The following is a 144,179-nucleotide window of genomic DNA, read 5'->3' on the forward strand; positions in this document are numbered from 1 at the left end:
CAACTCTGTTTTTAACATGTTTTTGGTTAAATCCCTGAAATAAGATCTCAAAAGTAGAATCAGAAATCCTTTATTATATCCGCAGCAAGGACATTTACAGCGTTACAGCAAAAGTGACATTGCAGATAAAAGGCAAAAAAAAAGAGGAAGCCAACATATCAGATATGAAGACAAGCAGATGTTAGTAAAATATAAAAACAAAACCAAATAAGTACACATCCATGATTAATCTGTGGTTAACACAAGCTGAAGAGATGTTACACGTTTGTTTCGTTACAACATAAAATACGTCAGTAAATACCCCACTGGAGAATTTAAAAACGGTGGTTGCTAATAAGGGACTTAATGAGACGACTAAACGCCATCACGCCCAACATTATCCGCCTTTAGCTTAGCAATGGTGATGTCATGAGATTGGGAAGCTGCTTGTTTATAGCCTTACGTTAGGAATTTACTTCTGCAGTTTCATTATCGCTTCAAAAATCATAGAGTGGTCTTTAAATGTGCAGATTATCAAGTATCATAGTTGTGTGTTTGCCAAAGATCTTATTTGTTTAACATATAACGAAGTCTAATGGAAAACTCCCATTGACTTTTGTCGAGGGAGCCCTTGCAATGCTAACTTCCAAGTTGGCTAACAAAAAGAAACCTCACAATCAATGCACACACAACAGCATTATTTCACTCCTGGAAATAAATGACTAAAACTTAAAGTCGTCACACCCAACATTAGCCGCCTTTAGCTTAGCGGTGGTGACGTCATGAGATTGGGAAGTCGCTTGTTTATAGCCTTACGTTAGGAATTTACTTCTGCACTTTCATTAACGCTTCAAAAATCATAGAGTGGTCTTTAAATGTGGAGATTATCAAGTATCATAGTTGTGTGTTTGCCAAAGATCCTTATTTTACAATACAAGAAAATCTAATGTAGCACTCCTGTTAACTTTTTTTCGAAGGAGCCCTTGCAATGCTAACTAAAAACCAACCTCAGGAATGCACACACAACAGCATTTCTTCACTCACTGATATATCCTTGGATTTACCCGCTGACCATGCAACACTTCCTGTTTGCAAAATGAGAATCCATCAAAAGCAAAGTCTAGACATGAAGCAAGTGATTTAATAATCTTCATGGAGAGGTTGAAACTGGGTGTCAGGACACAACCAGAGACGAAGACCCCTCGAGGTTAATCTGAACTTTCAAAGAAATCCAATTAAAACGGCAGCACTAAAGACACAGTGGTGGGGCCTCTTTTGTGTAACTCTGCTCCTGTACAAGACACAATAATGTATTTTCTCACTGTGACACCTTGGGAAATAGGCCCGGTTGCTTCTGTAGAGTGAAAGAAAGAATCTTTGAGGTCACATTGTTTTCTTTCTTTTCAGGTGGAATAAAGACAAGACCACAGTAGTATTCTAACACAATACCTTGGGTGTGCTAATAAATCCCAAATACCAATTCTCTTGTTATCGCCTCCCATTGTGAAAAGAGGAACCTTCTAATGATTTTCTTTCATGCATCGTGCAGACATCTTCTGCTTATTGAACAGCATGTGAAGAGCTTTGTTGAAAATTGACACATTTGACAAAAATAGCTCACTAGTTGTTGAAATGGTTTCGAAGGTGTATGAATTATTATCACCTGAGCTGTTTTTCAGATGCATTTCTGAAAGGGGAAATACAAATGTGTTGATAATGGTTTCTCTATATTTCTTTAAGAATTTAAATATTAAAGCATGTAAACGTGTCACAGTAGAGGGACAACATACAAATACAATATGTTGTCCCTCTAAAATACTGTGCTACAAGTTGAAGTACTGGATTCAAATGTTAAAATACAAAAGTATCAGCATAGAAAGACAAGTACTTGTTATGCAGTTAAGGCCCATATCAGAGTCATATATTAAATGACTGAATTATAATTGTTGTTGTATTAATGTCTTCATCACAGCTGGTGAATATGGAGCTATTTTTAATATGTCCTCTCTAAAGTATGTTCTCCAAGATTGTAGATTACATCTCAGGCAGATTGAACTCTGCATGAGGTAAAAGAGGCAGAATTAACTCCTGGCTGGAAGTGAATGTGTGTTTAATTTCAAAAGAGAAATGTATTCGGAGCAAAATTCATTTAAAGTGGGAGAAAAAAAGAAGAGAAGAATTAGGTTGATGTCGATCAAGCAAAGCCTGGACATCCTCAGTCCTCTGAAGAAAAGGTCTGATCAGCACCTGGAACATCGCTGAGTAAAGTCTTCTAAACATAATCCATCTATAATCTAATATTGTCCACACAATCCATTCAGTCAAACTAATAATATAAATCTAATACACCACCTCCTTCTACTAGTAAAGGAACAAGTGATTATGAAATGCAGTCAGATGTTTGCTGTTCTGAAGCAGCTGTGCATCCTTCAACCAGACTGAAGGCGGCATGCTGTTACATGAACATGCCTACTATTCGTGATTTGTGGGGAGTTTAACAGACCCTGATTGTAGTACGTTGCTGGTATTGGTTGGTTGGTCAAATGTTTTTGGTTTGGATTTGTACAGGACTGAAACTACTAGAAGGCATTCTTCTATACATTTTGTTTTTGTAAAAATATTGCAAGGATTCTGCCCCCCTTCTGACCTCTGACCCCCCTGTGGCCCCCCTAAAAATGAAAAGTGAAAAAAATGAAAAATGTAGGATTTATTACACGATTTATTGAATGATGGAATAGACGGAACTACCGTTATTCGTCATTCTAGTCAGACCCATTAGAGCGGTGCACTCACTTTCACTGTCCGGCTGAAGTGCGCGAAAAACAAACACTTTTCATCTCGGATCATCAGAGGCTGTTGCATCCAAGAAAGACTGATTGAAACCTACGTTTCGAGAGACTACCACGATAATTGAAGGTGATTTAAACTATTGTATCCGTGTAATTGTAGATGTAAAGTAGAGATGTAACTGTTCATTGCCTTTATTTTTATATAAATATGATATGGTGTTAGTGCAAACATTGCACTATAATTTAAGCTGAAGCTAACAGTAATAACTATAAGATATATCTGAAATAAATAAGTGTACTGAAACAAATACCAATAACTGTATTGCATTGTTTTCTTATGCGCAATTACTTCATACTGTCTAGTTCTCTTTTTCGTCCTGCATTTATTGGGCCCCCCTCAGAAAATAACTGGCCCCCCAGTCAAATTGGTCTAGAACCGCCACTGCACTTAGCCCTTACTTACTCCAGGGAGAATGTCCCTGTAATTGGTCATTGTAAGTCGCTTTGGATAAAAGCGTCGTTTTCTTTAATGTAATATTGACTCAACCAGATCGCTGGTACTATGTCAGGTCAAGCAAGTGAGCAGTTTGATATGTTTCTAACTCGGCTGGTGTAAAACCGGAAGAAGATAAAACATCTGCATTTAACGAAAAAGCATTATTTCCACAAAGACGGCAAATCAAGATTCGTTTGAGTCTCGTTATTTATTAGAATTACAATTGGAGGATGAAACCCTCTTAAATGGTCACACATAGTTATTGAACAAATTACGAGCTCACTACTTGATGATTGTCAAGGCACTGCCGATGCCTGAACCAAACAAAGTAAGTGAGAGTGTAAGAATGCTTCATGTGTGAAATGGAAACTGCAAAAGTTGGTGAAAATAATATTCTGACAATATTGTCCAGGGATAATTAAAAAAAAAGGCTTACAAGTGACACGATATATCTGTACGCTCTTTGATATTCCCTGTAGTTTTATGCAAAATTAAATAATTTAATGCCATTATCCTACCTTTACCCATATCCAAATTACAACCCCTCCTAGCACATTTTTTAGACAGTTTACTCAGTGGACCATGGCTCTTCTTACCTCCCCTCCCCTCTCATGCTCAGCTCACACGTTGCCTTGCAGTTCAGTCAACTTCATCCTCTCTGTTTCTATTTTTAGGTCCAAATTAAAATGTGAAGATGTCCACTGTTTTACTCTCTGCTGAGAATATTGCATGTGTTTCAGGTGCAGTGCCCTTAATTGAATGCATTCAAGCAATCTCATGCCGTTTCTGACTCGCTGGCTTAATGAGAAGCCTTTTCGGCACCTCATAAAAATACTTTTCAATGTGTTTAATGAAAGAGCTTGTTCCCACTATGCCACCGCTCCAAGTGTGTTTTTAATTAAAGAGTTATTGGGGACTAATAAGGCACCGACCTGAGGACTGATGTAAGGTTCACTGGCATGGTGGAGCTCTGTGAACAGTGACTGTCGAGACCTAACACCAATATTATCTCCATTTCATCTGCTCAATCATTTCTGGGTCAGGAAATCCACTCCAATCCCCAGAAAATCCTCCGAAATATCCGCACATCCATTTTCCCACCTTTGCCAGTGGAGTCTCGCCAGAGCTAAACACCCGCATGGTGTCACAGATAAGGAGGACAAAAAAACAAATCCTGCTGTCCCATTTTCATCCCCAGTTGGAATCGTGTTCGCTAATTGTGAGTGGGACTGTCCTAGTTTTTAATGATAGCTTTCTTTTACACACTTGAAAAAGAAGCACCTTAGTAAAATCAGGTAACTTTAGATTTAAGATAGAAAGAAACTCACTTTTTAATGATTACGGTACTTTCAATGGAGCTTTCTGTAGATGTGCTATGCATCAAAAGCTAGACTGTGGACTTTGAAAATGTTCATTACCAGAGATGTTCACAAGTCTTTTTTTGCAAGTCCAAGTCAAGTCTCAAGTCTTTGGTCACGAGTCCAAGTCAAGTCTCAAGTCTCTAAAAAATAAAAGTCTCATGTCTCTTCTGGTTGTAATAAGCCTTCTATTGTCTGCTGCTATCCAGTCTGTTAAGAATACTGCACAGCTATATCTAAGAAATTCAAAGCATTTACTGTATTATTATCACTCCTATATCTATTAGCATACAGTATCAGTACTGATTAGTTGTTTGTTATATGATCACTTTAAACAGGCTATTGCAATGCAATATGAGGAAAAACATCACACTTTAGCTAAATGCAAACAACTTATAAGCAAAACACTTCAGAATCAGAATCACAAATACTTTATTAATCCCCCGCAGGGAAACTGTGTTAAAAGTACTTAAAAGAAAACATTTGTTCTTTGCAACTAAAAAACTATTGCTGCAATATGATCTGAAATATACTGAACTGGTGATATTAAAACATGACCTGTTCCAAAAGAGATATCTACCATTAACACAATTTACCAGCCAAATGCTGGTAAATCATGCAAGTGGCTGGTTCTGTATGTTGCACGCACCAGCCAAAAATAACAATGGCAATCTATTGAGTGGCTGGTAACATTTCAACATTCACTAGGCTAGCCATTTGGCCAGTGGACAAAAATGTTAAAATGTGACCTCTGCAACCGTATTGTTTAATTACACTGGGTCTCTAATTACATCTTTTAAGTCTACTATAAATAAACATATTCCTCTATCCTCTCACTCAAACCCAGTGTAATGGTAACCCGATAAACCTGTAACATTAACGTTACGTGGTCAACAATAAACCTGTAACCTGCCTATAAACCGACAGATGTATTTATGTATGTAACTATGTATTTTTCTACGTTTAACGTTAGCCAGTGGCAGCGGAACGTAATGATTAACGTTACCGACCTTTTTTATGTCATGTCAAGAGTTGGATGTCAACGCCACTCAACGCAAACAAGTGTGACAAGCAAACATTCACTCATCTTTTCAAATATTCAGTTACAAAGCTAGTAGCAAGCTAAGTTAACATTACATAGCTGATGCTGAGCTAAACATGTTTGCTAACCGTCCATATGCGTTAATGTGACTGACCTCTCCGGGTGAGTTTTCAAGTGCCTGATGAAATTTGACGTTGTTGCACCAGCATCCTTGATTTTAATATTGCAGACTTTGCAGTGTTCGCTCCTTTTGTTGGTGCCGCCGGCGTTTTTGTTCGAAGTTTTTATAGTTGAACCTGCAAGCGGTACAGCTGCAGTTGTGCCGCCGGTCGCCATGGTGTTACCATGATGTTAATGTTAAAGGTGGGGTAGGTACGTTTGAGAAACCGGCTCGAGATACACTTTTTGTTATATTCCATGGAATGCTCTTAACATCCCGATAGCCGGCCCAGCTAAAGTAACTGGATGGCCTACCTGCCTGTCAGCCTCCCATCGGGGCACAAACTTATCTCGTGCCCTCATTGGTCATGTGCTCGTTCGTGTGTGTTGGAGGAGGAGCTCTGTGAGGAAGTGGCAGATTTTCTCCGGTTGTGTATTTTCAGATTCTAGCGATCTCGAGCCGGTTTCTCAAACGTACCTACCCCACCTTTAATACGCCAAAAATAGAAAACACAATGATTGTTCACGAGTCCCAAAACACGAGTCCAAGTCGAGTCCGAAGTCTTTTGAGCAGGAGTCCAAGTCAAGTCTGAAGTCTCTGTGTGTGCGACTTAAGTGCGACTCGAGTCCGAGTCTCAGACTCGAGTCCCCATCTCTGTTCATTACTACTGAGATGCCCAGCAGCATACGATTTAAACGCCCTGCAGCATTAATTTGAATATTTGAATGTTGAAATCCAGAGTAGTTAACCTTTTAAAAAGGCACATTTAAGGCACATTAGGCTTAAACTAATGGGGAAATCTGCATTTTTGTTACACATACATCTCTTAGAATACCATGCATTGACAGGGATTTTTCTAAAATAAATGACCTTCTCTTTATGCCACTGACTTCTGATTAAACATCATTAGTTGCCATGTGCTCCTCACACCAAAGCCAGCATTTCAATTTCAAAGCTGCCCATTTGCTTAAAGCAGCTCAGGGTCCCTCTGCATACATCTGGCCCATCTCTTGACTGTGGAACAAATGAGTGTCTTACATTTAATTTGAGACAATTAGGCAGCCTGCTTTATGTAATTGGTTTTCTGGATGGATCAAACGGTCACAACTCAGGCCTGGATGAGAGAAACATGTGGGCGAATTAGAAGATGCAACAAGGGGACTCGGGCCGAGGTGGCCCAGATGTTTCATCAAACAGTTTGGTAATAAGATATCACAGCGTTTCCATTGGGACGGCCTCAGACTTGTATTTCCTCCTTTTCACAACATGGCCAATGCCTTGATATTCAAAGAGAACATGATTTATTTTGAACAACTCTCTGCCACGGTAACAATTCAGATGTCAGGCTCAGAGCATTACCCTCCGTTATCACGTTTCCATACACGACTGGCAGTTCAATTTTACGGCTCAACAGAGCTTAATACAAAGCAGCACTCTCCGGGAAGTAAGGCGGCATTTTTCAGCCCAGCGAAATGTGCTTTAATATTTAGTGCGTTATGTTGGAATGTAATAACACAACGCTGAGGAAAAGACCCAGAACTAAGCCTGTGATGCCATCCTGTTTATGAACATATCATGTAAAGTACAGTTTTCGGAAGGGGAGTAACCAAGAACTGAGATAGAAACAAGTAGTGAACAACCCAAGAAAATGTTCTGTTTTCTCTGAAGGTCTGTGTTGGGAAAATCCTGAATGTTCTCTTCCAATATCAGAGTACACATGATAACAAAGGTATCCCAACTGTAGCTGTGTTCATGACAGGATGTGTGATTACCTAGAAGAGCATCAGGACTGTTTTAGGCGTATGATAGCTATGTGATTAACATGATGATTCAGCCTCTATGGAGATAGACATATGACAAGCATGCTCATTTCTGACGTGGAGCTAATCTGAAGTAAACATTGAAGACTGCTTTCTATTCCTCCATCTTGTGACTGTGTAACTCCCTCTCTTGGATATCAGCATGTGAAGGACACTGCTCAGGAACTAGTTGATGCTCTGTATGTGATGCTACTTCAGTCTGCAACTATTTGTCAAAACACTGAGCATCAAAGTGTCACATCACAGCTCTCTATGTAATAGATTAACATCCTGTTAGTAACCAGGTGGCTTTGTGCAGGGCTGCAGAGCATTGTTTTCATTTGGCCCTCAAATTGAGTCGATGTCCTGTATTTCATTCACAGTCGCCTCGTTACATCCAATAGCTTTTTAGAAAGCATGAGAGGGCTATCACCCATGTGAGATGGGAGGAAGGAAGGAAGTAGTCTGAATTAGGAGGACTGGAAAAGGTCTTTCGAAACCTTGGACCGCAGCAACCATGTGCTCTTAATCAATGCTACTTTCAGGGTCAAAGGGAGAGTCGTTACATAAAACACATACTGAGGTGGGGGTCGTCACAAGTACAACTGTAAGTAGGAAAGGGGTAGAAATAGCGGTAGAGATTCAGCAACGGCCTATAAGTGAGATTTATAACCGCTGCTGCAACCCTAACATCTTAAGGTTCTCAGTGGAAATCACCTACAATGAATGAATGATTATATATGATTACAATGCATACTGTTAATATTGTCCTCTTCTTCAATAAAGCTTAAATCACAATCTTAATACTAAGCAGCCCCATTATTTTTTGTTCAACCAATCACATTTTGCCACAAAGTTAGCGAACCACTCTTATTTTCTCTGCTGTCGTTTGGTGTCATTTCAGTGTCCAATCATTTCCGAAAGAAAAGCAAACACCACTCAGCAATGGCACCAGGAGACAGGAACTATAAAAAGAGCAATGAAGTGGTGGCCGCTCTGAATTGGATCCCCACAAACAACTGAGGCGCATTCCTTGAATCTGCATCCCACCTGGTTTGATGAAATGTAAGATGATGTCTTTATTTATTTCTTGCAGACAGGAGAGGCAGTGTGGTGGTGACAGCCTCCCGGATGGAGAAGTTATTGAAGCACAGCAGTATTTATAGACGGAGCAAAACATCCTGTTTATTCCCGTCAAGTCCTTGAGGAGGAACATGCAGTATTCATACTTCTTTTCATGGAGGAAGTTCTATATATAATGCAAGGTCTCTGCACAGGATTAAACGGTTGAAAGGTTGGGTGGCAAAGACTTAACATCCTTATATGCCAGCTAGCACTTTAGACCCAGAGGAGAACTGCTCACTAATTGAGGTCAGGAGTGCTCTTTAACGGGTATTTAAAAAAAAAATCCTTTTCATCCCATTTGTCCGCTTCTTTTAACATGGTGAAATTGAGGAACGTCCCCTCTGAGTCCTTGCTGAAATGAAATGCCTTATTATACGTTAGACCTCTTGTCACCCGATGGGATGGAAAAGCAGCTCCCAGGTCTGTCACTGATACGGGGGGGGTCTCTGGGCTACTTCATTCATTAAACGGACCTATTATAGCTTAATCTGCTGCACTCTCATGTCAATGGACTTGTCAATCAGAGTGTCCCCAGGACGCTGGGATACTTATCGAGGTCCCCGTGGACTAAGAGCTGAAAGGGAGGAAGACAGAATCCCAGCAGTCAAATACCAGTCTGATGGATTTAAAAAAGGATCACGTTTCTCAATAGTTAATTTGCATGATCAAAATATTGCAAAAGAGAAGCGAACGTTCATAAAAATGGTGTCACGATCCTGGTTTCTGGTTTTATTCCAAAGTTCTCTTAATGTGTCACGTCTGTTTTTACTTCCTATCTTTTAAAAAAATAAAAAATTCTGTCATGGCTTTTTGAGTGTAACACCGTGCCATGTTTATGTTTTAAAACTTAAAAATGTAAACCAACGTTACATTTAGGATGCATGTTTAATATGTTTAGATTTAGTCATGTATTTATAGTCATGTCTCGTTGTTTACCAGTCACTTATGTTAGTCTCGTCATGCACTTCCTGTTTTATTTTTTACCGAGCTTTCCGTCTCTTCACTTCCTGCCATTGTGTGTTTTCCCGATACTGAGATTATCAGCACCACGATTGATTGTTCCCACCTGTGACCCACTAACTCTCCTATATGTGACTTTTGATTTCAAATCATTGAATTTAAGTTCAGGTCTTAGCACTGTAACCACATATCTTCCTTTACACCTGAACGTTATCCCCTCATTATTACATGGCTTAGTTGAATACTCGATTCTGATTGGTCAATTCAGAACACGTGACACGTTGTTAATACCGAACAGACAGACCGCTGTCAAGCACTTATTGACCGTTGTTAAGGACGCTCACATCTGCACAAACAAGTCCGTTCGATTTAACTGTATACAGTTTGGCCGAAAAGCAAACTGCATGCATTCTAACTGACAAGACAAGAGCGACAAGAAAACAGCGGAGAAGTAACGGGCGGAAACCCTCCTTTTTACGCAGTGGTCCAGACATAGACATCAGACGGCGATACATATTCAGTTACTTTTGCATTAGGGCAGGGATATCTAGATACTTTCCAAGGTTTGACATCATGAATTGTGCTACTTTTAAAGCAAGCAGCGATGTTTTCAAATCTGTATTCTATAACACATAGGTGTGAGCAAGCTCTCTGATTGGTCAATAGGCGTGTTTGATTCCACGATCAAACAACGATAAAATAGAACGTGCCTTTTCACAACAAGTCAGTATCCCTCCGCGTCTGAGAAAAACAGTATACCGTTGGGCCGAAAAGCAAACTGCTTGCTTTTCGAACTGGAACAAGAAAGCAGCGGAGAAGTAGTGGTTTCCATAGCGACACACAGCCGTTACACTGTTACATTGTCTCTCGTTGGAAAATCGTTAGCTACAAAATGTCAGATTTTAAAGTTAATTTTGATTTGTTGGGGGGCCTCAGTATTGTTGGACACAGACCACAAAACCAACGAAAGATTTGAGGCTGTTTCAACTGACGAGCTGAGTGCGTTGGAAAAAAGTCGCAACGAAAAGAGTACATTGGCGTCAACTACCTGGGCTGTCAAATGTCTCAAAGCGTTCTTAAAAACCCAGGAGAAAATGGTGGATTTCGGAACAGTGTCCAAACCGGAGCTAAACAGCTTACTTCGCCAGTTTTATAGAAGTGTTAGAAACACTCATAAAAATGAGTCATCGCTTCGCAGCTACTGGGCTCCATCTCTGGACAACAGAAAGATGTGGAGCAACGCGCTTTTTGCCGGTCCGGGACACGCCATGAAACGGCCACTGGAGGAAAGCTCTTCCGATAACCTACCCGTGAACACCACAGCACCACCTGCAAAAAAGTCTGGCATGGAGTTCATGGAGAGCTGTTTCAAAAATTGCACTTTTAATGGCAGCATGCCCTCGGTCCTGCCGCAGTACTGTCGTTCCAATAATGACGTTCAAGAACGGCCTCTCGTGTATGATTGCTTAAATCAAAAAGCTCCTCAAAAACGCTATCGAAGCAGTTCCTGCCGTTGCTACGTTAGTTCAAACGGTAACAACGGACTATTTTTCTTAGCGGATGCATGTCAATTTAAATCAATATAATCATTTTCTAAATCCATAAAAGCATTTCAATTAATATTGGGAGTCATAACGTTACTTTGTTGAGAATGTGGCCTTGTAATAAGCGGGATAATGTGCAGCGACTTGGTCATTATGGGGAAAATAACACCTTCATGCCGAATCCGATCTAGATCCCTCCGCTTCGCGTCGGGCTCCTGATCAGCCTGTCGGTGTTATTTTCCCCATAATGACCGCGTCACTGCACATTATCCCTTACATAGTTCAGTTCTGCTTTGCCTCATCTGGACAAAGGCTGAATTAAAGGATTTCTCTGTTAAAGTTTCCTGTCTCAGTCATGTGAGTGGACCCTGCGCCCCTTCTGTGACATATATGATTTATAAATTGAACCTAACTTGATGGGAAAATAAAAGCTCTTTCAGGGTGGTTGCCTGTCTCTTAGTATTAGTCTTGCTATATGGAAATTCAGCGCTGCCGGTCATGCACTGTTGGTCACGCTTTACATTTCCATCTACAGCTGAGACCCTTTTGTGTTTCACATTGCTCTCACACACAAAGCCTGTCATATCTAAACACACTGTATGTGGTGTTCTGGTTGTATTGTCTTTATGTGCAGTCTGTTGTCCACGGACTCAAAGGCGTGTGTTTCTAAGACAGAGAGTCTCTTTGAATACACAATTATCCCAGTGATGAAGTCAGATATCAATGAGTTGGCCAGGTGTTCAGACCGCAAGTGAGAGAAATGATGAAGAACAATATAAAAACACCAATTAAATCTATTCATTAGCCAATCCACATATCATTAAGAATTGATTGTTAATTTGTTTGGAACATTTTATCTTAAAATGCCAATTAGTTTGGTGCAAGTTTGGGATTATTCCTGCCCTGTTTCATACCAAACTATTCACATACTGGCACTTTGTTGTACTGCTTCATTATGTTAAGGAAACAATTGTCATTTGGGGTAAAACAAGTAAGACTTCTGTTCTGTTTCATTTCTCCACGATCCCAACTCGTCTATTACCAACGTTCAGGGAGCTCTATGCAAGTCAATGGGACAATGGACAATGGGATAGTTGACAATTGACGCTAAAGGGCCCCCACTGCGTTTGACAGTGACGCCAAAGGATCCTGACATAATGTTATAGGACGAGTTGGGAAAATTCTAAATTGTAGGATAGTTTGGCCATTAAAATGCTTTTTGATTACATTTCTAGCAAGAAGTATATATTGTACTTTTAGAATCGACGTCCAGTGGACGTGTAGGATCCATAGTTTGATAGATATTACGAAGATTATTTGAGCTCTTCTCTGTGCCAGTATGAGAGTCTGACACAGTGGACCTGGGCAAATCACCATACAGTCAAAACAGCCAGATGGTCACTGACAACAGATTCTGTTCACGTTTCCTCATGAAGGAAAATATCTCCATTCAGCCACAAGAAAGAAAAAAATCCTTTGGCCAGATTTGAGGTCCAGTCGGTGCACACTGGCTGTTTCATGTGTCCGGCGCTCAGTGGAGAGCAGTTAATTGACATTGACTGTGGCATGTCTACAGGAGACCAATATAAGTATATAACTGCTCCGAGAGCACAAAGCCTCAAAGGGCTACCTCAGAGCATGACTGCTAATGGGAATGGATTTATACCTCCATTTCCTGCAGGGAGAATTGAGGACTTTTATTGCAAAGAAGGAGCCAAGACCCTTGTGTGTGCTCAACAGCCTAAAGTGGTGGAAAATCTGCGGCATACTGCAGTTCTGTAACCTCCTGAAAACTTGGTTTGGTGCAATTACTGAGCTGCACTGGAGAAATGGCTATGTGGATACAATGGCACACAAGAAGATTGAAAGAAAACAAACCTAAGGAAGGTATTGGTGTGGGTAATACATTTTTTTTTTTAAATTGTAGTTTAAGCCATCCTGTCTGGCAGGGGTGCAGTTCTGACGGAGAGCACCAGAACGCCGCTCCAGCACTTCAGAAATTGCAGTACCCATAAGTAGCCGTACACATGCTGCAGTTTTTTGACTGCAGTTTTTTTCATGCTGTGTCTTTAGTTGAAAGCCCAGTGGCGATCTGTTCATCTGTCATACTGATCATACAGATAGAGATCATACTGATAGAGATCATGCAATGTTATTATTTGTTTATTGATTGTTATGAACCTGTCTGAGGACCACAGATGGAAATTAGCTATTAGCTATAATCTGGCATATTGCATCTCTTCTCTTTGCTGAGATTAATGTTTTTGTATGCATGGTCCTTCTATAAATAAATACAAAAATACAGTCAATAGCTTTGTTGTTATTAGCATCTGGTTAGCTAGCTATGCTAACGAATATAAGAACCTTTTCTACAACCAGTGAGGTAAAGGCACATCTTTATATGATCATTATAGTTATAACAAAAATAAGAGAATAAAGTAAACAGGTATAAAATACTATATGACGGTAAAAAAAAGTTGTTATTAATAAACAAGAATACAGTTTGAAAGGGGAGTGATTTGTAAAATATCCATAAAGAAAAAATAAATCTGTTTACAGGTCTGTTTCATATGGGTGTTGAGAGATGTATCCATAGATATCTTAATGTTGCTCTCAAAGTGCACCAGATTGATGCTTTTAACTTCCATATTTAAAAAAAAATCTTCACCTTCAATCTTCATATTCACATGGATAGGAAACTAAATACATTTGCACACATCTTGTGTCCATATCTTTCTGTTATGGTGGTCATGCCACAACCGTGCACGTGCATGCATGCGCGAGTCATGGTAAAATATCTGGATTAAGAGGTTTCTTTGCACAGCATGAAAGAAAGAAGAAATACATGGGCTGTGATTTTAGTTGTTTTCAGCAGAGGTCAATCATTTGTACGGCCCTCGGAGGATGTTGAAAAAATTGAAATGGCCCTTGAGAGGAAAAAGGTTCCCCACCCCTGATGTATGGTATATTAATAATCAACAGTCTCACTCCCTGATAGTCCAATAGCGACGCTTGGCCAGGGTCCCGTGGCGTGCAGTTGGGAGGCACCGAGTCCCCTTCAGCTTCATAAACGGACGCAAAAGTGATTGCAGTGTATTCCCATCGGCGGCGGTATTTCACGCTCAGGGAAGCACTGTCGGCGGCAGTTAAAGGCAATGTGAGCGTCCATTCCCATTGGATAACGGATCATTTTACACCCGGAAGTAAGTATTCTCCTACTGTCGATTGATTTGACAATGATATCTCCACTACTCATCAACTCAAAGACACCAGATTATCCTTGTTGATTTCACAACATTGATTGGTTTAAATTGTGTGCAATGCTTTTGTGTTTTCCCCCTTCGATCCGGAGAAACACATATTTTTTCGGAGTTTAGGATGGCAGAAGACACTACACTACCCAGAATCCTCAGCTATCGTTTGGGACTACACCAGCCCAGAGCCGTATAATAGAAGAGTTATGACATCTCCGTTCACTCCAATGGACCACTTTTTTACAGCAATGGCGGATCGTGGAGCCTCTCATTCGTTCCCCGGAAGTTAGCGCCAAGGCTAGCAGAGCTGTAGAGTTGCAGCATAATAACCGTTCGTGACGGACTTTTAAAGGTAAGAAGAAGTTTAAAGATTTATATTGCGGATATTATCAGTACATCTGATTCAAATTAACATGTGTATTAAAGGATGTCAGTGGATTATCCCTAAATTAGTAGATTTAGGGAACGTTTACAGATAACAGATCAAGCTAGGATACCGAAGCAAGTTAGCAACAGACGTTGAACAACCTTTTAATTGTAAATTCCGTTCTCTTAATGTCATTTGGTCCAACGTTGTTGAATTAGAGAAGAGGGGCTTCTAAACGGGATTGTATGCGGGGGTGGAGGGAGTTAAATATTAGATAAATATAACTTTGGTGCGTGTAAGAGTGAGTGTTTTTAGCAGAGCCATATTGTGTCCTTGTGATTATGTTGATTATTACCTACCTGTATAATGTTGCAGCTCAGCTGATTTTGGATTGATGGCAAAGGGAGAGGGACTTAAGTGAGTGTGAAAACACAAGGTAAGTTTAATACTACTGTTTTATATAAGTAAGCATACTAAACATGTATTCTATCACTGTATTATATAAGTAATCTTGTTAGTAACCTACTGTATGGCAGGTGGAGGGGCAGTGATGTTACAGGTGGAGGAGCAAGACTGCAAACTCACAAGACAGAGAAATCAAAGTTTGTTCTCCAGAGAAGAGGTTGATTTCACTTCAATTTTCTATTTCATATTTTCTAAAGATGTGGAAATGGCAACAAAAAAACACGTGAGAGCTGTAACCAAGACAACTGTAACAATAGGAGTAGAGAGCCACCAAGGTTTTTCAAGTCCCTCTCTTACTCCATTTTGCCAACCCAAACTTCCAGGTACATGACGGGACACCTTGCTTGTTTTTGTTGTTTGCTCTCCTCTGGCTGGGTGCTGGCAGGTGGAGGGCAGTGATGTTGGCAGGTGGAGGGGCAGTGATGTTACGGGTGGAGGGGCAGTGATGTTAGCTGGGTGCTGGCAGGTGGAAGAGCAATGTTTAGTCCAAATATTTCCATTGCAACGGCTAATGGAAATGATTGCAGCTGTGGATCTGTTTGGGGGTTGCTGGATGTGGTAGCTTGGCTGCTGTTGTTCCTTTTCACCTTTTTGGATTGGCTCTTGCTTCCAAAATGGCCATCTTTTAATTTTATTTTTTTTCTGTCATTTCTGATTTGTTTTGCCTCAATTCTCAGCCTCAGCCGTATAAATCTTTTTACGAGTTTTTGTTGTACTCCACAGCATGACGGAAGCCTGCTGGAGAGGGCCTGAGCTTCTTTCTCCAAGACACCCACTGCGTTGGGGAGCTGCATGAGGGAGGAACCAGTCTTGGTCCTAAATAGTTCCTCAATTTGGTGAATGAAGTCAAAGGCTTCTTGGGAGGGACGACAAAGAGCACCTGCCTTGAAGTCTTTCAAGTCCACTAACAAGCTGTTGTCACCAGAAGGACTCTCATCATGGTGCTCTGTTGCAATTTTGCATTTTTCACAGATGCTGGCAAACTTGATGATTTTGTGGACGATGTAGCCTGCAAGATGGAAGAGAATACATTTCTCAGTTTTTGTGAGGTCAGGTGCTGCTGCTCTGTTCACCGCCATCAGCTGTTCCACTCTGACTGATGGAGTGATTTTTGGCTCCCCTGTGTCCAGGAAGTCTGCCAAAAAGCTACTGTGGTCTTCCTGGTAGCTCCCAGAGCTGATGGTGGTGAGGAACTGCCCCACAGATATGATTCTCAGTGCATGATGAAATTCCACTGGGGTTGGGACAGGATTTTTAGACCTCACACAGCTGAATGTATTTTCAAGGCAGTCTTGTGTGAACCTTGACGTTAACACAAACCTGTGTCCTTGTGTAAGCATCTCCTCTTGTATGGCCAAAATTGATGTTGTTGCCATTATCACCCCTGTTTGAACAGGCTTCCAACCTCCCTTTTGACCTATCTTTATCCCACGAAACAGATGGACGATGTTCTGGAGGAAGGTGATGGCCTTTTGGTACTCCTCCATCTTGAGCCTGCTCAGGGCTGTAATTGGATGGCGAGATGACATCAGATCAAACCAACGATCAACCTGCTCCAGGAACCACGCCGTCGTCAGGTATGACAGAGGGCGGTTTTCTTGCTGCACCATGTATTTCAGCCCAGCACTTGTAGCCTTACTGAACACATTTAGAGCAAGACCAACCTTCATCTTATCAAAGTGACTTGGCTCGATGGCTGCAGCTGAAAGATGGGGAGCTATTTTTAAGGCCATCCCTTCCTGAAAGGTCAATAAGTCCTTAATGGGGACCACAGAAACCTCGTTAGAGGGGAGGTTCTCTCTGTTAACAACATCCTCAGGAATTATGAAGACCTGCCCACGGACAAGGGCACTTTTTAAAAATGTTACCAGATGTGGGACATCGGGCATGAAATAGAGCTGCCTGTCTGGTTTTGCTGGATGTGGCACCGATGTTTTATTTTGGTCCACCCCAAAGGATTTCCACATGGCTCGGTTAGGGCTACCCATGTCGGTGGTGACATCAAGCACATGTAGCCCTATGGATGCTGCCCTCTGTATTATCTCAATAATGATTGGCCTGTACTCTGCTCCATTGGTAGAATTGCCAGTGTAATGATATGCCACTACTTGCTTCCACCGTGTTGTGTTTCCAGCCAACATAAACACACAAGCATGTGTTGCCACCCCTGTGTGACCTGGTAAAGTCACATCACCGTACAGTTTGCCTGTAATCATGTCTAACTCCACACTTGGTGTGATTGCCATTTCATCCAAGGTCAACAAACACTCCCTTTCAAGGTCTGTCAATTTATCTGCCTTCAATTTTAGGAAATCAAAGACCTCTGTCAACACACCAGGCTCAAACTTAACACATTGCATCCTTCTTTGCAGTGTCCTTATTCCTGGAAGGGGAATCTTCAATTCCTGCAGAGTTTTGTAACCCGTTGGTCCGCTCGCAAAGCGAATTTGTAAAGCCTTCTTAATTGTCTCATTGCTCCATTTCATTCCCTTTGTGGTGAGTCTGCCTAATGCCTTCAGTTGGTCTTTTGAAAACGTTTTCTTATATTTCTTGTCCCTAATTTTCATTGTTTTCTTGAGAGCTGCATTTTCCTTCCTGATTTTTCTTAGTGCAGCCTTTGCTTTTTTGGTGATTCATTCTTGGCTCTTTAATTTTCTCTTTAATTGTTGTAATAGATCTGTTTGAATGGCTGCTGGTTCCCTCGTATGCTGACTGGCTGCTGGTTCCCTCGTATGCTGACTGGCTGCTGGTTCCCTCGTATGCTGACTGGCTGCTGGCTGAGTGGGTGGTGTCCGCCCTCCCTGTCTCTCCTCACTAGCCATGTCCTCTCTTTCTTCACCCTCACTTTCCTTTCTCTCAGTCTCCTCATCCCTTCTTCCCTCAATCTTTGAGACTAATGTAAGTAGAAGACATGGCACTGTAAATGTTCGAACATTTAAAATATTATACCACTTAAAAATAAGAAATATTACTTTTGTTACTAAGAGTTCATACTTATTATACCTGTGTCACCTTTCACACTATAGCTGTGATCATGAGCTATGGGCTTTGTAGATACAGGTCCCGGGGTGAATCGTGGTGCAGGGGCCCTTCTCTTTTTGACCACAGGGCGATGCACGAAGATGGTGGGTATAGCCTCTGCTCTCAGCCTAGTCTTGCCCTTTTTTGTCTTGACAAACTGGTCTGCATCAAAATGTGCCTGCGGAGTGACTTGAGGTTACTTCACACACAGAACAACTGTGTCTGAATCTTGTCTGCCCACATACATATTCCATAGTGGTTGAATACACAGTATTAGGAAACACTTTATACTTACTGGACATGTTATACTCATTACATACTGTATATAAAATATGACCAAGAATGTGAGACAACTTTATAGAAATTCATATCACATCTGTTACTGATGCCATTTGTCATACTTTGTTAAACTCACAAATAATAAAGTTCCATAACTTCAGTTGGGAACAAAGACCACACCTTATCTCCCCAAGGCAATTTCCCATCCAATAGGTGTGCTGTGTGTGTATAACCCTTTCTCCTGTCTGTTTATCCCTCTTTCAGCACAAGAACCAGAGGGGGATTCAATGGAGCCTGAATACCTGCACTGAGACCCTCACCCTGCACCCTGAGTCTCAACTCTGTGTTTTTCAAACCTTTCCCTGTTTTTTTGTATTAAACAAAACATTAAGCTTTCCCAATGGTGTGGTTTTCGTTTTGTGAAAAAGTGCAAATGCAGTGTTTGTATATAATTACCTCACATATGTTTTTGCTGTTGGTCGTGAAATTGCTCCTGCTGACTTGAGCCAGCCATTTTTTCCTCCGCTCTGTCAGTGGGGAAGCTGTACATTCGTACTCCTTTCTCTGAGCGATTTGAGCATCCCCAGGCAGCACAGCAAACCATGGTGGCGACTAGGAGGCAGCACAGCACACCAGGACAACACGGAGGAAAAGGCACAGACAAACTGCATGATATGCTATTCAATGTTTATTGAATTCCATGTATTTGCAATGGATGTTCCTAAAACAACACATTTAACATCATCATCATCATGCTGCTGCTAGTCCTTTGATAGTCACCTGTCGGTCTCCTGTCCTTTCTGAAAGCCATAAAGATGACATTAGTCATTTAGATAACTTGTGTCCTCAATTACCATGGGATTACTGAAACTACCATGAATTTAAGAAAATGGTAGACATTAATCTAATCTGAATTTTAAAGCATTACTTTAGATCCCCTCCCTCTAAATATATCAATAAACATTAGAAAGTGATGCTCCTGACTACCATACAAGTTTAAGAAGATAATATTGGTTTTAAAGAATTCAAAGCTATAAATAAACAGCAACAGGCTCTTTAACCAAGGCACTGTTAGCCTACCATGTAAACTAGTTGTTCACACTAATCCTAATATTATCACTTAATATTAGCAAATTCTATTTTATTTTTTAAAACATATTGATGTAAATACATACACATATCGATTTGTTGTATAAATATTGCAAATCAAAACCTTTATTCACTAATAATTACCAAAAATCGTAGTTCTATCTCCTGTTATCAGTGCATTCACATTGCCCGCCATGAACTTCCGGGGAACGATCCTCGTCTACATGAACCACGTGACGATAACCGTTTTTGGACTTCCGTTGTCGTAACTCTTCTATTATACGGCTCTGCACCAGCCGCTTTGTTTCACAAACCCCGTGATTAGTCCTCCCTGAGCATACATTGTAATCAGTTGAAAGCTCTTTGCGTCTGTTTATGATAACCCATGAAGCTAAAGAAAGGTGTGATCGTTTATTGTGATATTTAAAAGTATCTGTCTTGCTAATTAACATGGCATTAGCATTATAATTTACAGCCAAGTGTCATGTATATGTTTTTTAGCCCTGAGCCCAGGATTAGCTGAAACGAGTCCAGGAAGCTTATTTACAAGTTAACAGCGTTTAATTAAACAATGATACAATGAAATTGAAAAATGGTGAATAGCTGCTGCTCTTCCGTCCACCGCATGGGATGAGAAAGAGACCGACTTCCTGAGATTCGACGGGCGGGTCCAAGGCACGTCCTGTTGTTTTGATTGATTGATTGATTGAAAAGTTTATTAACAGCTTGTATATTGGGTACAGTACAGTACAGTACAGCTCAAAACATACAATTGTTACGGGGATGCAGACCAGAGAAAGACTTTCGTCTTGTTTACATCAGGGTCCCCCATTTCCAATTCATCATGTCATGGCGAGACACCCCAGGTGAATAGGGTAAAATGTTTAACTTACAGGTATCAGCTAGACATTTCTCCAGTTAATTACTTACAATAAGGCAATTGTCTTTTGTATTACAAGTTTTCTGAAATAGCATGTTTAAATATGCAAATTATCCATTATCTCATTAAATATGCACATATTTTAACACATTTCAGGAATCGAAATCTGGATATAGCCAGATTCAAAATTCTTGTTTAATTTTGTAGTCATATTAGTATCTAAGGCTTTTACAGAAGGGATATTGGATATCTCTTTTTATCACTCCATAAATCAGAAAATACTGTCAACAGCCCTAAAATATCCATTTTCGCCATGTTTTTAGGTATACAATGTTGTATAATTCAGGCTATGAATTATATATGAACAAACCCTTTTGTAAAAGCCTTCATAATATTGATAGGAATATAACTGGAAGGTTTGGTGTATGTACGTGCTACTGAAGTTGAAATTTCGAACTCAGAGTAGGAGAAAAAACTCATTTTGAGAAAACGACCTTTAAAGATTGCAGTGAGGCGCTAGCTAAACCCTCTGTTCTTTGGATGACAGCTTGCGCATCGACGCACTCCGTGAAGGTATTTCATGTTCAGGGTCATTTTTTTTTTTTATAACCTTGCTTCGTGCAAGTGACAATTGTTGTCGTCTTCTCTGTGAACGTTTTTTTCGCCGTTCTTTTGGCATTTTGAGATTTCAATTTCTAGCTGAAAGCTAACCAGGAAGTGTTTTAGCACACCACGTGACTCATCTGAACGAATCACGTTGTCAGAAATTGACACCAGCCAATGTGATTTCGTTTCTTGGTTTAAGACCCCTTTGTGCTTTCACGATTGGTTGCTGATACAAAGGAAATGACCATATTTGGATCCGATGAGATTTAGTGATGTGTCGGTCGCGAACGAGCCGGCTCAAAGAGCCGGCTCTTTTAAGTGAACGACGGGAGCCGGCTCTCGCCAGCGAACGAGCCATTTTTGCGGAGGGATCTAGATCGGCATGAAGGCACATTATGCAATGTGCAATGTGCACATTATCCCGCTTATGACATGGCCAAATTCTCAACAAAGTAACGACATGACTCCCAATATTAATGGAAATGCTTTTATGGATTTAGAAAATGATTTTATTGATTTAAAAAATAGTTTTATGTATTGATTTAAATTGACATGCATCCGCTAAGAAAAATAGTCCGTTGTTACTGTTTGAACTACGTAGCAACGGCAGGAACTGCTTCGATAGTGTTTTTGAGGAGCTTTTTGATTACATATTTGAAAACATCGTTGCTTGCTTTAAAAGTAGCACAATTCATTATGGCAAACCTTGGAAAGTATCTAGATATCCCTGCCCTAATGCCAAAGTAACTGGCAACTGAATATGTGTCGCCGTTTGATGTCTATGTCTGGACCGCTGCGTAAAAAGGAGGGTTTCTGCCCCACTACTTCTCTTCTTACTTCTATAAGAATAAAACACGGAGGACGGAGATCTCTTTTTCTCCCCGTCTTCTGACAGCCCAGCAGCTGATCTCAGAGCACGCTCCCCTCTCCTGCAGGGGGGCGTGGTCAGCTGCAGCTCACAGAATCAGCCCCTGCAAAAACAGCGCTGGAAAGAGCAAATAGAGCGAAATGAGGCATGGCTAAAATGCAGGATCTTTTTGGTATTTTGAAAAAAAAACTATATTTATATAGGTCGATACAGTTAGTAGTATTACACCTATAGTTTTTATAGGTGTTGCTATCTGTTTTGTGTAGTGTGGTTCTACAAGCAAGTCAATGCATTCATTGGGTGGTATCAGAGAGTTGCACGGTTCTGTAAATGCAATGAAAACAATTGGCCACAGCAAATCATTTATATTAAAGATGTAATTTTTACTTTTGAATACTTCAGTACAAAGGATGTATTGAATAATTTAAGTGATATATGTGTACACATATAAATCATTAGTCAAAACAGGGCTACTACATTTGATTTAATTAAAAGGTATAATATGTGGTAAACTGAAGAGCCGTTTGGGAGCCGAAAGAGCCGGCTCTTCTTGGTGAGCCGAGCCAAATGATCCGGCTCACCAAGAAGAGCCGGAATTCCCATCACTAATGAGATTGTGCAGGAGAGACGGAGCTTTCCAGCGATACCTCTGTTGACATGGTGCACACAGCGGTCGCGGTACTTTATGTTACGTTAGAATGCTAACTTTTGGTGAATTTAGGAGAAATCTACAGACGCAAATAGACAAACTATAGTAAAATAAACACTTAAATGTGTATTTTGTATGTTTTCCTTCCAAAAGCCTGAAAGAAAACATGTTATGGAATCAAAATAGCACAAAATCTCAAAATTGACCAGTACTTGAAAAACGATGTTTTGCCTGCCGTGTCTCGCCTTAAGACATATAAGACATATTTGACATACAGGTGTTTTTTTACATACAGATTGCTTATTTACAATTTTCATTTTAGATTTCGTTCTAATACATCCTAACCGGACATTTAAGACATACCAAGTCTACAGATATACAGTTAGTAACAGAGTCTAAAATGCGAGTATATACATAGATGGGGATGGGGATGGGGGGGGGGGGGGGGGGGGGGGGGGGGGGGGGGGTTGAGATTTGTACCATTACCGGGGCCAGTTTTGCAATGCTCTCCCCCGAAGGTGCTCTTTAAGAGAGGTTTTGAAGGTAAGTATAGTTTTACTTTCCTTTACAGTTGTGGGAAGAGCGTTCCACCTTGATGTGGCATAATTGCGAAACGTGTATTCCCCCTTTTTTGTGCCAAATCTGGGTTTCACATGATTTGTGGAGCTCCCTCTGGTGTTATGATCATGGTATTCCTTGACCTTTGGGAAGAATTTTGACATGTACATGGGTACCATAGAGGTGTAGTGGATCTTGTAGACCAGGCCCATTGCAAGTAGCTGTACTCTGTCGTCTACTCTAAGCCATCCTAGGTTGTCAAAGTGGGCAGAGGTGAGGTGGGTTCTAGATGAAAGGTCAAGCAGTAGTCTGACCAGTTTATTTTGCGATGTTTGAAGTTTTATTTGTAGCGCCTTGGAGGTGCTATGGTACCATGACGTGCAAGCATAGTCATAGTACCCTTGAATGAGTGCTCCTGCCAGAGTTTTCAGGGTGTTTTTGTTTACCAGAGAGGAGATCCGGTATAGGAATCTAGTTCTTTGATTGACTTTTTTTATTACATTGGATGCCATTTTGTCACAGGAGAGGTTTGCCTCAAGAATAGATCCTAAGTATGTAATTTCCTTCTTACTTGTGACAATAATGTCACCCACTGCAACTGAGAAGTCGTCGGATTTGCTGAGATTATGTTTCGAACCGAAGAGAATGGACTCTGTTTTACCCAGGTGTAATGATAATTTATTATCGGCGAGCCAGGTGCAGATTCTGCCGAGCTCGGAGCTGAGGGTTTTTTCAACCTGCAACCTGTTCCAGTCAGAGACCAGCAGGGCTGAGTCGTCCGCGAACAGGAACAAGTTGCAGTCACATGCTGATGACATGTCATTTACATAAATTAGGAACAGTAACAGACCTAATATTCTTCCTTGTGGAACACCACAGCTCACTGGGAGGGGGGGGGGACAGAGTACCGTTTACCTCCACCATCTGTTCTCTCCCCTCCAGGTAGGATTGCATCCAGCTCACCGATAGTTTATCAAAACCAATTGCTTTTAGCTTGTCAATCAGAATGGGGTGATTGACAGTGTCGAAAGCCTTTTGTAGGTCCAGCATCACCATGCCGCAGTACTTGCCCTCGTCCACCTCTTGTTTGATGTGGTCGCTCAAATAAAGAAGGCATGTGTCAGTGGAGTGGGATGTTCTAAAGCCAGATTGAAATTCATAGATTAGTTTCTTTTCCGCGAGGTACTTTTCGACCTGTTCATATACTATTTTTTCCATGACTTTCGAGATGGAGGTAAGTATAGAAACAGGGCGGTAGTTGCCTGGGTCCAATTTGCTGCCCTTTTTGTGCAGGGGGGTTACTCTTGCAATTTTGAAGTCTTTGGGTACTTTTCCCTGTTTTATGGAGAGGTTAATTATGTGAGCTATGACTGGTGAGATGGCGGTTGCTGTGTCTCTGAGGAATTTGGAGGGGATATTGTCGTGGCCAGTGGCCTTGTTAGGTTGGAGGGCGCTCAGTTTAATGAGTACCTCTGCTGTTGTTACCCTTGCTAGACTGAAATCATCTTTGCGTACCCCTAGGTTTTTGTAGTAGGTCATGATGTGATCTACTCCAAAAAGCCCTGAGTGGGAGGGTAATTTATTTACAAGAGTTGTGGCTATGTTTGTGAACATTTTTTTAAAGTACTTGGCCACATCCAGTTTGTCTGTGATGAGCCTGTTATCTGTCTTTATGTTTAAGTTAGAAAATCTCGTTTTTAGTTTTTTACTGCAGCCAAGCTGGTTATTGAGTAATTTCCAAAGTTCACGGGTTTATTTTTGTTTTCCTCAGTTTTGACATTGATGAAATTCTTTTTGGCAGTTTTGATCATGGAGCTTACGTCATTTCTTAGTCTGTTTCTTTCAATTTTGAGTTCAGTCACGTGGGCCTGGAGTTCACTGCTCGTGCTTTTGGAAAGCATTGACTGACTTTTATGAAACTCAGAGCATTTTTTGTCTCTGGTTTTCATGGCGGTCAGTATGCCGGAGTGCATCCACGGCTCAGCGCGATTTTTTACCCTGGTTGTTCTTAGGGGAGCCAAATCATTGAGTATTGCAGAGAATTTGTTTTTGAAACCAAGCCATGTTTCTTCAACTTGTGTACCACTGAGCTCATCTGACCAGTCCAGGCTCTCCAGTTCTAGGTTAAAGGCCTCGCTAGAGTAGTTTTTGAGGTCTCTAGATATGACTGTTTTGTGACAGCCGGCCCTTTGTTTTAGCTTTTTGCGGGTACAGAATATCATATAATGATCACTTAAACCGCATGCTATAACCCCTTTACTGGAGATCCTGGAGTTGTCAGAGGTCAGAATGAGATCAATGGTAGTTTGTGTTGTTTCACATACCCGGGTGGGTTGGGTGATTAGCTGGCTGAAGCCGTGCAGATCACAAATCCTACTGAAGGACTTGAAGACGGACGTGTCTTTACGTTGCATATCCGTGTTCCAGTCTCCAATAATAATTGTCTCTACATCCCCCACATCAGCCAAACACCCATCTAATGTATCATAAAAGTCACTCTGTTCCGGTGGTCTATAGATTGTCCCGACTATTACAGATTTAGCATTGTCAAAAATAATTTCAACCCACAGATTCAATATTTTCATGATGCAGGTCAGTACGGTTTTTGAAATTGGTGTCTTTATGTATGTACATGCAGACACCACCTCCATTCACGTTCCTGTCCTTTTCCGATGTTAGTTTTACAATCTTTTGAATCTCTTGGTCAGTTAAACATTCCCTAATAATAGTATTGAAGTGTAAATAAGTGAGGGTTAAAGACAGTGTGTTTAGTGTGCAACACCACGTGGCATTTCTCCTTAAATTCACGTACAAAACATACCATTAGCTACATGCTAATGCTACCAAAACCGTCTGAACAAACAGGAAGTCGAGTGTGTCGATAATGCCGTGAGCATCCGGTTACAGAATAAAACAGTGTTATTAATTTTACGTTACGCCATATGAATATTGATTTTATTCCTTACACATGTCTCGAAAGATCATTTAAAGTTGTATTCTTTCTATTAGTTTCTGTCATGTCCTTTTGTCCTGAGCCTTCCTGTTATATTTTGATAAGTAATTCTCCCTCTCGTTTCAGGTGCTGTGCTCCCTGCGTTTGTGATTGTCTACCCCGCCCTGATTGTTTCCACCTGTGCCCCTTACCTTGTGTGTGTATATGTTGTCCTCGTCTCCCCCTGTCCTGTGCCAGTTCGTCTTCTCTCGTGATTCTGACTACCAGTGAACCTTCAAGCCTGATGTTTGTTGTTTTCTCTGAAGCGCCTTCTCTATGTTTATATCGGTTTTTTTCTCGGAAGAGTGATTTTGTTTTTCCAGCGTTTGATTTTTTTGTTCAACACTTTGCTAATGTGCAACTCCAGTAAAATACCTTGTTTTGAAAACCTTCTGAGTCCGAGTTGTGCATTTGGGTTCATGCCTCTGACAGGGTATCTACACATTTTTTAAGTACAAATGTAATGACTTTTAAGACCTTTTTAAGACCTCTAAAAGGAAAAAATACCAATAAAAAAAGATTGATGAACTAAACAACAGTATAAACCGTTACTGAGTTTCATTGCATTTGAATAACGGGAAATATTCAGTGCACATTACCCAACATGAATGCCTTGGCAGTAGAACAATTGAAACCAATTTGCCCCCCTACACACTCGTTCATTCTGCCCCAGATACAATGTAATACCTCCCCTCCTAAAACTCCAGACCTTTTTAGACATGTTTAGACCTTGAATATCAAAAAATAAATGTAAGACTCTTTAAGGATCCCAGGGACCCTGCTCTGAGTTCGCCCGTTGACATCAAGGCCAAGGCTAGTATCCACTAGTATCGCCAGGAAAGTGACAAATCTGACAATAAAATCCAGTTTCTCATTAGACGATACTTTGGACAGCAGGATGGTTTACCTGCAATGGCAATATTCAGTTTATGTAAAAGATCCTTTTGAGTTATTTTATGGGAAGTGAAGGATTTAGGTGTTTTTAAGTTTGACTGTAAGTGACTTGATGATATTACACAAAAATACCCCTTGTCCTGCTCTACCAATTGAATCCATCCCTCAAAAGTTAACCAACTTTATTATAATGCCATAATAAACTGCTGAAATACCCCTTTGAAAATAGCGTAGCAGAATGCGTGGATAAGAAATACATGGTGGTGGTTGAATTTTTTTAACTTTGAATCCTATCAACAATTGGCAATCAGTATTTAACAAAAATGTTCATACCTTATTAACCAATTAAAGCTTTATTTTCCTAACAACACCATATCTAAGATATGCTGATGATGCTATATGCATAATAATATATGCCAAAATGACTGTTACTCTTGCTTATTCGACTTAGATCCGAGAAAAATGTCTGGGGACTTGTTTATAGCTTAATTTTCTGTTGGGGGTTAGGCGATTACTTTCCTTAATACTCAAAACTTCCATTGTCTTCACTCCTGGTATCATGCTAATTAAAACAACCCCTCCCTGGGATGGAGGTGTCTCTGTTTGAGTAACTGGTGGAGCATAAATCACTCAACATCTGTTGGTGAGAAAGACTTTGTTTCCCCCTGCTCAGCGAACAACATGTGCTTATTGAAGCTTGACAGCAGATCAAAGTTGTTAGGCAAATGAAAATACTTATTTATGTACCGACTAAACCCTTAAACACATTGAGAACAATTGTGCCTTTTTATTGAACAAAGTCGTACTGCAAATAACATTGCAATGACAACTAACCTTTAAAAGTGATTTAAGTAAATACATGACAAGCTGTGCACAGTGCATGCTGAAATGTAAGCCTGCAACCTTTTGAAAGAACCTCATTTAAAATGCAAACCAAATCTCTGACAAGCAACACACCGGAAAATGTCCGAGCATTATAATCAACTAATTTCATTTTAATGTCGGCCTCCTTTTTGAGCTGGAATTAAACTCCACTCTGAAGTCATTGCCATCCCTAATTCTTTCTTGGCGTTCCTCCATTATCTTTTTTTGTGGAATGGTTTGATATAAAAGGTTATCACAGAGCCACTTATGACAAACACATTGCTGTGAGAGAGACGCTATTTGCTTCACTTTGATGTCCCTGCGGTTTACTCACCGTGACACCAGTCTGTTTTTTAAAAACCCCTCCAAATACGATTTGAATAACAGTGTTTTCCGTTTACAGCCCTTTTTGCTTTTATTGAATAGATGTTGAAATTCCTTTTGAGAAAAAGTTTAAAAAAAAACACAACAGTCACGTTGAGATGAAAACAGGATCGACTGACAGAAACATCAACATGTGATATACATTGAAGGTTTTGTTGCACATATATTTCTCTAACGAATGCCATGCAATTGGATCCTTCTGACAAGTCAGGGATCCCAAACCAGAAATACACCGTACGTCACTACCTCTGCTTTCATGTATTGTTTTTTCCTCAGGAGCAGCAGCCCGTTTGAATGCAGAAACACAAGACGATGAAAAATTATATGAAATCACTTTATTCTCAGAGTGTGCGGTGATTCCACTTTTGCAGGAAAGTTACAGACTGAAATATCTGTCTAAACGGCATGCAGTGAGGCTTACAGGTGGAGCTTTGAAACACAGAGAAGACACAAAACGATCATCAACGACCTTGCCTACATCGCACACCATAAGCATGCATACATTTTGTCAACAAATAGGGAGGGTGGGAGAGAGGGAGGGAGAAGGGTGAGAAGATGTTCGCAGTTCAAAAAGAATTCACCAACTCAAATGATCTTTATACAAAAATAACAACCACCAGAGGACGGAAACAGGACCGGTTACAGACAAGGAAAAGGAAAAATACTTCACAAGAGTAAGCATCTTCTTAACACGTACAAAACAGAGAAAGACAGATGCAAGGAGAGAGAAACATCAGACAGTTACATTCAAGTCACATCAAAGGAGTAATTTTTTCATATATTACAGGCAGTTTTTAATTATATTAATGGCTGTATGAGCGGCACAAACAAACATTGATGTGGATTTCTGACACTGGACGACTACATATTGATCACGCATGACTTGGGCAGTTGATTTGGGATGTATAAGCCATTAAGAGCGCAATCAATTGGCATTTACAAGGTTTGTGATGGCGTAGGTGTATGAGATGCAACGTGTGAGCTAACTTCAAAGCACACCAGTTTGGAAAAGACTCTTTGGTGGCCTGAAGAAATGCACACTGATAATGTTAAACGTTGTGTCACTTGGAAAGTCCTCTACTTGGGTTAACTGGGCAGTTATCTTAGCTTTCTGGAATATTCTCGGGTCAAACAAAAGAGAGATCATTCATAAATAAACGGTTTGTGTAGGCTTGTGAAACCCCTGGCAATGAAATTAGAGTTCAAGGCTAATTATGCTAACAGAAGGCTAGTCATGGTTATGTCTATGCTAAAGTACCTGAGAATTAAACAAAAATAAATAAAATGCAACCTCTTGACTAAATCTACTACTACCAGTACTATTCTTTGGTTTGATTGGAGAACTGCTCTGATAATGGGAATGTGGTTGATGTTTGATTTCAAAACCGCTAACAACAATCGGGCACCAACTAGCTGCTAACGCACTGAACGGATGCTAGCAAAGGCAGTTTACAAGTACAATAAAATCACAAGAAGTTCAATAAATGTGCCGTATAGGAGACCTTGGATGTTTTTTTTATATTTTCAACACGATTACAGAGATCACAAAGCGTTAAAAAAAGCTACGTTTCCCTCGTCTATGCCACAGGAATGCACAAGTTCAGTGTTATGTTTAGCTTGCTGAATAAAAACAGTGATAATGTGGCAAAAAAGCTGATTTATAAAACCTTAAATCACGGCTACTGTGCTCATGTGAATCACAAAAGCATTTTCTAATAAAGTTGTTCCACAAAACTGATCTCTGCTAATAGCACATTTACGCTTTCCCTTAAACTTCAAGTGGGATTGTTTTTCTGTACGTTGCGGCTTGACTTGGTCGAGTCATGAATCTAATATTTGATTCATTCTAGTGACTATATTTCAGGTTATAACAACATCCATGTTTTTGTGTCATCATGATGTAGGCTAACCAAGGCATCGACTGGGGTCTACTGTAAATATCTGTGGTACCAGAACGAGTCTGGAGGAATGTCAGAAATATCTGGAATGTTTTAACAAGACACCGTGGAATGAAGGATAAATAAAAAACAAGGCAAATGGATAAACATTTTCATTTTATCCCCCCTTTAAATGTGTGCCATTTATCAGCAGGACAGACTGGACTTAGGTACTGTAAACATTTTCTATTGTACGGTCATGACGCTTTCTTGCAAAAGTTTTCTTTATAAAGCCCCTCGTTATTTCATCTAAAGTATTTTTTGTGTATTGTTTATTTCTGCCTGAGTGGCACAGATCCTGCTTGTGTTCAGCATTCTTTAATATGTGACTAAACATTTTTTTTACGACACGAAACAAATCATCCCACCTTCCCCCCATTCTCTTTTTTAATCAAATATGTCAACTCTAAAAGGCTTTACGGCCCGTCCACACTACAGCTTCAAAAAAAGCTTGGAGCTGGGCGTGTCTGAAGCTCGACCAACAACCATTCACATGAATCTCCCGCCCCTGACACACAAGCAGCGGTTTGATTGGCTAGAGCTTGTACTGGCATATGATTTGATTGGCTGACGCTTCCACCGAAAGCTTCAGAAGCTTCAAAAGTTGAACATTGCTCAACTTTTGCAGCCTGAAACGCCAGGAAAGCTCCGCTCTGCTTCCCACAATGCAGTTCGGCGAAAAGTGACGTCACCCCATTCAAAGTGAATGGGCAGACGCGTTGGAAACCGTTTTTGAAGCTGTCGAAGCTGTAGTGTGGACGGGCCGTCACTGTCACTATGCAGACACGTTAGTGCCTTTTAATGCCAACGAACACATTTAGAAGTAATTTTAAAACACACAACAATGAAGATTGTCTGTCATTGCTGATTTGGGACACGAATCCCATCAGTTCAACTAACGGACACAGCACAACTTCATCATTTCGAACGATATATTGCACTATTGTCACTGTCTGTTCACATATAGTGTGTTCACAACGTAGTTTGTGAAATTTCTTCTTTTACAAAAATTGATGGAAATGTCAACAAAATTAAATGAAAAAGCCTGGTTTAAGACGTACACGTCCTACTGCAGAAGCAGAGCGAGCCACGGGACATTAAAAACACAAACAAGTGCATTTATAATTTTCCTCACTGCTTTGAGACAAACATCATGTATGGAGAACATTTATAGTTTTTCCCATGGAAGAACATTTCAGAGTCAATTATCGCCTCCTGTACATGGTGGATGAGATGTCAATTGAATAACAATGGAAAACCAGTTATTGCCTCAAATATCAATGTATTTCACTTCATTAAAACAAATGAAATGGTATCCAAATGTGTACTTTACTTCACAAAAGTTGACTGCATGCTTAAACAAAAAATAACCAAAAGAAAAAAGTCTCATATCAAATGAATTCCTTCACTTTCTGCGTTTACACGTGTTGTTTGCAGTGTACCACATTCACGATACACCTTGGACAGTATATGGGGTGAATCCTCACAACGGAGAACTAATAAAAATGTATTTATATACACTATATGTATCAAATATTAGCAAGAACAACAGAACAGGAAAATTCAATCAAATTTTGATATGATTTGGATAATTTCTTAAAAGTTAAAAATATGGCTTATACTCTTAGTGATCTTGTTATGTCATATTTCACTCATATATAATTCTCTTTTTTATAACCCGAGGCTATTTACAAACAAAAAGGGTGGATGATGGGTGATATCTGATCTTGTTTTGAAGTGCCTGACATTTTGAAAACATGGCAGAAGATTTCCCTTGAGTTAAAAAATCTCTGTAGGTGTTACATTCTCCTAATACAGTAACGATGACATTCAAAAGCATATATCACCATCCGAGATCAGCTATTTAAAATCAAGGGTAAACTAATGCTATGTTCTCATTTACAGGACACTTAAAATTGAAAGGGTGGAGAAGTGACTGCAGATTTTGAGCGGGGCAGGGATACGGCAGTTGTGTTGTGAACATTTGTTATCACATTTCCACCAAAACACTGTTACTTCTTATTGAACATATCCATGAGCGGGGTCGGGATGAATTTCATGACCGTGTCCACGATGCTCTCCTCTTCCTCTTCGTCTCCGCAGCCGGTCGGCACCGCCTTTTTCGGGCGGGTGAGGCTGCCCTCGGACGCCTGCTCCATCGCAGCCGCTGCCTCCGCCTCCTTCTCCTCCTTCTTCTTGATGCCATACTGCGTGGAAAAAGGGACCAAGAAAAACAATCAGCGATGTAAAGCCAAGCCCCCAGGAAGTGCGCCGGACTGTGAGGAAAATATTCGTAGTGGCCAAACAGCGGTACTACATTTTCCGTATCAGTCCGTGACGTCACTGGGCCCAGAAATACTTTTTCCCATTGACTAACATTGGAAAAGAGACGTCTGTAAGTCAGCGGATAATTTTTTTTTAACTGAATTAACTACCCAACACGAGCACTTTTATAACCTTTAAAAGAATCATTAGGTCCTTAAAGTTGTAAAATGCACTAAAAGCTGAATCCAGATGTATTTTCTCTCCATTCATTCTGCTGAGCCAAGAGCGGGAGGCGGGGCTTAAGGGGAAACTCAACGATCCCACGCTGTATCCAGTTCTTATTATACATCCATGTGTAAAGCCCATTAAAGTAAAGGATTATTTGTTTTCTTATTACACATCTGAGTTAAATACTTGATTCTGAGGTTGCTGCGCTAACAGACCGTTGCTAAGGAGGATCAAGGGACTTTGTGAAGCCATGACAATCTACATAAAGAAGTCAGCTGTGGACCACTAACATTAGTTTTCCTCAGAAAACAAAGTGGAATATTATTTTTTAAAATATATTTGTGGAGAGCTGGAGACTTTGGATTCATGATGGCTAAACTGTCCCCAGTAAAGAAAAGACAAAGAAAATGGTTGAAAGACAGAGTGCTGGACATCAGAGAAGACAAACAAGAAGTAAACACTAAAGGGAATACTGTATGGGCTCCGTGTTTAAAGACTTATCATTCCTGATCACATGTAGATGTTTCTTTTTTTAATTAAAGACTGGCTTGCTGCACATCCCTAACTTAACTGAAACTAATGCACCAACACTTATGATGGTATAGCTTCTTTTTAAGAGGATGCACCTGCAGGTTTCTTGCTGTTTGTAATTGCACTCATTAAGTCGCTTTGGATAAAAGCGTCAGCTAACTTGAATGTAATACCATTTCTTTCTGAACTATTCAAATTGAGGATGCAAGCTTTGGCAGCAGTAGAGGTGAGTACGGCAGCATTGGTGTAGCAGGGCTCAATGAGGAGGAAGTCATATTTAAACGGACCTACTTATCGAGAGAATGGCCGTGATTGGTGTCCGACTGTTTCAAAACAATGATGCAATCAGCTGACTTTCTATAACCTGAGTGTATGACTTCTGTGTCCTATATGAACGACTGTAATGCTTCATTTAACTGAACGCTTTAATGCTACGTTATTTCCCTGGAGCCACAAGACTCTTAAGTCGTCCTCCTCCTCCCTTAAACCACCTTAACCTTGCAACTCTGAAATTAACTTAAAAGTTTTAATTTCTTTCTCTTGGGGATTCTTTGAGGAGTTAGATGCCATGACAAAAATATGATTTCCTTACAAACCAAAGCTTCTTGATTTCTATGTTTAGACTACGGCAACAACTTCAACAACAGGAAGTCTCGTGCTTCTTAACTGCTTAAAATGCAGATGAGGTTTGATATGATCATTTCATGAATGCTTAATTAGTTGAAAGTGATTGGTACACCTGAAAAATATTTCTTAATTTGCATGAATTAGCTACCCGGCTTCTTCCTCATTAAGTTTTATCACGGTCTACTGTAGCTGTTTGGGTCCTGAAGAGCAGCAGTTACAATCCATTCCTGCAATTAGATGCAGAGCTGTCGCTGAAGAGACATTTGTTTTTTTGTTCATGGGAGTCTTTACTGCTCCTTGGTCCAATTTGACCCTTTCATGATGTTTTATGTTCCAATTACAGGGAGAGGCACACCACACATTTTAATGGACAATGCTAACGATTAGCGCACAGACCCCTGAGCCCCAACAGACTTCCATTAAATCAAGAGTGTGTTGAGAGGAAAAAGAGCACAAAATTACAATTTCCCAACCAAAAAAACAAGACAATAACAGCGGGGAAATGTGTTCACCAGCGCCTTCATTGTTTCATCTCTCTGCAATACTCAGGAAATGGAAAAAACAGCTTCAACTAAAAACTTAAAAACGAGTGAGCGCTAATGGTTTTTCATTAAAACGATATCACTCTGTTGGCACCATAGATTAAACATATTACTTTTCCTGCATGTTTCTCCTAGCAAACTAAGCCACATGTAAATCCACAATAAATACATTTCCACATTAAATATTTCCTTGTTTTTAAATAGAGGCGAAGTCCCGCCCATCTACTTCCGACCCATGGGACCTTATTTCAGAAAAAATATGTATTGAAGTCAATGGAGAGAGAAGGATTATCTTTCGATCCCGTTTGAATTGTGCCATGAATTACACGAATAATGTTTGTCAATTTAAAAGATAATTTCCATGTCAAAAAAGTCACAGTTTGTCGTAAAACTGTTGAAATATAAGACTATGAAAAATACGCAACTAGAAAGACTACAAATCCCAGAATCCCAATCCCGCATGCTGGCTCTTACGTAACCGACTAACTCCCCTTGTGTGTATGTACAGCTCTCAACATGCCCAGACTTGGAGTGATTTTTACCTCGTTTAATACTTTTCGCCTCATTCTGAAAGAAAGAAGTGAAATGTGCCAACGTGACGGCCGTCTTGGTGCGAGACCAGAGTTGTAGTTCATTGAGCGTTTCACACAAAAAACGTGTTACTTCACAGTTTTACGACTTGTAAAATTATCTTTTAAATTGACAAACATCATATGTGTAATTCGTGGCATAATTCAAACGGGATCGAAAGATAATCTTTCTCTCCCCATTGACTTCAACACATAATTTTTCCGAAATAAGGTCCCATGGAGGTCCCCTGGAGAGGGAGGGACCTCGGCACTCAAAAGCCCAACATTAGCCGCCTTTAGCTTAGCGGTGGTGACGTGAAGTCATGTGACCGTGCTGTAGTTCCTTTATAGCCCAACATTAGCCACCTTTAGCTTAGCGGTGGTGACGTGAAGTCATGTGACCGTGCTGTAGTTCCTTTATAGCCCAACATTAGCCGCCTTTAGCTTTACGGTGGTGACGTGAAGTCATGTGACCATGCTGTAGTTCCTTTATAGCCCAACATTAGCCGCCTTTAGCTTAGCGGTGGTGATGTGAAGTCATGTGACCTTGCTGTAGTTCCTTTATAGCCCAACATTAGCCGCCTTTAGCTTAGCGGTAGCGACGTGAAGTCATGTGACCTTGCTGTAGTTCCTTTATAGCCCAACATTAGCCGCCTTTAGCTTAGCGGTGGTGATGTGAAGTCATGTGACCTTGCTGTAGTTCCTTTATAGCCCAACATTAGCCGCCTTTAGCTTAGCGGTAGCGACGTGAAGTCATGTGACCTTGCTGTAGTTCCTTTATAGCCCAACATTAGCCGCCTTTAGCTTTACGGTGGTGACGTGAAGTCATGTGACCGGGCTGTAGTTCCTTTATAGCCCAACATTAGCCACCGGAAAGGGAGGGACTTCGCCTCTCTATAAGCCATCTTCTTGACAGTTGAGCAAACTCCATTTTGCCGTTAAAGCCCATTGGGTGCAATTTAATTCTTGGATTGGACCTCGAATATAGAATGACTTTAGAATTTTAATGATTTTAATTTTGTCTGGACAGGCAGAGACACTTAACCACTAATGATCAATATCTGTTTGAACATTGCTTGCTTTATTAAAAATAAATATTTTATGAATCTTGAACTCTGTGGTTGTCCATGGTATGGTGCTGTGTTCATTTGAGAGCCTGGAGGCGGAGTCAGGTTAAAAACGATATCACTCTGTTGGCACCATAGATTAAGCATATTATTTTTCTGTATATTTCTATTAGCAAACTAAGCCACATGTCCAGGTAAATCCACAATAAATACATTTCCCCATAAATGATTTCCTTGTTTTTATCTAAACCATCTTCTTGACAGCTGAGCATTTTGTTATTTGTGACCAGTTTTGAGGTTGTAAATAAATTATTATTTTTGGCAACCTTTGTTGAAACTTCCTTTCCTTTTGTTTCAAGAAGGAGCCAGCTTGTAACGACCTGAACAGATGGAAACAGGATGATATTATTCCCTTACTTCAAGCGAATTGGAAGTTGTAATATCTAGTTTGCTTTTGTTTAGATTCTAGATTCAAGGCTTTTATTGTCATTTGTACACAGCTACAGTGTAGTTATGAAAATGAACGTCTTAGGTCACAGGCTCCTCCAACAGTGCAACAGTATGTTTAACAGTCTTATAGCCGGTGGGATGAAACTGTCCCTGAGTCTGGTGGTTTTTAGATGTAATGGTTCTGTGTCCAACACCTTAAGTATAGTTTGTGCACGCTTGGTCTTAGTCTGAGTGAAATCAATAGAGTTGCACTGTAGCGGAGCACAGGAAGGTCAGCAGGTGGAGGACGGCTGATCTTGAGGCAGAGATGTGGAAAATGAGCTGGACTCCTCCCTGACCTCGCTGCTGCTCTCACACGGAAACCTTAATGGGATCCTGGAGCAAGACATATCTTAAAGTGTCTTTTCCCGCTGTGAAGGGTGTTTGGGGGCAGTATGAGCATCTGTGTGTTTTCAGAGTGGAGCACTGGAGGAAGGTTTGCCAAATGTGTTGATTCAAGTCTGCATCCAGGTCAGAAATATCTCATGTCAAGGGAAAATCATCCTTCTGTCAAGATGCTTCTAAGAAATGTCTCCAAGTAAGATAGGTCAAAGCAAGCTGACGAATAACAGCAGCTCATTTGTGGTTTGAAAGCCCCTTTAAATCTGTTTTAGTATTTTCCTCAACACTGAATAACAAGCGTTCATCGTGCAGACGGTGAGACCGTTTGGGGTTAGTCCTTCACCCCCTATTGGCTAATAAGATGCTGCTTTCTGACACTTGGTCTTAAATTGCCTCCTCAAGAATAATGTATCAGCAATGAAGGCAAAGCCAGGTCAGGATATAAGACTTAAATCAATGCAGGCAGCATTCGATCTGCAGGAAGCCGCAGTTCTATCTCTGATCGTAATCCAGGGCATTTTATGGCTGCTATAAACGCAGACCAGTTGAACGAATTCCCAGTACATTAATTATTTTATCTCCATGCTTATACTTCAGCTATGGCTATCATACATGCCTCTCCTTTTCAATCATTTTTAAGTTAACATGCGCTGTTCCTATCTGTAAACTACTGATTTTATTCGACTGATTTTTCAGGATCAGAATACCTTATTTATCCTAGGGGAAATCTGGGTTTTTGGACAGTTGATCGATTTTAAAATAATACTTAAAAAAGAATAGAATTCAATAAAATATGGAAAAATTATGAATGTAGGAATTAGAAATAAAAGTAAAAAACTTAAAGTTAGATAAAATAGAACAATTACGTTCCACATTTAAAAATATAAAACACAAACATTAGAATGTGTACATTAAAATATATAAAGTGGTGTTTTCATATTAATAAAGATATAATGGCTTAATACCAGATTATTGCTGGAAATATACAGTAACAATGGTTTTTACACGTGCATTTGAATCTTTTTGCAGATTATTATTCCATCATTGAGACGATTATAATCCATCCATGTTTGGAATCATTCCTGTAAAAACATCATCATTAGAAACTTCACATCTTTGCAATTTGACTCGTAACTTCAACATCAGACAGAACAGAGATGTGTGTTGTGATTGTTTGATGGATATCTCTGTATCTCCTTCTGCTCCCTGTTTGTTCTCTGATTTCCCAGCATGCCGCTCTGTTTCGTTCTCTTGCAATCTGTCTTGGTCAGTCTTCCTCTCACACTCGTTCCTCAGTAACAAACGCGTGCAACACTTGAAGGGAGGATAGTCACGCTTAGTCAGCCTCTCTCCCTGTAATCAAACACTTCCCAAAGACATGCTGTCACACTGCTCCATCCCCATCATCTGTTTTATTTCACTGTCGCTTCAAAAAGATTCCCTGGTCATCAGTTTGAGGATCAGCTCTGTATTCAGAAGGGGCTACACATGGAAAACTTAGTTTGAAAAGCCCTCAAAGTGTGCAAGTCAAATATTCGTGATGTCAAGAGCAATATTTGACCGCAGGCTGCAGGGGCTTTGATGCCATCAGTCAACATTTTATTACGGATGAATTAATCAGCACGCAGGAATTTATCAAAGAAAAGAAAGTCTTGGCGAAATAAAAAAGGGTCAGCCAGACGAAATCTCTGTGATAAGTTTTGGACAGAATTTCATCCGATAACTGAACTGCATACAGAACCAGTCTGCAATGGTTTAGAGCTGACTGGATACATGACAAAGGGGAATTATCTGATGTAAGATAGTTCACTTTTTCCTTAAACATAGCAAACCAATGTCTTATCAATGAGTGTTTATATGTAACTATATATTGGCCAATTAATTTCGGATAAAACATGTGATAGAGAAAGTGAGGTTCTTCTGGTTATCCAAATAAACTTCAAACTTTTGTCAGGATCCCTTGGTGTCACATGTCAAACCACTGGGTAGACATACACCTTAAACTATGATTATTGACTATTGCCGCAGTAAGCAAGTGATTAAGGAGGTCAAATTCAAACAAAATTGGTTAGGTTAAGTTAAATGTTCTGGTTTTGGTTAATATGTACATTTGACGAAGAGTTTTGGTTTACAGGGAACACAAAAAGTCAGGTTTGTTTGACAAATCAATCGAACTTCTTCGGACTTCTCGCTCCTTATTATTCATCTCCTGATTCTGGAGCAAAAGCCCAGTGCTTCTACATAGACGTAATACAAACTCTTACGGTTGCCTTGTGCATCAGTATTCGGGCCATGACAAAACGTTGGTATATGAATCCCAGGAAATCACACCGGGCTTTTCCAAAAGGGAACAGGAAGCCAGAGAAATCGACCTCTCTCCATGGCGGTGTAGGTGAAGAAGTCAATGTCCTTCTTACTTTTAACATCACTATACCATCACTATTTGTTAAGACCTTGAAGCAAGCTGCTGTGTCTGTAAATGCTTTGGCTAAACTTGGTGTATGACTGTGTGTTTTAAAATTGTCTGTAACTGTGCTGTTTCCATTCTTGGGCCAGGACTCTTTTATCTCAATGAGACCTATCCTGGTTAAATCAAGGTAGACGAAGACTGTTTCAGACGCTGCCCGAAGACTCACAAAAGCAAAACAACGATGTTATCTCTGTTGAATTGTAACCATGGTTAGCTGTATGGAGGTATTTGTCCTTACCTTATCTCTGATCCCCTGTCGGATGTTTTCTCTCTCTGCCTCCATCTTTGCGTACTTGCCCTTCCTCTCGTCCTCCTGTTGCCTCAGCGCTTCTTGCCTTTCTTCCTCTTTTTTCGCAGCGTCAGGATCCTTCTCCTCCCCCTCCCCACCGAGCATCTTGCCCATGTCTTTGGTGGCCCCTGACAGAGAAAGAGAAAGACAAGTTAGAAATGAAAGACATGTCAGGCAGAAATCCTCTAACAGGTGACACCTGATAGATCTCTGTTGCTAAGCATTTGCAGCACACGGTGGTACAGCGAAGATTTGGATAATTCAATAGACATGGCTTTGTATTTCAATCCTCTTTCAGGCCGGTGAAAGAGCAACACGATCTGTCCTCGGATGAACCAAAGTGTCTTTGTGCGACAATAGATGGAACAAGAGGTAAGCGCCACGAACATCAGCCCGGGATAAAAGACACCGCAATAAATTATTAGCAATTCTCTTGATTGCCTTTGTGCTGCTCACTTTGGCCTTTGCTATCTCCAACAGGAATTACCATCCTCATGTGAAGCGTCCACTCGGACTAAAGGTCAGAGCAGAGAACAAAAAGGCTTCAAGTGCTGTTGAAAGGTCCTCAATAATCAAACAATGGGCCAAACTCTGCTACTGATCTACGTCCACTGTCTGCACTTGTTAGATATGCTCAACAAGAGATCAAGCTATTTGATTTCATAAGTTAAGCTCGGTCGCCTCCATATAGGACATGAGGAAGGTTGCAGTCGCTCTCCCCTTCTCCTCTGGCTGCATGTGTGCATCATGTCTCTGTCTCTGTGTGAGGCCTGTGTTCTTGTGAATTGTTAGATGTGCTCCAGTGTATCTTTTTGTGTATTGGTTATTTTAGTTTGCGGTGCAAGTTGGCTGGTGAGCCCGTGTTCCTGTCTTGTTCATTAAACGACTTGTTCGTTACTCAGAGATCGGTTTTCTCTCCTTTCTTGTCGTGCTTGGTCATCCTTGTGTGTTGTTACTTCCCTTTGTACCCCCTAGATTTAGAAGGGAACGTAACACCACACAATACAGACTATTAGCAATAACCTTGCTATGTGCAGTATGTACTCTTTTGCTTCCTACTATTGTTATTCTGCTGCAACTTCACTCAGCAATAGTGCAATATCTGCGGTGGCTGACGGGTGCAAACGGTGACGGCCCGTCCACACTACAGCTTCAAAAAAGGCTTGGAGCTGGGCGTGTCTGAAGCTCGACCAACAACCAATCACATGAATCTCCCGCCCCTGACACACAAGCAGCGGTTTGATTGGCTAGAGCTTGTACTGGCATATGATTTGATTGGCTGACGCTTCCACCGAAAGCTTCAGAAGCTTCAGAAGTTGAACATTGCTCAACTTTTGCAGCCTGAAACGCCAGGAAAGCTCCGCTCTGCTTCCCACAATGCAGTTCGGCGAAAAGTGACGTCACCCCATTCAAAGTGAATGGGCAGACGCGTTGGAAACCGTTTTTGAAGCTGTCGAAGCTGTGGACGGGCCGTTACACCCCATTAGGGTAAACACGCTGCAGTTTCAAAAAAGAGGTGAATATTAAAACCCAAATGTGCTATAACAAAGGAAGAAACATCTTCTCCAACTTGACAACAATTGCGCAGAATTTTGAAAACATTCACTAAGTTGATGAAACATGCGCAGCGTTTACTAAAAGCAATGCATAAATGAAACGTTGAAAAATGTTTCTACCGTAATATCGACTAAATAGAAAATCGATGAGACCATGTAAGGGTTTCATGTTCTTGGAAATGGAAACCGACAAACACCTTACTGATGTTTTACCCCTTTGCACCTAAGCAAACGTTATTTACAATTTCAACTGCAAAGGCAAACATAATCAATCTCTTAAAATGTTAGTTTATATCAAGAACAAAAATCCCTGGAAACATAGGAATGAACTGTGGCGAAGCTGTCTCAGGCGCTACCGTCATACTGTATTTAAACTCCTTTCCTGTCAGTGTGGAGCATCTGGTGTGCATGAAATGACATGCTTCATATGTCAACACACAGCTGGTGCGTTCCTGCACTTTATCTCATGGGAAATGTAATGTATGTATAGTGCCAATCCTGGATCAATTAAATCCTCTGTGTGGAGGACGGCTGTACAGCCCATCTCATGCAGGAGTAAACCCTAACCCTCGGTCGGATTTTAAGATGTCTAAACTTAATCATGATGTACCCCAACATACTGTAACACGCATGCACAGATGTTGTTGGTGTGTCAACACAGTTTGAGCTGTCATAGAATCGGATAAAAACATTTGCTACCATTCACTTACAGTTACAAAAGAAAACAAAATCCACAGGGAGAAATAGGTTCCTTCAGAGTTAACATATTGTTTGTTTGTTTGGGATTTTTTAGCCTTTGCAGACCATTGACATACACAAAAACCTTTACAACACACTACAGGAAAATCCCAACAAAGCATTATAGGGTCTCTTTAATATAAATGCAGGTATTAGTCTTTTGAGTACAGCACCGTAGTTTAAATCAGCAAGTTGCACGAGTTAATCTCGAGTGTCATCCCGAGTGTTGAGCTGCTCCCGAAGTGCTTTTGAACGACACCTCTACACAGCTGTGTGCTCTCACCCCAGAGGCATTAGTTCTTCTCTCCAGCTCAGCGACTGGAATCATCCGGAGCTCAAACAGTGGCCCAACGAACCCTGAACCCACCACCCTCCACTCACTTCCCACTCGCTGTAGAGAAATTGATTTAAATGAGATCTGGACCTCCTGGAGCCCACTGGGCAAATTTGAAATAGTCTCTCCGTGCCTCGACTACAGCGAACTTCAGCGCCTCTGTCTGCTCCCCGTTGCTGTGCTGAGCCTCGCAGAATCTCTGGAGGAAAGACTCAAAGACACGGCCATCTGCTTCAGCCGTGAAATTGACGAGACAGCGGTGACTTTGAGGTTCTTGGCTGCAATCCGAACTTCCTGTGTTGACAGACCAGGACTAACCCCGGCCCTTAGTGACTGCTAATTAATAAAGAAATATGTTGATTTTTTTCTGTGTTTTCATTAACTCCTTAGTGTGTAGAAGACATGACCAGTTAACATGTTAAGAATGCATTACATTAAAGCTATGTGAATATAACATGGAAAACAATAAGTTGCAGGATATCTAAATAAAGAGTCTGTAGTTTATCTTTCCTTACTTTTCTCTTCAAAATCAAAGTACGGAGTAGTTTTGGCCGGTGTTTTCATCCTGTCTATCGTCTCCGTCTAAATGCTGCGCTCCACTTTTATTGCTTATAAATAATTGATGAAAGCTACTTTACCTGCTGTGAATAATTAATGAAGACTGTCTAAATATAAACGATGCTTTCATCTGTAGACATGGTGTCCTCATATCAACCCTGACCAGTCTCATCTATATACAAACAAATTGGAAACAACTTTTTTTCTCCATCTTCTTGTGAAGCCTGACCTCCTTGGAAGGGATGAAGATACATTGAGCTTTCATTTGTAACTCAGTTTCTCTGTACAAGCAGAACCGTATTGATTTACTCTCTTGCATTAACACTTATTATATGTGGGCGCCTCTGAATAGGAAGAGTGAGTAGATGTGTACCGGACTGATACATTTTTACAATAACTTTTTGCAAACCTACTTTCTTCGACTACAAATGAATCAGATAACTACAGTATCATTATTATTCTTGTAAAATACCAAAACAACTAAAGAAAATGGACGCTCCTGATTTGGAAACTTCAGCATGAGGGAAGCTAATGCTAACTGTCATAGACATTAACCAGTTCAAGAGGAAATACAGAGAAATTATTTTCTCGAGGGATGGTGTTTGACTATGTGCATGTGTATATGTGTGAGTATGTAGGTGTGTATATCTATGTGTGCATATATGTATATCAGTGTATGTATGTGTATGTATATGTATATATGTCAATCAACAGGTAAAGCAGATTAATAATGCATAAAAATGATAATTATTGCAGATTATAGAGTATAAATAAATCATTTAGGGACAAGGGGGTGAGATTAAATACGTTATACTTCTTCTCACTCCTTTTCGAACACTAGATGTGGCACTGTTTATGTTGCTAATGCTGTTGTTGGTGTAAATGTCATTTTTTGTTTTGATTTCTCTTACATGACTATGCACTGCAACATTTGTTTTGTAATTATTTATTTTACTTGTTTGAAATAAATGAATCAATCAACTGTCCCGAACCTACACTTGCTAATTTGATTAGCCTCATTGAAAAGATAATAGAAGAGACCCACCGCTATTCGACCATGCTTTGAACTGTCAAGTTTGAAACTTCACTGCAAGAAGTGGACTCAATAACTACTACTCTGAAGATCATCTGTGAAGAGCTACCTATGAGCATCGATAGAGACATGATAGAGTCCAACAGCCACCGCCAACAAATACAAGTAATGAGATCCCGGAGGAAACCGAGATGCCCCCATTTAGGGAGGTCCTTGTGTTATACAATATCACTCGACAACTTTTACAATATGTTAACCTTGTTGTCTATCTATGCTTTGACCCAGGCTGAATGGGTTGTAAAGCTTCCCTGTAGCTTTGTTGATGGAGATTTTCAAAATGCATGTAAAGCAATCTCAACAGAAGTAGACTCTGATGGATAATATCCCTCATCCCTCCGAGTAACACGTTATTCTTCTGGCCAGGGAGAACAGTTAAACAAGTTTGAAATTAAAAGTTGTTAACCTTTAGAGTCGGCGGATCCAAATGAAAAACGGTCCTCCATGATCACAAGAGAGTAGAAAGATATCTTACGGAGCTCAAACAAGATATGAGGCATGATCTAATGTCACCTTTTTATTAGAACTGCCACCGGTATTGAACTGTCTGCACAATAACAGGTACAAGTAGGATATTACATTACATTAATTTGACAATCGGTTTAATCTTGTTTCATTACAATTATAAAAAGAGAAGTATGTTCCGTGGAAATCATCCTTAATATCAGACGGATACACGTATTATCTCGAGGTCTACTGCTGATGATTTGTACCTCTTTGTGACTGATGCCGCTTTATCTCTTGTATTTCACATGTTGCAGTGTTTCTACAGAGCCTCCGCGTGACTAATCTCGATGCTCAGGGATAATTAGCTCGTCTGATTGTGACAAAGTTGCCGTGCAGGAGCGTGAGACAGTTGTCGTTCCCAAAAGCTTTGGTGCCATCAAACGCTGCCAGCTGTGGAGTCAGGAAACAGAAAGCAAAGCGAGAAAGCTCCAGAGGAAGAGCTAAGCTGCCTCGTCTATGTTTGGAAAAACATGGTCCAAAGTACTTAATTAGAAAGCACAATAACTATCTCATCCTTCAAGACAATGTGAAGACAACTTGTTGATTTCTTAATATGGTAGTAAAGGAAACTGTAATGAAATAATTTAATAGAGTTCTACAACACATGATTTAAACTTAGCAACCAGAAGGCACAGGAGGGCCTAGAGGAGGGACTAGAGGAGGAACTAGAGGAGGAACTAGAGGAGGAACTAGAGAAGGGAACTCGAGAGGGGACTCGAGGAGGAACTAGAGGACGAACTAGAGAAGGGAACTCAAGAGGGGACTAGAGGAGGAACTAGAGGAGGAACTAGAGAAGGAACTAGAGGAGGAACTAGAGAAGGGAACTAGAGAGGGGACTCGAGGAGGGACTAGAGGAGGAACTAGAGAAGGGAACTAGAGGAGGAACTAGAGAAGGGAACTAGAGAGGGGACTCGAGGAGGGACTAGAGGAGGAACTAGAGAAGGAACTAGAGGAGGAACTAGAGAAGGGAACTAGAGAGGGGACTCGAGGAGGGACTAGAGGAGGAACTAGAGAAGGGAACTAGAGGAGGAACTAGAGAAGGGAACTAGAGAAGGGAACTCGAGAGGGAACTAGAGAGGGGACTCGAGGAGGGACTAGAGGAGGAACTAGAGGAGGAACTAGAGAAGGAACTAGAGGAGGAACTAGAGAAGGAACTAGAGGAGGAACTAGAGAAGGGAACTAGAGAGGGGACTCGAGGAGGGACTAGAGGAGGAACTAGAGAAGGGAACTCGAGAGGGAACTAGAGAGGGGACTCAAGGAGGAACTAGAGGAGGAACTAGAGAAGGGAACTCGAGAGGGAACTAGAGAGGGGACTCGAGGAGGAACTAGAGGAGGAACTAGAGAAGGGAACTCGAGAGGGAACTAGAGAGGGGACTCGAGGAGGAACTAGAGGAGGAACTAGAGGAGGAACTAGAAAAGGGAACTAGAGAGGGGACTCGAGGAGGGACTAGAGGAGGAACTAGAGAAGGGAACTCGAGAGGGGACTAGAGAGGGGACTCGAGCAGATACACCCAAGAAAAAGTCCTTCTAGGAAGACGGCTGTGCTGAATGAGATCTCATGCAAAGACTGGAAGGAACAATAAACAGCCAGGAGACTAACGATAACAATGAAAGAACATCGACTCTCTTTGAACACAACTGTTCAAGACATAAACTTGAAAATGGTCCAAACGCAATAAAAAGCCAATCACATTTAAATGAGAGGAGACAAGCCTTCAATAGAGATAAACTAGGAAATCACCAAATGTGCGAGACATCCCTTCAGTCCTTCCTCCGAAGCCACTCCCTTGAAATGATCCTATTGAATAAAAAAAAATCTAAAGGAAAGTTAACAACTAACTTGGGAGTTGTTAGTACTTCCTGTTGTCAAGACTGTGTTGCCGGGCAACGACTGTGTGTACAGGTAGGCAAACAGGTCAAACATCCATTGATTGGACGGACTTATTATCAACAGTCACAGGATCAAGTCGTTAGGATTCATCCTGTTTGCACCATGAGTATCCGTACCAAAGTTACTATTTAAAACGTTTTAGAGGCAGTTCACAAAACACAGAAAATGTCAACTTGAAAAATGAAGTTGTCATCTAGACTCCTTCATCTTAATACCTTTATTAGTCCCACAGAGGGGACATGTGCATCGTTACAGCAGGAAAGAGCCACAGACAGCTTAATGTTACCTATGTTAAGAAAAAAGTACTAAGTTATGATAAAATAAAAAATATAATATTAAAAGTAAAAGAAAAATACTTTCCAAATACAAATCATGTAACAGTTCTTAGGATTTAGCAGCCAGGTATATATTACATATGTATATAATAATGTATATATTGCACATATATCTTAAATGTCCAGAACACAAATTCATGCCAACATATCCATTGCTGTACTTCACAGCAAACCTAACATTTTGTTTAGTGTTGCCACAACCTAGTCCACCTTGCTAACTTATTACAGCTCTAATGGTACATTGTAGGTCAGCTGAAGCCTGAGGTCTATTTTAAAAGTAGGAGAAGAGTGACTCTGCAAATACATCACATAGACATTTGGAGGTAATGGATGGTCGGGTCAGAGGATGGATTAGATTAGACAGATACATTAAAGACTTTAGATTTAGAAACATGAGGAGAGTGGAAGTGTGTGTGTGTGTGTGTGTGTGTGTGTGTGTGTGTGTGTGTGTGGCTCTGATAGTTGTTAAAGAATGAGAATAAAATGTACATCCCTTAATTCTTGCTATGCATCTGTGCAAGTGTGATGTGTGTCCCCCAGCATCTGTGCACTGTCGGAGCTGAGACTATAATCTAGTACTTGTCCTCCAGGTGCATTATAAGCTACCACCAGAGTGTTTCAACTTGTGTGTGTGTGTGTGCAAGAGTTGTGTGTTTTGTACTGATGGACGGGTAAGACCACAGGAGAAGAGGCCCCTGTGGAGCCCAAAGGCACACGACGAAGGATGGAGAGAAAATGAAGACAGAGAAAAACAAGGACAGAGGAATAAGGTTAGCGTGAAGGAGAGTGAGGACGATGTTTCCACTGCACGGCAGCATTAAGAGCGATTGATAGAGAAAATGAGTGTGCATGGAATAGGAACAAAGAGTGAGAGAAATCTGTAACAAGGACAGATGAAAAGAGCAGAGGGGAAAGAGTGAATAATGGTCGAAAAAGAAGAGCCAGTGAAGGGGAACAAAGAAAATTGAGAATGGTGATTGAATCAAGAAATCCATATCAGAGAAGAGTTAAGAGGAAGAGAAAGAAGATACAGGGAAATTGACTGATAAAGACAAGTGGGAGAGGGCAATGGAAAACAGGATACTTCAGGAATAAGAGCTAAAGCAAGAGAGGAAACAGCAGGACCAGCTCAAGGACTCTGTGTTCCCACTCCTCTATCTGTCACCGGCCCTCAGCGGGACCCCAACCGTCCAAACCTTCATCATCAGCCTCCTGCCCCGGGCTGGGAGGAAGGTGGTCCCAACACCAAGACAGCAAGAAACATCGGGACTGCTGGCAGAGAGCAGGCTGGACATATTGGCTGAGCTCTTCTGTCTCTCTGAGTTGCATCTCAAGTCTTAAAGCTGTGAATACATCAAATCTCTTCTTAACCCTTTATAGGGCACTATTAGGTTAACCCTAACCCGTTTCAGGCCTCTGCTGATTGGTCAAATTCCCCAATGGCACGCTCTGTGGCGTAGAGTCATCTTCGCTGATTGGCTGGGAGAAAACCACATGCTTCTCGACCTCACTTAGTTGCGGGGGGGACGCCATGTTTGGTGTGTGAGGAAGTTACCCGATAAAGGGTTAACCTACCTAACCCTAATTAAAGCTACGTTTATGTTTTACTGCACATTTCTGTGGGGTTAGAGGTTTGAGGTGCAAAAAGCCGTACTTCCCATTTTACAATTGCAGCTTTTACAATAGTACCAAATCCGGCTACTCGAAGCCGGATTTGTAAAAAAGTCAATCTGGACCTGGGTTAGGAAAACGTTCAACTTGCAATATCAAGCCTGTGCAAGTCTGGAATTGTAAGAGGGGCAGAAATGGCACTTTGTCTTTTTTTAGGGTTGTGTTTATATCTGATTCTGCTTTTCTAACAAAAGTAGCAAGTAGATGTTTTAGGCCAACGAGCTCTGATAAAGGCACTTTTCACCACCTTATCATTACATTCAATGTTATTTAGCTCACGCTTGTTTTTGCTAATTATTTTACATGTTCTTGTCATGCAACAAAAGAAAGTAACATTCAAGGAAATCCATTAGTTAACACTTATCTTACTGTTAAATATTACTCCATGATATATTCTCTTATTTCCGTGTACTAGTAGAAGTAAAGTGTTCTGCTCAAGCACACTTTGAACCCCACACACTACGAATGCACAAAAGGACAAGGCTCTGGCCGTTTCTCAATGTCGAGTACACCTGCTGCAAAGCCACTATTTCAATACGTCATCGAGTGGCGCCGAATGCTGGGCATTTAACAAGCATTTAAACAGTCCTTCGGCGCCACTCGATGACGTAGTATACTTTTAATAGTGGCTCTGCAGCAGGTATACTCGACATTGAGAAACGGCCTCTGTGTCTTGCTCAAGGGCACTTGAACTTGGCACCACTCAGCTATAAAATAATCTTCCCCTGGTGAGCTTGTCAATCTTGAGTGATGCAAAAGCAATTTTCTGCAGGCTTTCTCCTCTTCCCTTACCCAAAGTGTTGTTAAAGCTCTCAGAGGACAGCAATGTTCCAAAAAACCAAGCACAGACTCGCTGAATCAGTCAATAGTTGTCAAGGGCCGCAGAGACAGCTCGGTGTGAGAAGTGACTCAGTGCTGCGTGAAAAGAAACATTTGTTACATCTTTCCAAGGCCTGACAAAGATAAAGCTTGGTGTAGGAGTGGAGACACAGATCTTTAAAAACATCTCAATGCATCTGAGTGACCTTTAAGAAGTTAGATGTCAGCGGGTTTTTGTCACTTTATATAAACACCCACACAGAGCAGGTTGGTTTCTTCTACCTCAGCAACACCATCTTTTCATTCACTCGAGGCAATTTGAAAACCTGCACACAGGCTTATAATTAAACCTGAGTGTGTGTACTATGAAGTCAAATAGAAAAGCTTCCATAGTTGTATTTGGAAAGTCAACTTCAGGAATTTGTTCTTAAATGTCATGCTAACGTTAGTTTCTTGTTTGTAGCCTGGTCTCCTATGAATAATAATCCCATACAAAAACACTGCGTTGTCAATCAGAACTAATATACCCTAGATTATGCTTGTTTTTGAAGTATCACAAATACATTTTAAACAAGTTCAGCGGACACCCAGGTAGACCCAATCTGTTGATGTCCCATTCACCATATGGTACTGTATGGTGTATATATGTTAATTTAATATATACTGTGATTTTTACTACACTTAAAGGTGGGGTAGGTAATTTCGGAGAAACCAGTTCGAGTGCGCGAGAATTTGAAAATACACAACCGGAAAAAATCTGCCACTTCCTTACAGAGCCCCTCCTCCAACACACACGAACGCGCACATGACCAATGAGGGCACGAGATAAGTTTGTGCCCAGATGGCAGGCTGACAGGCAGGTAGGCCATCCAGTTACTTTAGCCGGGCCGACTCAGATGATTGGTCGTGCTTTTTACAGCGCCACGGCTTCCACAAATGACATTTTTTTTTGTCAAAGTTGTTAAGAGCATTCCATGGAGTTCCATGCAAAAAGTGTATCTCGAGCCGGTTTCTCAAACTTACCTACCCCACCTTTAACCAAGTAGTTTTGTTGATTTTTGTTTTGTTTAACGAACTTAAAACATAGTTGAGAATGGAGTTGAGTTTTATGGGAAACATGTTTTTATTTTGATTTCATGTAAGCCTCATACTGCAGAGAGGCACACTAGCCCAAAAACATACTAATTTAACTCTAAGACTGGGGTTAACTAATGTATTTCCGTGTGTGTTGCTTCCCTTGTTGCAGGACAAGTTATGATCGTTGAAAGGACTTAAGCTTTTTAATGAAACGGGCCAAACCTGGTTGGCCCTAATGTTTTTGTTGGATTGGATTTATCCTGTATTCTTAAAAAGAGGATTTAAGGAAATAAACCAAACCTACATGAAAAAGTAACATTTACCAGGGGACAAAACTGAGTGTGACCCTCAGCAGCAAGAAGTGTGTCAGTATTTGAAGTATTTGGCAGAGCTGACGGAAACGCAGGATGACTTTTCATGTGCTGGAAGTGAAATGGAAAAAGGACCCTCAGCAACACACCCCAGTAAATCTCAGGGGCAGATGGGGAATATAGAGGCTGGAGGTACATAATGTCTCTGCTTTATCATCCGTTCACAACCATTATCATCGAAAGACAGCCTCACAGGGTCCAACCTTGGTGAGGGACGGGACACATTTATCAGCTCTGAGGTTGGCACCAAGGACACACACACACACACACACACACACACACACACACACACACACACACACACACACACACACACACACACACACACACACACACACACACACACACACACACTTTTACCCATTGATTTCTTAGTAATACGTGCAGAGAAGATGAATGACACCGTCAATCATGAAAATAAGTAAATAAATCAAATTGGACACGATATAAGACAAGTTGATGATCAGATGATGAAGAGCAATGACTGATAAACCTTATAAATCATTGTGAGCTTTGTAAAAAGAATCAAAATGTAATCGTAAATCATGTCCTTCAAGGTTTTTAACCAAAACATACAATACATCAGACAAAAATACATCAAAAAGCAAGCATTTCCTCTCTTTTGAAGTAAGATTGACTAACAATGTCACTTGAGCATTCACTTTCATCGTGATAATCATTGGCTCAGGGATATCTAGCTTAGTGTTGAATGTAGGTCTGATGGCTTCTCCTGGCTCTTCAGATAAGCGCTGCTGTAGCTCTAACAACCCGTGACAGCTCGGGGTGGCACTATGGTCGCGTGCCAGAGAAAATGGAGAGCAATCGCACAACTTCATGAGCAATTAATCTGTATTCACTGCAGAGATGAGTCATGGAGGCGACACAGTGGCTCCTCTGGCGACACCAGAGTCACGGAGGAGGAGGAGGTGAAACGAGGGCTATTCACGGCACTCTTTTCAGGAAAAAGGCTCATCTGGAATCGAGATTTTTATTTGAGTTCAACAAACCCTTTGCTATTATATTATTAGTGAATGTTAAGGTTAGAAACGTTAGTTACTAAACATCATTTCTTTGGCGTTAGACATTGCTGTTCCATTTTCACTATGTAGTTACCGCATTAATAAAATAAAGCACTTTCGAAACGTTTGAGAATGTAAGTATGTCACAGTAGAGGCACAATAAACACATATCAACCTGACAATGTGCATATTGTGTCCTGTTTAGGGAAGCAGTAAACATCATAACGGCCGAATGAAGGGATCTTTATTTTCTGTGTCGAAAATTGTAGCTCAACATGTAATTAAATGTGATGGTAGTGAGTGATGTTTGTTAGGAGTGCTACAGTAAACGCAGAAACTGCCACATGAAAAACTAGAAATATGAATTACAGTAAATGGCAAATAGGGGGTTTCATGCATGCATGTATTGACTTCTACACACAATCATGAATGCATGTATTGACTTTAACAAACACAAACAGCTTTGATGTTTAAGTATACATTGATTTGAGACTTCAATGGACGTTTGTTGGTAATTGCAATCGTTACACATAAAACAACCTTGGTGCTTGAGCAGAATAATGAACATCTCATTGCTTCAAGGCCTATAAAACAGCTGTGTTCCTGACCAACATGTCTACAAAGCACGGTGGATTGTTTCCCCCCCGCAGGGATCAAAAAGGTATCCGACAATACTTTGAAGGCATAATCTCACACAGGGTTTATTGAGGCTGTGTCTGGTTTTCTGATGCCTGTATATCTGTAGCTGACAGGAAACATGGAGGAATACCCTGCTAGACGCATCATTTGTGTGAGAAACAGAAGTATTAATGCAGATTTTCTCAACATAATGAAGGATTTTGCAAAGCTTTTGTACATTCAAGGGCAAACAAGTAGGTTTAATAATGAAGGGTATTCAAGTTGTATTGGTTATTTTCTACATTTGAAACCTCTAATCATCCCATTCTGATGGAAAAGTTGTTTTTCTGGTAAGAGTTCTTATAGATTTTAGTTTGTAAAAGTGGATTTAATACTTCTAAAACGACGGGATTTTCTTCCTTTTGCTGTCGTGTCCTCTCAGGGTTTACATCATGTACATCTGACCAGACAGTTCAATGAGCTGGATCAAGATAGTCCTCCCTGATGGTGTATAACCCTCGAAGTAATTCACAAGATATCCATCTGAAAAAATGCCGTAAATTCTGACCGTAAATGCTGGCTACCAGGTGTCTAAATGATCTTGTTGTTTCCGCAACGTAAGAATACTCTAATAACAACCCCTGGAATGTCCAAATTGACCAACCAGAAAGGAGTATTTAACTAAGCCATGTAATAATGGTCTATAGCCCCCTTTTTGTTTAAATAGTACGATCAGTAACATGTACCCTGTCAGAAAATGTTTGTGTGATAATTTGTTTGTTCATTGCTAGTTGTTAACTTTAATGTTACTCAATGCTATGTTGGAGGTAATAATGGTAAATATCTGCTGCCAAATAAAAGCTTTTTTTATGTGCTCTACAAACTACATGTTACAACAAACGAAGATGATGACAATCCTGGACGAGACCCCAAAATATCACGTTGGTTTAGTATCTATGCTTTAACATAAATGGTTATATATATAATACAGTGGTTGCTATATGAATTCAATTCCAATTTGTTAGCATAGAATATACTACAGAGCCTTCTGACTTTTTACCCCTCGTCTTCCAATGCCTGATTAAAATTAAAGTTACAGCTGACTAGTAGCCAATTAACTCCGTGGAGGTGCTTTAATGTGACAAAGGGAAACAAAATCAGGTAAACAGCTTTGCAGCCGAGGAAGTAGGATCCAATTTGAGAGCATTGTTTATTGATTAAATCTACTTTCGTTCCTGTCAATCTTATAAATGAACAATGAACTTGTTAAATATATAACTAAGGTGTTGGAAAGAGCATTTTGTTATATTGGAAGAATATAACTCATTAAACTACAGCTGTTTTTTTAAAAGCGTTGTTATAACCACACGTCAATCAATCTAATGAGTGAGATGAATTATGCAAAGAAAGCTTAATTAGTTTTGTTCTGCCAGGTAGGATATCAGATGTGACAAAGATTTGTTAAACTCCTTTCAGAGCTGAATAATTACTTCTGATGTTGAGAGGTGACAAGTGAAAAAAAAACAATTGATTTGATTTGTCAACTAATTAAACCTCAATACAAAGTTTTTGATTGATGTCACACAAAATATTTGCTGTTTGCGCACTACAAAATTATTTTAGAACGTTCCAAAAATGACTATGTTGTTTTCCAATATCCAATTTCTGTCACTTGATGATTTTAATTGATGTGTTTTCTATTATAAATAGTGTTTGTTATTTATTACCTTGAAAGCAGGGGGTAGTAATGTGAAGTGAGTTGTGTTACCTTTTGTGTTTGAAAAGAGCTATATAAAAAAAGGTTGATTTGATTTACTTCATCATCACCTTACTTTCTGCATACCTAAGATGTGACTTCTAACACCTTTGAAGCTAAATATATCAGAGCCAATTAACAGATTTGTCAATTAACAGTTTACTTTATCTCTCCGTGTTACTGTTCTGTATGAAAATAAACACCAAACATGTCTAAACTTATCCTAAAGATATGTATATGTCCCAGCATTGAGGACAGCTGAATACTCAACCTGAATACGTACATGTGTTTGCATTAAATCCAGTTGATTGAGCTCTTCCTACAAATTCCAAGATTAAAATGTAATATTATAACTCTTCCATATGCATGCATGGGAAAGAGGATGTATTTGTCAAACAAGAATTGTGTTTGGGAGAATCCATCAATCCTAGATTTGCATTTACAGCAGAAATATTTCCCACGGATGATAATGTGGCTCCCTTGTCAGCTCGGCATTAAATTCCCTTATCGTCCAGGCAGCTAAAAGACTCTTACAAAAACACAATAGAAGCTTCTGACATGGCCCTTCATTTTAGAAGATGTGCAGATCTCTCCAATCATTGCCGCCACGACATCCCTGATGACATGCCTGATAAGGGATTTAAAAGGGCTAAAAAAGGGACTACAAATATCTTGATGTTCATTTAAAATGAATGTAAAAGACCACAGGAGGTAAAAAATCAAACGGTAAACTCTAAGAATCTAAAGGGCCGGACGCACCAAGCTGACACCAAAGAACTGACACAGACGGACCCTGACTGTTGCGTCGCCTCACGTCTCTGCGTCTTGGCCATGCGTCGCTCTGGAACACACCGCAAAGACTTCAGCCGACGGCCAAGTAGCACGTACCAACTGCGCATGCTCCTTACCAGCAGGCGGCAGTAGTGTGTATTCGTCATTCAAAAGAGGGAACAACCGGAAGACAGACTGCGTGATAACCGAGAGAAGAAGAACAGACTGCGTGATATAAACAAACAACACATAGCGTGTGTTCCATTTTCCCTCTACAGCGAGAAGCTCACGGGGCTTTCCCGAACCTGAGTCGAGAGCTGGAGTTCAATGAAATCTCACATTTGCCTTCTTAATAGTTTGTTTGGGTCCCTCACTTCCGTTTCGCTTCTCATGCACTGATTCGCTAGCTGAACAGCCAATCAGAGTGATTTCTTTGGCCGACTGCCCGCCGATTTTCAGCCGACCCGACGGTGCGGGACACACCAATCCGAGTAGGGCGTGTCAACGCTCATCGTCGGCCTGACGCCCACCAACGCCGATAATCGGGTTGGTGTGTCCGTACCTTAAGCCTCGTGCATTTCTGTCGTGCAGGGTTAGTAAAAAGCGGAAGAAAATCATAAGAGAGCAGACTCAAGTATCAGTGTTGATTATCAGTAGTGCTTCATAGTGCGTTTTTTTTTTACTTGTTGTAGAGTATATCATTTTGATGTTTTTAAATGGCCCTATTATGTTTGTTGTTTTAGGTCTTCCCTTTCCTGAAGTATTACATATGTTTTTGTGCATGTAAATGGTCTGCAAAGGCTAAACTCCCTCATGAGGTGCTGCAGCTCAGGCAGTACGAGACATATAAAGAGCTTTTTGAACATTAAAGCATGGAGACATGTCCCAGTATGAGACACTACATACAATTATGAACCAGCAAATTAGATTAGAATGATTAGAATATGTCCTCTTGAAGAATATAATATACAACAAACAACTGAATTGAGATGAGTTACACATGGATAATGGAAGATTAAATTAGAAAATGTTTTAGCAAAGGTTAACAGGAAGTCTAAATTAGATTCCAAATAGCACAATGACCTTTGATGAAAGTCAATTTTTCAAAGCTCCTTTGAGAGCACTGTGTTGCTTCCGAAAAGAGCATTAGCATATAAAAAAAAATCCCATTGGGGCTCAGCAGGCTGCGATCCTCCTCAGGTTATGTATTCTCAGCATCATGCATGCACATTGATCCCTAAGAGCCAAGGCTCTGCTCCTCATCTGATTCAATCCTCCGAGGCTTTCCAAAGCCATCAGGACGCTCAGTCTGTAAATTAGCCTGAAGGATGTATAGCTTCCCGCAGAGCGTTATCAGCGTCTCCTCATCCTCCCCCTGCCTCTCTCTGAGCAAACTCATCGATCACATGGGGGGAATCTGATTTCAATGATAACACCATTATTCAAACATTAGATAGCGACGACCTCCATGCCGTCACCCGTGGCTCGGATTTTGAGCTTTTTGAGCGTGTGAATTATGAAAATGCAATTCATGCCGATCCCTCTCACAGCACGAGTGGTCATTCAGGAGCAAAGACAGAGCAGCTCTGCAGGGCTCAGATTAGCTCGCAATTTCTAAATGTGCATATACAAGTGCGGAGAATGCCCCCTATCAGGTTTCATTCATTCTGCATCTGTTAAATCAGCAGTTACATTGCTAACATGGCTTTACAAGCTTGCATAACTAGTACTTTTCTTTGAAATGCTGTTGAGTAGAAGTATAATTTTGCTTAAAACCCCCTGGTTTTGTAGTTAAACTTCATTGAAAAACCCCAATTTTCACAGAAAGCATGAATGCTATTTAATTTCCATGCCTTCTTTGTCCTCTGTCTAGTTATCAGAAGTCGACGGAGGGAATTTAAAATGTAAAAATCTAAATGGGATCATATATTTTCTTTTGAATTCACGTGTTATATCTCCTGTATTTTATGAAAGGACCTCATATTTTATACATTCAGTGAGACTTGGTTCACACAAAGGAAAGTTGAAAAAGCTTCACTTGAAAGCGACACTGCCCATAATACTGAGGTGGATAAATGTGAGAGCATCAAAATATTTTCAACGTTGAATTTATTCACCATCATCCCGCCAGGAAGCGCAATGACAGTGGGTAATAAAGTAGAGCTGAATTGATTCCCACTGAGAATGAGAGACTGATTAACTATTGCTGCCTCTTCTTATCTTTCTCCAGTTCTCTATTGAAATTGCGTGATAGTATATAACAAAAGATTTACTATTCTTTCATAAGGGCTATTCACGTTCATTCTGAGACTCCGGACTTTGGCCATGCTGTTAATGATACGACTTCCTTGTGTTATTACTTTTGTTATGCCTAATCAAAAGCATGTATTATCAACAATAGTGCTGCTCAAGATGTGTGCTTTTCCATATCGCTCACAGAAGATACAAAAAGGAATCTGTCTGCTCAGCGCCTGTGACTTTTGGGTTTGTTTGTTGTGCAAATGAAAAAGTACACTTAAGAGGAACATCTGAATGGGATGCATGTGTAGTATCAGATCGATGCAGTGAAGATACAGTCCTTAATTCAACAGTCCATCCATGTTCCAACCCTCACAAGGGCGTCACTTTGAGTATGGAAGTGATGGGGACATAGGGGTCAGAAGATTTTTAAATTGTACCGGGATGTAAAGGGAGCTTCCTACATCCAGGACATTAACCATACACTCCATAACGTGCACTATACGCTCTGTATAAACCAATCGGGTTTCCACAAAGACACACCTGTTTGCTATCCTTGCTCCAAAATGGTGGTATCAGCACCCCGTTGGTATCAGGACAACAGAAAGTCTACATATCTTGCCTGGAAAACTGAAAACCCACTTGTTTCACTTGTACCTTGGCCATCAAACCCAACACACAAAATCAATTGTAAAGAAATTGTAGCTAAAGGACAAGATGACAATGGTTTAGCTCATTTGAAGTGAACATATTTACATTGTTCTTGTTCTAAGTTAGTGACTTTATGGTTTATTGCACGTATTGTAAGTTGCTTTAGATTCAAGCATCAGCTAAAGTCAAAGTAAAGTAATGCTAAACACTTTTAGGCAATGTTATGGATCAGTTTGAGGTCAGAGTTTATCATTACCAAGCATAAGATTAGTCAGTTTCCTTTGTAGGGATTCTGGTGTTGGCCTTAAGATAAGATAAGACTTTATTCATCCGGAAGGAAATTGTTGTGCCAGAGTTACAAAATATAATAAACACAGCAGCATAATAATAAAACACATTGTTTGTGCAGATCCGATAAGTAATAAGGTATCCCTACCGTGAGTTCTGTGCTAAGTGCGTTAGCATTTCTTCGCTCAGGGCTAATTCAGAGGCTTGGTATTACCCTTGTGTTTCGTTTAGCTAAAAATAGTTGATATTGTCCGATAGCTGAGTTTCTTCCCGTTAAGTGGGTATGACACATTCATAGTATGTTAAATGTTAAGCCCTCAGACGCTGTTTCTTGCAAGATGTTGCGTACACTAACAGTGCAGTAAAAAGAGCGATGAAATATCTACAGGAAGTAGTAGAGAGGTAAAAGACATATCCGCTGCTCCTTCGTGTTGGAAGTGGCCAGTAGAGATGGTTCAGATTTCCAGCCTCCATTTCTGGAGGGAATTTACCATTTTGATTTCACACCAAAACAAATGCTTAACCTTTTGTTCACACTTTCCTCCAAAAATAACTCCTACTTGTCACCCTTTGTGAGTGGCACGTAGGCGTAGTTGAGAGGAATCCAACCGCACAACAAGCAGAAAGGTGAACTTTCCTAACCACACCATTTTTTTAAACACTTTTTTCCGGCTGTGCTGCATGACTAACCCTTGGGGAACGGCTGGATCTGCAAATATTATGCCAGAAATGAAAGGTATGTCAAGTTTTTTGTACAAAATGCCCTGCTTTGCCCTGTAACCAGCCATGACTGACTGCAGCAGAAATATCCCATCATGCTTTTCCCCTGACTGATTTGTACAGTCCTGCCACATCCTCTGGCACACTTTCATGCCGTGGAGATGTTGGAGTATTTCTAGATGTCCTCTGAAGTTCGCCAGGCGACCGGACCTCTGCCTCTCCCTCGGCTCTTTGAAGTTATTCTCGGCCAAAAAGAGCCAAAGACAGTGAGAGAACTGAGCCCAGAATTGAGGTCAGCTATGGATTCCCTGTGAGGTTGTTTCCTGTGTTGGTGAGGCCACCCCTGATATCCCTTTTCTTCCTGAATTTCAAGAAATATAATCCCCATGTGATGGAAAAGAGAGTGAGTGTTACAGCGAGGGGCTGAAGCGAGGAGAATGAAAGAAAGTGACGGGGAAAATAAATGAGGAAGGAGGCTGAGAGTTGATTGCCGCCGAGGAGAAAAAGGAAGTAGAGTGTGACGGCTGGGTTTTGGGTGCTGAGTCATCCGTGGCAGTGACCTTGGCTGGCAGAGAACAGGGGAGCCGAGCAGAATATCAATGACTTCTCTCTCTACGTGGAGATGGCTGAGATGGGACAAACTTTACAGGATCTTGAATATGTTTGACAAAATCTGGTTTCCTATAAGCTTTGTAAAGTATGTCAGGATTTTTGTAACATGGCTTTTTTGGTCGTTTTCTTCTCCCAGACAATATGGTGTAATTAGTATTGGCTAACTTAAAAGCAAACATTAGCTTGATGTATGAGGACTCCTAAAACCTGAATGTTTTAACATTTTACTTCTGGTTTCCTCCTCTTGAAGTTAAAGTTCTTTTGAATGTGTTTTTGGTCTGAAATAAGGACAAGCTTAAGTAATGGAAACCACTCTAGTGAATGTTCAAAGCTTTCTACTGCTCAACTAAACATCATAGCGCCACACATTAGCCGCCTTTAGCTTAGCGGTGGTGAGGAGAAGACATGTGACCGTGATTTTGTTTGTTTATATAACGTTAGCTTTTAGCTTCTGCCGATTGCATTTTCGCCTCAAATCACAAGATTATCCCGCCGCACAAAACGTGTAAGTTACGATTGTTCAACGCTCCAAAGCCAACGATAAAACCACATTGACTTTTGTCGATGGAGCCCTTGCGATGCTAATATTCGGGTCTGCTTACAAAAATACTTCACAACTGCACCCCTGTTGCAAATGTACTCATTAAAACACTAAGATAGATCTAATACAGCAGTCTATTTGTTGACTAGACTTAATGCCGTAGCCTTGATGCCGTAGCCTTGATGCCGTAGCCTTGATGCCGTAGACTTGATGCCGTAGCCTTGATGCCGTAGACTTGATGCCGTTCGTTGATGCCGTAGCCTTGATGCCGTAGACTTGATGCCGTAGCCTTGATGCCGTAGACTTGATGCTGTAGCCTTGATGCCGTTCGTTGATGCAAGGAAAAAACACCAACATCCATTTTCACCACCCCATTACAGTTTGGTGGTTATACTACACTATTATCGTTAACTTTTATGGACTTTATCTACATTTAAATGGCCTTAGCTGGGACATTAGGGATTTCTCTCCTCTAAAAAACACATTAACTTAGTTTGTTCCATAATGTAAAGACAGCAGCACGAAGATAAGAAACACATTCACAGCTCTTGTTTTTAAGAGCTGAGAATCATACTCTATTTAAGGAAGTTCATTGCTTTAACTCGGCTGGAAAACAGAAAGACCGTGCCTATGTTCCCGTCTCCCCAGCTTGGATATGGGCTGACAAATATATCGAGTTCAGCCATTTGGACTGTGGGCGGAAACAGCTCTTAAAAAGACGACACTTCAGGTACATTATTTGTGTGAAAGCAGTTGTTTTGGTGAGTGTCTGTCCTGCTAAAAGCGAATCACCTCCTGCTGCTTTTTCTGACGTCCGACCTCAGAATAGAGAGAAGGCAGAAAAACAAAAGTCAGCAACAAAGGCATTTTATCTCCTTTTATTATGCCGAACATATTTAAACAAATCAGAAATTAGTCCATTTCCAATGCTTTAATTTCAAAATATATTGCAAGCTCCTCGACTACGAGTGGATTGTTTCATGATATGCCATCAAGGTAAGGTCGGCGAGGACGTTTTGAGGTATTTTTAGACAGAGAACAGAGATGGATGTTCAGTACTGGAATTATATCGCTCCAAGGGAGGATCATTTATGCATTATGTCTCCATTATGAACCCTGATCAAATTAGCATGTAAAAAAGGGGGAGATTTCCCTCATAAAGCAGCAGATTATATGTTGATGTATTTCAGTAACCCTCCCCAGTGGGAGAGTGCATATAGAGCAGTGCTTCTCAAAGTGTGGTCCGCGGACCACTGGTGGTCCGTGAGCGCCCCCTAGTGGTCCGTGAGTATATTGGTAACATTTCACATTTTTAATTAATTAAAGTTTTCCGCACTCTCGCGGGAATATCTCCGCAATGGAGCGAGCTTAAGTTTCACTTTCGATTGAATTATATAACCCAGATAAACACCTTCATCACACATGTTGCCACTTGTTTGTACAATTTTCAGGCGATTTGTAAAAAACGATGTGTTTTTGGATATTTGTGGAGTTTGGTGGTCCGCGAGTGTTTTTTTTATTGGTTAAGTGGTCCTTGGTATGAAAAAGTTTGAGAAACACTGATATAGAGGTTATCTCTGCCGATGTACAACTTTTTATATTAGCTGTATCTTCCTTTTCTTCTAAGCTATCGACGAAGGGGGAAAACACACGGAGGAGTGATTGAAGAAGGTGGGATTTCTGAGCTTTATTTTTAAATAAAGACAGAGGAGAATCACTAGCACAATGATGCCAAAGGAACACTGACAATAAGTCCCTTTCTGATGTAATGTCTTTGTCACACACAAAAAAGACTGATTGTGCCAATAAATTCTCCACAAAGGAAATCAAAATGGAAATAGCGTGTGCAGGAAATGATTACTCTCCACACTTTGTGTCTGGATGGCCTCATTAGCATCGGTTGTCTCTGATTCGCTCTGCATATATTTTTCTCCCACTCTTCGCCACACACCTGCTTCTCAACTTTGCCCTAAATTAATTTACAAATAATGATCACTTTGCCTTCCAGTGACGTTCATAACTAGAAGCTCATGTGCTGCTCAAGATTCTGCAGCTGGCTTGGTGCAAGACATGTTTCCTTATGCTTTATTTGAGTGGGTGTAGCTAAGGGTACAATTTGGTGTTTGTGTATGCACAGGACTTTTGTGTTAGTATTTTGATGGCCAGCTGCTACAGTCCTAATGGTGTGTTCATGTGCAACCTTTAATACAGGACTTAAGGTAAAAGAAGACATACAACTATTCGCCTCTTGAAGTTTGCCTCCCTAAAGCAAACTCTCAATAGCAGAAGTTAAGCACTCCAAGGTCACCTCTCCTTGAATTTGTCACCTTATTGCACCAATAATCAATATGTGTTGTAACAATAAGGAATCAAACTCATTTGCGGTGGTTTCTAGTGACGAACCTACAGAGAAACACTGCAGTTAGATTTCATCTCAAACCTAGAGCTGTTTTAAAGAAGAATCTTCATGTATTTGTGCATGTAAATGGTCTGCAGAGGCAAAGTTCCCACACACTACCCTTTAAGTTAAGGGTTAATGCCCCCCAAAACATCTTGCAAGAAACAGCGTCTGAGGGCTTCTTAACATTTAACAAACTATGGATGTGTCATATCCACTTAACGCGAAGAAACTCAGCTATCAGACAATATTAAAAAAATGTTAGCTAAACGAAACACAAGGGTAATACCAAGCCTCTGGAGTAGCCCTGAGCAAAAAAATGCTAACGCACTTAGCACAGAACTCACGGTAGAGATACCTTATTACTTATCGGATCTGCACAAACAAGATATCCCATGAAAGCTGAGATTCCAGAGGTATAAGTATCATCACTGTGCGACCAAAACTCAGAGCAGCGAATGCGAAACCAGACAACAAACAACGTAGCTTTACGGAGCCAAAACGGCAAAAAACGTCTTACCTTCTGATAAAAATTAAAACGATAAAAACGCTGCTGAAGGTTATTAATGTACCCCTTTTAGAAGTGAAGATATAGTCATTTGTTCTGAGATTGTCATTTTCGAGTCTGAGACCTGAAAAACAGGCTCAGGGTTTAACTGGTTAAGTGTAGGTCATTGCATTGTATCATGTTGACTGTTACGAAAATATTGAACTTATCCAACTCTGCAGTTTCCCTCTAAGAAGCAAATTCATTTATATTCATGTATCTAGAAAACTTTCCAAAAATGTAATATGTCTTTAGGAAAGTTCATACTCAGGACATGAGAAGTTCCGGGTTTCACTTGGATATCTCAGAAAACCTGCTTTGTGGAGCTGATCCTGTTTCTCTCAGGGACAGAAAACATACACACACATGCTGTCAGTCACATTCGAACGCTTGCCGCTGCCTGTTAGCTTCGCTCGATCTCTCTCTGCTCCACGGCGGTCAGCAGTGAAGCCAGCGCTCGCTCAGCCTCTCCACAGGATCCATGTCTGAGAGCCGGCGGCAGTGTGTGACTCACAGCCAGAGAGATGCACGCACACACACACACACACACACACACACACACACACCACACACACACACACACACACACACACACACACACACACACCACACACACACACACACACACACACACAGCCAGCGAGAAACATTCACCACACACATCCAGCCAGATGCATTCAACACACACACGCGCACACGCACACGCACACGCACACGCACACACCCATCTGCACTGTGTATGAATCAGTTTGTTGATGCATGTGATAGGAGCAGCTCGCTCGGAAAATCAACCTTTATTCCTCCAGGTCAGAGCGGGGAATGCTGGTCTGAGGCAGAGTGTGTTAACATGGGGCTCGTGTGTTTAGGAGGCTAACTGGACCTGGAGGGTGTAAGATGGGAAGTCAACTGAAGTCCGACTGGCTATATGTTCCCCCGCTGGAGGATGATACACGCCTGGCAAGGAACCCTAGCTAGGACTGGTGAAATGAGGCTGGAACATCATTATTAATATGCAGTATAGTTTCTTAATATTGGTCGAACTTGTGACACGTTTTTGTTCTATGCAAAAGAGGGGCTGGAAGACGTAGATGGTCATACTCAAATAAACCCTCTAAGGTTGGCGGTTAAACCATGGATGTATAAAGACAACTGGATACAGAGTCGGAGGAAGGGCCCCGTTCTTTCCTATAAAAGTTGTTCAGTGTTGCCTGAATCCAAAATGGACTAACTGCAGATTCAAGAAGCATCTGGGCCCATAGAGCATGCATGCTTGAGTTTTCCTCAATCCCCACCTCTGATTACCCGTTCTCGGCTCAAGTCGGGTGAATGGAGAGAGAAAACAACTCTGCATTTGGCTTTTAGCGCATTTTAGAGCCTACATTTTTTTTAAAAGGGCCATAAAAGTGTTTGTACTGGGTAGTTTATTTAGTTAAAACAAGTATCCGCTGATGTACATAGGTCTCTTTCCCAATGTCAGTCAATGGGATAAACGGGAGGGTAGTTCCACCGTTAGGCCACTACGAAAATGGGCTGCAGTCAACATGTCGAGATTCCTTGGCCAAGAAAATGAACCCCAGTTTTCCCCGGATGGCCAACAATGAATAGATGTTTCCACAGGTGGAAGACCAAGTAAAGAACATATTTTACTTAACGTGCTACTCCACCACCGGATGTTTCTGTGGCTGCGATCAAGTGATATTTGACACTGTGTGGTGGAACATTTGTCTCTCTACTCCAGCACAATGGAAAAACAATGACTTTTAGATGAAGTGCCAGCACTCAGCTTTTTATTAAAGTCGATTAACTGCCTCATCAAATGAACAGCTTTTGTTGTATTGTTCATAAATTGGGGTAGCCTGTACAGAAGTGCTTTGAGCCTTAATTGTTCTCATTGTCTGGTCATTGTTTCATTTAAAATCCAATGTGCCAGAGAGCAGAGCCAGAGGAGCCAATAGAGCCGACAGAAAATGAGTCGCTGTCCAATATTTCGGCCTATTTAAATGGGAAATGAAGACAAGTAGCACTTACTAATCATTCATTCCTTTGGATGTTATCAATGCAGGTGACCTTTAGAATATCAGGAAAAGGTTGAAACAAATGCCAAACATTGATTTACAATAATAGGAAATCCTCGCATTTAAGCTGAAAGTAGTAAATGTTTTTCATTCTTGACGGACTTTCATTGCCTTAGTAAGTGGATCCTAAAAGAAAATACAAGTCTGGCACGGTAAGAGAACCTCTAACATAGAGAAAATCAAAGAAAAGAAAGGCTGTATTTTCTTTGAAGTAGAAAACATCGAAGAGTTCAGAGAGAATATTTATTTTGCTTTTAAGTCAGACAATCGAGTATTCTTTCATGTTTTTGGGGCCCTGTTTGAACATTAAAAGCATTAAGATACTAAAATAAATGTTTCATAAGTGTTGAGATTCTCCTAGTGCATACATTCACAACATTTCTCCACGTTATGAGCTTATTAACCCAAAGCATTTTACACTAGAATGACACTTTCTTGTGTCTAATTTGTGCAGGGCTAGCGTCCACAATAGCCGTACATCTTGTAAATGTGCCCCTCTTGTTTTGCCCCTTATCTGGAGAGGCAACAGAACACAGCGACTTGACTCTGACACTCGGGTGATTCAGTCGTTGTGAACCTGTTGACTCCGAGTCTCTGTGATGTTCCAGCTGCTCAAGTGTTTCAGCCCTCGGGCGGAAAAACAGGATAAAACTAATTAATCAACACCTCTCGTGTCATGTGACTCAAAATCATCTCTTATCGCCCCAGCTGGAATCATCAGTAATTAGCAGCTTTACCCTTAGCATACCATCACCGCTGCATTATACATTAGCCTCGTTCTCATTTGTACTCTCCTCATCACGTCTTTTTTCTCTCATTAATGTTTCTGGCTTATCCATAGATGAGGGATTGCATTAGGAAGGGCACGAGAAATGCCCGATAGCCTTCAACTTTGATATAAATGCTAATCAAATCAGGTTTTATTTATATAGCACATTTTAAAAACGATGTTTGGTCGAGCCAAAGTGCTGTACATGCAAATAAATAACACATGACTGCGATCGCAAACAGAAGACAATAAGTTACAACAGCAAATATGGAACTTATCTTGTCTTGTCTATATTGCCGTTGGTTAGCAAAAATGTAATTTACTAGGCAAATAAAAGTACATTTTCTCAGACATTCATCAGATGCCATTTATCTTCCACCACATAAGTCGTTATGTCAGCATTAGCTGGTTATTGAATGTGAAAGCGTGTGTGTTCAGCCATGTCTCAACTCGTAAACCATCCCTGAGCAATAATTACCCGTATGAAATATCTACTGTCATAATCTGTCATGGTTATGATGTATGTCAGAGTGTTGGAAATCAATATCTCATGTGTTTGCATCTGAAACTGTGTGCAGTGAAGGATGCTGAGGTCAGGGGTCACAAATATAGAAAGAGGTGATTAAATTATTATTTACTGTTTACAACGTGGTCATAGCTACAGGTATGACTCTGGAGTCTTACTGAATCTACAAACACAGGTTTCAATTACGAAAATATAGTAAAGAAATTAAAAATATCAATACAAAATAATATATACAAATCTAATAAATAATAAATAAATAGAAATAATAAATACATTTAATAAATAATATCATAAATAAATACAAATATAATTAAAAAATAAAACAAAGGGTAGTTAACAAATACAATATGCAACAGATGATGTCTTAATAAGACCTCATGCTGTTAACTGCAGTAATCAGCGACTTCTTACAAGATATACGAACCACATCTATTGGGTGCAGGGAGGCAAGTGGTGAAATCCTATGTGCCTGTTTTTCAGCTAAATTAAGTAAAAACAACCTCTGATTTCCATGGACAGTGTTTTTACAAATGGTTGTTAGCGAGCACTCTCTGTGATGTACTTCATCTGCAGGCTTTTCAAAAAACATGAATAAACAGATCTTTTGTGCTCAAAATATTCATTGTTGAGGGTGTAGCTGTCACGATCTGTCTTTATGGTGTCTTGTCTTGTTTCACGTTTTATGTTGAATGGTCTTCACTTCCTGTCTTGCCTGTTTCTGTCTGCGTTGTGTCTTGTTTAAATCTGTCTGTGGTTCCCGGTCGTTAGTTTCCCTGGTGTGTCTAATTTACCCGATTGTGTTCACCTGGTGTCCCTGTGTTTTCTCCTCCCTCCTCACCTGTGTCTTGTTTCTGTGATTAGTCTTGTGTGTATTTAAGTTCTGGTTTTTCTGTCTGTCTTTGTCGGTTCGTCTTGTGTCATGACTAGTTCGTTTTGTCGTTGTTATCACCTAGCCTTGAAATAAAGGAATTCTCACTTTAATCTGCATTTGGGTCCTACCTGCTTCACACACCGTGACAGTAGCCTATAATGTTCCCTTTTTTCTGAATTTGTTGGAGCATACATCGTCTAGTGTGAGGCTTTCTTTCTGAACACTGCTGCTCCGTCAATAGTTGGCCATCTGCTCAGTCGGCTGTGGGGATTTTATTCTTCTCTTTCAGCCAGCGGCACACGTCTCTTTGTAGCGCAGTAGATATGGATTGAGAAGATATCTCCTCGTCATTGTCTTGCAGGACAAAAACTGAACTGTGCACCGCCCTGATAACAAAGCAGCCATTTCACTCTCAAAATCACTCCGGCAAGAGAAAGAGCAACCCTCGTCTTCATCGAGACCCTCGGGCTGCTATCGATGCGATCGCTTCAACCTCCGGGGAGTCGGTGAAGTGACGTGACTCCAGCGCTGTCATACTAACTGTGGCTGTATGTGAAGAGTCCGAACACCTATGGAGGGACCGGCCTTTACAGCACAGGGTTGTCTCTACCTGTGTTTTTACAGATATATCAAATCTATTCCTATCCGTGTTTTTCTTTGCAGCCTGGCAACTTCAGCACCGTGTTTTATTAAATGTCTGACAGGAGGTCAACTTCCTCGATCCTGACCCTCTCACCGTGAGCGAATACAATACCAAACTGCACGCTTAAAGTCAAGGGCAGCTCTGCTCTACACCATCTGTATGAAGATATGTACTGCACAGCATGACAAACCCAGCCTGTCCTCCTACTACTGCTTCTTCGCTGCTAGAAATGAATAGTGGGAAAGACGTTGATTGAAAACGCTGCTGTGGGTCGTATTTGGGTCGGAAAACAATCGACCTATTTGGTCGTATTAGTTGGACTTGTTGGACAAACCAGATATGCTGCTCAAAAAACATGAAATAAAGAGCCGTCCAAACCAAGGACGTTTTTTAACAATAATCTAATATGAACAGGTGCATACAAAAGACAGACTAAACTCAGACGTTTAGAACACATCGGATTTGCAGGAGGTCAGGCATCTGCACACGCATGCACGACTGATTACTGACTTTCACGTTCGTTTGAATGTTTGAATGTTTTTACCTCCCATCTTTGCTTCAGCGATTGAGCTGTAGCAAAGAGGGGGCTCTTCCAAACTTTTCTGACACTCGCGCGGACTATCTGCCGTCATGATTTCGGAACCTTTTCTGTGCTTTTGCCGGCAGTTTTCGCTGTTTTGCAGGTTTGGAAGAGCCTCCGTGTGTTACAGCCCGGCTCAACAGCTGCACAAAGATGGGAGACCAGACGAGTTTAAAAGTAACAAAAAGCAGACTTATTTAAAATATAACACAACTTAAGATTTAACAAACCTAAAACAAAAGTGAAAGTCAGTATTGCCCTTAATGGGCAGGCGCCATCTTACCTTAAAGAACTCATTATACCCTACTGTCCTACTAGGGCATTGCGTTCCAAGAATGCAGGGTTGTTGGTTGTTCCTAGAGTCTCTAAAAGTACAATGGGAGCCAGAGCCTTTTCTTATCAAGCTCCAGATTTGTGGAATCAGCTTCCAGTTTGTGTTCGGGCGGCAGACACCCTATCCGTTTTTAAGAGTGCGCTTAAGACCTTCCTTTTTGATAAAGCTTATAGTTAGGGCTGATTATATTCAGCCCCTAGTTTTGCTGATATAGGCTTAGTTTGTCGGGGGACATCTTACTTCTTCCTTCTCTCTGTCTATACCTGTGTACTCTCATGTTCTGATTAACCCAGCTTCCCCAAATGTCTTTCTTTTTGGTGTCTATATACGCCGGGATCCGGAGTCATGGATGATCCTGCGCTCCTCTGTCCTGGATCTTGAGTCGTGGCTGTGGTCCTGGATCATAGGTCCTGGATGGATATCCTCGTGGATTCATCTTCCTATTATACACACATGCATTTCCAAACATTTGGACTACCTATGTTGCAAATGTATTATCTTTTCAATTTACACACGGCATCTATTGCACGTCTGTCCGTCCTGGGAGAGGGATCCCTCCTCTGTTGCTCTCCCTGAGGTTTCTCCCATGTTCCCTTTAAACTGTGGGTTTTCTTCGGAAGTTTTTCCTTGTACGATGTGAGGGTCTAAGGACAGAGGGTGTCATATTGTCATACTGATATTTTGTACAAACTGTAAAGTCCACTGAGACAAATGTAACATTTGTGATATTGGGCTATATAAATAAACATTGATTGATTGATTGATTCAGTGGCGTATGCATGTGTTAAAAAGTGCAAGCTGTGACCAGAAGAAGAGTGAGCTCCACTATGGGATGGTGTTGTTTAGCTTTTTATCTAAACTGGTGTGACCTGACTCACCTGAAAGACAAATGAAAAGCCAGCAAGCAGAGAAAACGGACCCCTAATGGAGAGGAAGGAAGCATACATCCTAGCACATGATAACAAAAACAAGAGGAGACCTCCTGTTGCAGCAAGTTGTTGAATTATTCTCGTTTAAATGAAAATAGCACTGGAGAAAACCCCCCTGAAGCACTGGGGAGATAAATATGGAGTTGGTAAAGGGAGTATCTGACCTGTGACCCCCTCTGCCGGCACTAATGGTTTGACCCGCTGCCGCTGTTTAGGTGGAACGCTCCCGGAAGCTTCATAAAGCTTTTCAGCAGTCAGCAGAAGTTCAAACTCCCACACACAGCAGCCCTTTCTCAACTCCCACACCTCCCTACACCTCACAAAGGTTCACAGCGAGCGCAGAGCTCATCTATTCGTGTTCGCAGAGAAAACGAGTCTGCGTTTCAAAGACCGGAACAGAAAAACAGGGCAGATAGCTATGATCCGTCACGAAGTTCCTTTTCTAAATTGCTTGTTGTGCACAAGCCCTTTCTGCTGTCACACAATGAAGCCTTAAAGTATGGATCTGTTGCACCTCAGCGGTAAATTGGTAAGCTTTCATAGAGCAAGGTGTCAGCTGCTTTACCTGAACAACACTACTATTTATTTATGGCCACCTTGAATAATCTGATGGTCTTCACTGTCATTTCATTTAGGGAGGGAAATCTTTGTTGTAGTTGTAAGAGTTTTGGGTACCACTTTACAATAAGACTACCCTTATAAAGGATTCATCAAGGGTTTATAATTAGGTTGTAAACACTTTATTAATCATTAAGAACCAGTTCTAACATAGTTTTCATACATCAACACAGGCTCACTATTTGGCAAGATGACTAAGCCTTATATTGGCTACCTAGCTTACTTCGTCTTCTTCATCAGCCAACATCCTTGGTATCTGTTGTTCACAGAGTTGATTCCCCCCCATCCATCTTGATGTTTCTTGGCATCTCTTTATGACCATTTATTAATGAGTTACTGACATTTATAGTCGCCAAAAGGGAGCCTTATTGTAAAGTGTAAAACACATTCCCATTTATTAATGAGTACCATTTCAAATGAGGCTTAGCAGGACAGATACATGAGGGCTCACTATTTGGCAAGCAACCGGTCACAGTTGCCCTGTTTATCTCATGTCTTATTAAAGCTTATTAATGATTTATAAACCTAATTAATAAATTAATTACAAACTATTCGTAAACCCTTTATAAGGGTAGTCTTATTGTAAAGTGGTACCGAGTTTTGTTTTTAAATCTGGTACAACTACTATTTTAAAGGGGCCTTATTATGCTTTTGGGGGTTTTCCCTTTCATATAGTGTGTTATATAGGTTTGTGTGCATGTAAATGGTCTGCAAAGGCTAAAAACCCAAAGTTCCCTCAAAGTGACATCACTATAGAAACACTCACGCTTCTTTTGGCTATCGCTCCAACACATTGTACGTGATAGGCTAAGGGGTCGGGACATCTAGCGGTTTTTGTGCAAGTTAATAGTCTGCAAAGGGTAAAATCAATGTTTTCCCTCATTCATTGGCCTCCTTTGTTTACTTCCGGAAAATAGTGACATCACTATGTAACACTCGCTCTTCTATTGGCTAGCGCTCCAACACATTGTACGTGATAGGCTAAGGTGTCGGGACATCTCTAAGCGGTTGACCAATCACAACAGAACCGGCCAGCTAACCAATCAGAGCAGACTGGGCTCTGGTTTCAGACAGAGGGTGAAAAGAGGTGCTGCAGCACAGGCAGTATGAGAACAATAAAGAGCTTTTTGAACATTAAAGCATGGAGACATCTCCCAGTAGAGACACTAAATGTAAATATTATATCACACTCTCTCCAATAGAAAACTTGACAAAAGGTCATGCTGCCATTTCTATCATATTTGTATTATACTATATATTTGAATTCATATTTTGTTCAGAAATTGTATAAAGTAAGTATAATAGGAGAAGTAGTGAAAGGGCCAAGAAAAGACTGACATCATACATGCAATATCAATTTCAACTTATTTCTTGAAGATATAAATGTGGAGTTGCAAATCCCACTCTCTCCCGATGAAAACTTTACAAAGGAAAATGCTGCAGGGTATCTGTGTGTGTGTGTGTGTGTGTGTGTGTGTGTGTGTGTCCACAAAGTGCTTGTGTGCTACACCACACACCGGGGACGTATGAAAGCAGACTGTGGACAGCACATCCAGCCTTTGAAAGCTCAGAAACTGGATTGGGGAAGTGATTCCCCCGAGTCATCACCTGAGCGCAGGACTGAGCAGCAGACACAGAGTCTTGCCATGACTCAGCGCTAAGGGGATCTGCAGCTACAGTAATCTCATAACAGCAACACAAATGTCCCGGAGGACACAACCTTAACCTGCACTTATACTCCCAATGAACCCAGGGACCGACTCTCTGCAGATTAGTCATGCTTACTCATTTTATTAAAACAACTGTCAATACTGGTTTCAATATTCAATTGTCTATGTTTTTTATACCTATAGAGTTTATCCAAAATGTGCTACATGATTTCAATTGATTACTCAATTCTGATTGGTCAATTTGGAATCGTCAGAGGTTGTTCATTTTCGCTAACAGACTGTTGCTAAGGATAACAGACCGTTGCTAAGGAGGACCAAGGGACTATGTGCAGTCATATCAATCAGCAGAAAGGAAGTTCAGTCAATTTAACGTCAGCTGTGGCCAACAAACATTAGTTTTCTTCATCAGAAAACACCAGGGAATACTTTTTGAATTGTATTTTTATATTTGTGGAGAGCACCACACGTCCTATGGCTAAACTGTCCCAAGTAAAGAAAAGACAAAGAGAGCAAGAGAAGGAAAGCGCTGGACGTCAGAGAAAACAACCAAATAAGACAGACAGGAAGTAAACACAAAAGGGAACAGCAGCAGAAGGACAGGAAGTAAACACTAAAGGGAACAGCAGAAGAAGGACAGGAAGTAAACACTAAAGGGAACAGCAGAAGAAGGACAGGAAGTAAACACTAAAGGGAACAGCAGAAGGAGGACAGGAAGTAAACACTAAAGGGAACAGCAGAAGGACAGGAAGTAAACACTAAAGGGAACAGCAGAAGGACAGGAAGTAAACACTAAAGGGAACAGCAGAAGAAGGACAGGAAGTAAACACTAAAGGGAACAGTAGAAGGAGGACAGGAAGTAAACAGTAAAGGGAACAGGAAGTAAACAGCAGAAGAAGGACAGGAAGTAAACACTAAAGGGAACAGCAGAAGGAGGACAGGAAGTAAACACTAAAGGGAACAGCAGAAGGACAGGAAGTAAACACTAAAGGGAACAGTGGTTTAAAGACTGGTTAATAGAAAATCAAATGTAAACAGACTTGGACAGTTACAGTTTTATCAGTAACGGCCCGTCCACTCTACAGCTTCAAAAAAAGCTTGGAGCTGGGCGTGTCTGAAGCTCGACCAACAACCAATCACATGAATCTCCCGCCCCTGACACACAAGCAGCGGTTTGATTGGCTAGAGCTTGTACTGGCATATGATTTGATTGGCTGACGCTTCCACCGAAAGCTTCAGAAGCTTCAAAAGTTGAACATTGCTCAACTTTTGCAGCCTGAAACGCCAGGAAAGCTCCGCTCTGCTTCCCACAATGCAGTTCGGCAAAAAGTGACGTCACCCCATTCAAAGTGAATGGGCAGACGCGTTGGAAACCGTTTTTGAAGCTGTCGAAGCTGTAGTGTGGACGGGCCGTAAGTGTTGACGTGTCCGGTAGTTCTTCTTACTCTTATTCTCGTATCTATGTCTTCACTAACTGTTGATAATCAAACGTCCATGTCAGCCAGACACACAAAACCTTCAACTACCTGCAACACTTTCCTGTTGACGACAGGAAATTGGAAAATGTGGACACTCAGCCTCACTTTAATCATGGCCTCCTCTGTTAGTGTTCACCTGCCGGACTTCTTCTTCTTCTTCTTCTTCTTCTTCTTCTTCTTCTTCTTCTTCTTCTTCTTCTTCTTCTTCTTCTTCTTCTTCTTCTTCTTCTTCTTCTTCTTCTTCTTCTTCTTCTTCTTCTTCTTCTTCTTCTTCTTCTTCTTCTTCCTCTTCCTCTTCCTCTTCCTCTTCCTCTTCCTCTTCCTCTTCATTTCATGTCTTGATCTTTTCAGAGGAGTCCACCTCCCACCTTCTTTTTATCCACATCAGGGTTTCCGCTAGGATTTTTTCTTGCCGGTCAAATGTCCGGACATAATTCATTTTACCGGACAAATTTGAAACTTACCGGTCATGTTTCAATGATAATAATAAGAATTGTGTAGCAGAGTTTCCGTTAGCAGGTAATTACCGGATATGCTGAAACTCAGTTAATGGGGCTCAATTTTATATTGCTTCAGTTTATAATCGTAACAGATCGAAAAATTCAGATTCCTTTTTCAATAAATTATTCGATTCCACAAACAAACTACTTAGTAGCCTAGATGAAGTACATTATACAAAAGTATACATTAACTTTGGATAATAACACGGGAGAAAGGATCCTCTCTCTCCTGACAGCCCGTCAGTCATGCAACGCGCTAAACAGTGGGCGGGGCTTGAGGTGATCATGCAGAGCTGCGTGTCTCCGTCAGACTCCGCAGCTGATCTGATCTCTCTCTCGCGTCCATACTTCACTCGCGTTTATGTCCATATCGATCAGATCCAGCTCTCCTGATCGGGCTTTATAGAGAGCACCGATTAAACTATTAAGAGTGAATATCGGCTGATAATGATCGGCGGCCAATCGATCGGAACATCCCTAATTATTACCGGAGATTTTGACTGGCAGGTTTTGAATTTACCGGTTTTTTACCAGCTACAAAACGGTAATTACCGGCTAACGGAAACCCTGATCCACATGTCCCGATCCCCTTGTTGTTTACTTTCATTTGGCAACAAGCTTCTGATCCACAGAAGCAAACAGTATGGCGAGTGCATACATGTTCTGCATGGCTTGGCCCAGCAGGAGAGAAACTACAGAAGCTCTGGCAGTGAGTTTGGAGCTGAGGACAGTTCAGGACACTCGGCATATGACAAGCAGCAGGACATGAAGCTTGGCTTAGACAGAAAGCAGAAAGGGAATGCCTATAGTGAACCATCTGGTGAGAAATATAGAAGCTATCCATATAGGATTATGACTTTGAATGGCAACCAAGGCATGAAATGAATTACTGTATTGATTGATTTGTGACTGAAATATAGTTGCTTTAATTGTAGTCATTTGTTGCGGAAGTCCGCCACTCAGTCTTCAGGATCCAGAGTCCTGCTGACTTTTGTTCTTACTATATAACCAGGGAGTGGTGCTTTACACCTGGGAGGCCAGGTGACTGCTGTTAACATCAATTAACATGGAAGATGGAAAACCAGCAGTATATCTGTAGAATATACTGTAGAGGAGGAGCTCTATCATTAAAGGCAAACCCAAGAGTGTTCTTTCTCAGTCTAGTATCAATTGATGTTCCAAGTTTGATGTTTAGATAAGTTAGAGGAGTGTTTTTGAGAAGCCTCCCAACTATGAAGGTGCGGTCATATGAGCAGCAGCTAGAACATATTTGGAATTTCCTAATGCCCCTAAAAACAATGATTGAAAGACAACAATTCCCCCCATGAAAACATTGTTTAAAAGATTACATGACATAACATTATTTAAAGGTGGGGTATGTAATTTTGGAGAAACCAGCTCGAGTGCGCTAGAATTTGAAAATACACAACCGGAACAAATCTGCCACTTCCTCACAGGGCCCCTCCTCCAACACACACGAACGCGCACATGACCAATGAGGGCACGAGGTAAGTTTGTGCCCAGATGGAAGGCTGACAGGCAGGTAGGCCATCCAGTTACTTTTGCCGGGCCGGCTCAGATGATTGGTCGTGCTTTTTACAGCGCCACGGCTTCCAGAGAGAACCATTTTTTAATGTATTTATTGTCAAAGCACTTCAGATATTCATTGCTATCGGGATGTTGAGAGCATTCCATGGAATATAACAAAAAGTGTATCTCGAGCCGGTTTCTCAAACTTACCTACCCCACCTTTAAGTTAAGGGCTTTTTCCCAATTCTACGTTAAGCCTGTTTTTTATGTCAATTTTCTAAAATGTCCAATGTTTAAATGTGAGTAGGCAAACTCTTTGTTTACATGGCTGCATTCATTAACATCTCCCTTTGCTCCTATGTCCTCTTGTATTTGTTAATAATCGCCACATTTTAGTGAGACAATCAAATCTGAAGGACAATTCCATAAATAGAGATATAAATGCTGGAGTAAACAACACCATAACAAGGTGTCCTGCAGAGCTTTCCGTATCGGAGAGAGCAGAAGCACATTCAGCATGCGGTGTGACCTTGAGTTAAATCTGATTGGGCGTTCGGCTGCTGCATGTCTCGACCTTCAGCCATATCTAAAGTGACCGCTCGGATGCCTGCAGACCCCCACAAACACCTCCGGACACACACACACACACACACACACACACACACACACACACACACACACACACACACACACACACACACACACACACACACACACACACACACACACACACACACACACACACACACACACACACACACACCTGCAGAGGCAGTTAGCAGCAGACATAAGAAATGTTCTGATTAATGGTCCGGCACCAACTGGAGCCGCACAGTTTAATGGACCAACTCAGTCTGCAGTGGAGATAATTGATGAGTCACTGTTTGCTTGTCAGCGACAAGTGGGTCTGCGTTTGTGTTTGCATGGAGCTTTTTGGAGTGCAATTTAAGGGGAATCACTCCTTTGTGTAAGAAGATGAAGGCTTTACTCAAGCTGAGGTCATTTTGTGCCAAGGAGGACATATTGAAGAGGGCGGCCATTTTGGATGGCGGTCAAGAAAGTGCAGTGAAGGTCAGCTGTTGCTTTTTTACTTTCGCCAGATACATGTTGTTCTCCCTGTGCGGAGCCGCATGATGCAGCTGAGAGCCAAGTGGAACATTAGGGCTTATCTAAGAAGGGACGACGTCACAGGAGTTATTTTAGGCAACAGTGGATCCACCTGCTGCTATAACTTTCGTGGGGAAATTTCAATGCCCGATTTTGAGGCTTTTTAACATATTTTTAATCATCTGTAGTAGTCGGGTCATTTAACCAGGCGGATTTGTCGAATTCAAGCGAGGCAAACTAGCCTGGTTTCAGAAAAACAGGTAGGAATTCACTATATTATCATAAATAAAGTTATGTATTTTGCAATTTAAAAAATCTTGCATGGGCATTAAACTCTCCTGGTTGAATCATCAACATAAAATAGTTGTTTCCCCAAAAATACAAATACAAATAATTGTAAGTTGTGTTGTGTGCACTGCTAACATCAAGCTCAAGCTACTCAGTATAGAAATATCATTTTGTTGAAACTTCAATAGCTTATTTTCAGATCTCTGTCAGTTTAAAATGTATTTGGTGCAAAATGTTGTTCCAAATGTGAAGCATCCTGACCTTTGTCCTCTGATTTGCACTTTTGATTATCTTCCTCTCCATAGAAGAAGCAGCTTTTTACTGCCATAAGAAACACTCACACCCCAAGAGGCTCCTGCGAGTGTTTAGGAGACACTTTAAAGAATATGTGCTAATAACAGCGAACCCTCTGGCTTCCAGCACTAACATCGACCCTTAATAATCAAACTCTCATTCCTGAATATCCTGCAGAGAATCCTTTCAGTAACTTCCACACTCCAGTGGTTGAGCTGATTAACCACCTTGTATATTTATTTTATATTTTCACTCTGCATCTCTCTTGACACAAACTAAGCGGTTGTTGTTTGATGTTAAATCGCCATAAACGGACAGTCGGCGCAGCGATGTTGCATAATGTAGGTGCAAACCCAACAGATGAGTCACTTCCTCACCACACACACTGCAGAGGTAGAGAGGGAGCCCATCTGTGGAGCCACTGATCATCTCTGTCTCTGAACGAGTGTGTGTGCTTCTGCATAAATGAGTGTGTTCACGTACGATGCTGTGTGAATGTCAATTTGTTCTTTGCATTGCGTCAACATCTCATCACATTTTTTCTTGCATGTGAACATCTTTTAAAACATTGCTCATCTACATATGTTATTCAACAAATCCACATATTTATATATCATTACAGTACACGGTGTTAACTTAACGTTACCTTCTGTTTTATCTTATATCCGACATGTATATAGTTGACTTACCCCTGCATGTTATACCCGTGTATCACATTTATTATTTGTATTGTACTATTTTACTTCCTTGTGTTTTTATGTCTTATCATATATTGTTACTGGATTTTCATTGCTTGTCAACAACCACGCTCTTGTGCATCCGACATACAAATCTTTGACTCTAAAAATGCATTTATTATTCATGACATGTTTTATTATCATGAGCAGAGCAATAAGTTCATGTTTGAAGCCTGCTGTCTCCAGCACTGCTGCAGAATTCAGAAAAAAGTAACCTCTTGCGATCATCTAATACAAATAAATCATATTTCTATAGCGCTTTTCTTGAACCCAAAGACGCTTTACATTTGGGAGGGAGGGTAGACAAACAAAACATCTGTGATTTTTACAATTTCCAAATGAATTTCAATATTAGAGAGGATTATCATATTTGAAACAGCATTTCAGTCAGAAAACGTTTGCAATATTTAGTTTAGTTAGCAGCAGCTTATAGTCTGAGTTAGGCTTATAGTTTCCGGCCTCATCACGCCTCACAAATATTTGTACGTAGATCATTGAGTGATGATTAAATAAGTAACCAGAAGAACGAAAAAGCAGCATTGCAGAAGCAGAGAGGCAGCGGTAAAAGGCTACTTGCATGTCTTTGTGACTTTGTTGTAAGAGTTAACAAATGATCTTGCTTTACACAGAGCTGCTTTTACAGTAGAAAACACTAACTAACTTCTGCTGAGTGTCAGTGTGCCAGAGGAAGAAAGAGCATCTTCCATTGTCTATCAGAGAAAGTGACTCATATCATACCTGCGTGAAACCCCGGCAGCTCTTCCATTCTCCTGTACATTAGTGCAGGGTTTCCCACACATAGACTATACCTGGGCGGGCCGCCCAGGTATATTAACGGCCGCCCAAGTATATTTCGCGACCCATTATTTTTTTTTTTTTATGTTTTTTTTTTTTAATGTTTTTTTTTTTTTATTCGTCCGTGACCACGACGCCATCTGCGATCGATTAACTTGTAGACAATGATCCCTCGCTCCCTTGCTCTGATCTTGCCTCCTTCTGGCCTGTTAAGTGGCCTGCCTCACACAGGGTGACTGGCTGTCCACATGATGTGGCCTGCCGACATGGCCACTGTCATACAGATCATAAATCAAAGCCCTTGATTGGTCTCTGTGTGTCATTCAAGCTCGGGATAACCTCAGCTCAGGTGAGGTAAAGGACTCTCTGAGTGTTTAGATAGTTAACTTAGTCTAAGTTCTCAGTGGGTCTCAAATGGTGTGGTCACCATTTATGTAAACACATATTTCCATTTGAGAGGGTAGTGATTGGTCTAATGGAGAGTGAGGTGGGCTGAAGATCGGAAGGCTGTGAGTTCAAATCCCGCCAGGAACACCACCACTAGTGTGCCCTTGAGTAAGGCACTTAGCCCTTAGTTACTCCAGGGAGAATGTCCCTGTAATCTGTCATTATAAGTCGCTTTGGATAAAAGCGTCAGCTAAATGAAATGTAATGTGATTAGTAAAATATGCATGAATAAATAAATAAAAAGTTAACTAGGTGAAAAAAGGTAAGATTTTTTAAAACTTGTTGAGAGAAAACTAGTCTTTGCTGCTGCCTCAAAGAGGAGGGGGGGAGAGGAGGGAGACAGGAGAGGCTGATTCAGGAGCACAGACACACTCACAACTATAAATGAACCAAAAATAAATTAACAAGTTTCAGTGTTTTTTTCATATTGGAAATGGTATGTTATTGGTTATGGCCATGATTTTATGATTATTGAAATGTATACAGTTCTGTTTAATATAGGTGTTTCCATAGATCTAGTCTCTTTATTTTCCCCTCAAAATGCACCAGATTGATGCATTTAACTCCAAAATAAAAAATAAAATCTTACCGGGGGGGCATGCCCCTGGACCCCCCTAGAGGATTTGAGGTCGACCCCCACTAAAAATCACATGGATAGGTTCCTAAATACATTAATAAATACATTTATTTTTTTAAATAGTAGCCCATTTCCATATGTTCATGTGTGGGTAGTAGATTTAAACTATAGGGCTATCATTATGGACCCTGCCTGTACCTGTTCGCTCTGCCATCGCGTGAAGGGTCTGCTAACAAGCGACCAACAGAAAGGTTAATGTTGTTGCACGTCACCTCAACCCCCCCCGCTACCACCACCCCCCAAAGTATATTTCAGATCTGTGGGAAACACTGGCAGTTAATGGACCAGCACCAGAGGCATTCCCATACACACAGGCGTTGGAGCTGTTCTTCATGAAATCCCAGAAGGATGAAGTGCTCTGACAAACAGTGCCATCTTTGCGCAAAATGATTATACCGGAATGAAAAGTCAATAAATAATGTTGTTAAAACTTTTTTTTTTTTTTTTCGCGCAGCCCCCCCCCCCTTGCCACCACCCGCCAAAGTATATTTCATATCTGTGGGAAACACTGTAGTGGATATATCAAAGCGCTCTCTAAGTCACACTACAAATGTTAGAACGTTTATTCTAGCTAGTTCTTCTCATTAAATATAAGCGTTTTCAGTGAAGGGTTTGTGCAGGTTGCTGAAACTCAGAGGGTTGGGTGTAGATTCAACAAGCAGCAATAAACATGTGGTATTAAATAACCCAGTTTGGTCTACATGGTTAAGATATTCAATACAATACTGAATATAGATCAATGTGGGACAGGTGCAAACTATCGTCTAACACAGTGCTTCTCAAACTCTTTTCAGTCATGTACCCCCTTTGAAACATTTTCTCAGCCAAGTGCCCCCGGCCGACCCGAACATTTTTGATCGAAAAAGCCTATATAAATTATTACAATGGTCGGTGGTGGCGAAGTCCATATAACTTGGCTTGGCAACTGGAAGGTCACCAGTTCTAGTCCCGGCAACACCAAGTGCTACCGAGGTGTCCCTGAGCAAGGCACCGTTCCCTACACTGCTCCCCGGGCGCCGTTCAAAATGGCAGCCCACTGCTCCTAACACAAGATGGGTCAAATGCAGAGAAACAATTTCCCCACGGGGATTAATAAAGTATAAAGTATATCATATCAATGTAGTGATTTTACCTCAGTGTGTGATTTATTAACTCCTTTGTGTTTTAATAATAATAACTAAGGATATTTTCATCTTCAAGCATGAAAAAAAATAACATAACATTTTTATAAAACAGATTTTTCCAAGGAGTTTTTCAATTTAAGTCATATGTTTAACAAACCAATGAACACAATGATATATTGTGAACAACTATAAAATACAATACACACATTTGACATGTTTATATGAGGTGGTTCTAGGAATATTTTATATATGTGTTGTGCTTATTGTACTAAGATTATTTTTGTAATCATGCATGGTATTTTTTTAATTAACCTTTTTTTAATTTTATTTTTGAAATCTCACGTACCCCCTGCAGTACCCCAACGTACCCCCAGAGGTCCGCGTACCCCCATTTGAGAATCACTGGTCTAACATATGTTGTTGTTTTCCACTAGTTTCTCTCTGGTCATATTTTGTTTTTTGACACCTTCCCCAAAATATATACCTGAACACCTGGGACCCATTAATAAAATACGAGATACTGTTCCTGTTTGTAACTACGAACTCATACCTTTAGGGTTGGTCTGTCCTATTTACGCCTTTACACAACAAAGAACATTTAAAAAGAAGGAAAAAGGCGATAACCCTGATTTATATGCAGAAAAGCTAAGAACATAAGCGACTTTTAGGTAGAGTCACTAGTGTTGTATTAACAGCTAGACTTGGATCTTAGCAACTGAAGAGGTGAAGAAACGTTTTAACGGCTGAAAGCAAAGATGTAATTCTGTTAAACTATTAAAACGAGACAAAAAGCTGTTGAAAAGATTAAAATAAAATGTTCTCGTCTTTAAATAACAAAGACACCTTTCTTTTTCAAGTTTCCTCCATTCATCCCACTCTCCCATCTGCCTGGGCAGATGCCAGCTGCTGTTGTTATAGATTCTCTGCATTGATCTCACAAATGTATACACTGTCAGCGCTCTGCAAACAGACATGTCGGATACAACACCAACTACAGCCATTACAACCCAAGACATTTGAGTTTTGAATTGTTCGTGCCTCATTTGAACAGAAAAAAACAAGAAAAAAACCACTAAATATTAAAGGTTGGGTGTGTCATTTATTTCAGAAACACTTTTTGTTATATTCCATGGAATGCTCTTAACATCCCGATAGCAATGAATATATGAAATGCTTTGACAATAAATACATAACAACATTTCATCTGTGGAAGCCGTGGCGCTGTAAAAAGCACGACCAATCATCTGAGCCGGCCCGGCTAAAGTAACTGGATGGCCTACCTGCCTGTCAGCCTTCCATCTGGGCACAAACTTATCTCGTGCCCTCATTGGTCATGTGCACGTTCGTGTGTGTTGGAGGAGGGGCTCTATGAGGAAGTCTGAAGGAAGTGGCAGATTTTTTTCGGTTGTGTATTTTCAAATTGTAGCGCACTCGAGCGGGTTTCTCAAAAATTACCTACCCCCACCTTTAACTGAAGGCAGTGGTTCACAAGGTCAAACTATGGATGTGGTACAGGTGGTGTCACAAATAAAACTCTCATAGATGTATTGTCCATATTATGTTTGATGAAAATTATTTTTTACTGTTATTTCTATTTGCAGAAATATTTTGGACTGTTTATTTCTTGTGTCTTAATTTATCTTATGTGGCATTTGCCTTGATTTTTATGCTGCTGCAACGCAAACATATCCCAAATTGGGATCAATAATCCATCTATCCATCTATCTATCCATCCATCTATCTATCTATCTATCTATCTATCTATCTATCTATCTATCTATCTATCTATCCATCCATCCATCTATCCATCCATCTATCTATCTATCTATCCATCCATCCATCTATCTATCCATCTATCCATCCATCTATCTATCCATCTATCTATCCATCCTCTATCCATCCATCTCTCTATCTATCTCTATCCATCCATCTATCTATCTATCATCTCTCCATCCATCTATCCTATCCTTCTATCTATCATCCATCCATCTATCTATCATCCATCCATCTATCTATCTATCCATCCTATCCATCTATCTACCATCTATCCATCTATCCATCTATCCATCCATCCATCCATCTATCTATCTATCCATCTATCTATCTATCTATCTATCTATCTATCTATCCATCCATCCATCTATCCATCATCCATCCATCTATCCATCCGTCCGTCTGTCCGTCTTCTATCTACAGTATCTATCTATTCCACAATAACACCGGGACAGAGAACTAAATCAGCCGCAGATTTCAGTAAAAATGCCCAAATGAGTAGAATATTGTTGATACATTAAACACAGTATACCTGTTCTGTACAGCCACACACAAACACAATATAGAGGGTGGTCCATAGCGTTAATATGAGCTATCCAGTCATCCCTCTCACAGCGCTGTATAGGTAAGTGTCATACAGCCGCAGCGTACGCTATTAACCGCTTTCTAGGTCAAAGCGTGAATCAGTACTAAGCACCAGCAGCTCCACAGATACGCAGGTAAAGTGTTTTCATTCCCTGAACTCCCCACCAGGATTAGGAGAACAATTTATTCAGGGATGTAATTAGCAGCAAGAAGTGTGTGTGTGTGTGTGTGTGTGTGGCCTAGCATTACTATACTTGTGGGGACCTAAATCCGTTTACACAGTCACGTGTGGGGACTCGCCTCCCTTATGGGGACAAAATGGAGGTCCCCATGAGGGGAATCATTAATTTGTGGGTGAAGACTTGGTAAGGGTAAGGGTTAGGCATGTGTTGGTTATGGTTAGGGTTAGGGTTAGGCATGTGTTGGTTATGGTTAAGGGTTAGGGTTAGGCATGTGTTGGTTATGGTTAAGGGTTAGGGTTAGGCATGTGTTGGTTATGGTTAAGGGTAGGATAAGTCTCCAGGAAATGCATGTAAGTCAATGTAATGTCCCCTGAAGTGATGTATACATGGTGTGTGTGTGTGTGTGTGTGTGTGAGTGTGTGTGTGTGTGTGTGTGTGTGTGTGTGTGTGTGTGTGTGAGAGTTTAGGTTCATAGGGGCTCATTTGACAGCATGGATAACTGAGCGGATTGCCATGTGGTTTAAGTGTATGTTGTGTGTGGTTATGTTTCTTGAAGATTAAAGTCGAGCAGTGAGATTGCATCACTCACATGTTCACACAGGATAATGTTATTAAGAAAGTGTGATGAAAAAACCGAAATTGTACATATGCTGTCGTGGCTTTAGTTTTGTCGATGTCCACCAAAATTAGGAAGAATCACTAAATGTCTTGATGTAATAAAGGTCTGATCATAATATTTCAAAAATGTTTATCAGTGGTTAACTAGCTTGAAAGCAAGAGATGCTGCTATGTCTAACAACATGTATAGTTTTGACGAGAAAAAGTACAGTACATGTAATGTTATTTTCTTCTACTATACATGTTTACAAGTATTACAATGTCGTCTGTATAGTATAGTGCTCATATGTTTCAGTGTTGGTGCACTGCCTGAATATGCTTCATGAAAGGCAGGTTTTCCTATGAATAAAACCATTTGGGATCCTAAATATCTAGGTATCTTCTTTTCCGAGGTCACATGTTCTTGTCTTATTTGATACACTGAAGTAAAAAACATCTTATTTGTATTTATTTGCTGTTGTATTTGATATTGAGGTCATCCAAAAGTAACTAAGGGCAACCCTCCCAACCCTGTCTATTGCTGCATAAAAACTACGTTGTGGCATCATGGTGTGGTGTCTCGTCAATTGTGTTAGTCGTGTTTGTTTTATGTCTGTCACTTCATGTTTAGTCAGGTATGTAATTCCAAGTCTAGTCAGGTTTCTATGTAGAGTCAGGTTTTCTTGTTACTTCATGTCTGGTCTGTCTATTTCATGTCATGTCTCGTTTTCCCATTTCCTGTTTTATTTTGTACTTACCTCTTGTCTTTCCTTTCAGGTCCTGTTAATTCCTCACTTTGGGTGATTTTCCGTCATCGTCAGCGTCTGCCCCGCCCCTGATTGTTTCCACCTGGTCCCTATTCCCTCATGTATAAATAGTCCTTGTCTCCCTTTGTCTTGTGCCAGTTCGTCTTGTTTCAGTGTGCTTCTATGTCCAGAGACCCAGCGTTAAAACCAGAGAGGAGAGTTTTGTTTGTTTGAAATCGAGAAGTTTTGTTTTGTCCTCGCATGAGTGATTTTTTGTTAAAACTTTGTTTTATTTTTTCATTAAAATCTGAGCCGTCGCATTTGAGTCCAGTATTTGTGTACCCCGTTCTAACACATGGCCATGTTTTCCATTTCAAATCAAAGCCTAACTTAAAAAGACACTTTTATAATAAACTCAGTTGCTGTTCAAAGGCAGTATCTGTCCCTCAGCTCTTTTATAGAAAGCAGCAGGACGGAGGCCATGCCTTTAGCTCGTAAACACACACTCCACATCAGCCTCATTATACAGAGCAAGAGGGCAGAGCAAAGAGGAAGATGAAAGGGGGAATAAGACGAGAAGGTCTTGTACGCATCAGTGTTTCTCTGGGTCAATTTGACCCCAGGCTGTTTTAGTAGTATAAAACATATAACAATGTCAATATTTTACACATTTGTGTTGATTGTGTTGATTATTGATATTGAGGTGACTATTACATGCAAATGTATAATTGTAAAAACTACCCTCTGCTTTAGTTATTGGTCCTTCAACAACATCAAAAAGATCTTACTTTAACATTTTATTTCAGTCAGTGAGATTTGATGGTGATTTATATATTTTTCGATAGTCACATAGGAATTCTGGATGTATAAAGGGGTCTGTGGGGGGGAAGGTTTTATTTAAATGGTTATTTAGGTAGTCAACTAAGATACCTAAAGCACCAGAGACATGCATGTTGGTTAACATTTGGAATATGATCATTGTCTTGAGTTTTAAACTACTGGGGTCAAATTGACCCTAGAGGATAAAGGGTGTAAAGTAAATCTGAGGATAACAGGAGGGTTAAAGTGCCCAGAGGTTGCTTTGAAGGGAATTCATTTCTAGCATGGTAAAATTCTGGTGTTTAGAGGTTATAGTTTAAACGTCAATCATCTTTCATTAAGCCGAAATCAGACTATTAAGTCCATTAAATGTCCCAATCAAACCAATATGTGGCATTGGAAAAAAGCTCTTCCTTTGTTTGGCGTTCCTTCAGTTTAATCTGAATGTTTCCTGCCCACAATGATTGCTTCGTCTCACATAATAACTTCTTCTAAAAACAAAAGAGGTAATTGGAACGTCCCATTGAAATATCATTAAATAGTTTTTGTTTCCATGTGTCCAGTGCAGGTGTTCATACAGCTATGTAAGGTGTATTTTCCGCTCATTCCTCTCCTGTCCTTGCGACTGCTTCCACATGGACAACAGTATCTCAGGGTCTGTTTATATTGCAAAGGTTTGATTGACAGCTGTGTCGGCCTCATGGGGATTCCCTGTGTGGTTGACCGCCCCCGGGCAGGCTGTTGCCGGGCAGAAAACCCCCGCAAATCGGAGAATGTCAATCAATCGCATTTGTTTTGTAAGGTGGGAATATATAGTGCTTTACTGCACAGCCTGTTTGGGTCCAGAAGTCTGCTGCCAAACTTATTACATTTGGACCAGGTTTAGAATAATCTCTTTGAGTATTGTTGTCACGATACTGGTATTTCTTACTTGAATACGTTACCTTGAAAATATCAATATTCAATAACATTTTTGATGTCAGAAATAAAAAGAAACGGTGTATGATTGCTTAAAACTGTTTCAAATATCGAGCAATGATATTTATATGATAACACTCGTACAGAGCGTGTGTGATTCAATAGCATTGTAAGCTTTATTTTTACAGTCCGGACAACATGTACACTATTAATTGCCTACTTTTAATAATGACTTAATTAGGACAAGGCTTAGTCTTGACTTGATTCAACTGGGAATTGGGCAAACAAAACCATTGGGAATCAAAACTGCAAACTAATTCAATAACGTGTCCACCCATGATTCAGATTTGCACCAAATTTAATTGGTTTTTCGAAATCCTGCTGACAAACGAACAAATGGAAAACATAACCTCCCTGTGGTGGTGGTGGTATTGATTTGCTCTACGTGTCTGTGAGCATGAACCAATGGCTGCTGCAAAAAGAGCATATGTGCCCGAAACAGTCCCATAACCTGGGGTAAAACGGGAAAGCTCCCTTAATGTACGACTATTGTCTCGACTATCTGAAAGACAGAGGACTATAACTGGAGTTTCAGAAGATCCCTGAAGGTCAGTCGCTGTCACTTCACTATGATTATTACACAAAAGACACACCCATGGTGACACAAAGGCCTTCAGGGTGAGTTGTTGGACCATGATGACGAATCAAATATCAAAACATTAATCATCTGCAGACTGACACTTCAGTTTTATATTGAGCCAGGTTGAGGACCTGTAGTTATGAAGACAATGTGTCAGGAGAATTGGCTCTTTTTCCTTTTTGACAGATTTTCTGCCAATAGATTACAACCTATCCATATTATGAGCTTCATAACCACATGTCCATTGACTGGCCTATTGTTAAATTAGATAATTAAACACAGTGCTGCTGTTACCTGATTAGACAAGGCTGCCTAAATAATAGGAGATTTCGATTAAAATTATGAATAATAAGGCAGGGATAATGTGCAGCAAGGCTTTCATTATTGAAAAAATTAAATAAATTGACGGAGAAAACTAATGTTTGTTGTCTAGAGCTGACAATAAATCAACCGACTTCTTTCTGCGGATTGATATGACTGCCATAGTCCCTTGATCCTCCTTAGCAACAGTCGGTTCTCCTTAGCAACGGTCTGTTTGCGAACAATAACAACCTCTGGAATGTCCAAATTGACCAATCAGCATCGAGTATTCATCCAAGCTGTGTAATAAGGTGCAATATGCAACTCTCCTGCATTAAAACGCCGGTTACAACTCTGTTATATCATAGAGTTGTGCACGAACATCATCCAATGTTTTCGAACAGTTAATATTGTAATTCAAGTTTTTGGTTGAATTGTTCATATAGAACGGTGAATTACTGGCGTTAGACTCCACCAACAAACACCAACAAACCCCACTCCCCACGACCCTGGCATAGAAATTAAAAGACATGGCAATGAAAAAGAAAAGAGAAGAAATACATATATTAATAATAATACAACAATGGAGAAGAAAAAAAGTGTACACTAATGATTCGTTGTTATCTTTTAAATCAAACCAAGTCTCTGTCGGCTTTGATGTGTGTCCGTAAACGTTCTCAAAGAGTATTTGTTAGAAATAACTGTAAAAAATACGTGTTGTTTTATCCCAAGGGAAGGCTGTGCACCATAAATGATAAAAGCAGTGTGCTGTAAAGTGGAGGTGTTTAAAGCGGGAATACATCATTACGGCACATCCATTTATCAGCATTACATTGCCTCTCTTCTTTGGCTCATTTCTCTGAATTGGGTTCATGTAGGCTGATATCTGCCATAAAACATTACTTTTCATATGCCAAGTCCACTGAAAAGCCACTTAGGTGTGAAGAAACTCATTTGAACCATGCGTAAAGTTTTCATATGAAATCCATCAGGAAGTGTGTGTTGTATAGAAACTACATGTTGAGTTATCAAAGCCTGTTAAACGGCTGTGAGGTGTGTTGCATGTTGGTGTCCTGATTAAAACACACATTTACAAAAAAACTGCAAACTATTGGGTTTATTTGGTCTCAAGGGTATTAAAAAAACGCACTAATTTCACAGTCATGCTGATTGCACTTGTACCAGGCTTCGGAGGTCACGGATTACACGTGATAACATACTCTGGATACTAAAAGAAAAGGTATTCCCTTAGAGTTACATAAAGAAATCTGATTAGTGTTTTGATCAAAATGTGAGATAACTAGCAGGATTACAGTTTTAGTAAACTCTCAAAAGAGCATATAGTGTTTGTTGTAAAAGGATCAGATGTTATCTCTTCTCTGTGAACTGTTCTGTAGGATAATACTTTAAGTGTAGGGGTGTAACGGTTCACAGAAGTCACGGTTCGGTTCATACCTCGGTTTGGGGGTCACGGTTCGGTACAACAAGGAAAAGCAAAAAAAAGTCGCAAATGCATATTTTTTTTGCTGTTATTTATTTTTTAACAGTAGTGCAAGTTTTGGTATGAAAATAAGGAACTCTAACATTTGGAATAATTAACTGTATTACAGTTAAAAACAAACCACAAACAGTAACACTCAGATGGCCATATTATTTATATTGGCTGATGTCAAACTAAAAGGTTAAATAAGCTGTACAACTAAAAAGAATGTCTTGAACATATTAAAATAAATAATAAGAAAATAAAATCTGTACCTTTAGGAGCAATGTCTAACATGTGTAATTCACTTGTGAGTGTGTGAGGCCATTATGCCTAAATAAAGGCACTCAAGCTTTACTCTATTTTCAAGTTGTTCTTCAGAAAGATGAGTTTGTCTAAGTTGTCAGTAGTGAGGGCAGATCTGTTGGCGGTAACTATGTCACCTGCCGTCGAGAAAACCCTCTCGCTGGGGACTGAGACTGACTCGGATGTGATTGAGCATGTTCGTGTTACCACTAGTATACCGCTGTCGAACAACGCCGACACACCGTCCTCGTCCGATCCACAACTCGCACCTCATCATTGTTGTAGTCCACAGGGAACCCGAAATGTTCCCACACACCTGATTTAAAAGAAGCAGGTGGGTCTTCTAGCTCCTGGTAGCTTCTAGCTACCAACTGTTCTTCTTCATGTATTGTGTTCGTTTTGTTTTGTTCTTCATTTGTTATTTACGGGCGGCTGGCTTTTAGGCGCAATACCGCCCCCTGGATTATATATAGTGTAATACTGCCCTGAGTGACAGACTTTTTTCCCACTCGTAAAAAAAGGCGTATTTGCCGTGTGACTGCATGTGATGTCTGAACCGTGACGGTACGGACGAATACGGATACCGTTACACCCCTAGTAAAGTGTGAATCTATTTGCCTGCTGTCTGAATCTGATTTATGGTTTTCACTTTCTTTGCAGCCTTTGTTCTGTTTTAAATTCAGCAGGTGAACCTATATGTCCATCAAATAGTGTGCGTGAGCTTAACTGTGTGTATTCAACTCAAAAGGAGCATTTTCTGTCAGCTTAGATTTTATTTCTGCTTTTAAAAACTGTAGTATGTGCTCATGTGTTTCAGTGTTGGTGTACTGCCTGAATATGCTTCATGAAAGAAAGGCAGGTTTTCCTATCAATAAAACCATTTGGGATCCTAAATATCTTGCTTTCTTCTTTTCTGAGGTCACATTTTCTTGTCTGATTTGATACACTTAAAGGTCCCACGTCATGGCAATTTCTACTGATCATAATTCCACAGCCGAAGTCAAAACAATAAGTGTGGCTTGATATTGAGTAAGAAAAAGGTTTGTAACGCTGTGAGAATGGGTCTGCGAAGAGCATTTCTCCGCCATCCCAACTCGTCTATTACCAGCATTCAGGGAGCTCTATGCAAGTCAATGGGGACTCCCTGTTAGTTGAACATTTACGCTAAAGGTCCTAGTGTGTGAGGAGCTCCTCGGATTGGTCCATTTTGGTTCCCGGAAGAAACAAATGGAAAAAGAGAAATGTCCAACGAGGCGTTCTGGGGCAGCATAGACAGGTCTTCTCTGTGTTAGAGTTTTACTCGCTACAGGGTGTACTTTGAGGGTTTGTGACTCTGCAGACCGTTTACATGCATTAAAAGCTACGTAACACACAAGGGGAAGGGTATGGAAAAGCATGACATGGGACCTTTAAGTAAAAAACATCGTATTTGTATTTATTTGCTGTTGTATTTGATATTGAGGTAATGCAAAAGTAACAAAGGGCAACCCTCCCAACCCTGTCTATTACTGCATACAAACCACGTTGTGGCATCATGTGGCCATGTTTTCCATTTCAAATCAAAGCCTAACTTTTATAATAAACTCAGTTGCTGTTCAAAGGCAGTATCTGTCCCTCAGCTCTTTTATAGAAAGCAGGAGGACGGAGGCCATGCTTTTAGCTCGTGAACACACGGTCCACATCAGCCTCATTATACAGAGCAAAGAGGAAGATGAAAGGGGGAGAAGAGGGAGAAGAGGGCATGTAAAAGCTATTCATTTTAATGTGGGTTTCTTTAAGGGCTCACTTTAAGGGAGGGGTGTACATTATGCAGGAATATCAATGTTACTATTGAGAGGAGTCGGTTTAAAACATAAAATAAAAACAGGTGTTATATAAAAAATGAAATGGGTTTCTATCTCTTTCGTTAAAGGAGTAAACTAAAATATACCCACCGGGGTTTGTTAGGTCACACATGAGTTAAAATCTCAATATAGCTTCATATCCTCCAGGGGTGTTCTGCTAATCCTAATTAATCCTTTACTATAATGATGATGTGTCTCCTATGTGAACACACAACCAGAGCACGGAGAATTGCATCATACAGTATACTGCATACTACTTTGCCAGTTACAATATCAATACTATAGCTTGTTCTCCTAAACAATTAAGTTGATCCTATGCAAAGTGTGTTTAAGACTGTTATACTTTACAGAGGTTTTACCCTGTATTAATGGAAGCTGTGGCATCAAAGTGGAAGAAAATGCTTGTAACAGATTTGTTTTGTATGAATGCCCTTGAGCAAAACACTCAACGTGTTTTCCATCACCGCTGCTGAGGTTCGAGGTCCGGTTTCTACCAAGCTAATGGTGCTAGCTGGCTCGCTGTTCTTCCCACATGCCCCACCCTGGAACCTGCGGTCTTCAGACTCTGGCCCCCCGCACCAACCTGTGAACCTTCGGGACAGAGCCTTCAGTATGGCAGCCCCCATTCTCTAGAACACCACAACAGCAAGAGCCACTTTGCTCACAATATGCACCAATAATGGCACAGAACACCAACCATGGCCAATCATATTTGTCTTAAAGAGGCCCTATTATGCTCTTAGGGTTTTCCCTCTCGTGTTGTATAGGTTTGTGTGTATGTATGGTCTGCAAAGGCTAAACTCCATGTGTTCCCTCCAGAGGGAGTTTCTCTTAGTCACATAGAGGACTTTAAATCAGAAATGGATTGATAGCAGTGTGCGTGCGTTTTCTTTGAGTCCCTGACTCAGTGTGTATATCTGCATTCTGCCTGAACACACACTGTTATTATTCAGTGATCTTTCTCTGTTGACTTTGAGACGTTTGTCTTATAATAAAATATTTACATTTGTCTAAAGGCTCTACTGGTGAGCTACAGCTCTCCCAGCTATGGGTTTGAAATGAGTAGGGTGTGTGTGTGTGTGTGTGTGTGTGTGTGTGTGTGTGTGTGTGTGTGTGTGTGTGTGTGTGTGTGTGTGTGTGTGTGTGTGTGTGTGTGTGTGTGTTGAAGTTTGTTTATCAGTACGTCAGTGGGTTTGAATTGGATTATTTTTTCGTCCTGGTGGTGTGTGTCAGTGTTCACGGGTGTGTTGCTTCCCAATTTTGTGTTTTTATGTGTGTTTGTGCAACTGCATCATCTCTCTCCCTCCCTACATCTTACTAGGGCACACAAACAAACACACACACACACACACACACTTACTTTATCATCTAATGCCAGCTAAAGCCGACTACTAAGGTCCAACCGAGTCTCTCTGACTGTTTATCACAGACTGCCACTCTTTCTCTCCTCGCGGCACGCACACACACACACACACACACACACACACCCCAATTTCCCCCAGTGGCTGCCTGATTGAAGGTTCCTTGCCTCGCCCTTTTAGATTTACTGTAATCGTCGGCGGTGGGAGGGAGTGAGAACATAGATGGAACGGAGGGGATAAAGAGAGTGATGGAGTAAAAGTAGAGGGTATGGAGGAGGAGGAGTGATGGGGAAAGGAGAGAGGTGGCAAGGAGGGTGTAAATAAAGGTGCGACAACACATGGCTGAAGATGAAGAAGGTTGTGAAATGTGAAGGATGTGAAAATAGAATACTAAACACAAGAATGACGTAGGAGAGGAAAGAGGAGAAAGGACACAGAACACATCTCCCATTAAACAGATATTACAGCTGCTGCCGGTCCAGAGTTCACCGCCACTTTACAACCTCTGCTGCTGATGATATAACACTCCGTTTTAAAGATCAATTTGTCACTTTTCATCTCCTCCTACACCTCATTCTCTTCCTCGCCTTCTGCAGAGGCTGAGGGCAGAGATGCCAGAGGAGGAGGCGCGATGATGACTTCTATTTACGAGCATTTTTAACGATGTCATCCGCAATCAATGCTCCCCTCTCCTCCTGCACGGTTTCCTGTTCCTGCAATACGACTCCTACACAGACTGACAAACACACACATTGCTCTAAGTGCCCTGCAGACTGAATCAATTCCCAAGTTGTCCTTACTTTTCTCCGAACATGTCACTGATACGCTATGGCCAGCGGCTCTAAAAGTCCAGCTGTCCTTGAAGGGCTTCTATGGCTTTTATGTATTTATGTATTCTCTAAAGGACCAGACAAGTGCTTTCAAATGCTTTTAGTACATGGCGTACTTGATTCTGATTAGTCTATTTGGACAATCTAGATGTCTGTTATTTTACGCTAACAGACCGTTGCTAAGGAGAACAAACCGTTGCTAAGGAGAACAGACCGTTGCTAAGCAGGATCAATGGAATCTGTGCAGTCATATCAATCCGCAGAAGTCCGGTCAATTTAACGTCAGCTGTGGACAACAAACATTAGTTTTCCTCCATCAGAAAACACAGTGGAATACTTTTTGAATATTCATTTTTATATTTTTTTATAGAGCAGGAAAACTTTGGATTCATGATGACTAAACTGTAAAGAAAATAAAAAGAGATCAAGAGAAGGAAAGAGGTTAAAAGACAGAGAGCTGGACTTCAGAGAAATCAACAGAAGAAGACAGACAGGAAGTAAACACTAAAGGGAACAGCAGAAGAAGACAGACAGACATGTATTTCTTAGTGGAATCAATAGGCGCGTTCACACTGGAGTACTTTCCCCCGTACTTTTCCCGTTTAGTTCCGTTAGTACCCCTGATGTCGCGTTCACACCAAAAAGAGTACTTAGTGCCGGGAACTTTTACCCCCATTTTTAGTGCCTGCTGAGAGGTGGTACTCTCCTGGGGGAAAAAGTGCCCCAGTTCTGATTGGCTGGGCGAATTGCAAGCCACGCCCCGTAAAACTCTGAAATGTTTTGTAGAGCTGCCATTTTATTATCCTCGCATTAGCATTATTAGCATTAGCATTCGCCCAGTGAAAAAATGCAGAGAGACTAACTTATAGCAACACAAAATAAAGCATGGGAGCGGTGGAGATGAGGAGGTGTCGGCGTTCTGGCGATTTACTCGGAAGGCTTCAGTAGAAGCTGCTGGGAGTCCCAGCAGCTTCTACTGAAGCCAGTCCCCAACTCCGGGGACTTCCGGCCGGGGACTTCGGGTGGCAGTATACGCCGTGAAGTTGTTTGCGGCCTGCCAGTAAACCCAAAGCAGAAGAAGTGACGTCAGCGGCTCATTTGCGTAATCTTCCCTCAGGGAACTTATTCCGGTGTGAACGCGATCGGCTCTTAGTTCCATGGGGGAACTAAGTGCTGGCACTAAGTGCTGGGAACTAAGTACTTGGTGTGAACGCGGCTAATACGATCATTTTAAATCAACATTGTGAGTAAAGTTGATGGTTTATTTGTGGTCGTGTAATAAGCAGGTAAAACACCTTTGCGTCGGGATCCTGATCACCATGTCGGTATTTTGTTTCTCAATAATGACGCCTCACTGCACATCTTCCCTCACTTAACCTTTCATCTTCTGGTGATCCTTGATATGGAAAAGTCCTCCAACAACACGACCTTACTCTCTTCTCCGTATAAAACGTAGATGTGAGCAGATGGAGTCTCTCCTCAGACAGAGAGACAGTGAAGTGAGATAATAGCCCACAGCTAATCCACTGCACACTGAAAACTCATTACTCCTTCAGAAAAAAGAAAAGAAAAATCTTGCTCCCCAAGACGGAGAGAGATATTCTGCTTAAGGTGGAAGGTTGGTGCTCCTCATGTGTGAAATGTCTTTTAAGCACAGTTCAGCGGATTTGACTCGTCTTTATTGACGAGTAGCTCCGTACGTTACGAGCCTGCCGGTGAGCGCACACACACACACACACACACACACACACACACACACACACACACACACACACACACACACACACACACACACACACACACACACACACACACGTCTAAATACACAAACACAGCAACAGAAACCGGCATTTGTAAAGCAACATATCAGTGTATTAGTACGTTGACGCTCATTAAATGAGACTTGTTGCTGACAATTGAGTAATACAGGCAACACAGTATCCTATTTTCAAATGTATTGATGGACATTTCTGGCAGATATTGGTCTCCATTTGTGTTTTTATGACATAAAGATCTATCTGCAGACTCTAAAAACTTGCTATTTCCAGTTCCCTAAATGATGAGGCAACTTTCCAATTTCGTACATCATTAATTCCCAACATATTCCAGAGGTTATTGAAACATTTGCCTGTATCCATTATTATTGTTTTATATTATAATCATTGTTTTGGTTACATTCAGTATCTATTAACAGTGTTCTATTTAATTTCCAGTAATCTTTAATGCCGTTATGTCTGATTGGTCCCATACTGACTTTTAGAATAACAGTGTTATGATCTGTAAAAACAGAGTTTGATTAGCACCGAATCCACATTATATTTAATGTCTCTGGAAATCAAGCAGCACTCTAAGCTGGATTGCTGAGATGTTCCCTTATTGATCAAAGTGTAGGTTCTTTGGTTTATTGTCATGTTACCCATCATGATCAATATGAAAGATCCACAAATGTCTGCCTGGAATCAAACAGACAAGATGTAAATGATTGAGGATGAGTTGGGTTCACACGTACGTACTACATTAAGTCACATAATGGAGAACAGGCGGTCAAACAGAGTGTGTGTGTGTGTGTGTGTGTGTTGTGTGTGTGTGTGTGTGTTGTGTGTGTGTGTGTGTGTGTGTTGGTGTGTGTGTGTGTGTGTGTGTGTGTGTGTGTGTGGTGTGTGTGTGTGTGTGTGTTGTGTGTGTGTGTGTGTGTGTGTGTGTGTAGCTTGATAGATGATGGGAAGGTATTTATAGCTTCAATGTATGGATAAATACATGTATTGTGCGATTACTTAACACTGAATTTGAAACTTTGTGTACTTTTACATCAGATAATAGTTTAGAAATTGAGACGGGGAAAAAATAGGCTTTAATGTAAAAGTCAAAATGCTTTTCTGTTCTGATTTAGTCTTTGACATTTAATTTGAGTTACCTAAAGCTCCCTTTAAATGTGAACTCATACCTGAAAACCACTCGTAAATCCTTAAAATGTTCTTTAACATCAGGTGGTACATAATAAAGGAAATGTCTCTTAGTGACGCACTATAACATCCTCATACCTCGAAATCTCTCTGCTAAGTGATTTATTGACGTGCCCAAAAGGGGATAAGCTACCAAATGTCAGAGCCTTTAAAGCCATCAGGCAGTGAAGATCAAATACTCGTATTGTCAGTCAATGATTTGAGACATGATGTGAAGCTCTGTCCCCGGTGACAAAGTTACATCATCCATTATGTCATGTAACGCAATAATTGCACCATCTGACTTTCTCAACTGAAAGTCAGATGGTGCAATTATTGCGTTGTTTACAGCCTTGTAGATCTGAACAAAAACAATTCGGAAAAGGAAGTGGGTGATTAAAGAGGATATATTATACAGATGTTCAGGTGTATATTACACTGAACAAAAATATAAACGCAACACTTTTGTTTTTGCTCCCATGAGATTTTCATGAGATGAACTCAAAGATCTAAAACATTTTCTATTTACACAAAATAACCATTTCTCTCAAATATTGTTCACAAACCTGTGAGGTGGGATGGATTATCTCGGCAAAGGAGAAGTGCTCACTATCACAGATTCTTTCAGATTTGTGAACAATATTTGAGAGAAATGGTTATTTTGTGTTTATAGAAAATGTTTTAGATCTTTGAGTTCATCTCATGAAAAATGGGAGCAAAAACAAAAGTGTTGCGTTTATATTTGTGTTCAGTGCGTATTGAGTGTCTCTACTGGGACATGTCTCCATGCTTTAATGTTCAAAAAGCTCTTTATTTTTCTCATACTGCCTGTGCTGCAGCACCTCTTTTCACCCTCTGTCTGAAACCAGAGCCCAGTCTGCTCTGATTGGTTAGCTGGCCGGCTCTGTTGTCCCTCCCATTAGCCTATCACATACAATTTGTTGGAGCGCTAGCCAATAGAAGAGCAATCCAAACCATGATGTTTTTCACACAACTTGGTGGCAACATACTCAGGTGATTGATACAGAAATGCAAGATTCAAATGCTTTAGGAAACATAAAACAAGCCTTCTCTACCGTATATTCTTCTTGCAAATGTCCAATCCCTGAACAATGAGCTTGATGGACTCTGGAGCAGGATGCCATTTCAACAGGACTGATACTATAGTGAAAATAAAACCTAAGGAAAACAATATTCCTTACATGAAAGCAGAGGTCCGCCTTCTAACCTATTGGTGGGTAAAGTGTGTCCCTTCTAAAGGAGGGCAGTAAAAACCACCGCTGATTACGTTCAAAATGGTTGCTTAAGACTTTAAACCAAATCATCAGGGGTTTTAATAATGAAATCCGATTTTTTTTTTTAACCACAAAGGGTTTTCAATTCAATAAAGGCTGAACCTCTCCTGACATCAACAACAACAGCCCAGGGTTAGATTTCCACTCTGCTCTGAGGGTCTCTTAGCACAAATAACCAAAACCTCTGAGACCCTTTCACCTTCAACTGTACCATCTGCATATTCACACATAATATCATCCTCATAGTCCTTCAAACCCCATTGCTCTGCTCTGATAATCCCATGTCCGGGGAGTCGTAAGCAGCAGCACAAGCAATTATAAAATCACTCATATGCTGGAATCAAATTATTGAAGATTAGATTAAACCTTGATTGTGTTTTTTCCCCCTTCAGGTGGAAAATGTTTGCTCAGCATGTGGAGATAAGAGTCGCTGCAGCAACAGGACGAATGCTGAGACCTGTGTTCACACATATTGGTTAGCAGGTTGCACTCACTGGATCGTGAAATGCCCTTTTGGCCAATGCGCTTCAGTTTATGTTACAAATCAGCAGCCTGTTACATTAAGCTGTGCTCAGTGAGCCCTCCAGGGCAAATACATGTGTGCGGAAAGCAGGTAGCAGATGTGGAGGGAGAAGACATACGGAAAAAATAAGACATTAAAACTGACTTCCTCCACATCAGACGGAACAGAATAAGGGTGTCACGCGACATTGGGGAAGCTCTGAATATCTAAAAGTTTGCAGGAAAATAAAAACCCCAAGAAAAAGCAGAAAACACCGTCACACACACACACACACACACACACACACACACACACACACACACACACACACACACACACACACACACACACACACACACACACACACACACACACACACTAACATTCATTCACGCTCTGAGGTGCAGCAGTGAAGAAATGAAGGTCGACCTTACCTCCCAACGCTTGTTTCATTACGAAATTCATGATGATGGCTTTTAATTCCCTGCCTTCTTTGTCCGAGCGATGTTACATTCAATAGTGACGGAAAAGTAGAAGTCCTTTGTGGCCAGATCTAGGACAGAGAAGCAAACACAATCCTTAACAAAATGAATCCTAAACACCCCAACATGCATCATTAACACAGCAAACGCAACAAGCAATAGGGCACATGTTAGAATTTCTTGAAATGCAAGGATAAAGAGGTCACTAAAACCTCACTCCACACTCAGACACTAAATATTTAAATAGGGTTGTAGAAATACTACAATCATTTCTGAATACAGCATATCTAGGCTTATCCATATTTGTTTGAAAAGCACGTTTCTTCAATACACTGATGAAGGACATCAAGGTCAATGGTTCAAACACAACCTGAAAAACGCCAAATAACTCAAATCAGCAGCCAACTCTCGTCTTTTCCTCACAAATGTGAATCTTTTTCAAGAACACCGGGCTTTAGTGAGAAGGAGTAACGTGTCACGACGATCAGAAACACCCTCTCGAGTTTACAGAAAGTGCACGGTGCAAGTCCTCGTGCTTGTCAGGACAATATGCTGCCATGCACGAGGACTCCGGAAGAAACCAGTGGTGTGTATTTTTTCCTCATCATCATGTGGTAAAACTTTCCATCCTCCATTGGAGGGACGGTGGAAACAGCCATCCCAAACAAGCTGCTCGTTAATTACGCAGCAAAGCATGCACGTTATCAGCTACATATGTGCTGTGAATGTGATCAAAATCGAGCTGGAGATACATTTACGTGCACAGAGACAGAGACGGTGTAGAAATGAGCGGGGATGCACATGCACTTCCTCGTTTGAGCCTGGTTTCAGCACCAGGGATAGCGTCCTAAACCGATGAAATGCATTGAAACATCCGCCGCAAAGCATCCATTTACCTCCGTCCGGCGACTGGTTGAAATCCTCCTCACACACTCACACACCAAACACAGGGATCAGAGAGCTGCAGCGAAGTTATCCTGCAGCGGGCAACAGCTAATCGAACTGCTTGTCCCTCCTCGCATCTCCGGCTCCTGGGGCTGGGAAAAGAAGGACGTCCTTGGTGCTGCTTCTTCCTGCACACACACACTCACACACACTCACGTAGAGAGAAAGAGGAGGGGTGTAGTGGTGGTTTGTGGATGGAGAAGCAGCTGCCGTTCACACCGTTTTGGAGAAGGAGCGACAGAAGAGATGGAGAGAAACGTCCCACTAACCTGACCGACAGAGTGATCAATTATTCAGCCCACTGACGTCCTAAAGCCAGCCCTCTGTCTCTGAGACGGGGAGAGATTTCACTTAATACGGTAGTGCAGAATTAAGCGGGAAAATGATGGGTGTGGGGTAAACATCTCTTTGTCTTGTGTAATGTGACACAAATCTGTTAGCATACAGGAGACGTGATGGGAAGATCATGGTGTTCCTTTCTATAGGGAATTCCCGTGTGTGCCTTTTTACTACACTATAATGCAATTGCCTATGTGTTGAGTGGTTACATCATTATTCTAGACAGCAGGATATATCAGTGGTGTAAACAGACCGTTTTAGGCGCTCGTGTAAAATGAACAAAGAGGCACCTCACCCTGATACCTGGTAAGATGCTTTGCCTTTAATCATCCTTGTATCCAACAAATAACATTCCCATACAATTAAACCGAATACTCAATTATATGTTTTTTTTTTACATCATGGTTTAGCAAAACACTATGCAAAAAGGTTGATGTACAGTAATGACGTGATCAAATGGTGTATGGACTACTTTAAGCCTTGAGTTACTGTTTTGGCATTTTTAGTCTTGTCTTTTTCGCAACCAACAATAAAACATGAGGGAGAGTTATTTACAACCTAATGCTCAAGACATTATAGGTTGACCAATATGTTAATGTGAAATTTCATAAACTGAAAACACAATGTGAAAGGGTAACATTTGTAAGAGGAAACACAGAAAGCAACCATACTGGATGATGCCCGTGTAGCGATCTGTCATTCACAAAGTAGTCCCACCCCCAAGGTCAATGTGACTTAAAATGGGGCCATAAGTTGCTCAATGAACACCATGCTGTGTTGGGGGTGCTAGTGGATCATCGCCGGGAGGAAACCGGGAGAGGGCAATGAAATCGGGAGTCTCCCGCGAAAATCGGGAGGGTTGGCAAGTATGATCTTGCGTGCTGGAAGGTTTTAAACTGTAAGGCTGTTTTTTACAGTGACACCAAAGACGATTCAGTATTCAACTTTATCCTGGTAGAAAATGTGTTCTGCAAATGTATGCAAAGCTGTGACACTAACATTTCCCATCCTACACCCTTCGAGCTGTATCTCATTTAGCATCCCATTCAGCACACACTGATGCTCTCTGGTTGGCATGATTTGTATGTAAAACCGTGCCAATTTGAGGCCCTTCACCATTCAGCTGTGTAACAGGGACTTGACATGTTTCCTGGAATTAGGCGGCATGAAGAGATTTTTGATCCCCCCTCTCATTTTATCTCCACCGTTCACTTCATTTGAGGAGTATCGTGAACAACAGCATGAACAGTGTGCCAAACTCAGGTAATTAGACTTCCTCCTCTCTCCACCGAGGAATTCTCCCCAAATACTGAAGCTCAGACGAGGAACAGCTAAGACATTTCAAAACATGTTTCTGCTTGGTGTTAAATGCAACTGCACATTTAAAGTTTGAAGTTAAACAGATTATCTTCATAATAGCAGGACATATTATGCTAATGTTCAGGTGTATATCAGTATGTAGTGTCTCTACTTTAAAGAGTACTCTCCTGCTGATGTTCAGGTGTATATCAGTATGTAGTGTCTCTACTTTAAAGAGTCCTCTCCTGCTGATGTTCAGGTGTATATCAGTATGTAGTGTCTCTACTTTAAAGAGTCCTCTCCTGCTGATGTTCAGGTGTATATCAGTATGTAGTGTCTCTACTTTAAAGAGTCCTCTCCTGCTAATGTTCAGGTGTATATCAGTATTTAGTGTCTCTACTTTAAAGAGTACTCTCCTGCTGATGTTCAGGTGTATATCAGTATGTAGTGTCTCTACTTTAAAGAGTCCTCTCCTGCTGATGTTCAGGTGTATATCAGTATGTAGTGTCTCTACTTTAAAGAGTTCTCTCTTGCTGATGTTCAGGTGTATATCAGTATTTAGTGTCTCTACTTTAAAGAGTCCTCTCCTGCTGATGTTCAGGTGTATATCAGTATGTAGTGTCTCTACTTTAAAGAGTCCTCTCCTGCTGATGTTCAGGTGTATATCAGTATTTAGTGTCTCTACTTTAAAGAGTCCTCTCCTGCTGATGTTCAGGTGTATATCAGTATGTAGTGTCTCTACTTTAAAGAGTCCTCTCCTGCTGATGTTCAGGTGTATATCAGTATGTAGTGTCTCTACTTTAAAGAGTCCTCTCCTGCTAATGTTCAGGTGTATATGTAGTGTCTCTACTTCAAAGAGTCCTCTCCTGCTGATGTTCAGGTGTATATCAGTATGTAGTGTCTCTACTTTAAAGAGTCCTCTCCTGCTGATGTTCAGGTGTATATCAGTATGTAGTGTCTCTACTTTAAAGAGTCCTCTCCTGCTAATGTTCAGGTGTATATCAGTATGTAGTGTCTCTACTTTAAAGAGTCCTCTCCTGCTGATGTTCAGGTGTATATCAGTATTTAGTGTCTCTACTTTAAAGAGTCCTCTCCTGCTGATGTTCAGGTGTATATCAGTATGTAGTGTCTCTACTTTAAAGAGTCCTCTCCTGCTAATGTTCAGGTGTATATGTAGTGTCTCTACTTTAAAGAGTCCTCTCCTGCTGATGTTCAGGTGTATATCAGTATTTAGTGTCTCTACTTTAAAGAGTCCTCTCCTGCTGATGTTCAGGTGTATATCAGTATGTAGTGTCTCTACTTTAAAGAGTCCTCTCCTGCTAATGTTCAGGTGTATATGTAGTGTCTCTACTTTAAAGAGTCCTCTCCTGCTGATGTTCAGGTGTATATCAGTATTTAGTGTCTCTACTTTAAAGAGTCCTCTCCTGCTGATGTTCAGGTGTATATCAGTATGTAGTGTCTCTACTTTAAAGAGTCCTCTCCTGCTGATGTTCAGGTGTATATCAGTATTTAGTGTCTCTACTTTAAAGAGTCCTCTCCTGCTGATGTTCAGGTGTATATGTAGTGTCTCTACTTTAAAGAGTCCTCTCCTGTTGATGTTCAGGTGTATATCAGTATTTAGTGTCTCTACTTTAAAGAGTCCTCTCCTGCTGATGTTCAGGTGTATATCAGTATTTAGTGTCTCTACTTTGAAGAGTCCTCTCCTGCTGATGTTCAGGTGTATATCAGTATGTAGTGTCTCTAATTTAAAGAGTCCTCTCCTGCTGATGTTCAGGTGTATATCAGTATGTAGTGTCTCTACTTTAAAGAGTCCTCTCCTGCTGATGTTCAGGTGTATATCAGTATATAGTTTCTCTACTTTAAAGAGTCCTCTCCTGCTGATGTTCAGGTGTATATCAGTATGTAGTGTCTCTACTTTAAAGAGTCCTCTCCTGCTGATGTTCAGGTGTATATCAGTATGTAGTTTATCTACTTTAAAGAGTCCTCTCCTGCTGTTGTTCAGGTGTATATCAGTATGTAGTGTCTCTACTTTAAAGAGTCCTCTCCTGCTGATGTTCAGGTGTATATCAGTATTTGGTGTCTCTACTTTAAAGAGTCCTCTCCTGCTGATGTTCAGGTGTATATCAGTATGTAGTGTCTCTACTTTAAAGAGTCCTCTCCTGCTGATGTTCAGGTGTATATCAGTATGTAGTGTCTCTACTTTAAAGAGTCCTTTCCTGCTGATGTTCAGGTGTATATCAGTATGTAGTGTCTCTACTTTAAAGAGTCCTCTCCTGCTGATGTTCAGGTGTATATCAGTATGTAGTGTCTCTACTTTAAAGAGTCCTCTCCTGCTGATGTTCAGGTGTATATCAGTATTTAGTGTCTCTACTTTAAAGAGTCCTCTCCTGCTGACGTTCAGGTGTATATCAGTATGTAGTGTCTCTACTTTAAAGAGTCCTCTCCTGCTAATGTTCAGGTGAATATGTAGTGTCTCTACTTTAAAGAGTCCTCTCCTGCTGATGTTCAGGTGTATATCAGTATGTAGTGTCTCTACTTTAAAGAGTCCTCTCCTGCTGATGTTCAGGTGTATATCAGTATTTAGTGTCTCTACTTTAAAGAGTCCTCTCCTGCTGATGTTCAGGTGTATATCAGTATGTAGTGTCTCTACTTTAAAGAGTCCTCTCCTGCTAATGTTCAGGTGTATATGTAGTGTCTCTACTTTAAAGAGTCCTCTCCTGCTGATGTTCAGGTGTATATCAGTATTTAGTGTCTCTACTTTAAAGAGTCCTCTCCTGCTGATGTTATATATGTGTATACATATATATATATATATATATATATATATATATATATGTTAATTGTTGTAATTGTTGTGCAGTTTCCTTAATAAATACAAAACAAACCTGGATTTGTTGCAACTGGGACAGTGCTACTTCAACCTCCAGACAGCACAGCTCTGTCCTTGGTCGTGAAACAGCAGCCAACGACACTCATAGTTTACATGTAGTGTCTCTAGACCAGTGCTTCTCAAAGTGTGGTCCACGGACCACTGGTGGTCCGTGAGCACCCCCTAGTGGTCCGTGAGTATATTGGTACAATTTCACATTTTTTATTAATTAATTAATTAAAGTTTTCCGCACTCTCGCGGGAATATCTCCGCAATGGAGCGAGCTTAAGTTTAACTTTCGATTGCATGATATAACCCAGATAAACACCTTCATCACACATATTGCCACTTGTTTGTACAATTTTCAGGCGATTTGTAAAAAACGATGTGTTTTTGGATATTTGTGGAGTTAGGTGGTCCGCGAGTGTTTTTTTATTGGTTAAGTGGTCCTTGGTATGAAAAAGTTTGAGAAACACTGCTCTAGACCATCACTTAGCTGTTTTAAAACATACGGAGAAGAGTCAGGCGATGGCATATGATTAATTATGTTCAATTGTAGGGAAATTGTGTTTGATATTTTAAACCCCAACCCATTGTTTCACGTTCCCCCTCCTCCTTACTTGAGTGGACATTATAATCTATTAGATATGAAGGACATTTTTAAACATATGAAGGACATGTGGCCCAAACGTCCTTAAAAAACAGGTATTTACTAATTCCACTAATCCACTAATTGTAGGCTATACAATTAGTTGATCTTGTGATAAGAAATTGTTATAAAATCCATGTGTAAATTGTTCATATAGACTATAGAGCAAATGAAAAAAGCCTTTTTGAATAGAGTTATCAGTAGAAATCTTGACATGATTCTGTAGTCAAGTCAAAGTCAACCTTATTGTCAATCTCAAAATATGTTTGTAGACACAGAAAGATTGAAATACTGTTTCCCAAAGTCCCGAGGTATAAAATAACACATTCAAATACAAGAACACTCAATAATTACAAAATAACCGATAATAAATAGCTGCAAACTACAGTATTGTTGCTACATATTTCCTCTCAGAGTTGCTATTGGCTGAATCGGAGGTCGTCTGCGTTCACACACGAGCCTCCATCAGCCTGACAGGGCTATTGATCAGGAGCTGGGGTCAATAGCAACTCACATTGAATGATTTTTTAAGGCAGTTTATGTCATCGCAGTATTGCATTACCATTGTGACTCTGTGTCTTCTGATCAATGTTATTGATCAATTAGAGTATATGACCCTTAAACGTTGACCCTTAAGTGTTTAGTCAAATGTTATGGATTATGCTGCTGGTGTGAAGAAAGGTATACTTTGCTGTGATTGATTCATGATCTGGATTCGTTAAATGAACGAGTCAATTATTCAGGAAGAAACCTTCACTTCCATCACAGTTAAAAATAGCTGGTGCTTTGTCATTAATAGAAAGGCTATAGATGAGTCTCACAACCCGGACATGATTTAGCATTTCACAACTACTGGTTCCCTCGTCTCAAAGTAAATGTGTTTTAAATGTTATTTTGGTAACACGCCTGACATAAGGTCTGTGTTTTACACAAGCTTAAAAGATTTTAATGTTTAGTTCTACGACATAAAATATGTCAGTAAATACCACACTGGTGAATTTAAAAACAGTGGTTGCTAACAAGTGTCTAAATGAGACGACTAAACGTCATCACGCCCAACATTAGCCGCCTTTAGCTTAGCGGTTGTGACGTGAAGTCAAGTGACCGTAATGTGGTTCCTTATAGTATAACATTAGCCTTTTACTTATCTTATTTTCTTTACTATACCGAAATCCAATGGAAAAATCCCATTGCTTTTAGTAGTGGGAGCCCTTGCAATGCTAGCTATCTAAACTTATAAGCTATGCTATACCATGGCATACGCCTCTTTCTATGCTCAGGTTATGTTGTGTACCAAACACCTGAATGGTACCATGGCATACGCCTCTTTCTATGCTCAGGTTATGTTGTGTACCAAACACCTGAATGGTACCATGGCATACGCCTCTTTCTATGCTCAGGTTATGTTGTGTACCAAACACCTGAATGGTACCCTGGCATACGCTCCTGTCTCTCCACTGTTGTAGTTTTCTGGGGGTTCCTTTGGTAGAAGTGAACATTCTTGTCCATGAAAAAATACGACAGTGAACTTTTTACCTTCAAACTTACAGAAGTTCGACAGAAATACATTGAAACTTTTGTTCATTTGTCCCAGCTTTACCTTCAACCTTGCCTGACGCAATATCCCTGGGAACTGAGTAAAAGCAGAAACAGAATGAAAACTTTATTTATTTCTTAGATCCCTTTTGTTGCAAGAACTGAGCAGAAAAAAGACACCACACCTTCTCTAACACACTCACTCCCCTGACATCTTGTTAATTCCCACTATAATGCACTATATGCTTCTTTCACCCTGGCTGTGTCTTGTCTACACACACACACACACACACACACACACACACACACACACACACACACACACACACACACACACACACACACACACACACACACACACACACACACACACACACACACACACACACACACACACACACACACACACACACACACACACACTAGTTGGTAGTCTCTGGTTATCAGTGCATGAGGAACAGGGACATCAGAGGATCCCTGCTGACCTGATCTGTGAGTTTCAGTGTGGAGGTGGTGTGTATGTTACATGTATTCCCCTGTGACTGCGCTCAGGTCACTGATTTCCCCCGAGGATAATATGTATGGATAACCTTGGAGCTGTTGTTAATCCCCAGATAGGTGCTAGAGTCCCTTTAATGCGACTGTGGGACCTGGGATAATATGATTATTTGAACTACACACTCACACAACATAAATCTGTTAATAATATGGCAAAGATTCGGAGCTGAGAGCAGTGTGTCATGAAGGTCGTAGCTATGTAAGGGATAAAATGCAGCGAGGCAGACATAAGTGAAAAAATAACAGGGTGTTCAGCAGACGGATGCAAAGGTGTTTTCCCACTAGTTACATGGCTGAATACTAAATAAACCAACAACTTAACTCCACGTTTAAAATGATCCCATTGTTTCAGTGGCATCAACGACTGGAACTGTGGCATAAGCAAAGTAACTTATATCCTAATATATAGCTATAATAGCACTAATCAAGGTTTTCTGTAACCGTTCAGCCAGTCTTTAGTGTGTGTCTCCAGTGTGTCTTCTTCTGCTGTTCCCTTTAGTGTGTACTTCCTGTCTGTCTTCTTCTGCTGTTCCCTTTAGTGTTTACTTCCTGTCTGTCTTCTTCTGCTGTTCCCTTTAGTGTGTACTTCCTGTCTGTCTTCTTCTGCTGTTCCCTTTAGTGTGTACTTCCTGTCTGTCTTCTTCTGCTGTTCCCTTTAGTGTGTACTTCCTGTCTGTCTTCTTCTGCTGTTCCCTTTAGTGTTTACCTTCTGTATGTCTTCTTCTGCTGTTCCCTTTAGTGTTTACTTCCTGTCTGTCTTCTTCTGCTGTTCCCTTTAGTGTGTACTTCCTGTCTGTCTTCTTCTGCTGTTCCCTTTAGTGTGTACTTCCTGTCTGTCTTCTTCTGCTGTTCCCTTTAGTGTTTACTTCCTGTCTGTCTTCTTCTGCTGTTCCCTTTAGTGTTTACTTCCTGTCTGTCTTCTTCTGCTGTTCCCTTTAGTGTGTACTTCCTGTCTGTCTTCTTCTGCTGTTCCTTTAGTGTTTACCTTCTGTATGTCTTCTTCTGCTGTTCCCTTTAGTGTTTACTTCCTGTCTGTCTCCTTCTGTTGTTCCCTTTAGTGTTTACTTCCTGTCTGTCTCCTTCTGCTGTTCCCTTTAGTGTTTACTTCCTGTCTGTCTTATTCTGCCGTTCCCTTTAGTGTGTACTTCCTGTCTGTCTTCTTCTGCTGTTCCCTTTGGTGTGTACTTCCTGTATGTCTTCTTCTGCTGTTCCCTTTAGTGTTTACCTTCTGTATGTCTTATTCTGCTTTTCCCTTTAGTGTTTATTTTCCATCTCTCTTCTTCTGTTGTTCCCTTTAGTGTTTACTTCCTGTCTGTCTCCTTCTGCTGTTCCCTTTAGTGTTTACTTCCTGTCTGTCTTCTTCTGCTGTTCCCTTTAGTGTTTACTTCCTGTCTGTCTTCTTCTGCTGTTCCCTTTAGTGTTTACCTTCTGTATGTCTTCTTCTGTTGATTTCTCTGACGTCCAGCGCTGTGTCAAGGTAAGGTACGTTTATTTATATAGCAAATACATATTCAAGAAGCATTCCACAGTGTTTCTGACGGAGGAAACTAATGTTTGTAGTCCATAGCTGACGTTAAATCAACCAGAATTATTTGTGTGGATTGATATGACTGCACATAGTCCCTTGATATTGCCTAGCAACAGTGTGTTTGCCAACAAATAACAACCTCTGGAATGTCCAATTGACCAATAAGAATGCAATAATCAACTTAGCAGTGTGTCACCTGATTTAAAAGTACATTTTAAGAATATATGTGTGTAGTTTTCGGGTAAGTCGAGTTTAAAGAGACTTATCTAAAACCAAAAGGACTGAATAAGAACAGAAATACAATTTTGATGCCGTATTTTTGACATCTGTTTCAGTTTACAGACTATTATCTGAAGTAATACTGCAGATTCAAATTCATTCCATTATAATTGCTCATACTAAACAAACAAATTGTAGCTATAATTATATTGCTTTCATCTACCAGGCTACACACTTACACAAGATGGAAAATCAATAGACTATCCAACTCATTAAAAAAGGAGTTGCATTACATAATATGCAACTCAAGCCTAAAGTCAATATAGAGAAAACTGTTACTAAAGATAATAATCATCTTAATCATTGCTGTGCCAGTCCCTTTGGTGTTGTTGCTTTTTATTATAACGTGTAATCTTTAAGGAGCTGAAGCTTTATTAATACGCATTCAGTGACTGCGCTGGCATTATGACATTTCTCACCGTGATGTTCTGCTTTTGGATTTCATATTAAAAACAAATTGAGGCTTCGTATGCCACCCAAAGGCCTCGTTGAGATACAGACATCCCAGTTTTCAGAGAAACAATCCAATTCATTTCGTGCAGCTTTTCTCCACCTCAACAGATTACCGAGTGTCTCTCACCTCTTCTATTTACTGCAGAGGATACATATCAAAACAGAAATGAAGTAATACATTCTTGTTATCGTCATGGAGCGTCAATGTTCAGTCAGTGTATTCAACCTGCAGTGCGAAGAATTGAGGAGAAGAACGCTGGAAAAAATCAGACTTATTGTTGCTCTTACAACATCAACAGGTTGGTTTCAGGTTTTCGAGCTACAGCAGTTGAACACGTTGGGTGCTGTGTACGCAGGAGTCAATAAGTCAACCTTAGAAACTGAAGCTATTGGACTGAAATGTAGCCGTTGTTCTCCATCGCCTCTTAAGTCTGACAGCTCACTACAGCCAAAGGGAAATCTGCACAAAGAAACAGAGACAATGTGCTCAGAGATCCTTTTCAGCAAGTTGGTGCATGCTTCATCATTTCAATGTGATCAGATCATTTTTCCACTGCGCATTCATTTAAAGAATGATTATGGCGGTTGGGCTAAGACTCAGAGTAAGGTGTCCCCTTTCCTGTTGTGTGTTATAGAGGTTTTTGTGCAAGTTAATGGTCTGCAAAGGCTAAAATCAATGTTTTCCCTCATTCATTGGCCTCCTTTGTTTACTTCCGGATAATAGTGACATCACTACAGTATGTAACACTCACTCTTCTATTGGCTAGTGCTCCAACACATTGTACGTGATAGGCTAAGGGGCGGGACATCTCTAAGCGGTTGACCAATCACAACAGAGCCGGCCAGCTAACCAATCAGAGCAGACTGGGCACTGGTTTCAGACAGAGGGTGAAAAGAGGTGCTGCAGCACAGGCATACATACTGATATGAACCTGCACATCAGCAGGAGAGGACTCTTTAAAGTAGAGACACTACATACTGATATACACCTGAACATCAGCAGGAGAGGACTCTTTAAAGTAGAGACACTACATACTGATATACACCTGAACATCAGCAGGAGAGGACTCTTTAAAGTAGAGACACTACATACTGATATACACCTGAACATCAGCAGGAGAGGACTCTTTAAAGTAGAGACACTACATACTGATATACACCTGAACATCAGCAGGAGAGGACTCTTTAAAGTAGAGACACTACATACTGATATACACCTGAACATCATCAGGAGAGGACTCTTTAAAGTAGAGACACTACATACTGATATACACCTGAACACCAGCAGCAGAGGACTCTTTAAAGTGGAGACACTAAATACTGATATACACCTGAACATTAGCAGGAGAGGACTCTTTAAAGTAGAGACACTACATACTGATATACACCTGAACATCAGCAGGAGAGGACTCTTTAAAGTAGAGACACTACATACTGATATACACCTGAACATCAGCAGCAGAGGACTCTTTAAAGTGGAGACACTAAATACTGATATACACCTGAACATTAGCAGGAGAGGACTCTTTAAAGTAGAGACACTACATACTGATATACACCTGAACATCAGCAGGAGAGGACTCTTTAAAGTAGAGACACTACATACTGATATACACCTGACCATTAGCAGGAGAGGACTCTTTAAAGTAGAGACACTACATACTGATATACACCTGAACATCAGCAGGAGAGGACTCTTTAAAGGAGAGACACTACACACTGATATACACCTGCACATCAGCAGGAGAGGACTCTTTAAAGGAGAGACACTACATACTGATATACACCTGAACATCAGCAGGAGAGGACTCTTTAAAGGAGAGACACTACATACTGATATACACCTGAACATCAGCAGGAGAGGACTCTTTAAAGTAGAGACACTACACACTGATATACACCTGAACATCAGCAGGAGAGGACTCTTTAAAAGTAGAGACACTACATACTGATATACACCCTGAACATCAGCAGGAGAGGACTCTTTAAAGTAGATACACTACATACTGATATACACCTGAACATCAGCAGGAGAGGACTCTTTAAAGTAGAGACACTACATACTGATATACACCTGAACATCAGCAGGAGAGGACTCTTTAAAGTAGAGACACTACATACTGATATACACCTGAACATCAGCAGGAGAGGACTCTTTAAAGTAGAGACACTACATGCTGATATACACCTGAACATCAGCAGGAGAGGACTCTTTAAAGTAGAGACACTAAATACTGATATACACCTGAACATCAGCAGGAGAGGACTCTTTAAAGTAGAGATGCTACATACTGATATACACCTGAACATCAACAGGAGAGAACTCTTTAAAGTAGAGACACTACATACTGATATACACCTGAACATCAACAGGAGAGGACTCTTTAAAGTAGAGACACTACATACTGATATACACCTGAACATCAGCAGGAGAGGACTCTTTTAAAGTAGAGACACTACATACTGATATTACACCTGAACATCAGCAGGAAGAGGACTCTTTAAAGTAGAGACACTACATACTGATAGACACCTGAACATCAGCAGGAGAGGACTCTTTAAAGTAGAGACACTACATACTGATATACACCTGAACATCAGCAGGAGAGGACTCTTTAAAGTAGAGACACTACATACTGATATACACCTGAACATCAGCAGGAGAGGACTCTTTAAAGTAGAGACACTACATACTGATATACACCTGAACATCAGCAGGAGAGGACTCTTTAACAAAACTCCCAGCCTTTCATATCGATTCAGTATATATGCACTTTCTCTTTTGTTGGTTGGTGTAGTTCAGGGGGGTCAAACTCAAATACACAGTGGGCCAAAATAAAAAAAATGGGTACTAGTCGAGGGCCGGACTGGTTCAATGTTTATTGTAGAACGTATTGAAATAAAGTTATTGCACATATTAAACCTGGAACTAACAAAGCTTAAATTATTGCCTATAAAAACAACATTAAACATTCAATAATCAGTTGCATTTCTTCAGGCTCTATCTGCAGCTTTTCCAGAGTCATTTCTTTTGATTACATTTTTCCACAGGCCAACAACAGCTTCAACAAAACTATTCCCCTCAAAGAGAAAACCAAACATGTCCTGTTGTCCTGAGAGAAAGTGCAGAAGGAAACATCCATTAAACTCAGGTTGCTGCTCTGTGATGCTAGCTCAGATACTTGGCATCTCATCTTGGGTGCAAGGTCATCAATGTTTGGGCTCAGGCTCTGAGCGGAGGAGACCCTCAGGATGGAGTGAAGGTGCAATATACCAGCGGGCCAGATCTAATAGTAATTAAACATTATCCTGCGGGCAGAAATTAAATCCACCACGGGCCTGATTTGGCCCCCGGGCCTTGAGTTTGACACATGTGGTGTAGTGTGTCCCTTCTGAAGTATTATAGTTAAAATAACGATAGATAACGATCTTTAAATAGTTTAATAGGAATCAAAACCGGTTCTTATAGTTTCACAAATGTTTCCTTATCTGTATCTACTCAGAGGTCATATGGACTGTCAGCTTAAGAAGCCCAGTGACACAGAAAAGCTTCCTCTCTTAGATTCATCTCATGCCAACAAAATCCATTCTCCTTTCCTTTCACTATTTCTGGGTCAAAAAAGTAGATCTTTACCCATTTGTGAAATGATCCATTCAGTTACCAATCAAACTATGACAAATGTGCAGGATGGTTTTAATAATGCATAGGCCTTTCTGATCATTAGTTTCCATTATCATCTATTCTTTTTTTTGTATTTTGGGCCATGCGGTAGCGTCTGTTAATGATGAGGAAATGAATCTGGGTAATAATGTTCTGGGGAAGGAAATGGGCTGCTGGAATACATCTTGGTTATGATGTTGAATGGCTGCAGCGTTGGGAGGGTGTCGGTTTGATTCACATGTGAACGGAGGACAGATGAGATGCATCGTGACAGAGAGGGGAAGAGTCGGCGGAAAGCAGAGGAAACAACATCAACAGGGATCAAAGTTTACTTACATGTGACGGCTGACATGCAATGCACAAAACCAGATCATTGTATTTATACATGCAAAACAATTATAATAAAGAAAACATACATTGAAATCATGAAAAGCCGCTGTATTTTGAACAGTGACCATGGAAGAAGTCATTTTTGCACTAATACGTCGCTAACGATGCTGTTAATTACATGTTTTATTTAGAAATGTATCATCGTTTTTTCAAACTCTCTGATGTTGTTTTGGATGGATGGGGAGCATGAGTTAATGTACCGTAAAAGAACATCTTGTATCCAAAAAACGATGCAACATAATGGTCCGTAAAGCTCCATCGGGTGAGAAGATGACATGCAATGGTGTTGTTCCAAACTGAGGAAGTGATGACCATTTTAACATTCAGAGAAGGCAATGAAGGTCTTTGATTACTTACAGATCATCTTTGTGGAACACAGAAATATCAAAGTCTAGTATGTTGTAGAAAGGATGAAGCCTGTAATTAAAAGTCCTTAAACCTTCATCTAAAGGAGCGGTGTCAAACTAAAGGCCCGGGGGCCAAATCCGGCCCGCGACTATATATTATGTGGCCCCACAAGAGCTTGCAAAGAATATAATATGTTTATTATACGGTTGAATGCCGCTTTACAGAAGCAGGTTGTCCATTAATTAATTGTCCCACAATGCATCTCAGTTTTTGACATGCACACTGAAGAGACTTGCAATTATTTGCCCTGGACTTCTGCTTTCAGACATTAATTATGAAGTTATTACCCTCTCCGATATTAATCCAATGCAGAGGCAATAATGTAATATAATACATTATTTGATATATATTTATATATGTATTTATATATAGTCTTAAAGTTTTGAACTGGCTTTTAATACTAGTTGAACATAACATTTTGATATGTGTATGTGTTTATATGTTTCCAGTTATTATGCTTTTTATTATTGTTTTATTATTTTACTCCTATTGTGTTATTTTATATTTGTTCCCTGTGCAGCACTTTGGTTAACTGAGGTTGTTTTAAATGTGCAATATAAATAAATAAAGATTGAGATTGAAAGTTACAACCGGCCCTTTGAGTGCAACCATAATGCTAATGTGGCCCACGATGAAATAGAGTTTGAGACCCCTGCTCTAAAGGATCAAACATCCTGCTTGTGTTTCAGTTTTTAGGTGAGATGTTGAGCCTTCATTTGGTGTTCTTAAATCACGCAACAAGAAACCTTCCCAAAAGAGACAAAGATGAATAAATAAAGGACTTTGAAACTAATTGATTTATTGAGTTTTACAAAAAGCTATATCAGATCATATTCATGCTTTTACTGGAGCGTTATATCATAAAAATCTGCGAGTGCATGAATGATTTTGTTAGTGCACACGACACGTTCACCATTGTATGAAATGTTACTATCATTTACATTTATATCTAGTATTTTACACACAGTTCCCTCCAACCTTACATATTTAACTTTATTCAGTTATTGGAAACTTTGTGATGTCTGTAAACGTTTAAGAACAATTTGTAGCTGCACAGCATGAGTTAGTAATGAATGCCCCCCACTGGCAGGTCTGTGGGGTTTAAGAGGTTTTAAAAGGGCCTTTGAACACTCAGAGGAAAAATGTCACAGTAGTCTGTCCCCGCCCGAGCCATGGAAACACCACTGGGCTCACCCCCCTCTACCATTAAATACAAATTGGCTTTTTCCTAAGCAGGTGGGTTAGAGTATCCCACTTTCCTATTAAGGGTTTTTCTGTATTCGACTACAAAGTGTATGATATTTTCAGCCCTTTTGCTCTGGTTCACAAACTTTCCTGCAACCAGCTCACAACCAGAGGATAAGCATGTATTGATATTTCTACGGGTTGCTTGGAGACACCTTTTCACTCTCTTCCTCTCCTCCACCAGCCACAGACTTGAGAGGCGTTTGATAGACAACCTATCCATCCATCTCTTACTGTGTATCCAGGGTAGAGGCCCAAAAACGTCCATTTCCCTGACCACATCAACCAGCTCTGATTTCTCACCTTATCCCTAAGAGAGTTGGAGCCACCCTCCGCAGTCAAACCCATTTTGGTCGCTTGTATCCGCGATCTTGTGCTTTCTGTCATGGACTACCCTTCATGAGCCCAATCGTTACCATTGTTTATTAGAAGTGTATGAGGGGCGTATAGTTGGATCCTCATGTAGAAGTTAAAGTGAGGGTGTGGTCAAATCTCGTGTTCTTGCGGGAGTCTCTAAATGAGTCCTTTTGTCAGAGCGAGGGACGAGTCATTCGTTATTCAAGGAGATAAATCATTTCTGCAGGGAGTCTCCACAGCATGGGTCTGCTGAGGAACTGAAGCCTGTTGATATCACTCCTCTCTGCCGGTTATCAATCCGTTCATGCAAGTTTGTGTCACGGCAGAGTAAAAAACATAGTCAACGATGCTCCAGAGTTAGAGCAGGATGTATGATAATCAAAGGGTTCGCGGCTTGATCCCTAGATTCACCTGTTGTTAGGGGGTTGGCAGGAAGTTATAGGGTGTTTGGAGTTCTCGTGGATCTGAAACCTTAGACACTCAAGACATAATAAGATATAACACAGACACACTACTGATTGAACTAATTATTATATTGTTGTACAACAGTATAAGAGCCAGAACACTTGCGTCAAGTCATGGTACAAGGGTCTCTTTAAAAAAACTAAAATATGAAACTCATGAGCTGGCTTACAACCAGGGGCGGACTGGGACTAAAAATCAGCCCCAGACTCTCGACCGGCCCACTTCGGTACCGCCGGCCCACCTCGGTACCGCTAGTAATTGTCAACGCGGGGGGGGGCTAGTGACTTTTCCGGACCGGCCCACATCGTTCCGACCGGACCCACTTCAGTACCGGCACATCGGGATTCGTTTCCCGAACGTCCCCGATGGCCAGTCTGCCACTGCTTTCAACTCATGATCATATAATATAGATTATTTCAACAGATTTGTTTGTTCTATATGTTTGAGAAGTAGTCAATGTTATTCTAAGTCCCCTAAGGTTGAACTCCTAACCGTCTTCTCTAATTTCTCAAATCCATGTCTGCAGTCAAATTTCCTGTCTCCTGTCAGTGTAAAAAACAATATCTCCCAAATATCCCACTACGAATATAGCATTGTGAGAGGAGAGGATTGTTCTCATTTCTCCGATGCTGTTTAAGACTTCGGGGTTCAATCTGAGTTCAAGAAGTCATGATGAATCAGACATCTCAACATCTGAAGGAAAAACACTTCAGGGAGTCAAACTCAGCAAGACAGGAGAACAAACTGAACCAAAATAAACATAATGAAGCTGTGCCGCTACTTCCTGTCAGTGTTCAGTGAAATGAAAAGTCTTGCCACACTTTGACAAAAGTTCTGCAGAATCTTCTCTTAATCTAAGAAAGGTTTGCGAATTCGATTTTCAAGTTATGTATATGTCCTTTCTGCGACTTACATACTCAATACTGTGGGCAATCCCCACAGGAGCAATTTGGGGTGAAGTGTCTTGCCCAGAGACACAACGACATGCAGTGGGGTTTGAACCTGTGACCCCCTAATCCAAACACCAACGCACAACCCACTGCACCACACTGTATGGCTTTTATTCATGTATTTTATACCTGTTGTGTTTATTTTATTATCTTTCCTTTTGAAATGCCATTTTACAATGTGCTTCGACTGTATTTATTCTTAAATGTCTTTTATTTTATTTTGTAAAGCACTTTGGGTTGCTGTGTGCTGAAACGTGCTATATAAATACACTTGCCTTGCCTTGCCTTGCCTTGCCTTGCCTTGCCTTGCCTTGCCTTGCCTTGCCTTGCCTTGCTTGCCTTGCCTTGCCTTGCCTTGCCTTGCCTTGCCTTGCCTTGCCTTGCCTTGCCTTGCCTTGCCTTGCCTTGCCTTGCCTTGCCTTGCCTTGCCTTGCCTTGCCTTGCCTTGCCTTGCCTTGCCTTGCCTTGCCTTGCCTTGCCTTGCCTTGCCTTGCCTTGCCTTGCCTTGCCTTGCCTTGCCTTGCCTTGCCCTTGCTTGGCCTTGCCTTGCCTTGCCTTGCCTGCCTTGCCCTTGCCTTAGCCTGCTTGCCTTGCCATTTGCCTTGACAGTAGCTGCAGAAATATTATTTTTGACATGAATTAACATCATATATGTATCTCTATTTTTACCAGAAAGAAAGAATCCATTAATTAAATCTACCCTCATATGAATTGGATACAGCAAAGTATTGCGTTGCTTTTTTTTCTTGCAATTCTGTGTAGAAACCCACATGGTTACACACAATTTATTCTGTCTCTTTAGCTTGCACAAGTCTAAAAAAAAAAGGGACGGAAATAAGTTCCACCCTCCCCAAAAGCAAGGCCTGCGGGTAGTTTAACAGCTGAGTAAAAATGATAAAAGGCAATCAGCCGCTGGGATTAGAACTGTGAGGAGCTTTTTAACATTCTTGATTGCAGGAAATTCTTTCTCCACTCTCATGCGTGCAGTGTGAAAGCAAAGAGGCTGTCGCTGCGCTGCAGTCGATCTCAGTGGGATACGAGCTGCTGATGGGGGAAGGAAAATGTTTGATCAGGGATGACATATTTTGGCAGTTTCCCAGAAGAGGACAGAAATAGTCCTGGCAGTCATTAAAGAAGCCAAACTAGCAAACAAATACACTTTTTAGGAGCTAATACATGTGGCTATAGCAAATAAGTACATGTGTGACATTCCCCAAATTGTTTTGAGGATAAGGGGAAGTAACCCGATTATGAAATAACCTGAGGAATAAAGAAAGACAGGAAACTGATTTGTAAAGCCAAAAGATGCTGTTTGATATTTAGAAAACCAACTGACAAGTTAATTCAAAACTAACATGCAAAGCCTTCAAGGCTCCCAACTCTTCAGTTTCAGCCGTTTAAAAGAGAGTTGTATGCACAGCACAACCCCAGAAAAGCATTCATCTTGTATGATGTATTGAGGCACATTTGTCCCCAAGCCAGTTTAATTAAAATAATCAATCTGGAGCACAGCGGAGGAGGCCTTTGTTTGCAAGCTATTCCCCTTAAATTGCATTATTTTGAGTTATTAATATGTAATGGTAGCTTGGGTGGCATTTTAGGAAGCCTGTGAGGTCCGCAGGTGTGCAAGAGAAACTGTGTTATTTCTAAAGTTAATTTACTAAGTTTGAGAGAATGTTTTAGTGGATTCAAGGTCACAGACTTTCTAAAAAGTTGTTAAACCATGGACTTCAGTTGCTGTTTGTGGACATATTGCCTTTTAATGGAAACAAACTGTCTTGATACAAATATTTGCTAAGGTCATCAATTAAACGCTGAAGGCCGTTCGGGGCACTATTCTGCTTTTTGGGGTGTCTCTTTCCTGTAGTGTGTTATATAGATTGTTGTGCATGTAAATGGTCTGCAAGGCTAAAATCCCTGTGTTCCCTTGGCCAGCGCTCCAACACATTGTACGTGATAGGCTAAGGGGCGGGACATCTCTAAGTAATTGACTAATCACAACAGAGACAACCAGCAAACCAATCAGAGCAGACTGGGCTCTGGTTTCAGACAGAGGGTGAAAAGAGGTGCTGCAGGACAGGTAGTATGAGAAAAATAAAGAGCTTTTGAACATTAAAGCATGGAGACATGTAGAGACACTACATACTGATATACACCTGAACATCAGCAGGAGAGGACTCTTTAAAAGTAGAGACACTACATACTGATATACACCTGAACATCAGCAGGAGAGGACTCTTTAAAGTAGAGACACTACATACTGATATACACCTGAACATCAGCAGGAGAGGACTCTTTAAAGTAGAGACACTACATACTGATATACACCTGAACATCAGCAGGAGAGGACTCTTTAAAGTAGAGACACTACATACTGATATGAACCTGAACATCAGCAGGAGAGTACTCTTTAAAGTAGAGACACTACATACTGATATACACCTGAACATCAGCAGGAGAGGACTCTTTAAAGTAGAGACACTACATACTGATATGAACCTGAACATCAGCAGGAGAGGACTCTTTAAAGTAGAGACACTACATACTGATATACACCTGACATCAGCAGAAGAGGACTCTTTAAAGTAGAGACACTACATACTGATATACACCTGAACATCAGCAGGAGAGGACTCTTTAAAGTAGAGACACTACATACTGATATACACCTGAACATCAGCAGGAGAGGGACTCTTTAAAGTAGAGACACTACATACTGATATACACCTGAACATCAGCAGGAGAGGACTCTTTAAAGTAGAGACACTACATACTGATATACACCTGAACATCAGCAGGAGAGGACTCTTTAAAGTAGAGACACTACATACTGATATACACCTGAACATCAGCAGGAGAGGACTCTTTAAAGTAGAGATACTACATACTGATATACACCTGAACATCAGCAGGAGAGGACTCTTTAAAGTAGAGACACTACATACTGATATACACCTGAACATCAGCAGGAGAGGACTCTTTAAAGTAGAGACACTACATACTGATATACACCTGAACATCAGCAGGAGAGGACTCTTTAAAGTAGAGACACTACATACTGATATACACCTGAACATCAGCAGGAGAGGACTCTTTAAAGTAGAGGATACTACATACTGATATACACCTGAACATCAGCAGGAGAGGACTCTTTAAAGTAGAGACACTACATACTGATATACACCTGAACATCAGCAGGAGAGGACTCTTTAAAGTAGAGACACTACATACTGATATACACCTGAACATCAGCAGGAGAGGACTCTTTAAAGTAGAGACACTACATACTGATATACACCTGAACATCAGCAGGAGAGGACTCTTTAAAGTAGAGACACTACATACTGATATACACCTGAACATCAGCAGGAGAGGACTCTTTAAAGTAGAGACACTACATACTGATATACACCTGAACATCAGCAGGAGAGGACTCTTTAAAGTAGAGACACTACATACTGATATGAACCTGAACATCAGGCAGGAGAGTACTCTTTAAAGTAGAGACACTACATACTGATATACACCTGAACATCAGCAGGAGAGGACTCTTTAAAGTAGAGACACTAGATACTGATATGAACCTGAACATCAGCAGGAGAGGACTCTTTAAAGTAGAGACACTACATACTGATATACACCTGAACATCAGCAGAAGAGGACTCTTTAAAGTAGAGACACTACATACTGATATACACCTGGACATCAGCAGGAGAGGACTCTTTAAAGTAGAGACACTACATACTGATATACACCTGAACATGCAGCAGGAGAGGACTCTTTAAAGTAGAGACACTACATACTGATATACACCTGAACATCAGCAGGAGAGGACTCTTTAAAGTAGAGACCACTACATACTGATATACACCTGAACATCAGCAGGAGAGGACTCTTTAAAGTAGAGACACTACATACTGATATACACCTGAACATCAGCAGGAGAGGACTCTTAAAGTAGAGATACTACATACTGATATACACCTGAACATCAGCAGGAGAGGACTCTTAAAGTAGAGACACTACATACTGATATACACCTGAACATCAGCAGGAGAGGACTCTTTAAAGTAGAGACACTACATGCTGATATACACCCTGAACATCAGCAGGAGAGGACTCTTTAAAGTAGAGACACTACATACTGATATACACCTGAACATCAGCAGGAGAGGACTCTTTAAAGTAGAGATACTACATACTGATATACACCTGAACATCAGCAGGAGAGGACTCTTTAAAGTAGAGACACTACATACTGATATACACCTGAACATCAGCAGGAGAGGACTCTTTAAAGTAGAGACACTACATTACTGATATACACCTGAACATCAGCAGGAGAGGACTCTTTAAAGTAGAGACACTACATACTGATATACACCCCTGAACATCAGCAGGAGAGGACTCTTTAAAGTAGAGACACTACATACTGATATACACATGAACATCAGCAGGAGAGGACTCTTTTAAAGTAGAGAATACTACATACTGATATACACCTGAACATCAGCAGGAGAGGACTCTTTAAAGTAGAGACACTACATACTGATATACACCTGAACATCAGCAGGAGAGGACTCTTTAAAGTAGAGACACTACATACTGATATGAACCTGAAAATTACCATAATATGTCCTCTTTAAAAATACTCATCTTGGTCCTTAAACAGGATCCTCAATATAAAGACCATGATAGGTGGACAGTGTATAACCTCTCAAAGGTGTGTGAATGCATTAACACCTGCTAGCTTGACATTTGGAGTGAGCACATCTGAACTCACAGATGCTGATCATTTTGAGCCCTCTGGCTCTGCTTTCTTCCTCGTTGCATTTTTGTCAGATTTATCTCATGGCGCAAAACATGAGGCGGGAACATCTGCTCTACCAAATAAGAGAATATGGCAAAGATACAATGTGCGGAGAGTAAATGGGCACATCATTTTACCCAAATGATATCGAGCATCATGCAAAGAGTATGAAAACAGTATGAGGCCTTTGTACATTTATCCCCATTACAATCTAAAGATGGATAACCTGATACTAGGATTTAGAGAGAAAAAGTAGAGCCTAACCATAGCAATCTTTGGTGGTAGCAAATCTTTAAAGAATGCACCATTCGAGTACTTAGTCGTGTATCATACTTTAAAGCAGTACTTCATACCTTTAACTCTAATGTCATCCCTGCTAATATAATAAAAAATACTTATTTTGAAAAACTCACAAAGAAACAGTTTGCTCAGGCAGCTAAAATCATGCTAGCTGATTAGCTTGTTTGCCATTTTGGCCATGTGACATTTAGAAGTTTTAGCAGACATCTGAGATTCTCCTATCTGACAAGTGTGTGTGTTTTATGAGATGTTATGCGTTTAATGTCCAATTTTAAGTGGTTTCAGCCAATGTTGGATGTGTTTGTTTTGTCTCCCATGTGAGGCTATACAAATATTGAAATCTGTTCAATTGAAACATGTTGAGGTCATCACTAATGTTATTCAGCTCCATCTCCATGATTGCTTCCATACTCTTTCACATCATCGAGTCCCTCCACGTACTGTAAATCTCAAGAAGCTCAAACAGAATATCCACCAGGACCCTACAGTATATTCAATTCAATTCAATTCAAAACCTTTATTTATACAGATAAAACCCATTGAGATCATAGACCTCTTTTACAATGGTGACCTGCTTCAATTAGTTCCAAACATTAATACAAACATGACAGAAAACAAAGGACATTATATGATACTACAGTTTGTATACTAGTAGCATTTACAGACACCAATATTTTCTGATTGTATAGCGTCTATCCTAGCTTTAAAAACATGAAATGGAATCAAACTGCTTAGCTTCCAATCCTTTTGTAGACTGTTCCATGCTAGCGGCGCTGCGCATCTAAAAGCTGTATTTCCTAATACAGTCCTAGCAGTTGGCACATGTAAATATATATACTATACTATACTATACTATACCTATATACTTTAGGACCCTCAGAGAGGAGGGGATTCAGGATGCTGTCATGTCAGATTCATTAGGAGCCTGAAGGTCACAGAGGCCGTCATCAACCAGACTTGATTTGATTTGGGCAGAAGGGTGAAATCTTGTTATAGCTCCTAATGAGCAGAAAATATTACCCAGAACCCCTCAGAGCTGGCGAAGGCCTGTCTAGCACCTTGTGTTGATGACATGTTTTGTCCCCGTGCAGTCAGAGGTGTGAACTAGTGGAGTACAAATACTTCGCTACTGTACTTAAGTACATTTTTCAGATAGTACTTTACTCCACGACTTTTTACGTGTGATCATTATTCTTTAGAGTCATTGCGTGCCTATTGATTTGAACACGATCCGTGTATCCATCATTTCCTGGTCTTCTCTAAAGAAGAGGGACCAATGGAAACGTTGTCATGTTGCCGTTGTTCAGCATGGAAACATTCATTAGCTAACAATGACATTATTGTTCTATTAACATAAAGGGAGGTCAGGTACTCTTTAAAGCAGCTGCTAGTTATGGGTACTTTTTACTGAAGGACATTTCAAAGCCTCTTTACTTTTACTTGAGTAAAGAAGTTTAGTCAGTACTTCTACTTTTACCAGAGTATTTTTAAACCCAATATCTGTACTTCTACTTGAGTTAAGGATGTGTGTACTTTTGCCATCTCTGAAGATAAATAACATAGTATGAATAATAACAACTCACCTTGGTGGCTACATCTCTGTAAATGTTATATTATTTTTATACTCAGACTTTTGATAATTCCTTATGCTGATAGTTTTGGACATTTTGCATTAAAGGAATACTTTAATCTGCACAGCTCAGTCCGTTTTATAAGAGAATATTGAACGCATTTTGAATCCTCAGAACTCAAGAACTTTAGTGAGGGTTAAAAAAAAAACACTCAACGCTCAGGAAGTGTTTCTGTTATCTAATTCGTACCTTTCAATTACAACACACACACACACACACACACACACACACACACACACACGCACACACACACACACATACACACACACACACACACACACACACACACACACACACACACACACACACACCACACACACACACACACACACACACACACACACACACGTCTCAATAGCATGTTTTAAATTGAAGTTGTCTGAGATGCAGCATAAGTGCTCGAGTTGACTGCCTGAACAAGCTCGCAGGCTTCGCCCCATTTATGGGTACTTTTTACTTAAGTACATTTCAAAGTAAAGAAGTTTAGTCAGTACTTCTACTTTTACCTGAGTATTTTTAAACACGAGTATCTGTACTTCTACTTGAGTAAAGGATGTGTGTACTTGTTCCATCTCTGTTGCAGGCTATAAAGGGAGGGACAAGTTCGATGCTGGGGATGGAGCATTTACTCGACACGAGGATGTCTTCCTCTGCTTGCTTATTATTATTATATATTATTTTATATTTATTTATTTCCGCGGCGAGACGAGCAGGAGACAGCGAGTGCTAATGAGGTACCGCTCGCTCTCTGTGACGCTCGACTCAAGGTCGCTATCGTTACCAAACACACACATGAGAGTGAGAGGAATGTGGTGTGGAGGCAACATTATTTTTTTTTTCCATCACCCTGGAAAAAATGCCATAACAAAAAGACCAAAGCGAAGATTTAATAACCTGTTTTCAACTTGAACTCATTAGTATTCCAGTATTAAATGTCACCTATTTTGCAAAATCCACTTCTTCATGTCTTTTCTACATAAGCATGTGTCCCCTCTGTGGAAAGAGACTCTGAAAGTTTCAGGGGAAAAATATGTGCTCTCTTTTTGTCCTGATCCATTTACAGAGATGGGGTCGTTACTAAAAAATGTAATATATTACATATTACTTTAAAAAAAAGTAATATATTACACTACTTCGTTACTCGCTACATAAAGTAACTCGTTACTTTACTCGTTACTTTACTCGTTACTTTACTCGTTACTTTACTCGTTACTTTACTCGCCGAGCACGTACGAACTGCGCATGCGTGAGTGGCAATAACTCTCCTTACCAGCAGGCGGCGGTAGTGTGTATTTGTCATTCAAAACAGGCAACAACCGGAAGACAGAGAAGAAGAACAGACTACGTGATATAAACAAACAACAAATAGCGTGTGCGTTAGCTTCACCTTAGCATGTGTTCTTTGCAGGTGCTTGTTGAGGTTTGACCACGTGGTGTTTCCAGCAGTGGATAACAGCTTCTGGCCTGGACACAGTTTGCACCTCACCGTCACATTCCTGTCTATTCTTCGGACGAACTCAAAGTAATGGGCATACCTCCACCCCTCGAGAGTTATCGCTGACTCAGCCATGTTTATGCAGCAGTGCAGGTGGAGATGTGGACGCGCAGATTACGTACATATAAACCTGCGGCGGAAACCCCTCTTGTCTGTCAGTGTGATTATGACTGATTTTTAGTAAGTAACGAAGTAACGCGTGTCGGGGCAATGTTAGTAACTGTAGTGTGATTACTGAATTATAAAAGTAGCGCGTTACACTACTCCGTTACCGACAAAAGTAATATTATTACAGTAACGCGACCCAACTCTGTCCATTTATATAAAAACCTGTCTGAAAATGAGCTGATCAGATTTTGGCTACTTAATGATGTCATAACGATTTTTTTGGCTTGTGCAACCATTAGCCAATCAGCAACCAAGGTAACCCCCCCCCCCCCCCCCCTCATCACCTGAATATCCTCCCAGGTCACTATAGAGAGGCGAAGTCCCTCCCTTTCCGGTGGAACTCCATGGGACCTTATTTTGGAAAAAATATGTATTGAAGTCAATGGCAAGAGAAAAGTTATCTTTCGATCCCGTTTGAATTGTGCCACGAATTACACATATGATGTTTGTCAATTTAAAAGATAATTTTGTCAAACTATTTTTTTTTTGCCGTAAAACTGTGAAGTAAGACTTTTTTTGTGTGAAACCGCTCAATGAACTACATCTCTGGTCTCGCACAACAACACACGTCACCAAGATGGCCGTCTGTCTTGCCAAACAAGGGATTGACTACCCTCACTACTATCACCAGTACTCGAGTTGAGGGGGGATGGCATCCCCCTGAAATAAAAACGGTCAAAATCATCCCCTTTCTAAAACTGCCATTCCCCCTTTCCATCCCTTATGTAATTGTATCAATGAACGTGGCACTGGTATTACTGCTATTTCAACATTAATTTTGCGCATTTTGAGTAAAATACTGTGGGCGAGGGAGCACGCACACATGCAATGACATTTTTACCAAGTCACTGACGCTATACTATGTGAGTGCCCTAGAGGGCGCCAGAGCGCCGTGATGTGCCTGTTTGATCGATGCCAGAAGCGCAGGGAACTCTGAGGGACTTCATATTTAAAAATACTAAAAATAACATTTCAGGTAAGTCAAGAGTCAGTAATCTTAGTCATTACTCATTACTTTACTCACCAAAGGTGAAATCTATGGACATAAGCAGCAATAACAATTTAGTTTGGAGTTTAGCTACGTTTTTCTCTCGTGTTAGCTAGCTGGTAAGACTAAACACTGTTGATGAAATGATACCACCAGCACCAGAAGAGCTGAAACCCCTCCTTCAAGCAGTGAACACTCTGGTCATCTCCACAGCTGAGTGTGAACGTGGGTTTAGTCAGATGAACATTGTAACCACAACTAGAAGCTCCCTAGAGGTAAAAAGCATGTCAGCCTTGCTTTTCATCAAGTGTGTTGGCCCTCCACTGAACAAGTTCAGACCAGAGGTATATGTCAAGACTTGGCTTCAAAGCCATTGCTTAGCTAACAATCCGAAAGCAAGAGCCAGAAAAATTGAGACCAAAAAACATTATTATGAAAATCTTTGGAAACTTCTATGAGATGGGGGAGAGTGGAGTAGGCAGCCATTGACAACATTGGTCCTATTTTGTATTATCTGTATAATCTTTTAATATATTTTCATATTTTGTAAACAATTTCAATTTGCATTTAATGCCCTGTTAAAAAAAAGTAACATTGGGAATGTTAACATAAAATATTTGTATTTGAACTGCAATAAAATGATGACGGATCCATTTTTTTCTAATTTTTTTCCTCAAATTTTTCATAAAGAATTTACATAATTATTTAATTAATTACGATACAAATGTAACCCTTTAGATACCAGTTTTGATCGTATACCAGTAACTGCTTTTTTGAAAAAATACACTATAATTCAATATTCTAAAAACTATTTTGACTTTATTATTAGTATAATCAGCTGATCCATCTGAATAATAAATGAGGGACTGTTAACCTACAAGATTTGTACCATATACTTCCATTATAACCACATTTTTGTATTCCCTCCCCCCCTTTAAATTAAAGTGAAAAAAAGATGTTGCACTAATTGTCCTCTGCATTTGACCCTAAATGTTAGTGGTGCCATGGCAGCCCGGGGACCGACTCTGATTCTGAGGTGCCTTGGTCAAGAGCAATGAAAGGAGTATCTGAACATCCATAACATGCATGTTGTTTTAGGAGTATAATAATTATCTTTATGCTGGTTGGTCTCCCACCCTCTGCGGGTTATCAGCACAAATTATGTCCCCATATGATAAAATCCACCATCCCCCCTGATTTTTTTTTACAACTTGAGTAGGCCTACTGACTATCACCACAATAAAACACGTCCAGAAGAATGTCATGCAAAGCTGCCTGCCTTCCTTCCTTTGATTCTCTCTGAACTGCCTGATCTTTTTAATGTTCAATGTTAACCATTTTTGCAGATAGCATGAAGTAGAAAAGATCGCCGATGCTAATGTAGCGTTAGCGTCAGCATGTCTCCCCCGGGGGCATCCGGGCTTAAATGGTGTATTACAGAATGATCACACCGGTGTGACAGTAGGCCTACTCTTCAAAGGGTTCACAAAATATGACCACAACTCTTACTGTTTGACATTTTGGGTTACTTGATGTTACTTCATGTTAAGGCTAATACAAATGACAAGGCTAAGGCTGTAATGCTAACTAACGTGCTTGCTATTAGCTAGTTAGCTAACTTGTTCCAGCCACTCCTGGTCCTTTCATAAGACGGGAAGCGAAAGAACAAGCAAGACCCATTGCTGGTATGATTACAGCCTGATACAAAGCACACAGGCATCTTGTTCAAGTTATCTTATCTTAGCTATCTCTTATATTTAGTAGGGATGTAACGATATATCAAATATCGCGGTAAATAAATGTCTCAATACCGTTGTGAGACTGACAAAATCTACCGCGATTTAAAAAATATTTTTTTAATTATTTTATTTATTTTTTTAAATAATAATAAAAAAAATTAAACCTTTATTCAACCAGATGGTCCCATACATCGATCTCTTTTTCAAGGGAGACCTGTCCAACATGGCAGCAAGTAGGTTACAACATGAACATAAAACAACAGATAACACAAAAGGACATCGTATTTACAGGGCTACATGTACCTAGAGACATTGACAAGTACCAACAGTATATTTATATCTCGCCCTGTCAATAAGCCTCACCTTCTTGGCAACAACTGTATTGTTTTTGAAGTGGTGGAGAGACAATGCACAGTTTTACCCACTGCTGTCACCCAGGGCCAAAGCATATCTCTCTGTGCAGCAACATCAGTACCAAGCAAGAGAGTTTTTTCCACAGCAGGGGATTTTGCAAACGCCCAAACATCCCAGCTTCTACCTGCAAATGTGGACATGCTCATATTCCTAAAAGATAACCTTGATGACGCTGAGTGAGTGAGTTAGAGTTTAGTTACTTGAAAAACTAAAGTGAAACTTGATTTATTCTATTGCAGGGTCTGATTATTATATTGTTGACACTTTAAAATACTACTATCCTACTAAAATGCTGTACAAATCAAATGTATTATTTAATAAAGAAAATTCAAGTAAAAAAAATAAAATTTAAATTTGTTTTCCTTTATTTTTCAATATCGCGATAAATATCGTACTGTGGACTTTTTATCGCGATATTATCGTACCGTGAGTTTTGGGTATCGTTACATCCCTAATATTTAGTGGAGGAAAACAATTATGACATCACTTACGCGATTTCTAGGATTTGTAGTCAGTTGCGTATTTTTCACAGTCTTATATTTCAACAGTTTTACGACAAACTGTGACTTTTTTGACGTGGAAATTCTTTTTTAAGATTGACAAACATCATATGTGTAATTCATGGCACAATTCAAACAGCATTTACTTCAATACATAATTTCCGAAATAAGGTCCCATGAGGTCCACCGGAAAGGGAGGGACTTCGCCTCTCTATTGAGTTGTTTGTAACCAAATATCTCTCAGAGGGGCGTGGGGAGGGGCTCCTTATTTTCATCTAAAGTAACAGACAGAGAATCAGCACTTTTGAAACAGGGCTGAAACCAGGCCCGGTTCTACGGGGGTGCATAAGGGTGCATTGCACCCTCAGTTGAGTCGTTATGCACCCTCATTTGAAAAATGAAAAGTGAAAAAAATGAAAAGTGAAAAAAAAAAAAAAGTGAAAAATATTACATATATAATAATAATAATAGTAGTAATAATAATAAGAATAATAATAAGAAGAATTTAGTTGAAATAAAATAAATTGGAATTGTGGTTAAATAACATTGCTGCATTTATTTGGTCAATTTAAACGGTAAGTAACGTTATTATGTCAGGTGCGTGTGACCTGTGCCGCTGTGCGTTCGTCATCTGCAAGGTTCTTACAAAGCTATCAGTGTCAATGATGGACATCAGAAAATTGTTAAAACAACCAGCCCTTATCGCCAGCAGTAACACTGCATCTACTGCAGGTAATAACAGTTCAGATCATGGGGACATTACGTTACCCGCGGCCACTGTCCTAGACAATAACGCCCGACTCGCCGGCTTTGCCCGCCTCGCCCACAGAGGCGGAGCAGCCACAGCCGTCTTTGTTGCCCCAAACACCGCCACCCCTCAGCGGCCCGCAAGTGCCAGAGGACCTCGGCAAAACAGAGCCTGCCCAGGTATATTTAAAAAAGTGCCCAACTCGCCTGTAGGCTACTCATTTTGCAGCTCATGGTTTCAAAACAGATTGGCTGGAATATTCATGTCAAAAATATGCCATCTTCTGCTATGCATGTAGACATTTCGGTTCAAGTAAGTCAGATGCCTTCACCACAACTGGCTACAACAACTGGCGCCATGCTCTTATAGGCTACGTGATAAGGGACTGGGAAGGCATGAATCAAGCAAAGAGCACATAGATCCATAGATCTCTTCATGTTGCTCTCAAAGTGCACCAGATTGATGCTTTTAACTTCAATATTTAAAAAAAAATCTTCCCGGGGGAGCATGCCCCCGGACCCCCCTAGAGGGTGTTAGGTCCACTCCCCACTTATAAAAATAGCACTTTACCACTGCACCCTCTCTAATCTCAGAGTCATTTTGTTCTGGAACCGGAGGGGATTATGGGATGCTCTGTTTGGTATTTGGAGCCAAACACTTCAGAGACATGTTCTGTATATATATGAGACCTATAATATATTGATGAAAAACAGAATAATAGGGGACCTTTGAATGCAGTGGTTGTAAAACACACGGTATCACAGCAGCTTTGGGAGCTCATCCAGACTCTCTTATTTCTTCTAAATTATTGACACTGGTGGTTTGCTCACAACCTTGAAGTGCTTTCCATATCTTATTTTTTACAAACAAATAAAAGGTAATATTACCCACTGTAGTCGTGGTGGTGGATGGGCACTCTGAGAAGCATTTTAATGAACTTTTACAATATAAAATAACTGAATATCTTACTAATGTATGCCATTAGTGCCGAATAAAAGAGAGACAGAGAGGCTGGATGAAATACAATTACAACATTAACCCTGAAAACAGATGAACAAAATATGAATAATGCTACAAATGCTGTAGCTTTGATGACTGAATCTGCAATGGAGCTGTAATTTAATTATTAAATGTAAAATTAAGGTACAAATTATAATCTGTATCGGAAGGTATTGAAAGTGCATTAAATAGCAGAAATAAACGATAATTTAATGAGTATCTAAAAAAAGAAACAATCAGTCAATGAGTCATATTGGTTAAAGGTGGGGTAGGTAATTCACTTCAGAAACACTTGTTGTTATATTCCATGGAATGCTCTTAACATCCCGATAGCAATGAATACATTAAATGCTTTGACAATAAATACATAACAAAATATCATCTGTGGAAGCCGTGGCGCTGTAAAAAGCACGACCAATCATCTGAGCCGGCCCGGCTAAAGTAACTGGATGGCCTACCTGCCTGTCAGCCTGCCATCTGGGCACAAACTTATCTCGTGCCCTCATTGGTCATGTGCGTGTTCGTGTGTGTTGGAGGAGGGGCTCTGTGAGGAAGTCTGAAGGAAGGGGTAGATTTTTTTCGGCTGCGTACTTTCAGATTCTAGCGCACTCGAGCTGGTTTCTCCATTCTTACCTACCCTACCTTAATATTCTGCTGCTTATAAAGACTCCAGTCTAAAATCCCCTTATATATTACATGTTGTATTTAAAATTGTAGCACGTAATGTAACTAATAGGCCTACCATGTTTTATATTTCCAAAAAATAAATAGTTCGTCTGAATGTTCTATATTTTCGTTATTATTATGACTATGAATTGCAGCTGTAAGCAATACATGATATTCCTTCACATGAATGGCAGATCCTTTTCCTTTTTAAAAAGTAACTCAAAATTAAAACAGTAGGATTCAATCTCTACAATCTCTGGACTATGCAGATGCCCTCTTTCATTGAAAACCTGTTTGATCCTCTCAAAAGAGAGAGGGTCGCTTTAAACCATCCAGGCAAAACTCCAATATCATCCCAAGAGGAGTGACACACATTTGTAGAAACTCTTTTTTTTTGTGTGTCTTCCAATTGCTTCTACTAGACGGTGGTTACTATATGAGGATGTTGCCATGGTGATAACTACTACTATAATATATTTTAAATATGGTGAGATATTCATAGGCCTGTTGCTACTTCCTTAAGAAGCAGTGTTAGGTCTTTGCTGCTACCGTGCCAACCATGTAAGAGCTTGATTATATAATTGGTTGTGTGGAAATGATGTGTAAGCAATATGTTATATTGTATGTAATATGTTAATATGTAACAAAGGACAGATACACCTAAAGAGGTTTTTTGGTTCGTGGTCAAATCAGTGCCCTTACAAATTGAAATAATAAATGTATTAAATGTGTGATTAACAGACAAGTTCTTAATGTGATGCGGAAAAATAAACTGTAAACATTTGACTCTTTTCTGCAACTATAAGGGGTTGTTTAAATCAGAAACCAAACACAGGGTTACTTTGAACATTGACGGATGGACATGGCTTATGTTTGTGGAAATTCTTTCAATTAACTAGTCAAAAAGTCTACAGTGCAAGTTTATACAGTTACAATGACTACATGCTGAATTCATGAGATAACTGACCCATGACTCTGTCAAAGGACAACAGACACATGATCAGATCAATGGTCAACCAGAGAAGGTTTTAGTCAACCAGTGGTCACATGGTATCGTTTAACTTGTCATCCAACAGAGGGATGAGTTACATTTCATTTAAACGGACAACCAATTTGGTTCTAAACCAAGTAGACATATAGCTTCCCACAACCTAAAACACCCCCAATGTAAACCAGTTACTCCCATTACTTACCTATATTTTCCCTGTTTTTCCCCGATATGTTTCCCTGTATTCTCCCTATATTCTTCCCTATATCTTTTCCTATACATTTCCCTACATTCTTCCCTATATTTCTCCTTTATTTATCTTATTTTACCCTCTGTTTCCCTCATATATTGCCTGTATTTACCATGTGTTTTTCCATGTATATATCTCTGCCATAAGTAATAATTTGCACGCTTACAATAACAAATTGAATATTTGTACAGTGTGTGTATTGAAGTCTTGATGATTTTCTTGATGGTAGTCTTGTGGGCAGAAACCAGGGACACATAACTTCCTGTTGGATTAAAATGTACCGCAGGAAACACTCAGGAACCAAATTGACAATGTGCACAACACAGACTTGTGCTGATGTGTTAAATCCCACACATTTAGTCCTCAGTGCAGGTCAACAAAAGCTAAGCATTATTATTATGCAAATGCTAACTCGCCTTTCCTGGCTGAGGGACGAGCAGCAGTGTGTGCTCTCTCAGACTAATGTAATATTACACAGTGGTCTGCAGGCATCGTGGCTATATCTGAGCCCCTAAAAGCCTGCAATGGACTCAATTATGCCTTCATCAGAAAGAGAGAAAGAGACTGTATTTCCTTTATCTCCCTTTGCCCCTAGCTTCTTCCTCCCCCAAAGAAATGGACATTAAAGTCTCCAAATGCAGTTTCAAAGATATAACCACAATACAGTCAGCCAACACGGTCAGGAAGTTAAAACAAACCAGTATCTAAATGATGGTACAAGAGACGTTGATAGTTGTTGGCTTTAAGGAAACTAGATAATATATTTTCAAACAACCCTGACTGTGGGTCTCCATGCTGTCAAATGGACATCAAATATTCTCCATGTTACTATACATAATTTAGCCATGCTTCTAAATCCGTTAGTTCAGCAAAGATTAAAACCATGACACCAGATAATGAAGTAGAATATATGAATTCGTATCGGGTGTCTGAGTCGCTGTGCTCTCATCAGACGCTTTCAGAGAGGAACTTGACTTTAATATTAAGAAACAGGAACTGTTTCCTTTTGAAGTCGTCTGAGCTTTCATTTTCAATTTTCATGAAGTCTTTTGAACTTCAAGAGCTGAAACGTGGGCGCACACTGTCCAAATATTCACAAGTCATGGCCAGGTCATACTGTAATAACCAGGGGATATATTGTTGTTGTAACTTGGTGCATTGCAGTGGCGTTTTCTCCCGGAGGCCAAGGGAAGCCAGGCTTCCCCTGTTTTTTCGGATTGTAGTTATAATTTAAATAAATAAATAAAAACACTTTGTTTTGTTTCGATAATTCTCCTTTGCTGTGTGTTGCTGCCGGCCCGTCTCTCCCCCATTCTCATTGAGTATTTTACAAAGAGTGAAACAGCGCCCCTCTAGATGTTATGGAGAAACAGTAGATTGCACTCACTGTTGCGAATCATACATCTAATCGATAGAAGATAGATAGCGCCACTGCATCACTCTCACCGCCGTTAGAAAGTAGCAAGCAACTGAAGCAAGTGCAATCATGGAGGGTGGAGATTTGGAGTATTTCATCAAAAATGATTGTACTAAACTTCCGCTACAGCAGCAACAACAGATATCTGATGACAGGCCAATGCCTAAACTGGAGCTGTGTACAGCGAGGGAAAAAGGAGCGAGTCGGACGTAAAACGTTAAAGGTCTCCTGATTTAGTTTGTGAATGAATGCTGGGCTGGAGAGTGCGTGCGGACATGTCGGTTAGATAACAGGCGTGTGTAAGTCCTGCAACTGATACAAATGTGTGTAAAATGATACCGGGTGCTGTAATCACTCATCTGGTTACGTTATTACATTGACCATCACACCCCCGACCCAAAAGAAAGGACGTATTATTGGCTTCCCCTAATTGTTTCCCCACGCCACGCTACTGGTGCATTGGACATCATAGAAGAGTTTACTCAGTGGGATTAAACTGTTGTTCTTCAGATCATGCAGAGAAAACAATATAACACAGAACAGGAAAGGAAGAACCCCAAAATCATAGTAGGACCTCTTTAAAGTCCATCTGTTGTAATAATAATCTGTATTTAAGTTCAAGGTGCTTCACATAGACATTTCACAGAAAATGGATAGCATACAGTTACCAGTGAAAGACATACAAACTAAAAATAACAAATAGTAGACATATACAAAATTAATTTAGATTAAAGGTACAACGATGAAATTGTTCAAAATAAAAGGGGGATAATGCAAATTCAACACACAATCAGATGACAGATGTTATTCCATAAGGGTTTAAGTTGGCATCATGAAAGAAAGCCTCTATATAAACAAATGATAGAATAATGCACAAGATAAAACCAGCAGAGATACTCTAGTTGGACTTCAGGTGCTATCTGACGTCTGTAACATGGATGAGTCAACAGGAAGAGTTGGAGTATTGTGATTGTTGTATGAAACAACATGTTGTTTGCACATGAGCGGCCTTTCCATCAGTCCCCGGCCCCATGTGGAGCTAGTCACAGTCAGATTAATATTATATGACTTCACACACATAAAGATGAGAAAATCCATTAAAAAAGCTCATGTCATGGGAAATGACCGAGGCTGGGAGATAGAGAAAACCAGTAATCCTGTCTCGTTCGGTTTCTAATGCAGTCATTTCCTTGCATGAAAAGTCAGCAGCTACTGTATGTGCATTGATGTGCATTTATTTGTCCAGTCCCCTCTCATCATGGCTGAGAAGAGCTATCTCATTTCAGAACAAATCATTTTGAAGACTATTGCATCAGAACAATATGTCTTGACAATAAAAAGTGTCATTACCCAGCTATCCTGCAGCCGTTTGGAGGTATACAGTAGCATTGGTTTTCCTGCTATATTGTTGGGAGATTTACTTCTTTGTGGTGCAAAATATCCAACAAGATTCACTACAAACTGTTAAAAATAATGCATGTAACACCCCACCCACACTCAAATCCAACAACAGACACTTTTACACTGCTATGGACAATCATACACTAATGTACATTTCCCAAAGATATTGAAGTGACTGTTATTTTGTATATTGATTGTTGTGCTTTTATTTATGTCTTAATGTGTGCATATGTATACATGTGTCTGTTGATTGTGTATATACAGTATAGGATATACATATTTCTACATATTTGTATTTTTGTATTCGGGATTGTGGGAAACGGCATTTTCGATCTCTCTGTCTGTACACACAAACTGAAAGATTGACAATAAAGTTGACTTTGATGTAAACATTTCAGTTTAGTTGCTTTGGGTATTTAAAACGTGGGTTGTACAACATGGCAAAGAGATACGTTGAAGGAAACCAGAAAGAGAAATGGTTTGACCTTCTCTTGTTGCTGTGGCTGAAAGGGAACATTTGGACGGACTCACGGCAGCACCTGTCTGGGACTTGTGCCATGCAGCTGCTGCTCTACGCTCTGCAAAACCCCTGATTATGTTCACTGTCATTTACATCCAAAACCAATATTGTACTAGATGGTTAGTAAAAATGCAAATGTCACTTGCATGTCCTCTCATAGTCTCCTATATGAGAGTCTGACTCATATGTACCCAGCCTAGCTCTTTACTTTGCACTTCACTACGTACAACAGGGGTGTCAAACTCAATTTCATCGCAGGCCACATTATGGTTGCACTTAAAGGGCCGGTTGTAACTTTAAGACTATATAAATATATCAAATAATGTATTATATGACATTATTGCCTCTGCATTGGATTATCGGATAGGGTAATAACTTCATAATTAACTACGTCTGAAAGCAGAAGTCTAGGGCAAATAATTGCATGTCTCTTCAGTGCGCATGTCACAAAATGAGATGCATTGTAAAGTCAAACAGAACCTATAGGCTTTAATAAATATAAAATAAAAAACGGATTACAAGTAGTCAAAAAATAATAATAAATACAATAGCTTGATTTTAATTAGAAATTAAATCATTAGAGCTACAAATATGTTTCATTTAAATACAAATCACCAATTAATAGGCATAGACCACAGGTGTGTAATGATCGCGGTCCTGCCTCCTCTGGCAAGCTGGGTGTAATCAGATCAATAATGTTGTGTGAGAGCTCCGCAGAGCCGCTAATGTTTATGTTTGTTTGCGTGTGTGCCACTGCCTTGTTAGAACTCTGCGCAGCATTGTTTATACATGTAGGTTTCAATGTGGAAACTTGACAGTGAAAAACCGGGAGACCAGGAACTGGAAGTGCTTGGCGTGGCGAGAATATTGCTCCACTTTCTCCGGTTCCTGAGATTGGGCTTCCAGTAGCTCTGGAGAGAGCTTTCGCACCTGTGGCCACTAACGGTCATCATTTCTCTGCTTTGTTTCAAGACCCGCATCAGAAAGCTTTTGAATGGTGGTACTTCTCCAGTTGGTCTACCTGCTCTTCACGTTGTTCTGCATGTCGTCGTTTAGGTGCTCTCTGGAGATAGGCACTGCTCAATCCACTCCTCCATAGTAAGACCCCCCCGGAGGTCGAAGTTAATCTTAAATGTTTCCATCTTATGCTTTGTAAATTGCAAGTTTCGTAACGGAAGAAATGAAATATATTTATAATACTGACAAGTCAAATCAAGCAATCTGATTGGTCGATAGCGTTTTTGCGGACCTCTTTGATTACAGATTTGAAAACATTGTTGCTTGCTTTAAAAGTAGCACAATTCATTATGTCAAACCTTGGAAACTATCTAGATATCCCTGCCCTGATGCCAAAGGAAACTTGTACAAGTACCTGTATGGGTTGCTCTCATGTATAGCTGGATTTGTATCACATTCATTGGGTATTCAATAAGTATCTAAGAAAAACTTTAAAGACACACTGTGTTCATGTGGTGGCGACATTGGATATCAATTGTGAGGTGTGTATTAAATCAATGTCATTCCTTAGGTATTGGGCTGAGCTTTGAAATGCATCAGGAATGTCAGGTATAGAAGAGAGCAGCGCTATAGTACGTCACTACAAAAAGGTTACACATTTATTTACTCACATTTAGAAATAAACAACGGTAGCCATACATGAGAAGATATGTGGCTTCAGGCCTCGGAAATCGTAATCAATGGTTCCCGGTCAGTCAATCCATTATGTCTACATGTGAAACACTTCATAGCTACATCAAATGCTTACAACCAACAAGAGGCACGTCTATGATGTAGAGGGAAAGTACCTGGATGGTTTGCTGTAATATATATATATATATATATATCTCTGGAGCTCTTCTGCTTTCTTGGCATCATCTCCTCTTGCGATCAAATGTAGGCAGCAGAGCAAACACCAAACCATATTTAGGCTGCATCCTACTGCATTACTTTATGCATGTTAAATAATTACATGCTACTTCCCACACACAGCCCCAAGAGTCCTTCCTGATCTAAATGTTTTAAGCAACCCTCGATTACATGAGTATGCAGCTATTTTAAGCAGACATTTAAATGTAATGGCAATGTTAATGCCTATGGAGGAAGCTGTGGGATCAAAGGATGCAGAGAAGTGAGGAGATGTTGGTCGCGAATGGGCCTGTAAATACGATATGATACAATAATACTTTATTGATCAAGTCTGCAATTTGACTTGTATCACAGCAGCTCCATGTGTAACATCAACATAGACAAATATCAAGACACAATACATGAAAAACAAACAACAAACATTTAACATAACTGCACAATCACTGAGAGAAAACACTTTCAATGACCCTTTAGCACCTGTAACGTTCACCTGGTGTGAATCCAGGGAATTAGGGTTAGGTTTGGGACTAGAGTTAGGGTTAGTCTTTCTTATATAAAAACATCTTTCAATAAACTAAAAAGAGTTTAAGCTGCCTAAGACTAACCATTCATTCGCTGCAATATACAGATGTTGTGGGAATATATTTAGACTAGGGCTGTCAAGTTAACGCTTTAATAAATAAAACAAATTAACGCCACTAATTATTTTAACGCATGTGCATTTTTTGTCCTCGGCCGCCCCGTAGTTTCAGAGCACATCGAGTTTAAAATACCATCTATACAATCCAAGCACACTGCTGATGCCGACAACCCCGCTCCTGCCGCACGCTTGCGGCAGACCACACTTGAAAGTGTGCGGGGGAGACGCCTGGACACGTCTACGAGTAGCAAACTTTGAACAAAGATCGCTAAATGGGTGGCTACAGCTTGCGAAAGTAGAGGAGGATTTAAGAAAGACTTCCACCCACACACACACACACACACACACACACACACACACACACACACACACACACACACACACACACACACACACACACACACACACACACACACACACACACACACACACACACCCACACACACACACACACACACACACACACACACACACACACACACACACACACACACACACACACACACACACACACACACACACAGTATTATTGTATGAGAGAGGTGCTCAGAGGTTGTTGTGTTTAATATTCAGGAGAGTATTTGTCATTGTTCAAATGATAATATACAAACATTTGCATAAAGCACATTCGTCCACTCATAAGAGTATTCAAAACTTGAAAAATATCCCTCTAAGGTACATTTAGAACAGATATAAAATGTGTGATTAATTTGCGATTAATCGCGATTAACTATGGACAATCATGCGATTAATCACGATTAAATGTTTTAATCGACTGACAGCCCTAATTTAGACTGATGAAGAAAATATTTTAGCCCATTTTGTAATAAGTGTTATGTACGAAGCCCCCTAGGGGACATGGAGAAGAAAAACAATTTATTTGAAAAAAATTAATAAATAAATGTTTTGCGAGATCTCGCAATACTTTTGCGAGATCTCGCAAAACCCTGTTGCAGTTTGTAGACGGTCCCTAAGCACTCCTCTCCCTCCTCAAGCTGTGGGACATTAGCCTGCGTACTGCGTAGCCTGCCCTGAAGAAGAAGAAGTAGTGATCCTTCCTAGTGCCTGACGAGTTTTAAGCTAATAGCCTATACAGTTATGGATATTAGAACGTTATTGTCATTGAAGCAGCCGGCGCCACAAGCTGCAGCAGCAGTAGTATCAGCAGCTGACAACAATGTCATCACCAGCAGTCAAGAAATGGATGATGTTTCAGGTTTGTGAATCTAATGGTGATATCTGCACTCTGGCTGACTGAGTAAGAAGTGAAAAAGAGTGATGTAACGTTAATGTTATAGCTAGTAAACATGGAGTAACCACACTAAGTATACCCTTATGTTAGTATGTATACAGAACATGACTAAAAATTATCCTAAGATGTAACGTTAACCCTTCATACCTCAGTCTACTTTTAAGACACTAAAATAACGTATTCCAATTTTTATTTTGTTTTCGCGCGTGGAATTATACCGGCTCTCGTTTCAGTACACATAACAACAGAACTGACAGGCAACCCTCTGAATCAGACTCTGATTGGCTGTGACTGCATCCACTCAGAGTGTCCGATTCAGAAACGTGACTCTTACACTCTTCACGTCACAAACAAAGATGGTGGATGAGAATAGATCTATAAAACGATAAGCAATGCGCCAGAATCAAGGTGAGACTATCCGCATCCTTTAAAACTCTACGCACATTCGTTACACCTTAATAACTAAACGACTATTTGAGTGAGTTAAGGCATTAGTTTGCTTCATTAAAGGGTGTTAATAAGTGTTCTCCAGTGCCTTTTGTCCGCTTTAAGGTGTTATTAAGGTCGGTTAATGTTGCTCTCAAACTGCACCAGATTGATGCTTTCAACTTCAATATTTAAAAAAAAATCTTCCCGGGGGAGTAAGCCCCCGGACCCCCCGAGAGGAGGCGACGACCCCCCTAAAGGATGTTCGGTCCACCCCCCACTTATAAAAAATAGCACTGTACCGAGTTTAAGCTGCCTAAGATTAACCATTCATTCGCTGCCATATACAGATGTTGTAGGAATATGTTTAGACTGATGCAACAAATATTTTCGACCATTTGGCAGTAAGGGTTAACATAATAGGTCTTTAATGTAATTGTAAAGAATATTATGTGTAATAAATAATAATAATAATAATGCATTACATTTTTTATTAGAGCGCTTTTACAGGTGCTCAAAGCGCTTTACAAGTACACATTACACATATTAGACATGTAAGAGTTATTACTGCGGACATTACCCACAGGAGCAAATGCGGGTAAAGTGTCTTGCCCAAGGACACAACGGCCTGACGCTAATAGTTTGTATATTTCATAAGGATACAAGACACCAGAACCATAGTTTCCCTCAAAATGGATGATGCTCATGTCCATTTTTTTTATATATGGACAAAATCAGATGCATCTTCGTGATCTTTTTTTCATCGCATGCTTTGCTCTACATCCAGTCTGTGGAGAAGTGACATCCCTGTAATGTCAGCAGACAGTAAAGTAACGTCCCTCGCTGTGCACTGTCACTTCGAGGATTCACAGCATCTTGAGTCGAGTGCGGAGGCTTCCTGAACTCTCAGAGCCACAAGCAAGTCCAACACTACTCAAACACCCCGATCTCTCTCTGGGCCGCGAGAGTTCATGATGACACGCCATCACTGAGGAGAGGGGGATGTCAAAAAGAAACAGAGAGTCTTGTCTTTACTCAATTTCCCCTTTGACTTGTTAAATATTTAAGGGGTGTTGTTTCTTCTTTTTGCTGTATTTACATTACATTACATGTCACATGTTAGACGCTTTTATCCAAAGCGACTTACATACATTCAGTACTGTGGACAATCCCCACAGGAGCAATTTGGGGTGAAGTGTCTCAGGGACACAACGACACGCTGACTGCAGTGGGACTCAAACTTGCTATCCCCCTGATTCAAAGTTCAGCGCACTAGCCACTGAGCCACAGCCTCCAGTTTAAACCCAATTCCTACATTTACATCAGACTGCACAACAAGGGGTCAACAATGTGACACAAGCACTGGACATAAAATATACACTGTTTTAACAATAACTTTTTACTGGCAAACATACATGTAGATATATCTAATATATGACTCAAATATGTATATATGTTCATTTTAAATCATTTCTTATTTTAAAGTTACTTAAAGGTGGGGTAGGTAAGTTTGAGAAACCGGCTCGAGATACACTTTGTGTTATATTCCATGGAATGCTCTTAACATCCTGATAGCAATGAATATCTTAATGCTTTGACAACAACTACATAAAAAAGTGTCATCTCTGGAAGCCGTGGCGCTGTAAAAAGCACGACCTGATCTGAGCCGGCCCGGCTAAAGTAACTGGATGGCCTACCTGCCTGTCAGCCTACCATCTGTGCACAAACTTATCTCGTGCCCTCATTGGTCATGTGCGCGTTCGTGTGTGTTGGAGGAGGGGCTCTGTGAGGAAGTGGCAGATTTTTTCCCGGCTGTGTATTTTCAAATTCTAGCGCACTCGAGCAGGTTTCTCCAAAATTACCTACCCCACCTTTAACGGCCCGTCCACACAGCGGCGTGCGTTGACGCTTGGAGGTGGGCGTATCTGAAGCTTGAGGATTTTTTGCGAGCAACGCGACCAACAACCAATCACATGAATCTCCCGCCCCCGACATACAAAGCAATAGCAATGTTAAAACGAAGTAAACTGGATATAAAATCCCCAAACAGGCGAAAACCTACCAGTTTCACCCACTGTCTCTGCCACCTCCCTCCATGCCTCGCTCCTCCGGTTTGTATCCCGGTAGATGAACAGAGACTGATCATACAGCGCCGGGTGATTCACTACCGCTATGAATTTTCCCTCCATTTTTTGGAATATGAGGAAATGACCTGCGTAGTCTCTCCCAGCATACACGCGGTTTGATTGGCTAGCGCTTGTACTGGCAGATTTGCATAAACGGGATTTCATTGGCTGACGCCTCCGTCGAGGCGTCAAAAGTTGAACATTGCTCAACTTTTGCAGCGAGCCACGCCAGCAACGCTCCGCGTCGCTTCCCACGATGCAGTTTGGCTAAAAGTGACGTCACCCCATTCAAAGTGAATGGGCAGAAGCGTTGGAAGCTTCAACGCACGCCGCTGTGTGGACGGGCCGTAACTGTATATTTAAATGGTATCTTTCATTTTATTAATCTCTAATCTTGTGTGAATCTGTGCTATCCTGTTTTTCAATGTTACCCTGTTGCTGTTACACTACTGACTTCCCCACGGGGATTAATAAAGGTCCATCTTATCTTATCTTGCATAAAGTGATAGATTGCATAAAAATTCAGTGAGTTGAGTAAAACCAATTTAAACATTGTTGTACCTTTTTTACAACTTGATGGCTGCACTGGTCAGCTGCTGCACATTTAGAAGCCGACCCACTGTGTGATTTACCATTGATTATTTAAATTGATTATTTAAATAGCTAAAGCAACACTGGACTCTGTGGGAGCGTATTCATGGACACATTATTAATGCCTGTGCTCTGTGGGGAGCGTGTACAGAGTCAGCAGGTAGTTATTGTGTGCTCTGCTAATGGACAACTCTTGTTTACTGAAAAACGACCCTTTGGCGGTGTTGCCCTACACACACACACACACACACACACACACACACCACACACACACACACACACACACAACACACACACACACACACACACACACCACACACACACACACACACACACACACACACACACACACACATGGATGACTTTGTGGGGACCAGACTTTGTCACAAAAGGTGTGTTCCCATAATATAGGAACCCATGTTCTGGTCCCCCATGTAAGAAATGCTAAGTATATGCACACTATAATAACCCATTGCAGATAAACACATGCACACACAAAAAAACACACACACACACACACTCACACGCTACAAAACAGGAGACATAACTATCTCTAGTAAAGTATATTATATATATGTGCAATCTACAAGTTTTTTCTAGATGAATTTTTTGTTCAATAAAATGTCAAAATTATGAAAAATGTTCATCCACATTTCTCTCACACACACACACACACACACACACACACACGTTTAAAATATAAATTTTTCAGAGCTTAATCCCAATGTTAGTTATAATTCTTGGGCTACCATAAAACAAATTCTCAGGCGGCCATTTTAACCCTCACATGCTAGTAAGAATATCACAAAGTGTTGTACAAAGCTTGACGTCATGCCATCCTATAATAAGACAACATGAGCTGAGATTAAATGCTTCACAGTGATTACAGCCTCGTCGTTACGGCAGTTACAGGAAGATTTATGTCATCCGAATGGACAATTAGATTATACAACTGTACATCGAATTACATTACAGTAGACCAGATGAGTTTGGTTTGAATCAGTTCAAGTTATATTTGACTGATGCAAAGTCCTATAAGATAATGTGGTAAAAACCTGGTTAGTCATTAATCAACATTAACGTTATTTTCCTCATTTGATCTAAGGTCTTGATGAAAGTCCCCACATCTCCATTACTTGCTTTCAAACCTTTCTTTCTTTGTCCAGCACCAATATCCGTTTGACCTTCAGTAAATAGTGCAGAAACGTTTGAGCTATGATGAATGAAAACCGACCTTCACTTTGGCCTCAGCCTTTGTTTGTTCAGAAATCGACTGAAAACACTTTTTTATTTACACCACGGAATAAAAGCCTTGTAGGTAAGTAATGTTATAGAAGGGAGAAAGAGACCTTGGCTTTCAGATCTTATGGTTGAGATTCTCTGCAAAACTGTTTCAGGATTTAATTTGAATTAAAATCTTCTCACCTGGTGCTTGATTGCAGTTTGTGACAAATGGTCAAAATTGCACTGATTCATCAAAAAATGTACACAAAACAAGTTTGAATTCATTAATAAATCACAAACAACAAAGGAGAGGAACTATCTATTTAACTATCTACCTATTTAACTATCAATATCTGGCAGAACTACCCTAATTATTCATAAAAGCTGTGATATTTTCTTGCAAATGAGTCATTGTAAAAGTCTATCAATGCCTTATTGGAGCTGCAGAGCCTCAAAGCTATAACATATACAGTATAGATATTAAAAAAACTTGCCTTTTCATTATCTTTTGAGGACTTTCTAGTACCTAATATTTATACATACAGAAAACATACAAAAATCCTCATTATTCAAGGTATAAACCAACACAATTTGAATACAACATTCACCAGAAATGGACTTGAACGTAGATGTTCATGATAAACAACTAGCTAT

General features: G+C 40.5%; 1 protein-coding gene across 1 annotated transcript; it reads right to left on the reverse strand.

Moving 5' to 3' along the window:
* Window positions 1–28,737: 28,737 nt before the first annotated feature.
* LOC117540261 (complexin-1-like) lies at window positions 28,738–99,637 on the reverse strand. The gene is made up of 4 exons (XM_034206849.1): window positions 99,332–99,637; window positions 98,388–98,506; window positions 39,728–39,906; window positions 28,738–32,566 (listed from the first exon to the last, which is right to left on the reverse strand). Exons 2-4 carry the CDS (start codon window positions 98,416–98,418, stop codon window positions 32,372–32,374), a joined length of 405 nt encoding a protein of 134 aa, XP_034062740.1. The 5' UTR covers window positions 98,419–98,506; window positions 99,332–99,637; the 3' UTR covers window positions 28,738–32,371.
* Window positions 99,638–144,179: the final 44,542 nt, after the last annotated feature.

This window comes from Gymnodraco acuticeps, unplaced genomic scaffold (assembly GCF_902827175.1).
Source record: "Gymnodraco acuticeps unplaced genomic scaffold, fGymAcu1.1, whole genome shotgun sequence".
Taxonomy (NCBI): domain Eukaryota; kingdom Metazoa; phylum Chordata; class Actinopteri; order Perciformes; family Bathydraconidae; genus Gymnodraco; species Gymnodraco acuticeps.

Coding starts and splice junctions, on each gene's coding strand:
- LOC117540261 (XM_034206849.1), bottom strand. CDS start 98,418: ATGAATTTCGTAATGAAACAAGCGTTGGGAG. Junction 39,907..98,387: donor AATGAAACAAGCGTTGGGAG/GTAAGGTCGACC, acceptor TTTCTCTGTCAG/GGGCCACCAAAGACATGGGC. Junction 32,567..39,727: donor GACAGGGGATCAGAGATAAG/GTAAGGACAAAT, acceptor TTTTCCACGCAG/TATGGCATCAAGAAGAAGGA.